This window comes from Spermophilus citellus (assembly GCF_964194105.1).
Source record: "Spermophilus citellus genome assembly, chromosome: 3".
Taxonomy (NCBI): domain Eukaryota; kingdom Metazoa; phylum Chordata; class Mammalia; order Rodentia; family Sciuridae; genus Spermophilus; species Spermophilus citellus.
In genome coordinates, this window is record NC_138184.1 from 146,679,834 (window position 1) to 146,824,012 (window position 144,179).

A 144,179-nucleotide genomic window follows, 5' to 3' on the forward strand; every position below is an offset into this window, starting at 1 on the left:
GTGTTTCATAAAAAGCTATGTAAATCTTAAATGGAGGTAATGCCCTTCCCATTATATAAAGGGATGGAGGGCCCCAGGACCTTGCTACAGAACAGTAGCTTTGCTTCATTTCTTCTTGTACCACCAAAGGTAACAATGTGAATAAAACTGTCGCCTAATATAACTCACATAAACTGAATTTAATTGCTAACCGCAGCACATTGAAAAGTGTGAGACTAATAAAGTCAAACTGCCCACAACTATTCAATCCATTTGCTATCTATTTATTTATTTATTTTTATATTATTTTGGGAGAGCAAATCTACATTTTCCTCCGCCCTTATTTAACCAGTAGCTAGTTGAAAGTTGTTATTACTTTTAGCCATGGAAATGGGATTCTTTAGAGGCCCAACTGCCCAACTGCCACTTCAAAGAGAAATCTGTTTAATTTTTAAGAGATTCTGGTTTTTTTTGTTTTTTTAAAGATAGAGAATTTCTTTATTTTTTAGTTTTCAGTGGACGCAACATCTTTATTTTTTTATTTTTATGTGGTGCTAAGGACCGAACCCAGCACCCTGCGCATGCCAGGCAAGCATGCTACTGCTTGATCCACATCCCCAGCCCCAGAGATTGTTTTTAAATGGCTACTTAAAAACTCTGTTCTATATGGATCAAAAAAGGGCAAATGCTACCAGAAAGAAAATGGTATAGACAATGAAATTCTGTTTTCAGGAATAATAATATTTAACAACAGGGGTGGGTTGGAAAAAATAGCTCCCCCTTAATATCCTAGATCAGATGTCCCTCTGTTATCACTAGGCTAGCTGCATTATGCTCAGAAGTAATCAGTTGCTTGCAACGATTGCTTTTTAAGCACCATAGAACTAACTGCAATAATTTGGTTATTTTCAACCACTCTCCAAATAACAATATTCCTCTAACACAAAGGCTCAGAGTTTATGATTTTTTTAATTTTAATATTTATTCTTTAGTTTTCGGTGGACACAACATCTTTGTTTGTATGTGGTGCTGAGGATCGAACCCGGGCCGCACGCATGCCAGGTGAGCACGCTACTGCTTGAGCCACATCCCCAGCCCATGATTTTTTAACTGTCACACATATTCCCATGCACTCACATCTTGTGCTGAAAATATATCAGAACCAAAGACAAGAGAGCATGGGAAGAAATTAAGAAGAATGCTTTCCAACCTTTGGAAATTCCTAGAATAATGGATATATAATGTATATGCAATAACCCTACAGTAAAGTGGATACAGAACCGAGAGCCCCACATAAAAACTTTAATGATTCTACATTTTAAATAGTAAGAGGGCAAAGTGTTTGTTATGTGTAATATCTGTTTAATTGTAATTCTATATATTATGTTAAAATCTAAGTTTGAACAAAGTCCGATTTTTTTTCCTTTAATCCCCCCAGGCATGTGCCCAAAGATGGGACTCCTGCTATTAAGGGACCAGAAGGGCCTTGGAGAGTGAGTGATGGGGTCATACTGAATCCTCAATGCACCAAGAGGATCACTTCACCCTGTAGGCATTGCAAGTTGTTGGTTATTTGGTAAGTAGCGTCTGCCCCCATGTGGTAGAAATGATAGGCTGCTCTTACATCCCAGGACACCCTTTGCCCTTTAGGTAAATAGTTTTTGTAGCACTTTCCACCACTACCCTAACTTTGAGTAGGCTTTTACTGCTTCTCTCCCCACCCCCATCCCCCTCCCCCTTCTTCTCCCTCCTTTCATCTTTTTCTTTCTCTTTACTTTCCTTCCAGAACCTTCCACAGTACTGCTTGGTGGCACAAGGGCTGAAGCTGATGCAGACCCTCTATCTGGGGAAACAATTTAGACCCTAACTTAAAAAGAGTTCAGACGACACAATTTCAATATATAGAAAATAATCACATTAAGATACTACCATGATATAAAGCCTAATAAATACTGAACTAGCAATTCAGAGACCTAAATTTCACTGGCCTTGGCTGGGCCCCTGGAATATATGGATATGACATGTTGGTATGATGAGTAAGAACTCTGGACATAAGCACAACTCCATAGAGAAGCAGGAAGAAAAAATGAGTTCCCCTCCCTCCTCAAAGAAAGACAGGAAGGACACCTGTCTATAATTACCCTCAGCTCTTTGAGATGGACTTATGGCCCCATAAGCCCTCAAACATGTACATTCTAGGTAATCAAAAAATGATGCTTATTATGCAGATGTCTTCTCAAGATAAAACTCCTTCTTATGGCCTGATTCCCTCCAGCCCATTTCTCCCAAGGCCATCCTGAAAACCACTTCATCCCTGAAATTCTTACCATAGCTTTTCCACACAGAAATCAAAGGTATAAATCTTCAAAGATATCAAATTCCAAATATTTTACAAATTTAGGATCTCTCTCTCTCTCTCTCTCTCTCTCTCACACACACACACACACACACACACACACACACACCATAGTCTCAACTTACTCAAGTTCTGTGCTCTCCTGCATTTCTGTCCTGGGCATCCCCAGGATGCCCATCTTTTTTTTGCCTCTGTATTTTTGCATTTTCTGTTTCCCAGCCCAGAATAGTCTAACTCAAAATCCATAGTCCGTGGAGCTTATCGGTCTATAAGTCTTGTATTTTGCAAAACTAAAATTATATTAGAGTACAAAACAAGACATCTCACCCAGGGAGATATAGGTTGAGGGCACTTTCATACACATATAAAAGGCTCATATTGAGATACAATGCATATATTTTAATACAACTATAATTTACAGAGGCTGTTAATCTTCCAAAGCAGGAGGTGGGTAAGGGTAGGGAGGGTAAATGTTCATAAACTACCAAGAAAGCATCCAAGTAGCTTATTGCCATTGCCAGAATTCTGAGATGGAATTATGGCCCCATAACTCAAAATTTGCCATCTCTGTCCATTCTCTAATGGACAAATTTAGAGACTTCCAATACAGCTCTCTACTCTAAAGCTCCCACACCCTTCCAATTACTCCATGCCCCTTAACTACCACATGATCGGCCACGTTACAATTTATTCAAGCCATGTCTTTGTTGGGGATATGCAGAAGGAAGCTTCCTGTTCACAATCCTAAGACCTTGTACCATGACATGATGAGTAAACCTCTCTTCCCTAGCAACAGGTAGAAGTATCATAAATTAGATGCTGATTGCCTCCAGATCTGGCAACACTGCTTGCTTTCAGGAGCAATAATACAAATGCACAACGTATGCACAGTAAAAGAAACAACTAAATACCATAATTTAAAGATTGCACCAAATGTCCAATTTTTATATTTGGAATGAAAATCTAGAACCATATTGCTCTAAGGATAATCCATGAGTGCCCTGCATCAGAATTGCCCAGCATGATTTGAAAATGCAGAGTACTAAGCTGCATCTCAGACCTATACAATCAGAATCCTGGAGGTAGAGCCTTGGAATATGGATGTGCAAAAAGTTATTGAAGTTATTGTTACCCATGCTATATTTGAGAACCTCTTTCCAAAGTATTCACTCTATTTTTCTTTATTATGCTAAATATAGTATTACAGATAAGGTCCAACCTAAACAAAATCATAGGAGAGCTAAAGGTATCAAAACTGTGTTTCATGAACCCACCTGTGCTCTCGTACCTACTGCAGCAAATCTTCAACCCATGGTCTTATGAATGTATCATTGTCCCCATTCTGCCCCCTGGCCACTATGGGAGGTCCAACCTGGATTTACCTTACCCATGTGAGCACTGTGTGAGCATCTAGACCTTCTCCTTCATCCTTCTATCCAACAAAACTTAACCAATCTATACCTGATTTTCTCATAATTTACTTTTTATTAGGTGTCAACCAGTTTAATCAGATAATGAATCCACACTAAAGTATTAATGTAGATAATTCTTACACTTTGACTGAATTAAGGGACATGTTCTGGGACAGATGAGGAGAGACTTGGGCTTCTCAATCACATCATTTAGGTCAAGCCTCAAATTCTACACAATTTTGTTTCTAAAATTGTTTCTAATAATCCCAGAGTTGTCAACAAAAAAGTAAAGGTTAAAGGCACTTTAGGAACTGAAAAGTTATTGTTCTTCTCAATACCTGCCCTGGGTCACAGAAACCATGGCAACTTTTTCCCCCCCTGGTTTTACCCTCCTGGCAACAAGCAAAATTATTTTGATTATGGTCCTTCCAGCTATGTGTATGTGGAAGACAACCTTTGAAACCAACCACAGCTCATTCTCTGTGTCCTCCTCCATCCTCATGACACTTTGGCTTAAACTGGCCATGCCACATGGATATGGCCTATTGAGGATCATCCAGGGATTCCTACCCCAGTGTTTTATAGAAAGGCAACAGCTGGGGGTGGGGAGATATCTCTCCCACTTGGCAGTGTTGGAATTAGACCTGAACCTTCTGACTCTTGACACAGGACATCACACTGCCTGGAGGTCACTGTTTCCAAGGATACTTTAAGATAGCTCTGGTGCTGTTGTGGCCCTTGTGGATATGCCCACCTTGCCTGCCCCTATCCCTCAATATCATCCATTCTCTTCACCTCCATACTTATTACCAAATTACCCTGTTAATAGTTCTTCCCAAAAGCCTCTTTTTTTCCTGCTGTTAAAAAACATCTGTTTGCCGGGCACAATGTACATGCCTGTAATCCCAGAAGCTTGGGAGACTGAGGCAGGAGAATTGAAAGTTCAGAGCCAGCCTCAGCAACTTAACAAGGCACTAAATGACTCAGCAAGATCCTGTCTTTAAAATATAAAAAAGAACAGGGGGTATGGCTCAGTGGTTGAGCCCCCTAGGTTCAATGCCAAGAACCAAAAAAAAAAAAAAAACCACATACATACCCGGTAGTTCACACATACGCGGGCAAAACCCACACCCCATGCTTTGTTTCCCCATATTCATGTAGAGTAGTGCTTTCTCTAGCATTTGATGCCATGTTGCTGTTTGGTCGCCCACTTATTACTAAAAGCCTTGCTGAGGGCTGGGTGATCAGACTGATATAGTCTGTTCTGCACTAACCTAGGTTCTGATGTGGATGATGGGAGGAGATGGAAGGATGGGAACATATCTTAAGTCAGGACCAATTTCTCCAGATAAGCTCTAAAATCCCACCCTCAATTGGGGTTCTTATCTAAAATCCATATTAAAAAAGAAAGAAAGAAAGAAAACCCCTGAGCTCAAATCTCTTCCCATAAGGATATATCAGAACACTGAAATCGGGTCCTATGGATGGTCTTTGCTTGAATTCCTGACATACTGGGTTTTTTTAACCTTAGAATTTCCTGAAATTCTCAAAATACTCATTGAAATATGAGGCATATGTTCTTTAGCATGAGCCAGTGAGAGAAATCTAAGGGCTGGACACTGCTGTCGGATAATATGATGCACAATAACCTCAGTAGCCATGTGTAGCTAGCCTGGTGAATTTGAAAAACAAATCTGAGAACATTTGGTGGCTTGATTAATTTGCTTTGCCTATTGGCCATCTGTTGTCTCCAGGCGCCTGGGATAGGAGACCTGCTCACTTGTGCTGACTTAGGCCAGCTGGAAACTCTCCTCTTATAAGTGAAGGGTGGGGTCTGCGAAAGAACAAAGGTTCCTGGCCCCTGCTCCTCCGATCCCACCATGTGGCTGGGAAATCGGGTTTTATACAAGCAGCTCCTCCCATATGCTTCAAAACTGCTTCTACGTCCTCTACCTCTGTCTCAAACTTGTGTATAATCACAGGTTCACCTGTTTTCTATCTTCTCATGCAGAACTTGGAGAAAAAAGAGGTTGCCTGGTGACAATTAGGCAACTGTTTCTTTGAAGCCAAATTATAGAACATCACATTTGAATTTTGTCCTTTTTTTAATGTCATTTTGTTCTTTTCATAGCAAAGCTTTTCATCAAATGCCTTTATACAAACTTGGTGTGCTGAGTTCTGCTTTGCTTTCTGAACTAGGTAATGAAAGTATCACTCATCTTTGCCCTTTTCATGCTCTCCCAACCCACATACTTAATTTGCCTCTTTCAATCCTCAACAGAAACAAAATGAGAGCTTTGTATGTGAGGAACAGTGAACTAGATGGTAAGGATTCAGAAGGGAAAGCATAGTCCTGGGTCCTCAAGCAGCTTACATGCATAAGTAAATAAAACTATGCTAAAATATGAGATTTACATAGATATGTGTGGCAAAGATTTGCATAAGTCCATGGAACTGATGCCACTCTTTTTCCATGGCAACAGTTTTACTTGAGCATATCACCAGCTTCTACCCCAAACATGTTCCTAGCATCTTTACCACCATGTGTTCCTTCCTTAGCAACTAAGTGTGGTCATGTGACTCAATTCTCTCCATCAGGAATACAAGTTAAAGGTGATGTGTATTGCTTCCAAGTCCAGGCCTTAAAACATGTGCTCTACCACTTTCTTACCTCTTCTCATGAGCTAGAACATGACACATCTGCAGAGTAGCCTCAACCATGGAGAAGGACAGAGTCCTATGAAATAGAGAGAAACAAGACAGACAGAAGAAGTCCTGAATGACTGCAAGAACAAATGGGCCACCAACCCATTCTGGACTGTTTGAGAATGAGAATAAAGTTCTTTATTCCTTACCCCTATGATTGCCAGACCTATTTGTTACAGCAGCTCAGCTTTTATTCTAATTAGCACAGCACTGTGTTCTACATTTGTAAGACTGGAGCACTGTCTGAAATGAAGGTAAATGATATTTATCTGAGATCACACACAAATAATCCCCATGGACCCTTGACTCATATTCACCAAACACTAATATTTTTCTATATTTCTTTGGGAGGGGGAGGATGTACTAGGGAATGAACTCGGGGGCATTCGGCCATTGAGCCACATCCCCAGCCCTATTTTATAATTTATTTAGAGACAGGGTCCCATTGAGTTGCTTAGAACCTTGCTTTTGCTAAGGCTGGCTTTGAACTCTCGATCCTTCTGCCTCAGCCTCCTGAGCCACTGGGATTAAAGGCATGGGCCACCATACTCAGTCCCATATTTCTTAATTATCTGTCTATATATAAATATGTGTGTGTGCATTTCCCCTTGGACTATTTTTGAGAAAGTTACAGACATAAATACTTGAGTGTATATTTCTATCTAAAATGACACTCTTACAAAACCCTGGTAGTTATTAAATTCTACGAAAAATAACATTGATAACCAGCTATTATGTAATTTACAGGCCTTATTTAACTTTTCAACAGTTATCCTAATACTATCTTTTATAGCAAAAGAAAGAAAAGTTTGCATTACTCAAGAATTCAAGATCATCTGTCTCCTTTTCTTCAGGTTTGTCTTATTTCCTCAAGATTCAATTTATTTATTTTTGCTGAAATCTCACAGAAGTAATGTGTTCTTATCACATTATATTTGATAGCAAACAATTCCATTTGTGCCATTACTAGTGATATTAACTTTGATTACTTGGTTAAGGTGCAAGATTTCCTTTTGCACTTTTTTCCCCCTGTGTAATAAAAGTGTTTTGTAAATAGAAAATGAAAAGAGAAAAGAGTTACTACTTCTAAGCAATTTTTAAATCCTTCAGGACAAATTCCATTAGCTTCAAGGTTTGAGAATTATCCCCTGCGTCTGAAGCTCTGTCCTTGGTATCATTGTATTTTTTTTTCCCTTGAATGGTATCACATGTTTGAAGGTGAGTATTTTTATTAGCCGGCCTCCTGTCTGTAGAATTATGGGAATCCTAAAACTTTTTTTTTTACCTCATTCTACTTCTGTCCTTTTCAGTCCAGTCTGGAAGTGCTTGTGATCACACACAATTACCAAAACCCTTTTGATTCTCTTATGTGTGTCATAGAGATTAATGACAAAAAGGTCATTCTCAGATGTTTCCAAGATTACCCCTTCTCTATTCCTGGCTTCTGTTTAGAAATGACTTATGGACAATTTAAGCCATCTAATCTCATCAAAGAACTCTAATTAAATAATAATTAAAATATCTGGCCTTTTGATCCTTCTAAAGTACTGACAAAAAAATTATCCAGCCACACCCTTGGCATTGTCTCCAGGGCACTCTTTCTTGATAACTGATCTCCTAATTTTAGTGTCTTTTGCAGTGAAAATTGGCTGAGAATTTCCCAAATCACTGGGTCCTGATTTATTTTTCTTAATACTTTTTCCTTCCATCCATTTCCTTTCATATATTCTTAGAAGCAGCAAAAAGAAAAAAATCTAGCATTTTCACCTTTTTTGCTTTCATCACTAAGCAAGCAAGAATCGCCTTCTTCCAGTTGCCAGTTACATGTTCCTCGTTTCCTCTCTGCTCTTCTCAGAGGTGCTTTTAGCATCCATTTTTTTTTTTTTTAACCAACAGTCTGTTTGACATTCAGGTATTTTCTAAAATAATAGTTTTTATTTACCATGCTTCTCAATTCCTTCTGAGCCATCATAGGCAGAATATTCATATAAAATTTATTTAGTCTTCCCAAGGCTCTCTAGGCTTAATCTATCATGTTTCACAAAATTCTTCTAGCCTCTACTTACCTCCCATTCCAAAGCCACATTCACATTTTGGTGCATTTGTTACATCACAACCCCACTTTTGTGTAGTACTGTGATAGGAAACTAATAGACATTACAGTACTATTACTGCTGTAATAAATTGTCGCAAACTTAGCATCTTAAAGCAACACAAACTTTTATCGTATAAGGGCCTACATCTAAAATGGGTCAAAAGGGTCTTCAGGAGTGTCCTGTTTTGGGAAGCTGTCATGTCTTCTTCCAGCTCCTAGAGGCCTCCTATATTCCTTGGCTTATGATCTCTTCCTCAATCCTCAGATTATTTTCTCTCCTCTCTGAATTCGGCTTCTATCCTTACACCTGTGCTCTCATTTCTGACTTTCCTACCTTCCTCTTATAAGGACCCTACAATTACATTGGGCATAACCAGCTAATCCAGGAACACCTCCCACATCAATATCCTTAATTTAACCACATCTTCAAAGCAATTTTTACTATGTAAAATAACATTCACAGGTTCTGAGGACTAGGATGTGGACATTTTGAGGTGGCCATTATTCCTTTTACCACCCAGCATGTGTTCTAAAGTCAGTCTGTGTCGTGTGGGGGCTCTGACTCAGAAAACAGATCTGGGGTTTGGCAGGTGAAAGAAGATACAAAATGCAGCTAGATAGCAGACATGCTTTATTCAGTGGTGGCCACAGCAACTAGCCAGCCCCCAGCCAGTTCCATTTTGGTCCTCCTTTAGCCTATTTCCATAGGCCTTTTTTATATGCAAGCCAAACAAAGAAAGCACACTGCCAACAGGTTACATAGAGAGGTCTGTGCTCATAAGTTAATGTTTACGACCTTGAGTCTATAAGCTGAATCAGTGTTTCTGACCTTGACTAACCATAACAGCCAGTTCCCAGCCCTGACAACACCTTAAATATATAACAAAGGTTCCCTTACCGAGACTTCTGGCAGGCTAACTACAGCCATTTTGAGGCCTGCCCCAACAGTCTCATCCATAATGATGAGTCTCATCCCAAAAGTGGTTAAAAGGGCTGGGGTTGTGGCTCAGCACTAGAGTGCTTGCCTAGCACATGTGAGGTGCTGGGTTCAATCCTTAGCATCACATAATAATAAATAAAATAAAGGTATTGTGTCCAACTGCAACTAAAAAAAATTTTTAAGGGTTAAAATAATTCATTAATCCTTGGTGTCATTATCAATTATTATAGAGGACAATCAGTGGGTCAAAAAGCAGCTCCCATCCTTATTGGTAAGACATTGGATATCCATTCTCTTCCACATACAAACATAACCTGAAAGGGTCCCAGTTACTCCAGTTTAAGACTTGTTAAACTTGATTTGGATCACAATTATGAGTTTACTTTAAAAATAAATCCATGTCACTGAGTATTACAGCCTCAGTCTCTATTCACTGTTCACCTAGTGCTGCTCAGGCATCAGGAGAAGCATATGGTTTTGCACCATTCAGATTGAAATAATGTTGTGCTGGGCTGTGTGTTGGTCAACACTGATGGCATCAGAAACTGCAGAATCATTCAGGACCAATTGGGCTGATCTGGATTTTCTGTTAAGGAAAAGAAATACATATTATGTTCATGAATTGTCACAGTAGAATCCTAATCAAAAAAAAAAAAAAAAGTATGTCCAGATCACCTTCCAGGAATGGCAAGAAAAATAAAAACTTTCTTGACAACCATGTTGAGTGATCAGACTGCCTTACTAAAATGTGTAAACCAGGAAAAGGTAAGAGACAGAGCTTCAGAAACCCTTCTGACCTGATTTTTGAGACTCCCATCCCAGCACTCAGCAATACTGCAGATGGTAAGGAACATTGAATGTCCTTTAAATTCTTTGACTATGAGCCCATTGTTGGATGGTCTTTGCAAATGATGCAGAACGTCTAACACATGACACAATTTCATTTTAAGGGCCACAGTAGTGGGACTGGAGTTGGCTGATTGGATGGAATTGTAATACCATAACCCAAAAGAAATATCAAAGCCATGAAGCAACAATGGGAGTCTCAAAAGGGACTCAAAGCTGTGACAGTCAATTTGCCAGGAACAGACAGGGGTAATGTCCCATGCAATGTGACCTACTTCACCACAGAACAAACAGACCAAATCTTGGCAGAACTGTGACTCCTGTGCAGTATATGGTATGCAGTCTGCATTAGAAACACAGTTCTTTACTGTGCCCAGTCTGTGATGCTGAATATGTTACCCCTTTGATGAGGTACCAAAACCAAGTGACAGTGACAGCAATCTGAGCCACTGAAGGCTCCATGAGAAGCTCAGTGCTAGTTGGTCTGATTAGAGAACAGGCCATTATGGCTGGCACAGACACAAATGACCCAGACGGTCTGATTGGCAGATACAATTTATTTGCATGGTTTATGGCCCCAGAGAGGGGTGCCTTTAATCTGCCAGTCTTAGACGTCTAAATGGAAAATCAAGGGGCTAGGCCATTAGTAACAGGCCAAAAGTCAGAAGTCTTGAGAATATTGTCATAGACAAGGGTTTTGGCCTTCACCCTTTATGCTGCCTGTCCATGGTCATGCAAATTTTTCATTGCAGTTGGATGGTTGCTGCCACCTGGTGGACACAATCAGCTGTCGCCTTAGCCTATCCATCCCCAAACTAGGCCGTGTTAGAGATGAACCCAAGATCCCCTAAGTCAGCAGCTGTTTCAGGTAGTGGAGTGAAGGATATTTTCTCCCCCAAAGAGATCACTGTCACTTTTTCGTGTAGAACTTAGTGGCATCTGAGATGCCACTACAGTTGCTCTTTTCCATTTGACAAGAGAGGCTGTTTAAACCTTCCCACCTTATTTTGTCAATCCAAGTTAATCTGTCCCAAAATAAGAGTATCCAGCCTGAGAGTCAGAGGCTCCCATTGCCAAGACTCAGTTTCAATATGAGCTTAGTAGCATGCTAATAGCTGCCTTTAAGGAACTTGGCTACATCAGAAAAGTAGAGCCATCATAATGAAACTTGTCTTCTCCTAGACTCTGGGTGGTCATTATCACCTAAACATATGCTAAGATTTCCATTCTTCACTCTGAGTATTTTTTTTTCTGTTTGACCTACTGGACAGAAAAAAATCGCTCTGACATGTATGGGCATTCATAGCACAAGTCTGTAGAACACTGTAACCCATAACACACTCGGCAGTGCAATCCAAAACAGCACATTGGATTGGGCCAGAAGCCTCACCAGGTAAGCCACATTAGCTTCCCACCCCCATTCCCAGCAGTGTCCAAATCCCTTGAATTCAAGCACCAAGGAATCTAATCTGAGTGTATATCAGGGTTTGTGGCAACAGTCTGTGCTCTACTGGCTGAGAGGACAGAGGTTAAATGCTAGCAAGACAGACCACACTACAGTGGGCTGGTAGGGGGGCCAAAGGAAATGTAGCCCTGAGCCTTTTTCAGACTGAGCACCAGTACTACTTCCTCCTTTATATGCTCCTGATGTCCAGTAGAGACCAGGGACTAGGGACACTTTTTTCCCTGCCTCTGTATACACCATAGCTATAGTTCCACCATGCTCTTCTGAGGGCCCTTGGAGACAGCTGTGCATAGCACTCCATTCTCTCAAAGACCTAGTCCAGCTATGCAAGGGCCAAGTGCATGAATGCAGAGCCTCTGCACTGGTAGGCCAGGCTTTTTGCTTACTTTTCCTTGTTTTCAGTTTATCTACACCAATGTTTTTGGTTGATGAAAACTCTATATTATAAAGTAGCAAAGTCTTCATCACTAATACAAATTGCTTGACTTTGTGCACTCATGGCTCAGCAGATGTAGACACATGTCTTGCAGCGGGAGCTATGGAGCTTGCTTGCCCACCGTCCTGATAACATTCCCTCCTCTGCCCACCAAGCAAAGAAAAAGACGCAATCAAGCACCATATTGCTGCTTTGTTTAGTTTGACTTTTTGCAGCTTAGCCTCTGGGCATTAATTTAAGTCAATTATTAACAGATAGGAAAGTGAGAAACCCTCCCCCCTCCCACTACCTTCTATACTCATAACCCTCCCCCACCCCCAGCCACTACTTGGGCAAGAATATTAGCTACCAGATTCCAGGGAGTTTTCTCACCTCTTGGAATCTGATTTATGGAACTCTTTCCCTTCTTCTTCCAGAAAGCCATGTCTCCATGATCATGACATCCTTGCTACCCAAACTGTCACAGCTGCAATTTGAGGTTTATCCTACCTTTATAATCTATTGGGTTAGTCCATTACTGTTTAATGGATGGTTGCTGAAGACAGAGTTGATCACTCACAGCATAACAAGTATATAGCATATGCAGTATTTTAGTCGGCTTTTTTGCTGCTGTGACTCAAAGACCTGACAAGAAAAATTTTAGAGGAGGAAAAGTTTGAGGGCTCAGAGTTTCAGAGGTCTCATTCCCTAGACAGCAAGCTCCATTCCTCAGGGCTCAAGATAAGGCAAAACATCATGGCAGAAGAGTGTGGCAGAGGGAAGCAGCTCACATGATGAACAGGAAGCAAAGAGATCTCCACTCACCAGATACAAAATATATACCCCAAAGGCACAAGCCCCAATATCCACCTCCTCCAGCCATACCCTACCCACCTTCAGTTACCACTCGGTTAATTCCCATTAGGGGATTAATTCACTGATTGGGTTAAGGCTCTCATAAGCCCATCATTTCACCACTGAATGTTCCTGCATTGTCTCTCACAGTGTCTTTTGGTGAACACCTAATATCTAACCCATAACATGAAGCATGTTGCTTGGTAGAAGAAAAACACAACTTCAAGAATCCACCACTTTTATAGTGAGCAGTAAACAAGACTGCTCTTTGACCCAGAGGGAGTCATGATCTCAAAGTGCTCACTGAAAATAAAGCCCTGAGAAATATCCTGGGCAAAGAGAGGTCAGGACACATTCTTGACATACCCAGCACCACACATAAAAGCATAAGAGATCTATGAAGGAGTTTCTCCTAATAATAACCAGCCCTCTGGGAGGGGGGAAATAATTTTAAAAGGTCTACATGGTAGCATTTTCCAAATTCCTGGTTTAAAAAATCTCACCATGGCTGACTTCAAGTTATTACTGTAATATCACTCAGAGTTGGGGAAAAACTAAACATGCGCTAAACTTGACCAGCCATTAATAACTCTTGCTTGAATCAATATTATTATGATTGTTGCCATTGACTTTTGAATGCATATCTGAATCCTTTGTTTATATTATTACAAATGCTAAGCCAGTTTTCAAAATGTACCTCTGCATATCTTTCCAAGCACATATTATCATCTTTTTGTAGTTTGCTTCCTTGTAAATACAAGAACATTCCTTCTCTGAGGATCCTAAAGCAATTCTGAAGTTTGGAGGGGAAATCTGGGTTATAGTCACAGATAAAAGAGAACTCAGAAAAGTAAAATGTTAAGAACCAGGATGTGACAAATAAACCACTAGCTCGTAGTCAATCTCCCTCTTTTCTTTCTTTCTGCATCTTTAGTAAATGATTAAACCAGTGTTTGTAAATTTCTGAGTCTATGGTTATTTTCCACATTATCTGGGTTTTGATTTTCTTAACAGTATTTATCAATCTCTTAAATTTCCTGCATTTTGTTTATAGTTTTTGTGGTTTTTTAACTCATCCATTAACTTTTTTCATTGTCTTTTAAATGAAAAATAAAAAAGAATCCTATCTTGTTTACCACTTTATCCCTAACACCCAGATTAGTGCCTAGCATGTGAAAGATACCCAGTAAAAATAGTATAAATAAATGAACTTTGATTCCTGATTTAGTACAATTCCACCTCATTATGTTGCCTTAGCATTCAGATGCTTTTTAGACGGTGAGCATGGCAGATGGCAATCAAGGTGGCAAATAGAAGCTTTAAAGTTGCCTTCTTAGAATTAAAACTCAATTGAGTTTCAAGACAGCTTATATCCCAGTGCTGCTACTCATACTATGTGAAATCAAACAAATCACTAAACTATTCCATGCCTCAGTCTCTCCCAATTAAAATTCTTAAGGATCTCTGAAAGAAGGGCTTCAGTTTTCATTGTCTTCTTTGGGAACATGTAGCACTAGGTATACACCAAGCACAGTTTCTGTCACATTCTGATGACATCCTTCTTTCTCGAGGGTCACAGGGGAGTAGAGATTAATATCTGTAGTTTTGTGTTCCTGTCACCCATTAGAGGTATTCCGAAATTCTGAAGATTCTTGGAAGGCAATTTCTCATCTCCTCTTTCATGAGGATTTAAACTATTACTCTGATAAGTTTCCTAAACTCCATTTTCCCTACAAAATGGGGATAATAACACCCACATTACAGAGATTTGATTACAATTAAGTTATACAAACTTACATGAGTGGTTCTCAAAGTGGAATCACCGGACCAGAAATCCTGGTATCCCTGCCAGCTGGTAAGCAGTGCAAATTCTATTGCAGCAGAGATTCTGAAGTTGCCACCCCAACCCTGCCCAATCCCAAATGTGATGGGGACCAAAGTTTGAGAACCACTGACAGATAAAATCATCTGATGCTTGGTTGGCCTTCAAAAGTTTTTCATTTTTTTTCACTCACATGCATTAGTCACCCAAACCAATCCTCCCAGCTAAGCTGCAGAATTACCTATCCTCATCCCATTTGGCAGATGTGAACAATAGGTGGGAGGCAGAGGCAGATTCTCTGTGAATGCTGGCTCTGACAGTTGTTGCTCTTCTCCACCATTGTCACAACATGTCTCAATGTTACCTCCATATTTATATTTTTATTATCTTTTCAATTGTCAGAGTTGGATCAATAGACCATTTTATGTGTAATATGTGAAACTAGCTGGTTGCCTACAAGGCTGAATTCTAAGAAGGCCAGTAATGCTGGGGGTTAGCAGCTTCAGAGTCATTCAGTCCTGGGCTAACATTAAGCAGATAGCATTGGATGAATTAGTCTTTGTGAAGCCTGACTTTTCAAGTGAAAAATGAAGTTAACAAGAATAAAATCTTCTTCTGATATTGTCTCCTATAGGCCAGGTGCCCTGTTAGGTATTCTATATTTGGTACACAGGGCAGGTCTTGGACTTTTTATAACCCTTTTATGGGAACTAGCCAGGATCCCACAAGAACTCCATTAGTTCCTCCCAAGGGTAGAAAATCCAGTGACCTAGCACTAAGCTCCACCTATTAAAGTTTCCACCATCTTCCCAAATCACCAAATTGGGGACCAACTGTCCAATACATAAACTCTTGAGGTAAACGATCAAATCATATTCAAACCACAGCAGTATACAATGAGTAATTAAAGCCAAAACAATGATCTTTTTTTCTTTAAGCATATTTAAATACTTCTAATGTTTTCAAAATTATTTTGTGACATCCAGAACACATCATGTCTTTTTCATTATAATTAAATAATAGCATAGACATTGGGAGGAAAACGGGATTTAGTTAATAACTAGATTTCAACACAATATGTCAGAGTGCCTCAGATCCATTAAGTACACAATATCAGTTGGAAAATAGGGTTAATTTTGCTGCAGCTTTAAAGAAAGTGGAAATAATTTCTAAATGGTAGTGTGTCTATACCTTGATGGTAGGAGATTCTTAGTTCATACTTAATTGAAAAGGCAAGTCACTGTTGAATTTTGAAAATCCTGTAAGAGTTTTTAAAGTAATTTAATGTAGCATTTTATGGTTGCTTTTGTAGTTTCAAATTCGCGATGGATATCTGGGGATGTATGTGCCTTCAGATCCCTTAGATTTAATCAGACTTCTCACTTGCTTGCTTGCATAATGGTTTATGGTACCTTTGATGATTTGCAGCCAACCTAGCACTTTTAATAATTTACTGTAAAAGCATTTAATTTTTAATGGACAAGAATGGGTTAGAGGTAAGTTCTGCGTTATAAGTGCTCTCCTGAAGAGTGGGAAAAAGAAACAGTATATTTAAATTCCAAACATTATTGAAAAGCCTGCGCCTTTTATTACCCAAATCAAATGCATAATTGAAAAACATACCTAACCCAAAATTATGGTTCATGCTTTATTTAATCATAAGATAGCATCGTGAATGCCAAGCTATCATGAGAACATTTTTTTTTAATTCTCATTTTTTCCTTATCTTTCATGCTGTTTTCAATCTTCTGTCTGACTAGAAAAAGAACATACCTTTTCTTTCTTTTTTTTAACTAAGAAAAGCCCAATGAAAGAATGGTTTGTAATGTCTGGTCCATAAAAGAATTATTTTATATTCATTTTCCTTCAAAGGTTTTCTAAGATCTCCATATAATGTGCATACCTAGGAATGATTTCACAAGCAGTCTTAAAAATATCAGTTTCCATGTGGAAAGAAAAATGGGAAGATGCCAGGATAAATATTTTTTTTAAGACTTGATGGAGGACAAAACATATCTTGCCTTCAGAGGCACATAAAACAAAAAATGTTGCAATCACTAAATAATCCCTTTCTCAGATATACCATGTGTAAAAATAAGAATGGCTTCACAGATGATTCCCCAGAAAGTAGTTCTAACAATCTGCGGCTCTGGAAACTCTTCTACTTGTCTAACATTCCACAGCTGACTGTCCCCAAGCTTACCCTGAAATGGGCTACAGGGAAAACTCTGATGGTCAAGACTTCAAGTCTGTGAGCTCTGTTTCTGGAACACCTTTGGAATTCAGACGTCAGAGCAGTTGTTTGAGAATGTGAAACTCATTCTCTTTGTTTTGGCTTTCGAATAGTGTTAAGTCTAAACCCTGTTCCAGAGGATTGGCTCCCAGGAACTCTTAGGCACTTAGCCAAGGAGTTTGTGCCCTGTCAAAATTACCCCATCTAAAGATGAAAGTTTGAGGCTCCAAGTGCACTTCCAGGCTTGGTTTCCTGGAATGAACCTGTAGGTGCAAGATTCAGCTGGTTAACAAGGACTCTACCGACTGTCATGGTCTTCTGGCTTTCTGGTAGGAGTTATCTGTAACAATTCTTTTCTCTGTTAACCAGATTTTCATCTCTACCCCAGCTAATGAACAGAAACTTCCAAGTCTAGTCAATTTTCCCTCAGATTTGAGGAAGCAGGAATTGCTCAAGAGCACCTGGGTTGGGTGACCTACCTTTACCAATTGCAGTCACATATATTTTTCTTTCCTGCAGGTCTCTTCTTTATCTCATAATACCAGTACAAACTTTGGGAAGCAGACATCCCACCAATATTTGCATGAAGAAATTATAAGCTAGATAAGTTGCCCAAGGTTATACAGAGGATGGAAACTAGAAATGTAAACTCCCTGATTTTTAAATCAAGGGCTTTTCCCATTATATCATCTGGTCTCACTCTCTTCATCTGTCCCTTTCTTCCTCTCCTCTTCCCCTCCCCAGCTACTTTCCATTTAGGGGGTTTGTTTTTGTTCATTTGATTGTTTTAGACCTTCCCACGGTGCCAGGGGTAACCATGAGCCGTACTAAAAAGAATTAGATGGGGGGAGCAGGTGTTCCTGTCCCCAAGTGAATAAATCTTTCTGGCTTAACCCTTTTTGTCAATCCTCCTCTTCCAATCAGGGGTCCTACCTCAAAAAAAGAGTTGGCTTTGCCCTGCCTGACTTGCCAACCTAGTCTTCAAAACAGAAACATAATTAAATTTCTTGAGCATACTAATTTCTCTTAATGTTCTATACCAGGCTGTGAGTTTGTGAACCATCTTCAACAGAACAGGAAAATGCAAAAAAGATGTTATAAATGTAGCTTTCTAGCCAAGCCTCCTTAGTCTTGCTTAGGAATGCTTACATTACCTCAAGGTTATGGCAACCAAACACAAAGTGATACACCAGTGTTAACATTGGTATTACAGACAGGGAGGGAGACAGCTATCTTTATACAGTACATCTTTAAAAATATTTTTTAAATGAAGGAAAAGAGGGAGGGAAGGAGGAAAGAAAATGGTGAGAAAAATATGCTCAAAGTTTGATAAATATTAAACTAAAACCTGGAATCTACCAGGAAAAAGCTTTAAAAATTAAAAAGGCTAAAAGCATAACAGAGTCAGACCTTTTAATTCTGGAAGTTTGTAATGCTATGTTCTAATGAAACATAAAAAGGTCCATAAATTTCAGGTTCTTCTATAACAGTTAAGAAACAAGATAAATTCTGAATTATGGACTGATAGTATAGATAAGAAAAATGTTTCTGTTATAAAACATTCCAGTTCCCATTCATATGTACCATTCATGTCTATACAAGGGGAAAATAGTCTGAATAACAATCTTGAATTTTTTCACAGAATAACCGATTAAACATTTCACATCAGAGTTGATCTCAATTCAATCAACTGTATGGAAATTAGTCAGATAACATAAAAAGTACTTAACTCAAAAGGGTTCATTCATTTATCACACATAAATACACCAGAAAGATAATTTTTCTGCCAAAGCCCCCAAACTCTACTTATTGACTTACTCGTTCATTCCACAGGTATTTGTTGATTTTTTTCAACAAGATGGGCACTGGCAATTTAAAAAAAAAAAAAAAAAAAAAAGCACACCCTTTAAAAGAAAGGAGATTGAACATGAGAAGTGGAAAAGAAAAATAATCCAGCTCATGATCTGAACATTAACAAAGATTTGCCAAAAGGAAAAAAAAATCCTATGGGGGTAGGAGATAAGAGGAGTATTCATTCTAGGGCAAGTGGAACAATTTTCAAAGAGAAAGTAATATCTGAGCCAGGACTTCAAATGTGAATAGGGGTTCACTATACAGTTTCTAATGAAAATCAAACCCCAAAACTAAAAAAGGAAGAGGCAAGTTTAGGAATACCTTCCTTAGAACAGCATTTCCCAATTACTTATAGACCTTACTTGGTAGAGTGGAAAGGATTTTATGATGAAGAGAAAGTTTAAGAAATGTGAATTCTAAATTAAATGGTTTCCTTTACAGCAGGACTTCTCAGCACCTTTACATCTCACAAAATTTATGTCCATCAAATACATGAAATGATACACCCAAGGTTACATTGGATATTCCACAGACATATACCTGCAGTGGAGAGGAGCTAATGGGAGTAGAAATCTAGAGAAGAGAAACATATTTTGCAGTAATTCCTGGGTTTAAGGCTCTTTTCTTTTTCTTTGTTTTATTGGTGTATTATAATTATACACAATAGTGGGAAAGCTCCCTTTTCTTGATAGAAGTTGATGGTCTACTTTTCCAAGTATACACCTCATGTCTGTATTTTGGTGTGTATTCATAGAATTACTCTCATGCATGTTTTAGACTAAGATAAAAAAAAAATGGTCATGTACTCCACTAATAAATGCTGGAGTCTCTCTCTCAAAGTAGAATTTGGTTTAAACATACCATATATACAAACAGAGATTTGATAAATTGTGGTATAAAGGTATATTAAGAATTGTAATGCAAAAAATTATGAATGTAATGCACTCCACTATTGTCATGTATGTAAGAAATAAGAATAGCTTGCTACTTTTTTATTAACATGTAATATTGTTAATATCAGCACTGATATCATTCTCATTCCAAAATGGTTGTGGTTGTCTTATAGGATTCTAGAGTATATGCCACCCTTCTTTCTGGCTTTCAGTGTTACAGGAAGATTGGAAAACCTAGAGGAAAATGACTGAACAATGAACCTGAATGTAATTGGTAGTTATAGGCTAGATAACTATACTAAACAGAAATTACTTTCATTCTTTGTATAATGATCAGCAAATAGATTAACAATTCATTCTTCCCTTTATACCCACTTCATGTATGTGGAATATTATGTGTTGAATTATGCTTTTTTATTTGTTAAAGTTCAATATGAGTATATTTTAAGAATTACTAAATATTAATAAAAGTTAAGGGAAATGCAGATGGCCTGGATTACACAGTAAAAGATGAATGACTCAGCCACTGTTCCTATGAGCAGAACTCCAGAAATTACAGATAAAGGAAGGCTTCATACCTGCTATAGGACCCTATTTAAAACATGTACTAGCTGGATAATAGTCTGGAAAAGAATGATTCAATTAATGAAGGGAGATTTAGATCTATGACTTACATTCTCATGATGAATCCTCTATTAATATTAAAATTCTATCCATCATATTGAAAATTTCCCTGAAGAGTTTTTAACATGACCCTGGTAGCTACCTTAATGTGTAAATCACTGCCATCCCGAGAGACCAGTGTGGAATCTCTGCCTATAACCTTTTGTCCATTATGCTTTTTCATTTTAGAAAACAGAAAGCCATCCTCTCCTTAGATTGGAAGTGTGCACGTCGCACTCGCCAACACTCTCCGTCAGCTGTTCAGCATTATTTCCCCTTTTCCCTTTTGTTTGCTCATAGTAAAATTAGCAGCACTAAGAAGTCTACTCTCGTAGGCTTAGGAAACTTGGCTCAAGCTGTTAGTACAAGCAATAAATGCTGGCCAGCTTCTATTTTGTAGCCTGTAAAATGTTGGATACCGTAGCTCAGATTCTTTGGTCTGTGGCCACAGTCTGCAAATGTCACATTTCATCAAAATCACTTGAGCAACTGTTGTTCACAGGCAAGTCCAGAGAGAGGAGAGAGAGTGATGCAATGGGATCACATAGGACAGGAGGGTACTAATTTACCATGCAGTAAGAATAATGCTGCCCCTGGTTCTCTAGTGTGACAATCTGGAGCTCTCCAAATTTAACACTTTTGAGATTTGGGGGGATGGAGAAAGAATAACAAGCTAAGAATCATTTAATAGTCTTCTCTCTAGCACAAAACCTCCAAATGATTCTCCCCTCCCTTCCAGCCTGCGTTGCACTTCCTCTTCCTCCCACCCACCCATGCGCTGATTCATTAACTCTGCAAAATCGCAGTAGCACCAACTGTAGACGTTGACTAGGAGCTTCCTGGGCTGAGGACTCAGCCATCCATGCTGAGCATTTATTCACATTTTCTCCAGATGGGCAGTTGAGAAACTTGTCTGGGCCACTGAATAGAGAGCACATGGCCACAGAGTGCTGCACTTCACCTCCTAGCTCTGTTCTGTTCCAGAATGTGGCTGACCCACATCACCTTCCCCCATTCCAGCTCTTCACAACTGACACCTCAGAAGGCTTCCCAGAGTAAGCATATGTGTCCTCTGCTGGAGCACCCTCCTGAGGGAGAGGGTAAGCACAACTCGGAGCACCCCAGACTTCCTTTGTTAGTCTGTTGTCCAAGAAGGGTGTGGGACAAAATGGCCCCCACCTCTTAGATGGAGAGCAACTACTGCTAGCAATGCAAGGGGGAAATTACCTGATAGATTTTTTTCATTCAAAAACTTTATAAATTTTTAAATCTCACTTTTTCAAAATGAGCCATAAATGGGTCAAATGATACCGAATAGTAAAATGGATGTGATATGAATTCTTTATCATTATGGAAATGGTAGCTTCCTTATTGGTCACATGAGTCACGTAATGTGTAATTCCCCGTCTTGGGTCATTAATAATGGATACACAGTTATCAAATTGTTCTAATGAACACTTCTAAAATACTTTCTGTCACTGGAAGCAAATATTTTATTGTAGACAGATATACTTGCAGGGCTGAACTAGAATGCCCCATTATTACTACTTCTAAATTTAGTGTCAATACTGTCAAAAAAGGACAGAGCTATGAAGCTAATTATCAAAGGAATATACTTACATTTGGAATTAAACACAAGAGTCTTATTTTTACTAACTCCAAATAAATATTCTTTAGTGATCTCCACAAAGTTTGTCATAAACAAAGAAAGGAAATTTTGTATTGTGTTTCCAAGGAACACAACCCAAGTATTGGTGGAGAATTTCAAAATCTGCCAACTTTGTAGAAAACTTTCTTGCTCAAAAATCAGTGAAGCTCTCTACTCTATTTCATAGAAATCATTTGACCTTAGTAAACTCAGTGAGAAGAAATGGAGCAAGCAAAATGCAAGTATTGCCATTGCAAAATAAAGGGTGTGAAAATAAAGGGAAAGAGGCCCAACTTGAAAAGAGTTTATGATCATTTAGGGACTGAACCATCTGGTCTTGAAATCCTCAGGACAGTGCTTCCTATCTGGTGTGAGCATAATGCTGGAAACGGGAGCACCTTCAAATGCCAGAGAGGAACACCTGAGCCAAGCTTTTCACCTGCCAGGGGAGAAGGGGAACTCACAGGCTTTCACCATTGGCACTGCTTTTGATGGATATATGGAGAAATAGCTGGGAATTTTGCCCTCAGCTGCCCCACGGGAAGAAAGAATTTGTTTTGTTTGGGGTTTTATTTTTTTTAACCATCAAAACCCCACATCGGCTACAAAAATATCACACAAGAACACCTGCTTGCAAAAACAAAGACCCAGAAGGCACAGCTTGAAAGTATGGTTTACGGCTATCACCCTGCTAGGATGGAGACCTCCTCAGCATCTTTACAGAGAAATACCTGCACCATCACAAAATGGCTAAATCACCCTCTGATTGCAGGTCAGAATGGGGGTTTTCATCAGGCAGGGAAAGTTTCTCTCTGTACAGGAAATAATTGAAGTCAGGAAGAGAAGAGTCCAGATTATCCCTTGCACTCTATTGGACACCTTTTGTTATTGTCTTCCTAGTAGTGCCACTCATCCCACCTCCTCTCTCAGCTTTACAGCAAAATCTTCTCTGTTAGTGCGACAGCCCCCAGCCACCAGTTGGTTCAGGGTGGGGCACCTTATATACACTGGGGCAATTAGAGTACTTCCCTCATACTTTGAATCTGGAATTGAGAAAGATAAGGCAGTTTTTGAACTCAGAAGGTGCTGACAAATGGATAGAGAGGTTTAAAAATCTAGACAGTGGTAGGAGAGGATGGTAAAACAGACGCAGAGTAAAGAAAGGAGAATCTAAGAGAAAGTCTTGTCAGTGATTTTTGAGTCCTTGGCTACAGATTTTCTATTGGCCCCAATCCCATTCATAATGTATCACAGGACCCTTACAATAAATACCCGATTTTACTTGAACATATTAGAAACTTCAGTATCGTGTAACCAAGGAGTCCTGAGTAACATACCAAGTAAAGGAGAGGTTCATTTTGCAGCTGTGTCAATAGGAAAGTTTCAACTTCCAAAGCATTTACATGAATGGAAAATTGCTTAATAGGCAGGGAGGTCCAGCATGAACCCACTGTGATTTCTCCCCTATTTTATCTCTCCCCAAGTCCTGTGTAGCCTGTATATTAGGGCTCCCCAGTATTCTGTGGCTCCTTCTTCCTTGATATTTTTATCCAGTTAAGGTTAGATTAGGATATATAAAGTTATTTTGAGGTAGTAATTATAAATAAGCAAATCGGCCTCAAGAGCTATTCTATAGCCTTGACCTAGAGATTAGAGAAGGAAGCATAGGGAGGCATAGGGATTGATCACTAAATAGCCACATCAATTGTCCATCATAGATCATTGTCTGTTCCTATCAATGAATCGGAGCTGGAGCAGCTCTAGAAGGGCTGATCAGCCAAAGTCCACCATTCTAAGATACTCTGGGTCATTTGTGTCTGCGTTTATAATAGACTATTGTCCCTTGAGCTTGAATGCCTGATTGTGCCTCTAAATATGCTCTAAAACCTTTTCCAACTTTATCTATTTTCTTTTTATTATAGACTCTCAAAGGGGAAATATCTGATCTCTTAAATTCGCCAATTTAAAACCTGGTAAGATTTAAAACCCAATATAGAATTAAATCCATTAGGTATTTAATGAGGATAACATTAACATTTATTTAGCTCATTTAACCTCAATTAGTATAGAAACTTTCAGTCTATAATTTGCCTTTTAGAATCAAAAGATTGCCAGAAAATCTTCTTTAATTAAATTTATGCCCAAAGTCGCTGTAGGTTTCAAAGTATATTTTTAAGTGCACCTTCAAAGACAATAGTGACAATCTGGCTGAGGGGTTTTGTGTTTTCTTGCTTGGAATTGGTTGAGTTTTATTTGTCATGGAATTGGTTGAATGTAACCAACAGAATTGCTATGCTGTGATTCCTGGCTACATCATGGACATACCTCTTTGGGGCTCCAACCAAACCAGTGTTGAGGGAAAGGTTAAACCCCTCCTCAATGCTGAAGTCCAGTCCTTATGACCCAAGTGATAGAGGCACCTGCTGAGTCTCAGATACAAAGAGGAGCTAACAGTCAAAGCAGAGAGGCAGATGGTATTTCCAAAGTCAAAGAATTGGAAACGGGAAGAAGGTCACATGGCTGTTGTGTTGAGGCAAGAGTGGTCAGAGGTGGGCCAGGTCCTACTTGGAACCTAGGCAAGTACATTGCTGCTGGGCACCATTGCAGAAGCTGTTACCTGCAACATACAGGAGCACAGGCAGGAATAACATGACTTCCTATTAAAAATAAAAAATTAACAACCACCTATTCATGTGTATATCCCAATTAGCCCCCCTTCTGTAGTTACAAAAGAGCATCTGGGAAGTAGGCCTTAGTCATCATGTGCATTCTGGTTACATATCTGTCCTCATACCTATGTTTGAAAAGGGAAACCAGGTGTCCTTGCAAACATCCTCCACAAACTACATCAGTAGGTTCCAGCAACAAATTTTCCCCCTAAGGAAAGTGTAGCTAAGCCAGTGGAAATGAGTACCTAAGGATTAGGTTGGGGCCTACCTAAGCTCTTCAAAGTCTTACATTTTCTTTTATATTAGAGTAAATTATTATTTGAAAAGCACATTCTACATCTTAGAATTCTTAACACAATAAAACAAAAACCCCCAAAATAAGCCATTACCTCATTCTGAGTAACTAGATGGCTGCTGACTTTTTTAAAAATATCAAAACCAAAATGGGCCCAAAACAGAAAAAACTCCCAGTAAAGGTCTTGGTTTCCATTTCCTACATTTGTATAAAAGCTATGGGTCGTTTTAACTAAACATCTGGTCTTTGTCCCTCATGTACAAAATTCTGAGTTTTCTGGACTCTTTGGCAAGAGGTACCATAACCCCCTGCCAGGCCAGTAAAAATCACACATTCTTCCTGAGAGGGAAAAAATGTCAATAAAATGAAACATTAAAAAACGTAAAAGCTCAAATTGGAAAGCTGTTGCTAGAGAAGCTGCCTCCTCCTTAGTCTTGGACAATTGCTTTTTAAAAGTTTTTAAACATCAGGGCTGGGGATGTGGCTCAAGTGGTAACGTGCTCACCTGGCATGCGCCGGGCGCTGGGTTCAATCCTCAGCACCACATAAAAATAAAGATGTTGTGTCTGCCTAAAACTGAAATAAATATTTAAAAAATTCTCTTTAAAAAAAAAAAGTTTTTAAACATCAGTACTTATCATTTGGAAGATCTAATGCTGATACAGATGGTTAATATATTGCTCTAAAATATGTCCATTCAATATACAGGCCTTACAGTGAGTCAACCTTCTAGAATAAATCATGTGAATTAATTTTTATAAATATTTAATGTTTATTCTTGTACAAATTTGTTCTTTAAGTAACCGTTTTAGTCAGCTTTTTTGCTGCTGTGACTAAAAGACCTGACAAGAACAATTTTAGAGGAGGAAAAGTTTATTTGTGGGCTCACAGTTTTAGAGGTCTCAATCCATAAAGTGGCTCCATTCCCCAGGCCTCGAGGTAAGGCAGAACATCATGGCAGAACATCATGGCAGAAGAGTGAGGGAGAGGGAAGGGGCTCACAAGATGATCAAGAAGGGGGGAGAGAGAAAGAGAGAGAGACAGACTTCACTTTTCCAGGTACAAAACATATACCCCAGGGGCCTGGGGTTGTGGCTCAGTGGTAGAGTGCTTGCCTAGCATGTGCAAGGCCCCGGGTTTGGTCCTCAGCCCCACATAAAAATAAATAAATAGAATAATGGTATTGTGCCCAACTACAGCTAAAAAATAAATATTTATGTATATACTCCAAAGTCATGCCCCAAAGCCCACCTCCTTCAGCCACACCCTACCTGCCTTCAGTTACCACTCAGATAATCTCCATCAGGGGATTAATTCACTGATTGGGTTAAGGCTGTCATGACCCAATCATTTTACCTCTGAATTTTCTTGCCTTGTCTCACGTGTGAGCTTTAGAGGGACACCTAATATCTAAACCATACCAGTTACTTTGACTAGAGTTGAATTTCTACTGAATTTCTACAGACAAAGAGGGATACTCTTTGTCTCACATTCACATCAGTACCTTCCCAGGACCTGTCATTGTAATCTGTCATGGTAAAAAGCACAGAAGTGAATATGATCCTGCCATCAAAATATGACAAGCTCATTATAACAAGCCACTCATAAATCTTGGAAGCAAAGGCACTACTCTACATTCTTTAAATAATAATTTTATGCTATTTGCATGCATTGTTTTTATTTGGAAGAAAGGCAGGTATTTCTTTCTGCCACACTTAATGCTGAAATGAATTATATAGTAATACCACCTCCCACCTCTTACTAATTTCAGGCCTTTTTTAACAATTGATTGTAAAATACTGTGCAAACATGAAATGAAAAATAAAACTCTAATGACCATAAATTCTTCCACGTAACACAACAACTGGATTATGCTTAGATGGAAAGGAAGAAATAAGCATTGTTAAAAGGCTGGAAGTAAATTGCTAGGCTGAGGGTGAGAAGAGCTCTATAACCAGGTTTCTCTGGGCTACGACACTAACCACCTGTTTCGTGGACCCCACCATGGCCTCTGGAAACATGGATCCACGTGGGGAGTGAGCTGCCCCTTAAACAGAAACTTGCAGCCCATGGCAAAAAACAATCTCTTATTTTAAGTATTTCACTAGAAGTGCAAATAGACTAAAGCCTTACAATATCTTAAATTCAAACTCAAGTCACATTGGTTTCTGATTGGTATGATTTGAGCCCCATGCTTACACAAGGCACAGAAAAAAAATAAGCAATCTGGAACACTTTTTTGTCCCAATGTTTGCCTGAGATACTGAGGCATCATCCAGGGTCCTTCTTGGAGTTGTGCAGACCCTTTTTTGCACCCTTCCTGGTGTCTGGGCACAATCGATGCCCATAACACAGCAAGACCCAGCAGAATACACTCAATGTACTAAGCTGCATGATTAACTGAGAATATACCTAGACTCACATTCCACTGCTCATAGCTGACTGCTCATATATGGTTCTCAGTCTGGGAAAGTCTTAAAGGTGAAGGCCCAACAGGATAATGTTAAGACATTCTAATTTTAGAACAAGTCCCAAGCTTAAGCTCTAATGTATAACTCACTTTATACATTTTTTTGTCACAGTAGAGACAAAAAAACTCTAGAATGGCTCAAACTGGAAGAAATAACTAACAACCAAATTCAGCTTAATTTCTATTAACAATATAAATGAAAAAATGTACTCGTTCATTCAAAAATAAAATTTCCTAAACATTCTTACAATAGGAAATGGAAATACCACTGTGATCTGCACAAACAAGTTCCTGCCCTCAGAGTTTATGGAGCAGTGGAGGGAACAGGACAAGGCAGAGTGACAAGAAACATGATCAGTGAAGAAAACAGAGCTAGCAGAGCTGCAAGCCCAGGAGAGATTTTGTACAGCATGTGATGCCTCAGCTGAGACTCCAACACTGGATATGTGTAAGGAGAGAGGCAAGTGGACAGATGTTCCATGTGCAAAAATATCATGGGCAGGGGGCTGGTGGCAAGAAAAATCATGTGCGTCTGGAAGAGCAGAAGGAAGTTTGTAATAGAAAATTGGTAGAGTTGGTCCCAGAGAAATAAGCAGAGGTCAGGTCAAAAGAGCTGTGGGGAAGGAATTGGAGAAGACCAAGAAAAGGATCTAGAGAAGAGAAAATGATGGATTAGTTAATTGCACTAGGGATGAAGAAAAGTGAGCATATTTAAAAGGTACTTGGAAGTTAAGAGATTAGACTTGATTGGGCACACTAGCATAATCACTAGTGTTCAGACTTCTTGGGTTCAAGTCCTTACTCTGCCACTTTTAAGAAAAGTGACTTAATTTCCTTTTCTGAACCTCAGTTTCCCTCCTGTAGAGTAGGAACAAAAATAATACCTGCTCATGGGATTATTACGAAAGAAAATAAGTTAATTCACAAATCACTTGGGACAACAGTCCTTGCACCTGATAAATATTACACTAAAAAAATAGCCATTATTTCTGAATAACTCAAAACTAGAAACAACACAATTGTTTAATGAGATGTGGGAGAAGGGAGAGGAAATAGTCAAGGATCTCACAAAGGACATTGGTTTGGATAAATGAATGGAGGACAGTAACCATGGCTGTCATCTATTTCTTGCCTCTCAGCTCCAAATCTACCCTTCAATGCATGCTTTGAGATCATGGACATGACCCAGTGAGCAGCTGGAGCAGTTTTATACTTTATTTATTAGTAAAAGGCACTGGAGGGACACTGCAACCGAGGACTTCTCATGGTTAAAATGTGTTTTATTTGCTTCTTTGTGCTCCTATACCTGGCTGCCAGCAGTGCACATGGGGGACATGAAAGGTGCTCACCCCCATCAAATTTCAAAGAAAGATTCCTAGAATTCTCAGATATCCCAGAATCTTACTGCCCAGTCTTTCACCTATAAGTTGTTTCCTGCTGTGGACAAACTCTGGCCTGGGGCAACCCACCATATTTTTGCCATCCATACCTTTTCCAATATTGATTGAATTCTGGCCAGTTTTTTCTTTCCTTGTATACTTATCCCACCCCCATTCCTAGTGTATTCTTTACCCCTTTAGAATTAATCTCCTTTTATAATTTGAAATTACATGAATCATTCCTTGATCAAATTACTGTGTTTTTTCTGCATCCTGATTAGACCCTGACTTATGCAGTACTAGTCATTGAAGTAAGAAACAGAGGAGAAAGAAAAGGTATTGAAAAGATAAATTGCATTTTGGATATAATGAACTTGACATGCTTGTGGGACATCCAAAAAGCACTGTCTGATAAGAAACTGAGTACTGGGGGGACTAAAGCTCAGAAATGTTTAAACTTAGATGCAAGCCTTAAGTTTTCTAAAACCTTAGCAAATAAAACGTATTTAAATACCAAAGTAAGGAAGATGGATTTTTAAAAATGTTTCACATGCTCATACAGCAATTCAAGAAGCCTCAAACCAACTGTGTGTGTGTGTGTGTGTGTGTGTGTGTGTGTGTGTACGTGCACAATTCACCCATGATTTATGGTGCTTTCATATTGTGTATGTTGGTAAAGTTGTTCTATGTCTGCTAACATTTTCAAAGCAAAATGAAGATATGATTAAAAACAGCCAAGCCCTGTATTAATGAGATCATTTTAAATGTAGTTCAATCTTGGAAGCCTAACCTGATAAGGCAGGAAAGCAATTGGTTAATATGGGCTACTTTGGATGTTGATTAGAATCAGAAAAATTCTAACAGATGTGCAAATACCCTAAGTAGCAAAAACCTGGTGGAGTGCTTAAGTTCCACGTTATTTAAAAAGTTCAACTAGATACAAACAATTTTGAAAGTGACCTAGGCTGACGCCTTCTGTTTTTTTTCCTGGGTGTGAACATGGTCAACAAAACTTGCCCCTTGCACCATCCATTTCTCAAAAGTTTGGATCTACTGACCACAAAAAAAAAAAAGAAGGAAGTTCCATCAGCAGTTTGCAAAAGAACAATTTGGAAGAGAAGTACATTAAATCCTCAGGGAAATTAAACCCAAATAATCCAATAACAGCATTACAAAATTAACACTAGACTATGAATTGAATTAATTGCCTCCTACTGTGGGGATTTTGGGCAACCACAGATCAAAACAAATGAAGCCCATGAAGTCAAATGTCCTAAGAGGACATAGGCGAGTGTGAGGCTCGGGCATCACAAGAGTTTACCCGCCATGTTTTCCAACTTTCTGGCTTATTCTGGAGATCTTCAATATAGAAAAGGGGCTTCATTTCTGCCACCTCACGCCTCAAATTGTGTACACAGGGGTGGTGAGAGAGGTTAGAGGTGGTACACTTGAAACTACAGAAAGATTATATGTTTTGGTTCACCTCCAGAAGGGACCTCTAGAAGTACCTGAGTGTTGGAAATCCATGAAAGGCCATTTCCCTAGTGAGAGTTGAAGGGATCAAGGGGACCTAGTAATAGCTTCTATGAAACCAAAACAGTCTAGCGATAAGGCAGGGCTTTAAAAATACCAGTCAGCTGCTCCAAGAGAGACTCACGGTGGTATTTCAGTAAATACACATTTATTTCTGTAAATTCTCGTTTAATGCCATGATCTCATCATGGCTGTGGTAAAAGGAGATTACCTAAATAATATAGGCCCTGGGAGCAACAAAATTAGCATGTGTGTGCCTTACCCAGCCTGTGCTAGAATTCTTTAGGACTTTGAACAGGAAGGTAGGATGAGGATCTTGATAGAAATAAAATCCTGGTGATTTATGCAGTTTTACCAAATAAGCCCCACAGGGCCAATCCAAAGGGCATCTTCTTCTGAGATGACCAGTTTGTCAAAATGCCTATTGAATATTTGTTCATCCTTCACAATACAGCTGACATTTACTATTGAAGCTTTTTAATAACCAAACAGCATTTTACAAAAAGAATTAAGGCATTTTATTGGAGTATTGTGTGACTTTTAATTCTTTTCACATTCTCAATTCTGTTTGACATCTGAAAATACTATGCCTAACTCTTTTGTGTGAATTTTTTAAAAATGTACCTAACATGTATTGAATTCTTCTTGTTTCTATTCCTCAAAAAATGACGTAAACACCAGAAACAAAATACTTTTTATTTAAGCTTACAGAAATGAAGCATCCTGTTTATTTGGAATCTTGATTACTATTGCCCTGATCTTACCTAATTAGTAAAGCTTTCATAATGAGGAAAATTATTTTCAAAGTTAATGAATTTGCAAGCACAAACATTGCTGTCTCCCCAGAATGAATTACACATTCCTTACATGCATATTTTAGTTACACAAGCTAATTAATATTAGTGCTTAAAACATGTGGGATTGGCTTCACTCTTACAGGAAACTTTCCTTTGTTTTTAGACAGTATAAAAACACCACAATTTCCCTTCTTGTAGACACTGGACTGAACATATTAACTTAATTTTAGATTTGGACAAAATGGAAATCATTTCCTCAAAACGATTCATTTTATTGACTTTAGCCACTTCAAGCTTGTTAACATCAAACATCTTTTGTGAAGATGAATTACTGATGCCCAATCTTCACAGCAAAGAAAATTACAACAAACATCTTGAGGTATGTTTTTAAGTCTATAATATGACCAGCAGGATATATATATATAATATTTGTCTTGAGCCTTATAGCTTTGTAAATAACAAGTTAGTTTGGGCTGATGTCTTTTTGGTCAAACTTCAGCCTTCCTAAGATAAGTATACTGATATAACTTGTATTATTCAGCAAAACAGCAAACAGCTTGGTGTCTCTCTCTCTCTCTCTCTCTCTCTCTCTCTCTCTCTCTCTCTCTCTCTCAGTACTGGGGACTGAACCCAGGACCTTGTACACGCCAGGCAGGTGCTCTGCCACTGGACTATACCCACAACCCCCACAGCCTGGCTCTGTAATGACAAGTACTTAGACTCTGATACTTTGCAGGCTTAAAGTACATTAGTACATTTTCAATTGACTCAGAGTTTACATTTGTAATAAATAGTTGTAGAAATAAAGATCTGGATACTTTTCAGCTGGCCATTGTCTTAAACTGCAAATGAACATACAACATTTATAATCTCTTATAAGCTGGTAAAGTTTGTAGTAAATCTGAGTAAAATGTTTACCTCTAGATGGAAGAAATTCAAGTTATTTTCTTTTGTTTTTATATATTTTCCAAATTTGCTGAAATTACTCAGGTTACAATTAGAAAACAATCATTTAAAAATTTTCAAATGGACAAACTTTCATGGTAAAATTAAATCTAATTGAACAGTCACTGTATTTTAAGTGGTTCCTATAAATTTGTATATTTGTAGTGCTATGAATCACTAACCAATTGGTTTATTACTAAAAATGTAATTAATATTCTAATTAAAATATTGTTGGTTTCTCAAGACATGTTTGTAGGGTGAAATACTGAGTGCAAAGCGGGGAAAAAAGTCAATGGGGTCTCCTACATCATAGCCCAAAACTTAGGTAGTGTCTCAGTTTCCATGCACCATGCTTCCATGTACCACATGGCCTTTAAAAGGGAGCAAAACACCAGACAGGGAAAGGTATAAGAGGTTTCTCTAAAGTCAAAACACAAATATTTCATAAACAACATGAATCAAAACACTGAAAGAAAATAATGGCTGTAAAATAAACTTTTGCTGCATTTCAATACTTCCTTATGTTCCTGCCACTCAAAATATTGTTTTATTCACTATATATATTTTAATAATATTTTATGGTTGTCTCACAATAGTCTAGGGAAACAGGAATTAGATAATCTGTATTAAGCTTTTTGAAGTTATTTTTAAAATTCTGCACATAAAAACACAAATTTTGTTTATAGATTTAACAATTCATCGGATTAAAGTCTGGATTTAAATTAATTTTGAATTTAAATCTATGATTTATCACAATAATAAATTATTTTAATCATTTCTAATTATAGCCTAGGGGAGCCCCAAAAGAGGAAAAGGAAAAAAGTCCCAATTTTCAAGAGTTAAAAGATTGGGGACCAAAAAACATCATGAAGATGAGCACACCCTCGGTCAACAAAATGCCACACTCGGCAGCCAACCTGCCTCTGAGATTCGGGAGGACCATGAAAGAAGAAAGGAGCCCTGGAGGGACAGCCAACCTGCCTCTGAGATTTGGAAGAAATATGAAAACCAGCATATCCAGACACATTCCCAACCTTCCCCAAAGGTTTGGAAGAATGACAACAGCCCAAAGTGTCACCAAGACACTGAGCGATTTGTTCCAACAATCCATGCATTCACTCTGTGCCAGTGAGTTCCTGTACTCCAACACCTGCCAGGGCCAAGAAAACCAGAATCCTGATCAAAAACAACCAAGGTAAATACCCGAGAACCAGCCAAAGTGCATGGACAGTTATATAGAACTGGCTGGTTCAGAAAGGACCCGTGAGTTTTCAAAATAAGTTTACAAGAAAGTAAATTTCTGAGAGGGGGAAAAAGGTGAAGACACAGGAAAATAAATGCCTATAAACAATTATAGAAGACCTGGTATAATAAGCATGGCTACAGGTATAAAGTAAGGAGATGGCTTCCCTAATCAATCTCGCTACACTATAAGTCACACACTAAGTCCATGCAAGATTGGGGACAGAAGCCTATGACATTTTGTCTGACACTTGCCCTTTCTAACAAAATGTCCCACACAGGAGAGTTGGGCCCAGATTTAAAGGACACCATCTCAAATAACCCAAATAACTTAGATTTAAAGTTATTTTAATCAAAGTTTCTTTTTTTCTGGATTTCATTTTATAAATAAATCCTGTTACTAATAAGTATTTATTGTCCACTATGTATAAATCAGATAATAGGTTACTACAAATGATTTTTAAAGTTAATTTTTTCTAGTAGAAATATGTTTAAAAAATCATTATTTTTATAAAAAGTAGATTGCAGTGCTTTTATTAAGACCTGAAGGAAGGAAGGTGGCAAGCTATGTCATCAGAGAGACCTTCTCAGAACACTTCTGATGTATTATTTCCATGGTACTTATCCCTATCTGACTTATCATGTGTTTAGGGTCCATAACCTTTAACAGAATTTCAGTTCCATAAATCCCATAATTTTTGTCTACTGCCATATCCCCAGTGCTTACCTCTGTCTGCCACACAGGAAGGCCCTACTATTCAATAGCATAAATGAAATGACAAAGAGGCACTTAGAGGATCCTACAGAGGATGTTTGGGGTGGGGGCAGGGGTGGAGGGGGGTATCCAGGGACATTTCTTGAGTTGTGTTTGAAAAAGGAGGTCTACCGTGAACATTCAGAGACTGGCAGGCAAAAGGATGAGTGTGAGCAAAGGTTCTAGCTAAATCAATGTGAGCTGAGAAGAGCTGAGGTTCAGTGTGGTAAGAGCAAGGAGTATGTGATGAGGAGCAGAGTGCAGAGTGTCATGCAGAGCAAAGACAAGGACTTGGGCCATTATTCATCAGGAAATGGGGAACCACCGCCATGTCGGCTGAGGTCCTGGGATATTATACAGGGGTGGGAGGGACCACTAACCAGATGTGTGCAAATAGGGTGGTAGGAAAGGAGAAAATGGAGACAATGGTAAGTTCTTGAACCCGAGTGCTCATCACAAACTCAGCCTGCATCTGTGTCTCACTCGTTTCAAGCACAACACAATTCAACTGAAGCATAATTAGGCAATTAGGATTATGGGTCTATTTTTATAAGCTTTTATGTTCTAGTACTCTGATGGTTAAGAACACTTTATACTGCTTACATTTTAGGAGATTGGTATTCAAGAACATAGACGATGTGGAAGTGAAACAAGAAAAATAAGAAATCTAGAGCCTGTCCCTAAAGATGGTATGAAGCTACGGCCTGTAATATCTGCAAACAGCTCTATGGTGAAGACAATAAGAGCAGTGGAACCACTTTGATGGTTTATGTATTGTTGATGGCAGTTTTTCCTTGTCCAGTACAAGTTATCTTGGAAGTTATTTAAAAAAAAAAAAAAAACTTTAAAGGATATTCGTAATGTAAAGTTAAAATAATTTTGTCTGAATAAAAACAGCATTGTAAATACTTAAGAATTCTGCTTTTCCCTCCCTTTCTTTCCCCATTACCAAACTGAAGCCACATCACTACCCTATATGAAAATCATGGGCACAGTTATACTTCATATTTGTCAGGCTACTCTTTTCTTAATGATGATAATTAAATAATTTGACATAATTTGACATAATAACATGGTTTACAAGTAAATGAACAAGGATAACAAACTAATTATAAACATGTTTTTAAACACCCACTTTTCCCCATATCACTGTTAGATTTTCACTGTAAGTGAATCTATATGATAAACTGAATTTAAAATCTGAAATCTTTCTGTGTAATATTACAAAATGAAGGAACTCTTAGATTTTAGGAAGATGCAAGGAAAAAGGCAACTATCAGTTACCTCATTAGTGTTTCCTCTATATCCAGAAGTTTACCTCTGCTATTTATCTTTTCATTTAACATTTTTTTTCACAGAAAAATAAATCTGGCCATCCTTCAACTAAGTTTATCCATCCAATTTACCACACACAAATGCATTGTGATCAACTTTAACCCTAAGAATATGAAGTCCTCAATCAGACATAGCTGGTTTATTGGACAGTTCAACTCCATTGGGGGCACACAGGAAATGGTTTTGTTTTTCTCCCACTGTGTCCCCAGCTGAGCCGTGTGAATCTCCCACTCCTGCTGGGTAGAGATCCCTTAATGATACCCTGGACAGATTCCATAACTTCCTCGGCCACTTCTTGATATTAAAAAACTCTGTCAAGTCCATTTGAAGACGCCAACTTCATATCCAAGGCAGTCTCCCCCGCCATCATTGGCTGGGCTGGGACCCCAAAGGACCTCGATTTGTGGGAAAGGGACAAGCTCTGCTCTTTCTCTCAGTCTCCCTTCTCTCCTCAGAGGTAGGGTGGTGGGAGAAGAAATGGTGGGCTTCTGAAAAACAATCTCCCCTCCTTTCTTCTTCAGGGTGTTCAGGTGATCAAGGAGGGAGGGATGCAGAGTTGAGAGTAGCTGTCTCATCCTTTATATAGAAAGTTGCTATTTCTACAAGTGAATTCTTCAGGAAAACTTATAGGGGACTTCGCACTGCCCAGGTCACTAAACTAATGGGCCTAGGTGCTATTTGATTGCTTTCCACTACCCTTATTTCATCTGCACTCCTCATAGCCTTTTATTACCAGAATGAGGCTCAAAGCTGCTGTTTTGCCAGTAGCCACTTAATGCAAAGAAAAAGCAGACAACCCAGCTATGCCAAGGGCAGAACTGCCTTACAGCTGCCCTACTACTACTCTACTGCTGCCCCATTGTCTTCAACCCTCTTTGCCCTGTTTAAGAGGGGAAGACTAGTAAGTCTACTGCCTAAGTAAACAGAAATAGTAGAAATAGTATGTTCAAGTGAGAGACATGACCCCACTCTCTGTGAGTGCAGAGAGCTGTTATAGCAGCAGACACTCCATTTTTTTGCTACTATAACAAGATACATGAAGTTGGATACTGTATAAAAAAAGAGGTTTATATAACTCAGAACTTTGGAGATTCAAGAGCATGGTCCTGCCATCTGTTCAGATCTAGTGAGGGCCTCATAACAGATGGCATTGCAGTTGTGGGAGTATATATAAGAATGTCAAGCAGTGTATGCAGAAGAATTCAGGAGAGGTGCCAGGCTCCCTTTTAACAACTCATTCTTACAGGAACTTATCTAGTCCCATGAGACTTCATTAATCCTTTCCAAAGGCCTTGTGTCCTAATTATCTCCTACTAGGACCCACTCTTAAAATCCCACCATCTCAACACTGTCACATTGGAACCAAGCTTCTGGCACATGAACCTTTGGGGATGCACCTAAACAATATCCAAACCATAGCACTTGGCATCCAGGAAAAGAGGCATATAGCAGCCCACCCCTGCTCCAGGTCAAACTCTCAAAACTAGACATCTAGGAGCAGCACAGGCCAAGGCAGGTCCGCTGTGGTTCTGCCATCTGTTTGCAAACCACAAAGGAGTGTCTGGCTCCTGCTAACCATGGTTTTCTTTATACCCTCAGATAATCAGAGCTCTATACCTCCAGATCTAGTCCCTAGTCACCCATTCTGAGCAATAGAGAAAAATACCAGGCAATATCCTATCATGCAAATAAACAAAAGGCCAAGTGGTCTCTATAAGACAGGGAAATTTCTTGTCATAGAACATGAGTTCTTTTCTTAAACCCCTGAATTTACTGTTAAATAAGGGGAAGTTGATGTCTAGTTGTTCATCTGTTTGTCTTACTCTTTCTGGCCCCAGACCAGTCCCTTTACCAGTTTCCATAAGAAACCCATTCCCATAAATGTATGGGGAGTTCATGATTCTGAAAACCCTCAGCCAAATCATAGAGAATCACACACAGCATTTCACTAGAAAAAGTTTCCACTAGAAACTTGTCCTAAGTCTCTTGGTAACGGGACCACTAGCAGTGACCACTCCTCTTCTTACCTTTGTTGCTCACCTCATGGTAGCCTCATGGGCCTGTGACCCATGCAGTCACACAGGGTCCTATGCTTAAAGCTATGGTTTGGAAATGGCTTGAGTGTGTCCCCCAAAGAGTCATGTGTTGGAGGCTTGATCCTCAGTGTGGCAGTGTAGAGATGTGAGACCTTTAAGAAGTAGAGCCTATAAACTATGGAACCAACCTAGACACCTAAAACAGATGAATGGATAAAGACAATGATGTGGTACATATACATAATGGAATGCTACTCAGTCTTAAAGAAGAATGAAATTATGGCATTTGCAGGTAAATGGATGGAACTAGAGGATATCATGCTAAGTGAAATAAGCCAATCCAAAAAAAAAAAAAAAAAGCCAAATACTTTCTCTGATAAGCAGATGCTGATCCAGAGTAGAGCAGGGGTAGAGGGAAGAACGAAGGAATTTTGGTTTGTGTAGAGTGGAGTGAGGGGAGGGATGGGATTGTGGGGATGGGAAGGATAGTAGAAAGAGATAGACACTATTATGTTATACCCATGTATGATTATACTACTGGAGTGACTCTGAACCATGTACAGCCAGAGGAATGAGTTCTGCTCCACTTGTGTACAATGTCAAAATGCTTTCTATTGTAAAATAAATAAATAAATAAAAGAAGTGGAGCCTAGTGGGAGTGTCTGGAGCCAAGGTCACTAGAGGTGCCATCCTCCAAAGGGATTAAGGCGGCTCTCCTGGGTCCCCTAAGTTAGTTTTCATGAGAGCAGATTGTTATAAAGGCCTCAGCCAGATCTCCTGTTCTCTTTGGCTTCCTATGATGTGATCTCTCACTCCTACACAAGCTCCCACCACTGTTATGTCATCCACCATGAGGTCCTCATCAGAACCAAGCTGTGCCCATGCCATGCTCTTAACCCTCAGAACTGTGACCTAAATAAGCCTCTTTTCTTCATAAAGTATCCATCCCCAGATATTTGTTATAGTGACAGAAAATGGAAAATCAGTGCTGAGGAATGAGATCATTACTATAACTATAGATGAAAATGGGGAAGCAGTTTGGAATCAGGTGATAGGCAGACAGAGGTTGGGAGAGTTTGGAGGAGCAGGGTAGAAAAAGGTTAGAATTCTGCCAGTGGAGAGTTATGGATGATTCTGGTGAGGGCTCATAAGATGAGGAAACTCGGAAACAAGTCTCAGATGACAATGAGGAATCTGTTGGAAATTAGACTAAAGGCCACCTTTCTTACACTGTGATAAAGAACTTGGATACATTTCACGCAGGCCCAAAGGCTGTTTAAGTAAAGCCAAAATTTTAAGTGATGAACTAGTTTATTTGGTAGAAAGTTCAAAACAACAAAACATTCATCTGTGGCATGAGTGCCATCAGTCACCTTTGGTCAAATTTATCATGAGACTCGGGAACAAAAAGAAGCAGAGGGAAAAGATTTAGAAAACCTATGGCCTGACCAGGATAGAATGAAGAAAAAGCGCATGCTAAAGACATTAGCTCAGATAAAGGGAGTCTGGTACTTTTTAATCACAACAATTGTACAAAGGCCTCAAGGGCATCTCAGAAATCTTTGAAGCCACCCCTCCCATCACAGGCCCAGTATGCTCCTCTGTACTGGGTCCCAGTCTCTATTTAACATTTTTGGCCTTCATTTCTTTCAACCACATGGATCACATTTACGCATCACAGGAAAGGATAAGGAACACAGTAATCCCTGACACCTGGGCAGAGTGAGGGGAATTCATAGCAAAGTAACAACTCTCTACAAAGAAATCTCTTCACAAACCCAATTCCTTTCCTTTCATCGGCTCCATATGGGTGAGGCAATTGATGATCAACAGAACTAGTTTCCCACCAATTGAGGAATTATAGACTTCAAAAAGTCTACAATTGGTGATTTTTTTTTTTTAAAACTTAATGTCTATTAGATTTTGGTGTTTTGGGTTAAACTTCAAAAAAAATTACATTATTTACAACAAAGATGGATTTGAGAGGAATGCTCATAGCTGCTAAAATGATGGGTTTTTTCTGAAGAATTACATTTTTCTGGGGAGAAATTTCATAGGTCTCAGATTATCAAAGAAGTCTGTGATCCCATAAAGTTTAAGTATTATGGCAAAGGAAGATTATTTCTAGAATGATTTTAAGTTAATATTTAATTCAATTTTAGATGAATATTGCCATCTGCCTGGCCATTTAAGTGCTGAGAAGATAATGCCAGAACAATCACAATCCCTCTAGTGATTCAGCCTGAACTTCCTTGAAATATTAGCTTCTTCACAGTACATAAAGTGGAAGTGGTAATGGTGCTCTTCTCCCAGACATGCTTTCCCAGGCACAGATCCCCAAATATTCCGCTCTATACTCCTTCTCTTCTCTGCTAAATGCTTCCTTCCCCCAAGGAAATCCCACTTGGATTGGTCCTACCCTAAAACTCAGTGAGTCCATGAAAGGGAGCAGAGGGAAGGGGTGTCAGGGGAGAGCTAGGGATCAAACAGGCCTGAAACAGCAACAATTTTCATAAAAGGCGACTTTCATGTGATTTCAGTTCTACATTTCATATATCAGACTGTGACAATGACCTTGAGAAATACAAAAATGAAAAAAAAATTACTGATTCTGAGAAATTTCTCATTGAGAAAAATGAAAGGTCAATGTTCACCTAACTGTGACCAACAAAATGAAATAGGCGAGAAAGGTGGGAGCGCTGGCCTCCACTTCACCCGCTCGAGTGTTTGCTCTTCCTCCTTCCTAAAGGTCGTCCTGCAGACATCACCTACAATCTTCCTGTGGAAGTTGTCAGGTTATTTAAGAGACATACAAAACCATATGTTCTTTCCTGAAAACGCATGTGTTTCTGTTCTGTGCTTCTGTTCTTGTTAATTCCTTTAGCTCCAAGGCTCCTTTTCTACCATTCAAAATCCTTTGAGACACAGGTCAAATTTGGATGCAGTTGCATGTAACAAAAAACAGTCACTAGTATGGCATTATGTAAAAACGTGGATGTGTAACCGATGTGATTCCGCAATCTGTATACAGGGTAAAAATGGGAGTTCATAACCCACTTGAATCAAATGTATGAAATATGATATGTCAAGAGCTTTGTAATGTTTTGAACAACCAATAAAAAAAACCTAAATACTATTGTTTCAACCAAGAGGGACTTTTTCTTTTCTTCCTCACATAAAAACTTCTGGCAAGAAGCAGTTCTGAGATGGTGTAAGAATTACACATAGTCATCAGGGAGCCATTCTCCTGCCATCTTTCTGGGCTACTATCCTGAGCCCCCACCAGGCTATCATGTCCTTTTCAGATAGCAAAAACAAAGGGAAACCTTAAAGGGTTTGTTTGTTTGTTTTTTGTTGTTTTTGTTTTTGTTTTTGTTTTTAAGTGCTATCCAGCTATTTTCTCTTTAATAAACTGGCTACCCCAATCTGTAAATGACACTGGGAAATTCAGTTCCTGCCTTGGGCAGATTGCTTCAACTACTCTTTAATAAATAAATAAATAAATATATAAATAAAGGCATGGCTATTGGGTACACAACTAGACAGGACTGCTCAACTTCTAAAAGCTCACTTTCTTGTTATATAAAAGATATAATGTACTTTAAGTTTTTGCCTTTACTAGACAATAGAGGCATTGGCATTTGAGGCTGGATAAGTTTTTGTTGGTGGGGAACTACCTGACATGTCAGATGATGATTAGCAGCATCTATAGCCTCTACATGCTAGATGCCAAAAGGATCTCTCTGTAATTGTGACAACCAAAAATGTCTCCAGACGTTGTCAAAGTGGTCCCTTATTAGGAACCACTGCACTGACTATCCTAATCATCTTCATATCCCCTCTCCAGCTTAAAAATAATAGCAACTACTTATTGTTATGATAATTGTCTATTTTAACATTTAATGCTATTTTAAGCTCTTATTTTTAAAAGTGGGAATTGAGCCTATCAAGAGTTTTCTAAATCAGAGCAAACAACAGTTTCTACTGAGGTTTGCCTGTCTTCAAAGTTCATGTTCTTCTTCCTCTACTCACTGCCCTGACCACCAGCACAAACTGCCTTCTGGCCCTCTAATACATTAAGCATTCAGGAAACATCAGCTGGATCAAGCTTAGATCAGAAAAATGAACACACTGGGGTCCAGGAAAAAATCCTCAATGTTTTTAAACACAACAGACTTTAGAAGGAAGGAGAAAAGAAAGATAAAAATTTCTGGAGAGCTATAACATAGTCATTCCTTAAGGTATCTACCTTCAGAGCAGGTAAGGAGGTGACTACCTTATCAGTAATGAGTGATCATAAAGGATAAAGGAGTCAGAATAAATGCTGCACTACTTAGACTGTCAAGAAGCATCTAGTGATTTTTCTCCCTATAGCAAAGTGTTATTATTTGATGGTGAAATTCAACTTTCCAATTTCTGCTTCAGTGGCAGCTCTGAACCAGTCCAGAGAGCCACAGGAAGTACAGTCAATGGCAAGGGACGGGGGAAAGGTGGACAGGAGGTACACGCATGCCTGGACAGGTCTTGCATTCCCTGGGCAATCTGTAGTCTGTTACAGATCTCATTTGGAAATTGGGACAAAGCACTAAAGAAGAAAGTATGCCTGGGCCCACCAGCATGAAGTGTGGTAGGTAGCCTCTCCCTCACCTAAATGGACATGTGTAGCTAAATGCTTAATGGAAAATACAATATGGTACACCTAGGAGTCAGGATTACATTAGGAAAATCCTACCTGGTGGGAAATGTGTCCCTTTTTATTATATCCAATATTTATTGAATGTACTATTTATTTTGTGACCTGAGTTCCTAAAATTTATTGGATGTAGCATATCTTATTCACTGTTGTTAGAAATATTTAAAAATCAGGGAAATTTCACTTGATCTGTTCAAAATATTTTTATTGTGATAAAATATATATAAAACAAAATTTACCATTTTAATCACCATTAAGTTTAAAATTCAGAGGCATTAAGTATATTTCACTTGACTTTTTACATATCCTGGCACCTATTAATTATACTCACATTAATACCTACATAACTACCCCCAAAATTTTAGCTTTCAAAAAAATTCCTTTGAGAATAATAAGGTTAATGATGTTTAAAGATGCCATTACTCTCACAGACTCTTCTATCATATAGAAGTGTCATGTTTTTCTCACCTAAACATTAAATATTATCTATACTCTCTTTAAGTATGTCTCAAAGAGGGTATTGATACTAACCTTTTTTTTTTTCCTGCACTCTTTTATCATCTCACCAGCTCAGATATACTGGATTCATCTGGAGCCAGAACTAGTACTTCTTTGGAAATACCTGGGAGGACAAATGTTTCTGTCAGCAGTTAGCTATGGTGAGACATTTATCTCAAAATAGTAATAAAAATGAAGAGTTTGAGTTTAATTTTCCTAGGAAATAAAAAATAGCCAACAATTATTCATATGCTATTTTATATCACTTTTTTTGAACTGCAGAGCTCCTCACATTCTTCCTAATGACTTATTTTTACTTTGTCTCATCTGTTTCCCTCATCTTTTTATATTACAGCTAATAAAATCTAGAAATTTTGCAATTAATGTCTTAGAATATCTAATAATAATTAGTCAAAAAGATGCCCAAAGGGGCTGGGGATGTGGCTCAAGCGGTAGCGCGCTCGCCTGGCATGCGTGCGGCCCGGGTTCCATCCTCAGCACCACATACCAACAAAGATGTTGTGTCCGCCGAGAACTAAAAAAAAATAAATATTTTAAAAAAAGATGCCCAAAGATAATAAAAACAGCTGCTCATAGAATATCATGGCATTTTTTCCTCTCATGATATAGAATGAATGTAATACATAAAATCCTATGTGTAGCTTAGAAAATGGAAAGAATTATTACCCAGATTCTCGTCCTAAACATAGGAACTAAGTATGAAAACAGCCAAACAGGAAAAGCATTATTAGAGCAGGAGTCAAATTAAATTATAACCAGATTAATGTCAAATTAAGACTCTTTGAAAGAGAAATATTATTTGAATCCTGAAGAAAATTTGTCATAAAATCTATTAACTTCTTGCCAGATTTCTAGGCATTGGTGTATTGTAGTTACTAAAACATAAAATTTTTAAAAATGCCTCAAAAGTGATTAGCTAGAGCAATGCACCAACATAATTGTCACACTGCTTTTTAAATACCATATAGATTGTCCCTTGTAATTTAAAGCACTAAAATATAACCAATGCTGCAAGATCACTTTTAACCACAAGAGGGCAGAAAATGTTACATGTCTATACATGACTAATTTTAAATTCTTAGGCCAAAACAATAACCTGTACCAAACACCATTACAGCAAAGTCTTTAAGAGGCTCTTGTTTTATTCTGTACAACACACTGTATACACAGGGCTCAGTTAACAATTTTAAACATTTTTAACATTTTTAAACTAATATACAATTACCTCAATTCAACAGTTTATAAAAGGCAAAAAATAAACATCATTTTTTATATCTTGAGTCTAGCTATGAACTAAGGACCATTTGTACAATATGGTACACCTGACTCCTAGGTGTACCATATTGTATTTTCCATTAAGCATTTAGCTACACATATCCAAAGAAAGAGTACTTAAAACCCAGTACCCTTTGAGAATAAGCAAGATTCTTTTTATGTTAAAATATCTGCAATGAGAGACAAAAGTGGTATTTATTCTAAAATTGAAATATTCACTGACTTCACAAAGTTATCCAATGCTAAAATATTTACATTGGCATCTTTAATTTCTGTATGTTCTTTTATTAGCACAAGCCAACTGTAGATCTAATTGAGGTAAACATGTTTTAGTTTTGTCTTAATTTATCTTTGTGACCTAATTAACTTGTTTCCCTTCCAATGAATCCATTTGCATTTCAGTAAGTGACGAATTACTTTCTTTGATTAGAAACCAAAACCTCTTCACTTTTTCACTCTCATTAATTAAAACACATCATGGTAAATTAAGCCATTTGGGTTTTCAGTCTCAGTGGGTGACATTTTAACTACTGCCCCTTCAACCTCCTCTCTCTGTCAATCTTGGTCATGTCCTACATCACAGAATAGCTAGAGGGCAATGGTGGCAGGCTGATAGAGGAATGGATCCAGCAGGGAGCCAAGGTTATATATCACTGAAGTAGGTGACTACTTGGATGCATGAGGCTCTCACTTGCCAATCAAACCTGATATGACTTACCTTGCATGACTTTGCCCATGACACTAAATCATTTCTGAAGTCTTGTTTCTCTCCTCAGCAAACCTCTTCTCCCCAGTTCTCAGGTCTGTGTGCAATGTTCACTCTGACACTAATAAATACAGTGCACTGGTACAAAAAACCTGGGGATAGGACAGGGTAAGGTTGTTTATTCTTGAGGACTAATGAAAGCAATGCACTTCTAAAAAAGCAGGGCTTTTAAGATAACATCAGCCATAGAACGGTGTTCAAGGATGAGTAATCATCCTGGTTTTCCAGGCACAGTTCCAATTTGTATTAGTCTGTTGGGGCTGCCATGACAAAATACTATAAACTGGGTGAATTAAATAATAGAAATTTATTTTCACACAGTTCTGGAAAGAGGAAGTCTGAGATCAGGATGCCAGGATGGTCAAGTTCTGGTGAGGACTCTCTTCCTGCCTTGTGGACAGCTGTCTTCCCACCCTATGTTCCATGTCCATTCCTCAGTATATGTACATAGAGAGACAGATGTCTCCCTCTCCTCCCTCCCCTCCCTTCCTCCCCCCATCCCTTGTGACCTCTTCCCCTTCTTCAATAGATTTAGGGCCCTATCTATTTAACCGAATTACTTCCCAAAGACCCTGTCTCCAGATAATAGTCACATTGCACATTAGAAATTAGGGCTTCAACATATGAAGTTAGCAGGGAGGAATAACACATTTCAGTTCATAACACAATTTATACCTATTATCCCAGACATGACCCTTTTTCACTCTCAAAAGTGTCTGATTGGGTGAAAAAACACCATCCTATGTCCCAACCTCATTTATTTCCAATTTCTTTTCCCCTTAACAACTATTTTCAACTTGTCTAGGATTTCTTCTATTAGGCTCCAAATGTCTAAAAAACATTATTATACTACTTACATCAGCTATAAATTGAGTGTGAATACTAATTTAGAAACTACATGAAAAAAATAATTAAGAAAATAGAAAGGGTACCTACAAGGTAAACAAGGTAAGATGTCTAAAGATTTATTTCTCTGAAAAAGAATTTTCCTACCTCTCAACACTCATGGAATTTCATGCTCATCCGAATTCACAACAAAGTGTACAAGTAGGTGTTGAGCTTTTTGCGTTCTTTATATACCCTAGAGATTAGTGCTCTGATGTGTGAGGGGTAAAAATTTGTTTCCAAGATTTAGACTCTCTATTTATCTCACAGATTGTTTCTTTCGCTGAGAAGAAACTTTTTAGTTTGATTCCATCCCATTTATTGATTCTTGATTTTAATTCTTACACCAAAGGAGTCTTATTAAGGAAGTTGGGGCCTAATGCCATATGATGGAGATTAGGGTCTACTTTTTCTTCTATTAGACACAGGGTCTCTGGTTTTATTCCTAGGTCCTTGATCCATTTTTGAGTTGTTTTTTGCATGGTGAGAGATAGGGGTTTAATTTCATTTTGTTGCATATGGATTTCCAGTTTTCCCAGCACCATTTGTTGAAGAGGCTATCTTTTCTCCATGCATGTTTTTGGTCCCTTTGTCTAACATGAAATAATTATAATCTTCTGAGTCTCTGTGTCCTCATCTACCAGTCTGTTTTAGTGCCAACACCATGAAGTTTTTGTTACTATTGCTCTGTAGTATAGTTTAAGGTCTAGTACAGTGATGCCACCTGCTTCACTCTTCCTTCTAAGGATTGAGTTAGCTATTCTATGTCTATTATTTTTCCAGATGAATATCATGACTGCTTTTTCTATTTCTATGAGGAATGTCATTGGGATTTTGATCAGAATTTCTTTCCAATCAATAAATGGACCAAGGACCTGAACAGACACTTCTCAGAGGATATACAATCAATCAACAAATACATGAAAAAATATTCATCATTGCTAGCAATTAGAGAACTGCAAATCAAAACTTAAGATTTCATCTCACTCCAGTCAGAATGGCAGCTATTATGAAGACAAACAACAATAAGTGTTGGTGAGGATGTGGGGGAAAAGGTACACTTATACACTGCTGGTGGAACTGCAAATTGGTGCAGCCAATATGGAAAGCAGTATGGATATTTCTTGGAAAATCGGGAATGGAACCACCATTTGACCTAGCTATCCCTCTCCTAGGTCTATACTCAAAGGATATAAAAACAGCATACTACAGGGACACAGCCACATCAATGTTGCAGGTAAATGGAGGGAGTTGGAGGAGATTGTGCTCTATATGTGTAATAAGAATTGTAATGCATTCCACTGTCATATATAAATACAGAAAATTAATTTTAAAAAGTATACAAGTAGAAAGAATTTCATAGTTGAGACACAGTACCTAGATATCCCTTCAAAGTAGGAGATCTCCCTTCAAAGTAGGATTTGCTATCCAAGTGGTCAACTCCAGCAGAGATTGCCTCTACCCCTGGCCCACCTTAAGCCTTCCTAGATGCCTTCCTGCATTTAATACCTGATCAAGGCAGGGGTATAAAGGTCATTTCCACCCAACTGGAATGGCTCTAACAGGCCATATGTGCTGCAGAGCTCCCCAGAGGTAAGCTGAGGTTTTTTGTTTATTTGTTTGTTTAATTTTAAATTTTTTCTTTAGTTTTAGGTGGACACAATATCTTTATTTTACATTTATGTGGTGCTGATGATTTTTTTTAATATTTATTTTTTCATTTCTCGGTGAACATAACATCTTTGTATGTGGTGCTGGGGATCGAACCCGGGCCGCACGCATGCCAGGCGAGCGCTACCGCTTGAGCCACATCGCCAGCCCTGGTGCTGATGATTGAACCCAGTGCCTCATACATGGTAGGAGAGCACTCTACCACTGAGCCACAAATCCCAGCCCGAGCTGAGGTATTGTTAGGACCCCATCACAGATGGACTTCTCAGTCCTAGTTCTACTTCCTTTCCTTCCTCCACAGGTGCTGATCTTCAATAAATATCTTTATCTCAAACTCTATCTTAAAATCTGCTTCCAGAAATCTGCACCAAGCAGAAAACACAGTTTAAATTTCAAAGGCTACAAAAATGAATATGATGAAGCATCTCCCTCCCTCCACTCAATTCCAGTTACCAGTTCCCCTGGCCAAAGTCAACCAATGTGTACAGGTTCTTGTGCATATTTCTAGAAAATTTCTATGGGTATGTAAGAAATTGTGTGTATGTATTATTTATAAGAAAATATATAATTTTCTTTCGCTTGTTATCCAAATGGTAGCATACTCTACAACTATTCTATATCTTGATTTTTTTTGCCCTCAAAAAAATTGTGGAGGTTCCAATCATTACATTAAAAAAATCTTCAAATCCAAAATCTATGGGATGCAGCAAAAGCTCTTTTATGAGGAAAGTTTATAGTAATAAATGCCTATGTTAAAAAGTAGAAAGACCCCAAATAAATAATCTAATATTATGCTGCAATGAACAAAAAAAGGAACTAACTTAAACCAAAATTAGCAGAATAAAGGAAATAATAAAAATCAGAAAAGAAATAAACCAAATCCAGAAAGACAAAGAAACTGAGTTGTTTTTTGAAAAAAAATAAACAAAATTGACAACTCTTGGCTAGACTAACATTAAAGAGAAAGAGAAGACCAAAATAAATAAAATCAAAAAAAATGAAAAATTTAAAACAGATGACTCAGGAAAAAAAGGATCAAAAGGGACTATTATGAACAATTATACACCAACAAATTGAATAACCTAGAGGAAATGCATGAATTCCTAGAAAAATACAACCTACCAAGATTGAGTTAGAAAGAAACAGACTGAACACACCAATAACAAATATAGAAATTGAAAAAATACTTTTAAAAATCTCTCAAAGTAGGACCAGATGGCTTCATAGCTGAATTCTACAAAGCCTTCAAAGAAGAACTAATATGAATACTTGTTTCAACTCTTCCAAAAAATAGAGTTTGAGGGAATACTTCCAAACACATTTTATGAGACCAGGATCACCTTGATATTTAAGCCAAAGATACCACAAGAAAAGAAAACTATAGGCCAATTTCTCTGAGGATTTTTGGATCAATATTTATCAATGAAACATTAGCAAAACAAATCCCGCAGCACATGCAAAGATTACATATTACAACTAAGTGAGATACATCCGTGACATGAAAGGCTGATTTGTCATATCCAAATCAATGTGATGTATCACAGTAATAAAATGAAAGGTAAAGCCACATGATCATCTCAAATTCAAGTCAGAAAAAGCGTCCAATGTCTCATTTTCTTTTTTTAATAAAAACTCTCAACAATCTATAGAAGAAAAGTTCCTTGATAAAATAAGGCCATTTGTGAAAAACCTACAGTGAAGTCAATGGGACAAAACTGGAAGCTTTTCCACTAAGATCTTGTACAAACCAAGAACACCCACTTTTATTCAACGAAGTACTAGGAAGAACAGCAAAAAAATAAAACGTAACTAAATGGGAAAGGAAGACTCTCTCCTTGTAGCTGACATAATTCTATATGTAAAATTCTTCAAAGATTTCATACACACACACACACACACACACACACACACACACACAAATACAAGCTATGAAAACTAATAAATGGATTCAGTGAAGTTGCAAGCTATAAGATCAACATAAAAACATCAGTAGTATTTTTACACACAAATAATGGCCTAATTGGTAAAGAAATCAAGAAAGCAATCTCATTTATCATAGCACCAAAAATAATTAACTCTCTAGGACCAAATTTAACCAAAGCAGCAAAAGATCTATACACAGAAAAGCCAATGAAAAAGTGGGCAAAAGATCTGAATAGACATAACATTGAAGACATAAAAATGGCCAGCAATAGATGAAAAGATGCTTCACATCATTAATTATTAGAGAAATGCAAATCAAAACCACTATGTGATGCCACCTCACTCCCACTAGGATGACTTTTATTAAAAAGTCAAAGATGAAATTGAAGGGGTTGCTCAGTGGTAAAGCATTTGCAAGGCCCTGGGTTGATCCTCAGCACTGAAAAAAGTTAAATTAAAAAATCAAAGATGGCAAATGTTGGCAAAAGTGTGAAGAAAACTGTAGTGGAAATGTAAATTGGTATAGCTATTTTTGAAAAACAGTATGAAAGTTTCTAAAGAAATTAAAAATATAACTACCCTATGACCCAGCAGCCCTCCTCTGAGCATATACCCAAAGGAAATAAAATCACTACATCTCAATATCTGCACTCCCATGTTCATTACTTTACCATTCACAATAGCAAAGATTATACAATATTTTTCATAGAAATAGAAAAATCAATCATAAAATTCACAAGGAATCATAAAAGAGCCCTAATAGCCAAAACAATTCTTAGAAAGATAAACAAAGTTAGAAGTACCACCCTTCCTGATTTAGTATTATATTGCAAAGCTGTAGAATCATTGCCATTCTACACACAATGGAATATTATTCAGTACTAACAAATAATGTGATATGGCCGTTTGCCAAAACATGGATGAAGCCCGAGGATGTTACACTGAATGAAACAAGCTAACCACGAAAAAAATATTTCATGATATCACTTATATGAGGTGTCTGACCTCATATCTGTGCAAATTCAGGAATATTCAGAGGTGCAATGATTTGATTATGAAAGCTGTAACCTAATCAGTCCATCTTAGTTTGAGTGTACTAACTGGGTAGTGACTATAGGCAGGTAAGCTGTGGCTGAAGGAGGTGGGTCAGTGGAAGCATGCCCTGCAAGGGCTCATTTTCCCTGCATCTCTTTCCTCTGGCCCTCTGCCTCCTGGCTGCCAGGAGTTGAATAGCACTTTTCACCATGCCCTTTACCATGATGTTCGCCTTACCTTAGACCCAGAGTTGGTTGACCATGGAATGAACCTCTGAAACCATGAGCCAAAGTAAACTTTTCCTTCTCTAAGTTGTTCTTGTCAGGAGTTTGTGTTAGTCAGATGTTTGTCACTGTAAACAACGAGATCATGAAGGTGGTTCTCTAGTGAGAGCTTGAGTGTGTTTTTAAGATGAGGAAGGGTCCTGAACTAGCACCTTTGCTCTGTCTTGCCATGCAATGCGCTCAGTCATGTTTTGATGCAGCAAGAAAGCCCTACTAGATGCTGAGTAGATGCATCATGCTCTTGAACTTCCCAGCCTCCAGAATGGTGAGTTAAATAAACTCCTATTTTAAAATTATCCAGTCTGTAGTATTCAGTTACAGTAATAGAAAATGGACCAAGGCAGTTACTCAAGGGGAAAATTTGAATATTAGAACATCATTTAACTCATTTGTAGTTTAATTTTAAAGACAGAAGAATTGTATGTATGTGCATGTATGTGTATTTTAATTGTCCTACTAGTAAGGAGATATATACACTAGAATCAATAAGGTTTAAAGTATTACACTTTAAAAATGTGTATTTTTTTAATCATGGAGAGGTTTTTCAATACATCTTATAGGCAAGTAACAGATCCAAAATGTTTTCATTTTTAAAATATTCTTATCTGCAAGGAATACTGAGATCCTCAAATTTTTATTTAATTCATTTTCAAATACCACTTTGTTAAAGGTCTCTGTAACAGACTTAAAAGAAAGGTTATAAACTAATTCAAGCTTTACATTATTATATTCTTTCTGCATATTCTTTAAATGAAGAGGAAAGGTCTAGGCATAAGTTGGAATTTTTGTCAACCCAGACACAGTATTAGAATCATATACTTTTTTCATTCCCAGATTTCATCTTCCCTGGATTACTAGGAAATGATAAAGTGAAAGAATCAAAATGTCAGAAGCAGAAGGAAGGTAAACTGAGGTGATCTACTGACCCCACTGGCCATGATTTACCTAAGAAGTCAGTCACTTTGAGTATCCATGAGTCGAAGACCACTTTGTGTTGTTGGGAATCACCTCCACATAATCTCCTGGCTGAGGCAAATGAGTTAAATCTCAAATGCTAGAAATACAGTATATCGGTCAAACAAAATAGATTCAATCTTGACCATCCCTGAGAAACTTTCAGATGAAGAAGCATTTCCAAAGAGAACAATTGTGTAAAAAGGATCTGACAATCTTTCTTACTTATCAATGAATCTTTCAAATAAAACTTATAAGAAATAATTACATTTTCCTACCCCTTAGGCTCATTTGAACTAAAATAAAATTTCAAACATACAACCTGGTAAATAGCACTATATATCCTGCTCATTCAACCTGGGGTTACCAAAACCTTCCTGGTGTCATCGTCAAGACAGCTCTGATTCACCTATTATACTGTTATTTTCTCCCAGGAAGACTCAGGCCAAGATGAAATGGGACTAAGGTGCAGCACAGAGAGAAGGAGGAATATGGAAAGCGCTGGAAGGCTGGAAAGCTGGGAGTGTGAAATGGGCTAGGCTGAGAGGGAATTTAATTGAAGATCCTGAGCCCAAGAGCAACAAAATGGCAAAAGGCTAGGATGGCCTTTTATAAGAAATTGAAAAAAAAATGGGTAAACGGATCAAAAGCCAACTTCACTTTATCCATCACTCTATCTCCAGCATGTCCTACTCTTCCAGGCTTACAGCAGCAACTAACTACAGGCAGGTGGGGAGAGGGCCAGGTGTACACAATTATCTGTCTGCCTATACCAATGCACCTTCCTTCCCCCATGTCGGCTAACATTTCCTAAGAAGGCAGAGAACAAACAGAATACCTGTGGGTTGATGAAGTATAAATAGGCAGAGAATAGCAAGGCACCTGTTACACCTCCCTTCTTAGGGGGTCATTCTTGGAGCACTTTCTGAGTTCCTGCAGGCTGTTTTAGCTTTTCATTATGTAAAGGTAACCCTCCCACATCCTGTTATTTCAGAGATGGTGGGGGGTCTGTACTCAACTATCATCACAAACTCAAGACCCTGTTGGTGTAGAAACGTCGTTCGCATTAGTTTCTTTGGGGACTGGAGGAGGACCTGGGATAATCGAGGTGGGTGGAGCTAAGCCATAGGGGACAGCGTAAAGGACTGCAGCTGTAGGCCGACCTGCCCGTTTGCCACGTCATCATCCACCAGGGAAAGAAGAGCAGAGAATCGGGACGCTATCCCCAGGGGCTGCGCTTGCAGAACCCAGGAACCCAGGAGCTCACCAGAACGCCCCCTGCTACCCTCCCCAGGACCTGCTTTCTTCCTTCGCCCAGACCTCGGGAGCAAACGCCCCAGGCAGAGGCATTATAATAGCCACCCTTGGACTGCACAGCCCTCGAAACAGAAAACGATTCTCCGGAGCGGCCACCAGAGGGCACCTGCGGGCGACGCCCTGAGCTGAACCCTGCGAAAAGAAAAATCGTGAGAGGCGGGGCCAGGGGCTGGAGCGGCGGAAAAGCCCATCGCTGCCCTCGTCAGTGCGTCTCGCCCTCTCTTCTCACTTCTGGTCCCACTTTCAAGACTTGCTTCCAGACTGGCTTTCTCTGAGACCGCTAAGAGCCGCCCTCTGCTCCCCGCCCGGCACGCTGAACCCCCCCCCCCGCCCCTCAAGGATGCATTACCTAGTGCCGCGGTCACCGTCACCGTCACAGGCACCCTCAACCCCACCCCCAGCCCGTCCCCGGCCCCTCTCTCTCCCTCACCCGCACCTGTTCGCAAGCTCCCGGGGATCCCAGGTGCGGGCAACCGAGAAATTCCACGCCCCGCGGAGACCCGCCAGCTCTGGGGAGGGGAAAGGGGGACGCGCAATCCAGTAACGCTCCCAGGCAAATATCCCAGGTGTGTTTGAACCCCTCAGCAGGCTCGGCCACTGCTCCCAGGACCCGCGGTCCTGGCCAGTGCACCCCTTTGGTTCCCCCCAAGTTCAAGGGAGGGATTCGCAGGTACCCGACCAGTCTGGGAACCCGGAATCCCATTTGGAGTCCCATTCATGCTGTACAACTGGGTTCCCGCCTTTTTGCAATGGGATTTTTGTCCAGAATCCGCGAATCTTCTAGGAGGACAGTTCTTGGTTTTGTTAGAATGAGAAGTTTCCCTGATTTTTAGAAAGACCACGGGGCTAAAATGCAGCTGAGTGTTCTTGAATAGTTATGATTAAATTTGAAGCAACATCTGAATTTCAGTCGGTTGTCTGCGAAGTAGCAGATTTGTATGGACCTACAGGCCAGCAGTGTAGTATGCAGACTCAGAAACATCTTCCACTTTGTGGATTTGTTTTAGTTGAAAATCTTTTCCACAAAACTTAAATTGCTATTTCTTACTGATTTGACATCAGAGGATCCACAGACTTTCCTGGATTGCAGCCACGGGTTAAAGGGCTTGGTGGTACAAAACATTTTTCCGGCCCAGTTTCCCAGACCAAATTTGCCCTCTTTGTCTCTTCTAGATTGTGCCTTTTTAGCCAAGAAGTATGGAGGTGATTCATGGCAGGCCCTACTGTTGCAGGGAGTTAGAAAGAGCTGACATTCTCTCTAATGAACTACACACTCCGCTACTATCAACCACTCGCCCAACTGCCTCAGAAGACAGGTAAAACAAAAATTAGAAGCAACAACTTTAAAAATGGTTTAAATATATTAGTGTATTTTTTATGAGAAAATAAAAAGTAAAAATTTGTTCTGGGGCTCTTGTCTTTATCCCATCATGGAAGGGAAAACGACCATTTGGTGTCCTTATTTGTTAGGAATTTGGTGAAAGTAAGTTGAAGTGTAATTTGATTCAGACATCAAATTCTTCACTACATTCTAGAACTCTAGAGTGGTCACTCCCATCATTTAAAAGTTAATTTTAGTCAAGATTTTTTGTTTTATGAAAAGTATTTGTGGTAGTTCACTTTCATCCTCTAACACCATCTGCTCAAAAATACTCCCAGGATTTGTTGCTCATAGTTACTGTCTGAATATTTGCTTTACAAAATTTCCTATAACATAACATATTACTCATTATGATTAAAATCTAACATATGGAGTGATTACTGTGTGTCAGCACTGTACTAAATGCTTTATGTGCAGTAATTCTTTTAATCCTCATGATAACTTTATGAGATGCAAACTATTATCCCCATTTTACATATGAACAGATACAGACAAGTAATTTACCAAGAACTTAGTGTCTGCTTTTCCTATATCTGATTTATTTGAATTATTTTGAGGGAGGGGAAAAAAAATCTCAAAACACTAGGTGAATAGCCTGTGTCGTCGTGTTCCCGTTTTGTGATTCAAACTCTTAGAAACATCTTAAACTTTGTGGATTTGTTTCAGCTGAAATTTTTAATTGGCCATATTTCTTATTTAAGAATTATTTTTAGAAACTCAGACAGAAAATCACCTATCCTCAGTTTGAAAATTTCCAAAACAGGACATCACTACCATGAAAGTAGTTCATTACATTTTTGTTGTTGTTTGTTGTTTTATTTTTTAGTTGTAGTTGGACACAATACCTTTATTTTATTTATTTATTTTTATGTGATGCTGAGGATCAAACCCAGGGACTTGAACATGCTAAGTGAGCACTCTACCACAACCCCAGCCTGCATTACATTTTTTAATGTTCTTGATTATTAGATAATTCTTTCTAATGAGAACATTTTTTTTCCTTGTAATTTCTACCTGATGATTCTGGTTCTTCCCTCTGAAGCCATGAAAATAATAAAACTCAGCATCCCCATGCTAGCAACCCTTGAAGAGTTTGAAGACTCTTTTGGCCCCTCTACAGGTTCTTGTTGCCAGATGCAACAGCATTCTCCCAGATTTTGCTCTGCTTGCATTGAGGCTTTCACCATCTTGATCAGACTTCATGGATCTATTCCAGTTTACGGATATACTATTTACATTAAAAAAAAGAAAGGTTTTTCTTTTAATTACAAAGCTAATGTGTTCTTTACACATAATTTGGAAACCGAAAAAAATCCAGAGAAAACAAATTCTCCATTTATCCAACAGAAAAAATATGAATTAAAGAACAAGGAAGAAAACTTGTATACATCTTTTATCCAGAAACAGTAATCACTGAAATTTATAACTCAATGTTTCTTCTTAATTTTTTTTAAATGTAAAGATCATATCCAACAAATTTTTTTTGTAAACTGATACTATTAATGAAAAGGAATATTTTTATTTGGAGAGGAAAGGGCTCAGTTCACTTCTATTCTGCATCAGTCCTTGCTGCTCCTATTCTACTGCTGTAATATGACTCATAAGAGTAGCTTTCAGCTCAAAATTCCAGCTTTTTTCCACTCCAAGGATTATCAGATTAGGGAGAGCTTCCCTTGAGTCAGAGGAAACCTGTAGCAGATTATGTTTGACCTGGGGATAGGCAGTTGTCCCTGACAAAAATAGCAATGTATATTTGGCCAAAAAGAGATGGGTAAGAATTTAGGCTGACTAATTCACTGTGCCTTCAAAAAGCATTCATTAGGCAGGTACAGTGGTACATGCCTATAATTCCAGTGACTTGGGATGCTGAGACAGTAGTATCACAATTTGAAGGCCAGCCTCAGCGACTTAGTGAGGCCCTGAGCAACCTGGTGAGGCCCGGTCTCAAATTTTTAAAAAATAGAAAGGGGTTGGGGATATGGCTCAGTGATTAAGTACCCTTGGGTTCAATCCCCAGTACCAAAAACAAAAGCAAAAGCACTCATCAGTAGCTTTTCACTGAAATATTGATTCCTTTACCTAAGTGCTCTGTGGTTGGGCGATGTTTGACTCCAAAATCCCTTAATTAGTGTAAGATTCAAAGGGAACACATTTGAGAAAATACTGCCTTTCATTAACTGTAAAATTAAATACACATCTGGTCAGCTAGTTATAAACTGCCATAAAAGATTATTTGAAACAATACTTAGATATCAAGGATATGCTTGGCTCCTAATAACTAAAACTTACTTTTCCTTTTCATGTGAATTCTTTCCTTTCACAGTCCCCTGATTGAGAAAGCCAGGATGATCATGTGTTCTCAGAACCTATCTTAACTCCCTCTTAAAAAGCAGATAGTTTACATAAGATTCACTTTTCCCTAAATGATGTTATTCTGAACTTCTCTGGAAAGTATCGTCAGGATAACAGTAGCACCTCCTCCCTATCATTGCTGAGGCTTGCTTCTTCAGAACAAATTTTGAGTCTATGACTCCCAATGCAAACCATAGGGCTTTTGTAAGTGAAACAAAACAAAACAAATCAAAAAGCTCCTGGTTTTTAGGGACTGTCCATCCTAATGATAAGGGCGAACCTGAATCACAGTATACATCAGCTCTCAGCAGCTCAATTTCCTAAACACAGGTCAACTTTTTAACCCTTTTAAAATATGAAGTATTTTGAAATAACTTGGCAATTTTAATAGTGATGTAAAATGGTTCTCAAATAAGCCACCTCATTTCCGTTTTTGTACTAGACAACACCATCTAGCTGCATTGTTACCTAGGACTGGTTTGCAGACAAGGGTATATCAAAATCACCTGAGGGTAGGGGCTGGTGTTGTGGCTCAATGGTAGAATGCTCGCCTAGCACATGCGAGACGCTGAGTTCAATCCTCAGCACCACATAAAAATAAATAAATAAAATAAAGGTATTGTGTCCAACTACAACTAAAAAAATTTTTTTTTAAAAAAGTCATCTGAGGATCTTTCTGAAAATACTCATCACCAGGCTCCATCTGTATGTAGTCTGACTCACTAGGTCTTACAGCAAGGAAGTCTATATATTTTTTAAAGTTTTTAGTTCATTTTGTGAATAACTGGGCTAGCAGAAAACACTGGAAACAGAAATAAAACCAAGATTCTATTTGGATTATGTTTCTGGCTTACCCACGATCAAGAGCAAGTTAATAATCTTTATACCCAGTACTTCAATTACTTTACTTGTATAATTTATAACAATTATTGTAGTCACTATTTCATACACCCTCACTTGATCTCTTTTAAGAATATTAAGTACATAAACAGGTAGTGTATTATTTTGTATTTCTTTTATTGAAAATTTAACAGCGGCAGTGACAGCTACTCAAAATCATCACAGATTCCTATTTCCTTTTTCCATTCACCTGACTTCTTACCTCTTGCAAGTTATCAAATTCTTAGGCAAACAAACATTACTTAAAGAAGTATCTTGATATTTGCTTCGTATTTCATTATTGGTTCCCATTTTTCTTCTGAATTTACTTCATTGCTTTCTGATTCTTTAATATTTTTTTTATTAGTAGCGTTCTAACTGAAAAGGAATGTGCTATGTTTTTTGTTTTTCCTTTAATCCTGCCTCCCAATAATTTGTAACTAAATTTAGCCCTTTTGATATGGGATATGGTACTTAAAATTCTATACAATAACTTCAAATGAGACACTGGTTTATCCACAGAAAATGCATCTTTCCTCAAAATAAGTATGATACTTAATTTCTGTTGGCTATAGATTGCAGCATCAGTAATTTGATCATTATCCTTTTTGTTATGGAGATGTGTTTTGTTTAAACTTTTAAATTATTTTCATCTGAAAACCTCATATTTTAACTTGGTTCCTCCTATATAGTACTTTAAGCATTATAGGGTGGGATGCCATAAGACCCTAAAATAAAAGAGAAACATGACTAATTTTGCATTGTCCTTTATTTTTAAATGGCTATTTGCAATTTACCACCTTTAGGTGGATGCCAGCTCACATGATTGATTAACATTTTCTACTTGCTTATCCTCTGGGACAGAGTAATATATGGGGGTCAAATGTTGAGAAATGGACTCATTTATGATTTAAATGTAACTTTTACAGAGCTAAATATTAAAGCTTAGTTTGTCATTAATCACATGTATTTAAATATTTTTCACTTGTCATGTCCTCCAAACCATGACTGTTGATCATAGTCAGATCTCAAAGGCCCTATCAGCTCTCTGACAGCTGAATACCAGCATCCCTCTATAGCACCCAAAATCGATAGTTCACCAAGACTTTCCTTGACTAACTAGTAGCAGGGGTTGGTAAACTTTTTCTTTAAATAATCAGATATTTTAGAATTTACTATCTCTGGTACAACTACTCCATTCTATCATAAGAATGCAAAAGCAGCTAAACACTGTAGACAGTGCATAAAAGAATGGCTGTGGCTGCATTCGGATAAAATAATTATTTACAAAAAAAAAGGTAGTGGGTTGGATTTAACCTATAGGCCATAGTTGGCCAACCTTTGGTCTAATGACTTCATAAGACAGTACAATCCTGAGTGTTACTTCTTCATTCCATTCAGTACTTTTTATAGAGGGATTACATTAAGCCAAGCACTGTACTGACACAAAGAAAAACATGGCACAGTTTCTGACTCTGAGCTCCCCTTGCATGTCTCTGACTGGCTCTCCATTGCTCTTATAGTATAGTCCAATATTGCCCTTTTTTCCTCTCATGCTTCACCTCTCACCATAGCTCTTCTCTACTGTGTCCTAATATCCTGAACTTTACATTAGCTCTATTAACATAGTCCAAAATTCAACCCTAGTTCCACAGCCCTTCAGATCTGAGTGATTCCCCTGAAAGCCTTGGGGAACTCCTCAAACTTTATTCAAATTCCTAGGATGAGAATGGGGTGGCACTTTAGAATCTTGTCCCATCTGAATTTGGGTTCCTGGTCCCACTTACTCTGATCCTATTCAGCAACCTATTGACCCAGGGGCAAAACTTAATTCAGTTTTCTCAAAAATCATTCCTCAGTTTTGTTGGGTGCAGAGCAGGCTGAACTGTGTTGTCTGCAGGGCAGGCTGAACAGATGTTGGCTGCAAGATAGCCCACACACTCAAACCCCCCTCTATCTGGTCCTTTATCACCTGTTTGTGTCAAGTCCTGCTCAAGGCTGAGCACTCAACCCCCCTTGGGCCAACAAGGCAGCTTGCAGACCCAGAGGCCCCATTAGATTTGGGCTATAAAAACTCCCTCCTGCCAGGCCCCTCTCTCTCTTGCGCTCGCTCTCTCTCTCTCTCTCTCTCTTGCTCTCTTTATCTTTCTTGTGCGAGCTCTCTCTCTCTCTTGCTCTTGCTCTCTCCCTGTTCATCTCCTCTCCTCTCCCTCTCCTCTCCCTCTCCTCTCCCCTCTCTCTCTCTCTCTCCTCCCTCTCTCTCTCTCTCTCTCTCTCTCTCTCTCTCTCTCTCCTTCCTTCTTTTCTCTTTGTTGCACTGCTGCAATAAAGATCTTTTGGTCACTCCTAGTGCTGTGGTCACTTTCCTTTCAAGTTTTCTCCGAAGATCTCATCCAAACAGCATTTGTGAGCCTGGTAAACTTCACTGAACTGTTGAGGAACAAGTAGATCTTTTATAATATTTGTACTATTACTTTACAGTACTCTCCATTTGGAAAAAAAATTAAGATGATCTCTAGACAAGACAATGAGGAATTCTTTTCCACAAATGGTGCTGGAACATTGGATTTCGACATGCAAAATAAATTGATTCCTTATCTCATACCATATATAAAGATTAACTTGTCATCAATCAAAACTCTAAGAAGAAAACAGGGATAAATCATCTTGGATTTCACAATATATTCTTAGCTGTTACACCCAAATCAAGCAAAAGGAAACAAATTGAACTGCATGATCATTAAAAACTTTTGTGTTTCCATGATACTATTAAGTAAGCAAAAAGAAATGTATATCACAGAACAGGAGAAAATATTTGCATGTCATATCTAACAGAGACCTGTATCTATGATATATAAAGAACTCTTACAACTCAAAAATAAAGCAAATAACTTGCTTTAGAAATACAAAGGATCCAATAAACTTTTCTCCAAAGAAGATATACAAATGGCCAATAGTAACATGAAAAAATTTCAAATATCATTAGTCATTTGGAAAATGCAAATTAAAACCAAAATAACACTTCATACCTATTATTAAATGGGCTATAATAAAAATTATCTTTTTAAACACAATAACAACTGTTGGCAAGAATGTGGGGAAATTGACTCTCATACAATACTGGTGGAAATTTAAAAATGGAGAAACTGCAATAGAAAACAGTTTGACAGTTCCTTAACAAATTAAACTCAGAATTTCAATATAACGCAGACATTTAGCTTCTTCATATGCTCCATGAAAGTTAAAAACAAGTCTTCAAACAAAAACTTGGACATGCGTATTCACAATGGCATTGTTCCCAAGAGTCAATTATCCGACAACTGATGAACAGCTAAACAAAATGTGGTATATCCATATATTGGAATATTATGTGGCTATTAAAAAGAACAAAGTACAGACACATGCTACAACATGGATGAACCTTGAAACCATTATATTAAGCACATCAGAGGCCAGGTGCAGTGGCACACACCTGTAATCCCAGCAATTTGGGAGGCTGAGGCAGGAGGATTGCAAATTCAAAGCCAGCCTCAGCAACTTAGTGAGGCCCTCAGAAGAAGAAAAAGGGCTGTAGATGTGGCTCAGTGGTTAAGTACCCCTGAGTTCAATTCAAAGTACCAAAAAAAGAAAAAAAAAGCCCATCAGAAAAGACTACATATTATATAATTCAATATATATAATTCAATTTATATGAAATGTCCAAAATATGCAAACCTATAGAGCAAGAAACTAGATTAGTAGTTGCTTAGGGCTGGAAGGATAAAAGAGGTATAGTGGATGAAGACTTAAGAGTACAGATTTTTTTTTTTAGATGATGAGAATATTCTAAAATTGTACATATCTATCTGTAAACACACCAAAAATCATAGAATTAATCAACTTTGGATATATAATTCAATAACATGTGAGTTATTAATATTATTTTAGATAAATATACTACCACTGGTGGCAGGGAGATAATCTGTAGGAATTCAGGAATTTAACCTCAGTTCTTGGGTAGTCCCATGATGCCTAAATACCCAGAAAGTATCATAATATACCCAGTACTGAGAATTCTCTGTTCTATCTAAAAATACTTATGAAGAAATGGAAATTTTAATTGTTGCTGAACAATTTCAAGTCTTTTTTGTTCTAACAGGTATCAGGAATTAAGGGAGTCACTCCACCAATGTAAGCTTCCATGGGGTGCTGAAAGGGAATACGGTGGGATTATACCGATTTCGCTGCCTGATGAACACAGGCCAAAATATGAACCTCCTTGTGTCATGGGCAAAGGACATCAGCATTATGGATTTGGTGGAGAAACCTGGCCAAGGTAACTAAACTTGCTGCTATTCACATAAAGATTGTTATTATCCATTTTCTCTATTTCTATTGAATCTTTTGTAAACTTAAATATGCCTCCAAACTAATTTCTTTTACTATGAATAAAGACACAGATAGTAAAATTAATTATATGATTTCTAATCGTGAAATCATAAAAAGCCTGTTTATTAAATATTTTAATGTCCTTAGAGATGATAAAGTATTCTAAAAAATTCTGATTAACTTAATTCCCTTCCTTATCACATCTTACCTAAAATTAAGTGAAAATATGAGAGAAACATGGATATTAAACATGTTTTTGTCTGAACAAAGAATTAGCCTAATTTGTGCAAATGTTCTTGGTTTTTGGAACTTTGATTTGTAATTTTTTCACCAATCTTTGTAGTCATTAAAATTCTCTATCAAATGTTTTCAAAAGTATTTATGTATTTCAATAATAACATAAATTTTAAAGTCACTTTCAGCAACTCTGTTCACAGAAGTTAGAACTGAAGACAAAGCAAAAAAATTTGAGCAGGAAATTAAATTTCAAATTGAATATTTATTAAAGATTACTTAATTTTAATTATGAAATTCAGAGAATAATCCATCAAACCATGGCACAAAGACTACTTTCTTCTTTTTTATCTAACAATACTGATTACCTGGTTTACTAACAGTCTAGCTAGTTTTTTTGTTCTATAACAAGCAAAAGAAGTAAAACAGATAAGACAAGCCATAGCTAGAGAAACATTAAAAATAGGGACATATGTGGCTGATAATCTTATCAAGACCTCAGTAAATCAGTAAAAAGCTGACAGACAAAAAGGCCCAACAGAGAGAGAGAGAGAGAGAGAGAGAGAGAGAGAGAGAGAGAGAGAGAATGAATTGAGATTGATCCTCACCAGGGACAAAAACCCAGACATGCCCTCAGTGATGCACCTCCTCCAGCCACACTTTACTTGCCTGTAATTACTACCCAGTTAATCTCTCTCAGGTGATTAACGTGTTGATTAGATTAAGACTCTCATAACCCAATCATTTCACCTCTAAATTTTCTTGCATTGTCTCACACATGACCTTTTGGGGCACCTAATATTTGCACCATAAAACTCATCATTTATTCTCTATTCAGTAATTTAAGTATAGAAAGTATTGTTTTACAGACCTGGGGGTTATAACTCTTTATGGAGTTTAATCTAAGCTATTGTCCTCCAAAATTTGAATATTAAACAATATGCAGTAGTATAAAGAATTAGAAATATTTGCATAGAATTTCAGTGTGTAAAAAGAAGGCCAAAGATTATTTTCTTAACGAGAATCCAGTTTGAAGTGAAAGGTTTGTGTTGGTCTTGCTGAATACAGCCCCAAGACACTAAGAAAAGAAATACTTGTTTCACTTAGACTATCACCCCTGACTCACAAATGTAGGTTAATGTCTTTCATTCTTTTCATGCCTCTTTATGTCAAATATTATCATTTTAGCATATTCCTCTCTTAAAAATATATTTAGGACAAATTTCTGTCTTCATATATAGGGCTAACTGCTTGGCAAACAACTACAGAATAGGATTTACCTTGTTTCCTAACAAGGAATAACTGCTATTACCATATTTTTTCTTTCTCCCTTAAAAAAAGCCTTTTATACAAAAATAACAATGTTTTACAGCTCTCTTTATGGGTGAAGCCTCAATTTTTAAACCTTTTTTAAAAAAAAAAAAAAAAGGTTTTCTCTAGCAACCACACCCTACCACCTCCTTTGGTAGGAGGTTTTGTGAGAAACAGGATCACTCCTTTGCCTTACCAACTCTCTGTCCTGTGCCTTTGGAAATGAAAAGTACCTACTCCTTTTCAAAAGGTCCAGGAGGTGAGACATCCTAAAGTACGTCATCTGGGGTTAAGAAATTTTTTAAAAAAGCATTACTTACTAAAGAAAATGTTACCTGTGTTTCTATACACATGTTCCAATACAATGTCCATATAATGCCACATGGGGCATTGCTGCCCCTTCTGAGTCTTCCTGACATAAAAGTATCAAAGTAAAACTCCTTTAAAGGAACTTTAGTAATATTTACTTACCTATAATATGCAAGTTTCAGAAATTCCAAGTGAGATCAGTCATCACCCAATTCAGCATCAATTCACTGAAGGAACAAAATCACAAAGTAATGAAAATGTATAACTTAGTGTTCACTTCCATAAACATTGATTTAAGTTTGGTAAAGTAGTAAAATTGTTCATTTTAGAAAAGGAAATTCTTCCTTTAAGCTACTGGTTAAAAGCTCTTAAAATAGAGCTGCAGTGCTCTGTGAACTAAAGGATACTCTGAATTTCCTGACAACTTTGATTTTTCTAGTTTAATAATAATACTGAAACTGAAAGGTATTATGAATGATTTTATAAAGCAAAATTTCTCCTTAATAAAATTTGTACTTGTTTACTCTTTTATCAGCAGCTAGTCACCAATGAAAGTCAAACAACCTATGCCATTCAATTTAATAAGTGGCATATATTGCAAAGTGTTTAGCACCTTTGGCTCTTGACCTGGAAATACTAGTTGCATCCTAAATTCATTGTGACAACCAAAATAAACCACCCCATATATTCCCATACTCTCCTGGAAATGTTGGGGCCCAAAGGGAAACAGTATGATTGTTTGAGAATCATTATACCTAACCCAACTCCTATATTCCAAATGCATATTGAGACAAGGTAAGCCTAAAAACCCCTGCAATTCTCTAGTTTGAAGAGATTAAAAGAGTAGGTTATCCTGTTAGTAAGGGAAAAAATCTTGAGAGAGACAAAGAGGCTGATGGTGACTGGGAAAATCATTATTCTACATTATTATTCTATTGCAAATCAATAATTTCTGCAATATCTGAATGGATTCAGTGCTTACCAGCATTCCTTTCTTTCTTTCATCTTGAAAGGATAGTCATAGGTACTGGCACTGAGGTACATGAAAGGTGTAGTACCTTCTCTACATTTTGCAGTTTCTCTACATTTTGCAGTTTCCCACATTTGGAACATCCCCTTGCCCAAGTAAGATCCAGAAATCCACTTCCCAGCCTCCCTAGCATCCAGGGTGCAAATGTGTACACAAAAATTCTACTGATCACCCACATCTGCAGTGGATACTGATTTTCAGGTGAGTAACTATGTTGGATAGATGAGATTCACAGTACTGACTCACTATAAAAATACAGAGTGAGCATTCAAAAGATATGGGGCAACCACAATGACAGGTGAGTGCTACAATACATCTGAAAATATTACAGGTAAGGCCAGCCTCTTCCCTCCCTCCTAGAGGGAACCACAGTTACCAATTTGGTGTGTCTCCTTCCATACCTTCTGTTACCTGTTTACATAGTTATGCATGTGCCCACTGAAATTTTATGGTGTTATTTGGTTTATATGTGAAATCATTTGATATGTAGTGTTAAGCAAGTTGATGTTTTTTTTCTTTACAATCTAGAGATAGTCCTTTGTCAATAAACACAGATCTACTTTATTATTTTTAATTTTCTCATAATGTTCCACAATGTTTCACCGGTTATTTGACCACTCACATAGTTCTTTGATCCTTGCACAAATGTTTCCATAGGGCATATCTTCAGTGAAAGTTCTGGGTCATAATATAAAATATTCAAAATATGAATTTTTTAATTTAGTAGATGTTCTAGATATCAATCCCTTCTATGTTATTTTTATTTCTTCCAATTTTTGTTTTATTTAAGCTCTTTGTAGTGTCCATTGTCTTATCAATGTGCTTTTGGCTTTTGAAAGAAACATCTTATTTAAAAGGCCCTCTTTACCAGCTTAAGAAAAAAAACAACATATTCCTATACACTTTCTTTCTTTTTTAAAATTTTTAGTTGTAGTTGGACACAATGCCTTTATTTTATTTGTTTACTTTTATGTCGTGCTGAGGATCGAACCCAGTGCCTCACACATGCTAGATAAGCATTCTGCCACTGAGTTACAGCCCCAGCCCTTTCTTTTTTAATATTTGTATAGATTTATCCTCAATTCTTTAGATTTTTAATCTATCAGAAATTATCTTTTTGAATAATGTAGAGATGTATTATTTGCCAAATGGGTAGTGAATTTTTCTTGTACTGTTTATTGAAAAATATATACTTTTCAAATAATTTAAAATGCCATCTTTTCATATATTGTTTCTATATATTCATGATTGTATTAATCTACTTATCTTTTATAGTCTCCCCATTATACTGTGTTAATTTAAAAAGAGATTCAATTTAATATTTTCTTTCTTTTCAGAAAACTTCCTATTGAACAATACTATTATTTGACACAGAACCAAAAAAGTGACGTCTATGGAAATGATTCCTTGTAAGTCAGAGGTCCCCCTTCCCCTTACATGGGATCAAATAGTAATTTAAGTGGAAATTAGTTATATGAGAAACAAAAAAGCCCCCACATGGGAACTTTTAGAGAATTCTTCCTTTTTATTAAAATAGTGATCATTAACATTAGAAATTTTTAAAAAGCAGCAGCAGATAAACCAAAAGAAAGGATTTGTAGCATTTAAACCAGTAAACAAAGAGTAAGAAATAATGATAGTAATGTTCAAAGAGATTCCTACACATCATCTTGATTCATGTTCTTACCTTGACCTACTTATTCAATATAATAAAAATCTGTTATATTTCTATTTCATTAAAAAAATTTACAGAAAATGCCATAATGGCCCTCAACAAATTTTGAACTGAAACTTCATAATAAAAGAGAATTGTTATGGTTATCTATAAGTAACTCTTTTAAAAATTACTAAGTATCTTTTTTGGATAAGAAATACTAATTTAGCCTGCGCTTAAAGGTATTATGTTCTAGTATATTAAATTATTTTTACTCTTTGAAAAAAATGGTTTTTCATGTATATTACTAAGTCATGCATTTTTATTTTTTGTAAAATAAGAATAAAATATTGACACTACTGAAATGACAATGAAAATATTTTTTTATCTTAAGATTTGTTGGTGGTTTTCAAATTAAGGTGATACAGTATAAAATTTAGCCACTAGAGGGAGCCAAAAAGATAAAATTAGCATTTGCTTATCTCTTTGGGTTTATTTAACTTTGCAAAGGAGATAATGGAGTACAGCAATAGGATTGAATAACTGGTTGGATCAAGCAAGTGGTGTCTCTGAGCATTTCATTTTATTTTAATTTTATCTTTAAATTTTGAATTTTTAAAAAAGATTTTTTTTTAATTCTTATTTTTTTTCATTTTGAATCAAATCAATTTTAGTCATATACTTATCAACATCACAGCAAAATTTGTCACATGAGAGCAATTTTAGATGCCAAGTTAATATTTAATATATAGTAGTAAATTGTAACTCTATATATCTTGGATTCATCGTTCATCCCCATCTCCAACCCAACAATATAACTGGAAGAGAGGAAATCACTTTTCTTTTTAGTTCCACACCCACATACTTAAGAGTCCAAATAAAGACATAAACATTTATGATTCATGAGAATTGTGTATTTATAACACATGCTAGAGTAACAAAAGTTCTATGACTTATATATCACTTTGTAGTGAATATGTAGAAACATCTAAAAAGTATTCAAGTGTATTCAGTTTTATCAACTTTTACTATCAAATTTATGGCATTCTGTTCATTTTTCATGTCTGAAATATTTCAGAGTCTTATTTACATAGGATAAAACTAATAGCTGAAATCACATAAGTGGGTAACTATCCCTCTCTAGTAAACTTTTCCCCAAGGCTATAGTATTATTTCTTGGAAAGCAGTGTTTCAAATAATTAAATACACAACCTCGTAATGAACTAATTTGGAAAGGCAAACCTCCAGGAACTTTGTCAGTTTTGTTCTATCCTTTCATAGCAACATTTACTATCATGAGAGATCAGCAACTCTGGGCAAAGGGACAAAGTATACCCATTATCTACTTATCTTCCCAACAAGGCCACATTTGTGTCACTTCAGGTCATGTAATTGCACCACATATGTGATGTCAGGCTTCTTCGGGGCTCTTTGGCTACCACCTGATTATGAGAGTGAAGGTCAGTAGGAACCAGAGCTCTCTTATCATTAGAAGCTATCCATCAACCCCTGTATCTTCCTGTAAATAAGAAATGCAAAAGGGGTAGGGGTAAGCAAGACTGAAGACTTACTTCATATATTGCCATATGAAGTAAGAATATGTGGAATGGAAAAATTTATCAGTAGATAACTGAGATATGAAAATATATCACTCTGTCCTGTCAATATGCATGGTTCCAGAAAGTTAATAAAAATATTATCGTGGTGACAATGTAGTTTGAAAAAGGGGTAAGACTAAGGATTTAGTCTTCAGCAATTTTCAAATAATAATAATACAAGCCTTTAAAGGCCCTTAATTTAAATTATGAATTATCTTCTGTTTTTATTCTAGGTTGCCCAAACCATCTAATTCAACAATAAGGTAAGTATAAAACTTATATTTTCCTTCCTTGTTATAATCAGAAAAAAATTATTGGCATTTCATACCACTTAGACAGGTGAGAGAAGTGAGACTTTTGATGACAGCTATTTTTTAAAAAATGGAAGGAGAGGCTGGTTCAAGTCCAAGGTAACATTATTTTGATTTCTTCCCAATTATATTCCCTACTCCCCCCTGCCCTTGCTGTTTGGTGGTACTGAGGATCGAAGCCATATGCTAGGCAAGGACTCTACACTGAGCTCCTTCTCCAACCCACAGCCAATCTCATTTTTTTTAAATAAACTTTTTATTTTAGTATAGTTTTAGAATATAGAATTATAAGGATGTTAGTATAGGGAGTTCTTCCCATATATCCTACCCCCGGTTTCCCCTACTATTGCCATATTAATGTGGCACATTTGTCACAATAATGAACCAGTATCAATGCATTACTTTAACTGAAGTGTGTACTTTATTCGGATTTCCTCAGTTTTTACCTACTGTCCTTTTTCTGTTTCAGGATCCTATTTTAGGATTCCACATTACATTTCATCTTCATGTCTCCTTAGGTGTCTTTTTGTAATAACACTTTCCTAGATTTTCCTTGACCTTGACTATTTTGAGAATTATAGGTCAGATATTTTGTAGAATGCTCCAAAATGGACTTTTAACTCATGTTTTTCTATGATTAGACTGGAGCAATGTGTTTTGGGGAGGAGGACCATGGAGGTAAAGCACCATTTTCATCACTTTCTAAGAAGGGTGCATACTGTATACCTGATATATCTCTGCTGATGTTGACCTTGATCACCTGGCTGAGGGAGTGTTTTTTTAGGCTTCCTTACTGTACAGTTAGTCTTTTTTCCCCTCCTTTCCACACTGTTCCCTTAAAAAGAAAGTCACTGTGCACAGAAGACATCTGGAATCAGGCTCTACCTTCCAAGAACAAAGTACCTTCTTAAATTTTTGGTGTTCTTCTGCATGGTTATTCTTTTCCATTTATTTACTGAACCACTTATTTTCAGTATGGACTTGGGGATATTTTATTTTTTGGTACTTAGGCAGTAATCCAGTACCCCCTTATTTTATTATTCAAATTGGCCATAAGAAGCTCTTCTAATTCTCTTCTGTATTCTTTTGGCATTTCCCTCATCCTTGTGGAGGTTTGGAGGATGTTTTTTCTTTCTTTTTAGCATTTCCTTACTTTCTGGCACTATAAGATACTTCTAGATCATCTTGTATATTTTCTGCTCCATTCCTGGATGAGCCAAAACTCCAAGGAACCCTTGTTCTTTTTATTGGCAACTGGTACAAGAAACCATTTGCAGCCTTCCTTTTTTTTTCCACATTTTTTATTCATTCATCATATTTGTACATAATGATGAGATTTGTTGTTACATATTCATACATGCATACAATATAATTTAACCAACATCAGTCCCCAACACTTTACCCATCCTTCCTCACCTCTACCCTGCCCCATCCCTTTCCTCTACTGATCTCCCTTTGATTTTCATGAGATTCCCCCCACCTTTCTTTTCGTTTTTTTCTCTCTAGCTTCCACATATGAGAGAAAACATACAACCCTTGACTTCTGGGCTTGATTTATTTTGCTTAACATAATCATCTCTAGTTCTATTTATTTTCCTGCAAATGACATAATATCATAAAACTCCATTATGTGCAGGTACCACATTTTCTTTATCCATTCATCAACTGATGGACACCTAGGTTCCATAGTTTGAGTATTGTGAATTATGCTGGAATAAATATAAGCATGCATTATCACACAGTAGGATAACTTTAATTCTTTAGGGTAAATAGTGAGGACTGGTATAGCTGGGTCATATGGTGGTTCCATGCCCAGTCTTTTGAGGAACCTCCATATTGATTTCCATAGTGGTTGTACTAATTTACAATTCCACCAACAGTGTAAAAGTGTTTCTTTTCCTCCCCCGCATTTATTATTATTTGTATTCTTCATGACTACCATACTGACTAGTGTGAGATGAAATCTCAGAAGTTTTGATTTGTATTTCCCTAATTTCTAATGATGCTGAACATTTTTTCATATGTTTATTGGCCATTTGTCTTTCTTCTTTTGAGATGTGTCTGTTCAATTAATTTGCCCATTTATTAATTGGGTTATTTCATTTTTTGTGTAAAGTTTTTTGAGTACTTTATCTAGTACTATATATAGTCTATATAGACTTAAGTGTATATATAGTACTACATATATGTGGTCTATATATAAAGTACTCAAAAAAAACTTTACACAATACTAATCCTCTGTCAGAAGAGTAGCTAGCAAAGATTTTTCTCCCATTCTGTATATCCTTTGTTCATATTCCTAATTGTCTCCTTTGCTTTACCAGGAGCTTTTTAAATCAGTGCCATTCAGTTTATTAACTCTTGGCATTATTTCCTGAGCTTTAGGGGTCCTGTTGAGGAAGTTGTTGCCTGTACCTATTTGCTAAGTTTTCTTCTAAGAGTTACATATTTCCTGGTCTAATTCCTAGGTCTTTGATCCATTTTGAGTTGAGTTTTGTACAGAGTGAGAGATAAGGTTCTAGTTTTATTCTTCTGCATAGGGATAACCAGTTGTCTCAGCACCATTTGTTAAAAAGGCTGTCTTTTCTCCAGTATGTTTTGGGCACCTTTGTCAAGCAAGAATCAAATAACTACAGATGTGCTTCAGTTTGTCTCTGTGTCTTCTATTCTGTACTTTTGGTCTATATGTCTATTTTTATGATACCATACGTTTTCATTACAATAGCTCTTGGTATAATTTGAGGTCTGGTATTGTGATGCCTCCTGCTTCATTTTTCTTGCTAAGAACTGCTTTGGCTATTCTAGGTCTGTTATTTTTCCAAATGAATTTCATAACTGCTTTTCTAGTTCTGTGAAGAATGTCATTGGTATTTTGATGGGAATTCCATTGAATCTGTACATTGCCTTTGACAGTAGTATGGCTATCTTAATAATATTAATTCTGCGTATCTATGAATATGGGAGTTCTCTCCATTTTCTGAGGTCTTCTTTAGTTTCTTTCTTCAATGTTCTGTAGTTTTCATTGTAGAGGTCTTTCACCTCCTTAGTTAGATTTGTTCCTAGATACTTTATTTTTTAAGCTATTGTGAATGGAATTATTTTCCTGATTTCTTTCTCAGCAAATTCATTATTCATTGTTAATATATAGGAAAGCTACTGATTTTTGTATGTTGATTTTTGTAATCTGCTCCTTTGCCAAATTTGTTTAATTATCTTTAGGAGGCTTTTGATGGAGTTTTATTGGTCTTCTAGGTATAGGATCCAGAAATGGTTATAATGTGACTTCTTCCTTTCCCATTTTTATCCCTTTTATTTCCTTTCCTTGCCTAATTGTTCTGGCTAGGATTTCTAGAACTATATTAAATAGGAGTGGTGAGAGCAGACAATCTTGTCTTATTCCAGATTTTAAATGAAATGCTTTCAGTTTTTCCCCATTTACTAAGATGTTGGCTTTGGGTTTTTCATAAATAGTTTTATACAATGTTGAGGTAGGTTTCTTCTATGCTTTTATCATGAATGAGTGCTGAGTTTTGTCGAAGGCCTTCTCTGCAACTATTGAGATGACCAAGTGATTTCCGTCTTAATTCTATTTATGTGTGAATTACATTTATTGATTTGCATATGTTAAGCCATCCTTTCATCACTGTAATAAAACCAACTTGGCAGTGTGATGTACAGTTGTCTTAGTAGGTTGTTGAACATGATTGCTAAAGTATTTTTGCTTCTATGTTCATCAGGGATATTGGTCTGTAGTTTACTTTCCTTGATGTGTCCTTATCTGGTTTTGGTATGAGTATGATACAATATCCCTTACCAATCTTAACTGAAAATATTAAGCTGATATTGTAAAATTGTGTTTGAGCAAAGAACTACTGAAAAAGCTATTAAAATCAAGGTCTAGCTGAGCACAGTGACACATGCCTGTAATCCCAGCAGCTTGGGAAGCTGAGGCATGAAGATCGTGAGTTCAAAACCAGCTTCAGCAACTTAGCATGGCCCTTAGCAACTCATAAGACCTTGCCTCTAAATAAAACTAAATATAAAAAAGAACTGGGAATTTAGCTCAGTGGTGAAGCATCCCTGGGTTAAATCCCCAGTACTAAGCAAAAAAAAAAAAGAAAAAAAGAAATTGAGATTTAGGTTTTGAGGGGCTTTGTTTTGTTTTTGTTTTTTAAACAACTATGTGAAGAAACCTTGTTTTGGACTTTTCTAGTTTTGTTCATAAGAAGTATGAAAAGAAAAGTCCTTTTAGCTGGGCTATAATTATTATTGGATTCAAGATTATATTTGTAGCTTGATAAGCTTCAAAGTGGGAGGCTAGAAGTCCAAGATCAAGGTGTTGGCAGGATTGGTTCCTTCTTGGAGCTCTGAAAAAGAACCTGCTCCCTGTTTGGCACCTGGCTTCTGGTGGTTTGCTGGAGTCCTTGGTGTTCCTTGGCTTACAGATGTGTCACCCTAATCTCTCCCTTCATCTTCACATAGCATTCTTGTGTGCTCATCTGAGTCCAAGTTTCCCTTTTCATAAGGACACTAGGCTCACTGGATTAAGAACCCATTCTTCAGTATGATCCCCCCCTTAACTCATTATGTGAACAACAACCCTATTTCCAAATTAGAACCTACTATAATGCCTTTGGGGTTAGCACTTCAACATATGGATTTCGAGGAGAGATGCAATTCAACCCATAACATTGGTCTTTCTACAAAATTTTTCTACAAAATAACATTTTTCTATTCTGTAACCTTCCTGATCTCAATTTTCTTCTGGTTTAGACAGTGGTTTTTGTTGTTTTTTTTATTTTTTATTTTCCCTTAACCTCTGTCAGTACTCCAAATAATAGGAAAATTTTCACTGTGGCCTTTTTCTTTTTTTCCTTCAGTGATCTATTTTTGGCTTTTTCATTTCAAAACAGTTTGTGTACATAAATGGGCAGTATATTTTGTTAATCCATTACTTAAAGAAACAGATGCCTGGGTTGAAAGTTCAATCCAAGATGAGTGTATTACTGAACTAAATATCCAAAATTATTTCATAAAATAAAGAACATGGATCTTTTAAAACAGGAAACAGAAATTAAAAGCAACTAGAAATTCTTCCTACATCATCTGAAAACTAAAAATATCCACATTTTGCTTATATTATTACCCAGTTATGGAGATTATTCATGATAAAGAATTAAGTATGGTTTATTTTTAAAAATGAAACTTAGTTTTGTCTAGCAAAATTAAGAAAATTTCATAGGTCTTGGAAGATAGTCTACAGACTGCCAACTCCATGATTATAGGAACTTTATCTGGGTTACTGTCATCCTCAAGGATTAGAACACTATAAGCCATAACAAAGAGTCCCAATAAATATTTGATGATTAATTTTTTCACTGTACTTCTTTTTCTTCTGTTTTTTTATTTGCTCAATAAATCTTAGCGAAATCTGCTTACCATATCCAATTGATCACCCTTACCATACACACATCTCTCGTGGAGCCATGTTCCCGACCTTTACGTCACCTAAGGAGCTCTACAATGGTATTAAAGCCTGCACTCACCAGCCATTTGCTCCCATGGTGCCAACCAAGACCTATGATTCAACGATTTTGAAGACAAGAGGTAAAATGTGACTTAAAATTAAAACTATTGATTCTTATTATTATTGGAATTTATTCAATAATAAAATTAAAGCAAGAAGCCTGAAGGACTCAAAACACAGACATGTGACCCCTCAGTAGATTAGAAAAGTTTCACCCGACTGTGGATGCATCACACAATCATCAGGGACCCACTGCAGACCATTAAACCAGACTCTACAGGTACTTCTGATTCTTTTACTTCACAAATGCCTCCCATTGTAGAATCAGAAACCAGAAATATAGAATTGGTTGTCTTCATTCTATGTATGTTTTGTTTTCATTTCCTTCCTGCTCTTGTGGTTTAGCTTTAAAAAATTCCATCCTAGCCAAGCACAGTGGCGCACACTTGTAATCAAGCAGCTCCAGAGGCTGAGGCAGGAGGATTGAGAGTTCAAAACCAGCCTCAGTAAAAGCGAGACACTAAGCAACTCGGTGAGACCCTGTCTCTAAATGCAGTACAATATAGGGCTGAGGATTTAGCTCAGTGGTTGAGTGCCCCTGAGTTCAATCCCCAGTAGCAAAGAAAAAAAAAAAAATCCTGTCCTAGCTTAGATGATGAGCATAAGGGGCAAGGCAGAAGCAGTGATTAAATTGAAAGCTTAACATTTGAACTAAGACTCAGACACTAATTTATTCACATTCTCTTGACACCCTGGAGCATCTTTGTGGATGTATTTTATTAGAGAGGGCAGTAATCCTCTGGGACCCATCCTAGAGTCTCACCCACCCTAGACTCCTCAGTCTTTGCTGAGGAGATATACACATGAATGAAAGCAGATGACACCTCTGAATGTCTGAAAGATGCTAAAGAGAGGATAATAACAGAAAAGGCATGTAGTAGGAAAAATAAATACTTGTTGAGTTAATAATTTATGCTGTGGAGTAGATAAAACTCAAGAATTGTCCTATAACATTAATTGTCTTCTGTACATGAATATATTTGTACCAAAGTGCAAGGATCATCAATAACAACCTCAGCACCTTGTTAGCAGACAGGTATGTTTTGGGTTTTGAAAAAGTGTGTAGCAGAGGACTTAAGAGCAGACTTTTCTTTTCTCTCCATACTAAGGGTTGAACCCAGAACCTTACACATGCTAGGCAAGTACTCTACCACTGAACTACACTCCCAGTCCAGAGGCAAGGACTCTGGAGTCAGAGTATAGGCATAAAATTCTGCCCTTACTATTTACTGTGGACTATAGTGGTGTTTCTTAACTTCCGTCTTCACTTCTCAATCTCTAAAATGGGAGTATTAGTGCCAACTTCATAGACAACAAAGATAAGTGTTAACAGTTTGTTTGCTTTCATATAGTGACTCCAGTGTGTGTTCACCATGATGAAATTTTACATTACCTCTCAGACCAGTCAGTATTGATAAGAGGCAGTACAAACTGATTCTTCTAGAACATTTGTCTGTTTGGTGCTGAGGCTATGCTTAGTTATATTGGGAGAGTGAGATGAGTGAGTGCTGTGCAAAGAAACCCAAGATATGTATCTAAACAACTGAAAGTTTATAATTGTGTTAGGGAAACTATCAAAATTAATTCATTATTTTCAGTCCTTAATTAGATAATTTCTGAAGTTATATTTAGTACATAGTTAGCAAGAAGTCACAGAAATATGTGTTGAACTCATAAAAACACCTTTCAGGGACTAAAGAAACAAGTTGCCTTCTTCATATTCTGCTCTTCTAAGCATCTACCTCTAGGATGGGTCCCAGAGGATTACTCTTAGGGACTTTAAGATGAATCTGTTAATAAGTATAAAAAGATCTTTCCATGAACTAGTACTATATTGGATTTCTAATATTCCACTTATTTTAACCTTTTATTATAAATAAATAGTATGTAGGGTAAGAGTACATGCTCTAGAATCAGATTGCCTGAGTTTGAATTCCATCTACTAGTGCTATGAACTTGCATACATTGCTTATTCTCTCTGTGCCTCAGTTTCTTTATTCACTGACATGGGAATAATAGTATCTTTCTCATAATAATTTTATGAGAAATGCATGTGATGGTATATTAAAAACAGTACAGTGGCTGGTGCTTTGGAAGTGTTCAATAAATGCCAGCCTTTGTTCTTGTTATATATTAGAATGGAGCTAGGAATGGTGGTGCATGTCTATAACTCCAGCTATTCAGGAAGATGAGGCAAGAGGATCACAAGGTCATGGCCAGCCTGGGCAAATTAGACCCTGCTCAAAATAATATGGGCTGGGGATGTAGCTCAGTGATAGACTGCTTGCCTAGCATGTACAAAGCCCTGGGCTCAAAATCCCCAGTACCATAAGGAAAAAATAATAATAATGGATATTCAGAATATTCTTTAGCTTGAAATTTAAAATGAGAACAGAGGCAGCCATGCTGTGTTTGGTAATGCTTATTAAATACAAAACAAGACCTAAGAAGCTGTATTCTTTAAAATGTTCTCTTTTATTACCTTTTTGGTAAGCAAGTACAATCCCATTAAAAAATAATAATAATAACCTTTCTATATTTGGGTAAAGAAGAGCCAAAACAGATAGTAAAGAAATTTATCTGTGGAGCCTCCAGACACCAGAAAGAAGATCCAGGAAGATTTATTATGTACCTAAGGATTTTGCTTGTTAAGTATAAGTGCCCTCTATCACTGCTGAGAACGCTAAGATTAGAGACTCATTCTCACTCTGGTCCACATGCTGCCCATATAAAGGCTCAAGAATTAAAGGGTAGGCTGCATCTTGAAAGTTATAAGAAGGGGCTAAGAGTGTAGCCCTTAGTATATGCAAGGCCTTGAGTTCAATCCCCAGCACCAATATTTTTAAAAGTTATACTGTATAGCTATAATATACACCAGAATTCATCTCTAATCTATATTGTTTCTATTTATTTCCTCCATAAACCCATTAGTTAAAAGGCTGTTCTTAATTATTCAGGATAACAGTGCTTTTCTTGAAAATTTCAGGTAATCCTTACAGATACGAACTGCTTGATTTTCCCACGGATTCAAAGAAGAAATCATTGGTGTGGCCAGGTCAGGATGTGTATTATGATGTGAGTTATCTTTCAAAATGTGTGTTTTAAGAGAAAGTACAATATATTTTTACCCAATAGTTTCTAAAACTCAAAAAGACAGATTGTTTTATTTTCTATTTAGGTGAAACTTTTGAGATTTTTGACTATGGTTCACATTTTTCAATTTTATTAGCTGATTTCACATACTTTGGTTAGTTAATGGAACATTTCCACAGTTATAAAACAAAAAAGTTCCCCTCAGAAATATGGTAGGGAAGAACTGTTTCACAGCCTTAATCCTGTTTTTAAATTCTTATAATTCATAATGTATCAAGTTATTCCAAATATGCATAGAGTAAATGAGAGACTTTCAGAAAGATTTATGAGCTGTCATTGTCCCCATCATTATTAGTGCATTTATATTAAGTCTAAAACAAAATAAAACTAAAACAAGAGCTACCATTTATTGAGAAATTGCTATACATTAAGTAATTTAGATGTACTTTAATTCTTATAAAAATCTCATAAAATTAATATTATCAAGTCCATTTTATAGATAAGGAAACTGAGGCTCAGAGTTTGAGACAAGGTCATGATCACAGAAGTCAGGTTTGTAATCTATGCTGTTAACTTCTGTTCCTTAACTGGCTTCACCCACATCCATTAGATAATTCCTCTGAGAAAGTAACCCATAGCAAGAATGCCTGTTCAAAGACTTGTAACTCATATTTGTGAGCTAATAGTCTTCTCTCTCCTCCTATTTCATCCTATGCCCCAAGGGAAGAGAAAAGACACAAATAACCTGATAAACAGGTCCTAACATGTGTCACCTAGCTGCAAAAGAGAAAACTCTAGAAACTGTACTTTAGTATTTTTTCCATCCAAGCCAATAAAAAAATATGTATAATGTATTAGTAGAGTGTGAATTTTAAAGAGGCTCAGCTCATGGCTCTACCTTATCAGCTCTGTGACCTGGGTAATATATTTAATCCTTTAGTACCTCAATTTCCCAACAAATAAAATAGGAATGATAATAAAACTGTTGTCCTGAGAATGAAATTCATATAAAAGTACCTAGCACCATATTAATACTAGCTCATAATAAATTTTAACAGCTATCAGCATTATTATTCCAATGATTATAAAACTTGGTTGACCTAGCAACATTAAGAAACAGATAACTTTGGAAAGAAGAATGTTCTAAATAATAAATAAGATGGCTTATAATAAATAAGATGGCTTAACCTTTTAAAATTTAAGTACTAGGGCTTATTTTTATTTATTTAATGCTTTTATTAGTGCATTATGATTATATGTAATAGTAATAGTTACACTATGATTATATGTAACCCTACTATTACATATAATCATAATGCACTATCCTCATTTCTGGGGTATTTGTCTTTCCAGAGAGTCCCCATAATCCAAACTCATTCTCAGCTGGACATAATGAATTTGGTGAGCATGCATGCACCTCCTTTGGAAACGTCTCATCTTATCAAATCATGAGATGTCCACAAGTGTACCTCTCCATTCCCTCCACCACTCTAGGCTCTACATCTCACCTGCTCAGCCCCAGCAACATCCATGGTATCCAGAATGAGAAAAAAACATGGCACCCTCACTGTGTCCCCATCAACCATGCTCCCCATCTTCTATCTTGCACCTCCATATTTCCACCATTCCATCTCAGGCAGTACTCTTCCCTAACTGCATGGTTTTCTGTTATTTTAATGGTGATATGTGGAGTTTTGGAGATGACACAAAGACATTGGAACCTTGTACACAGTTTTGCATCTAATACTTAATAAACATTTAATGAATAAGTTAAAAGCTACATATATTTCACAGGCTATGCTAGAAATGTAACCACAGTTTGTATAGTTATATTCCTTTAATTCATATTCAAATTCATATCCTCTAATTCCATATTCAAAACAATTAACTCCTTTTTATAGACTGGAAAGCCTAGAAACTCAAATGTCAGGAATTGGAATTCTTTCCTTGTATTTACCTCCATATCAGAAACAAACTCTGCCCTCAGATTGGTGTACTTAACCAATGAATACCTATTGTGTGAATGACTGCTACCAGCTCCTCTCTCATTACCCTCTCTGAATAAAATCACCTTCACATTTTAAATATTGACCAGCTCCTCACCCTCATGTGTTTCCTGGCTCTTAAACTATGACCAAAATACTACAGGCTGAAGTTCACATTTCCCATTTTCTTTTCTGAGCCCTAGACTGCATTTCAATAGATCACTGCTATTATTTCAACCAGTATAAGACATAAGATTAATCTAGCCCCTTAGAACAATTTTGGAAAAATTTCCTTCTTATTTGCAAGTAAGCTAGCACTGCAAATAACGAAAAAGATAAAGAGAACAAAGAAGGCATTCTTTAACCCTGAAAAAACAAAGTCACATTTTGGTTAAAGGTTTAATAGAGGTAGGCATTTCATAATTCTTGAGGCAACTTTCAGGTACCTTTTCCCATGAGTACTCTACTATGTAAAATGGGGATCACTTCAACCTTACAGAGTTGTAGCAGCAGCAACACGTTTAGGATCTAGAAAGTTAGAGAGCTCCACACCTCAGGGGGCCTGACTCTGGCCCTTCTCTAGTTGTGCATTTCCCTAGGAAACAGGGAGTCTATATGGGGCCAAGAGGATATGTCCACGGGAGCCCATGCTCCTCTGACCCACTCCAGAACATGTTCTTGAACCTCAAAATTCCCTGACCAAATGGCTTTGAACCCAGTCCCAGGTCCTCCTGAGGATTCTTCCTCCCAAGGAGGAAGGACTAATCCTCCCAAGGGTTAACAGTGTTCCTGAGCTAGTATATTCATCAAGACCAAAGGGGTAACCAGAGATGGCTGTTGACTGGAAGTAGGAATGATTGGAGGATGGAGCCAGTAGAAAAGAACAGTGAGGGGTGCTGAGGCCAGAGGCAGCAGTTGGCTCTTCCTGAGTCGCCATTTAGTGATATAAATTAGAACCTGGTTTTCCAGGTTGTTATAAAGGTATTCTGTCTGAGCAAAAGAATGAAACATATTTTATTATCAGCTTACTTGCTGACTTAAACTATTTAGACAAATGTAATATGGACTTCCAATTGTACTTCAGCTCAAGGTTCTGCAAATGTTAAAGGAGGGCTTGGCTGTAGGATACAGCCACCTATACCTCTGCTCCTACTGTTTCAATTCTAAATTGTCATTCAAAGTTCAGTTTTTGTGGTATGACAGAAGGGCTCCAGTTTTTGTGGTATGACAGAAGGGCTCCTCCTTCCCATCCCACTCCCTACCCTGCTTCTTGATTCAGCTGGAATCAATCTCTCCCTTCTCTGAACTTCAAAATCATTTTGTTTTAATTTCTTTTATAGCAAAGAGCTACTTACACTCATTTGTGTTCATACCTTATATCCTCTACTAGCCAATATACTCATGGATGGCTGGATTTATTTCTGACCTGTCCTTATTTCCTGCCACTATTGTGTACACATAGGTGCTCAATAAATATTAACAAAGTATCATCAATCTAAGAAAAGATGAATTTCTAAGTAACCAGAAAGACTTCAATGAAACTCATTCAATCATGTTTACATGCATACCTCTTTTAAAAAATACAAAAACTCATGTGTCTGAAGAATGAAAATTGTATTTGCATTTGAGTGACTTAACCTTCTCAAAAAGTCATAAAAGTTATCTTATGGTTTCATGTCAGGCAGGGAAGGAAAAATAGAAGCCACACAATTTTGGCTAATCTCAGCCAAAAGAGTACCTTAGAACCTTTTGTATCTCTAACAGATTTCATTGGCTGTAGAATATCCAGGAGCATTTCTCTAATATAAGTTCTCAGAAGCTTTTAGAAAAGACCTTATCATTTTGTTACTTTAAAAAAAAAACTCTCAATTATGGTGAATATAAGGAAAAAGCCACCATACCTAGCTTGAGAATTAGTAATTAATGAATTTTTTAAAAGCATCTAGCTTCATCCTAGAATTTCCTTTGTCCCTTTCCTGCAGAAATAGTGAGTCCATCCTTACTCTACTAGATGACAATAACAGCAATAATCTTTATGTTCATATTCTAGATTCCTAAATGTGCAGAGAAAAATAAGCCAACATTCTACCCAAAACCACCTAAAACTTTCGCTCCCAACACTTCTTTAAATACATGGGATGTTCTTAAGTCCATAAAAGAAGCCAACATACGAAGAAATCTTGAAAGGTCCCATTGGATCTCTTCATACAATCATGATTTTACAGGTATGAGTCACATTAATACAAGTAAAAAATGAGAACAAAATTGGGATATTCAACAAATGCTATTACACATTTTCATCTTCTTATATTTCCTGTTTCTCAATATAAGCACCAATATTAATTAAGAGGGGTGGTAAGTTTCTCTTAACGGGTAGCTGGGAGAGGTAGGACTGGTTTCCATTTGATTGGTTCTAATTATATTATTAAGGAGATGGGATGTATCTATGTAGGGTAATTTAATTATCATTCTTCGTTTACTCTACCAAAATAATAAGATACTGTTTCCACTAAGGTCTGGGACCCATGAACCCCCTTGAACTGGATGATTACCACGAAAAGGAGGTAGCAGAATTAACTGGACAGAAAGGATTTGACCCACAGCCTGTAAGTAATTGCAATCAACTCTGTTATTTAAAGGGAGAATATCCAGTGTTGATATCCTTCCTGCTTTGCCCACTTTTTATATCTGTCATGAGTACTGGTGCCCAACCTAGCAAAGAGAAAATTTAATTTTAGAAGTTAATTCTGAACTGTTTGGAACTGATTTGAACACCCTTTTGTACTCTTTGGAAAAACAGTTTCTTTTCTTCTTACCAGTGCTATTTTTTAACAGATTTTCTACTATGCTACTATTGGCTTAAAAAAGAATAGAGCCTAGCTAGTAATTCAATGAGATTCTTAATAAATTGGATCTTTGCACATTTGTATATCTTGTACATTATCATTGCTTTTAAAGAGATTAAAAACTTCTTCATGATATTCACAATAATTGAGAGTTGGCTGAATTACAATCAAAAACCAATAAATTCTCTGCCTATATCAATAGAGACTTCTTAGTTGATTATGTGAAATGGCCTGGAAGAAATGATCAAGCCCTTTCATAACAGAAGGTATAATCTGTTGACTTTATTACATAAATAAAGTGAAATTACTTATTAGTATGCATATATGTGGTTTTATTTTAGAACTTAATTTTTCCCCTCTGGCTACAAATTTTAAAAACAAAATGTTATCAAACATGTCAACTATGGAAGACACATAAAAGATGACTATTAGATTATTTCAGTATGAACTCTAGACTAAGATGCACATATTCAAGTTACATTAGCTTCAGCATTTACCACAGTGATGTAAAATCATAACACCAGAAATAGGTCTGTACACTGTTTTATCATTCACCAAATGGTTTTTAATTGTCTTGATTTTTATCTTGTGATGTGCATTCTCTGTGGCTAGAAAATATACATATACTCTGACACTATCAGGTGTGTTCAACAACTGTCCATATTTCCACATGACCCTGTAGGGTTTAGCCCCTCAACAAGCAACTTTATCATTTTTACAGAGAAACACTTGTACACAAAGGATGTTTGTGAAGTATATTGAGCACAAAATGTGCAGATAAATCATAACAAGATAAAATATACATAAAATCATTTGAAGTTTAAAACAGTTTCAGTGAAAATTGCTGTCTTATGACTGAATGTAAACAACAGACTCTGGGAAAGCTTGTTTTAGACACAGATATGAACTTTTTTTGACAGAATAAAATATTGGTAATAAAAACTGCTTGTGCATAAGGGATACTGTCAGTTTCATATAAGCCCTATCCTGCTTTTAATGACAAATTTAACAAAGCATGTAGAGCTGGAATTTTTCCTTTCTTCATCGTATATTTACTCAAGCTGGGCACAGTGGCACAAGCCTGTAATCCCAACAGCTCAGGAGGCTGAGGCAGGAATACTGTGAGTTCAAAGCCAGCCTCAGCAAAAGGTGAGGCGCTAAGCAACTCAGTGAGACCCTATCTCCAAAGAAAAATACAAAATAGGGCTGGGAATGTGGCTCAGTGGTCAAGTGCTCCTGTGTTCAATCCCCCTGTCCCCCTAAAATACCACAGTATATTTACTCAAAGTTGGTCAGCTAAAAGTTAAAAAAAAAAAAAAAAGTTAGTGACCCAGTATGACAATTCCTCCAACTATAAGCATATTTGTTTCAAAAGCCCATTCTTTAAGTCCAAGATACAGTTATTATTTTCTCAACATTCTCATTCTATTCTCTCTCCTATCAATTCCATCATCATACATAAAGTCTTTATTTTTTAAAATATTTTTTGTTGTACATGGACAGACTATCTTTATTTTTATGTGGTATTGAGGATCGAACCCAGTGCCTCACTCATGTGAGGCAAGTGCTCTACCACTGAGCTACAACCCCAGCCCTACAGTCTTTATTTTTTTCATTATATTACTATAAAATTTTTTCAACCATACAGAAAAGTTTAATAATTTTAGTTAATATCCATATACTTACTATGTAAATTCTATCATTAATACTTTAGTATACTTGTTCTATCACAATTTAATTTACCCACCTTTCCATACCTCTAGCCATCCAGCAATATACTTTATTATTTTTAACATGCTTTTACAGACATTAGTATACTTTACAGATATTAGTATACTTTACCCCTAAACATTTGACAGGCATATCATTAACCAGATTTCAGTATTTGTTTGCAGTTTTTTTCTTTGAAAGTGAAATATATGTTAGTTGAAATTTCACCAATCTAGATTACACATTTACTGAGTTATGACAAATGCATATACCTTTGTAATCCAAGCTCCTATCATAATATAGAAAACTATCATCATTCCAGAAAATTCCTTCATGTCCTTCCCAGTCAACTCTTCCTTCTTCCTGCCACCCGACACATCTCTATTAATGTCACTTAGAATATACTCCCTACTTTTGAAGTTACTACTATGACTGAGTTCATAATATTTATAACACATCTCAAAAAGAATCATAGACTTTTTAACACATTTCAAAAATAAGCACAGATAGACTGGGGTGTACAGTGACAAAGCATGGATAAGGGAGCTGGGGATGTGGCTCAAGCGGTAGCGCGCTCGCCTGGCATGCGTGCGGCCCGGGTTCGATCCTCAGCACCACATACAAAGATGTTGTGTCCGCCAAATACTAAAAAATAAATATTAAAATTCTCTCTCTCTCTCTCTCCCTCTCTCACTTTCTTAAAAAAAAAAAAAAAAAAGCATGGATAAGATGCTGGGTTCAAACCCCCAGCATCAATAAATAAATAAGCAAGCACAATCATAACACCTCAGACCAGTGCTTCTCAAAGCACAACAGAGATGCTTGTTAAAAATGCAGGTTCATGGGCTGGGTGTTTAGCTCAATAGTAGAGCATGTGCTTAACATGTCTAAGGCCCTAAGTTCAATCCCCAGCACTTCCTCCGCAAAAAAATTCAGATTCCTAAGTCCCACTGTAGACCTTCTGAATTATAATTTTAAAAGGTCCAGGTTAGGAATTTCATTTTCTGCCATCTTTGAAGGTAATTCTTGCATGGGCTCTTCCTCGTCCAGCGAGGAGGTCCACGGAACAGGGTAGAGGAGAGTATAGCTGCAGAGTAGCTATTCAAGACCTCCAGAGACCAAGCAGGAAGCAGGTCTGATTTTATTGCGCAGTTACCACGTATATGTACTCGGGCAGAAGCTAAGCAGATTACAGGCTGCCACCAATGCAATTTATGCTAACTGCCCTTGCAGCGACCAGTTGAGGAATGAGCCATAGAGCAAGCACAGGGAGTGCAATACATGGTCTTGTACCCAGGGCTGTGCTATGGGGTAAGCAGCCTGCCGCTCACATGCCTAGCACAAGGGGAGTGGCCTGTCACTCAGATGCCCTTAAAGTATGCCATGTATGCAATACTCCAGGCACTTGTCCCCACAGTTTTATTTAGAGACAGGGTCTCACTTAGTTACTTAGTGCCTCACTGTTGCTGAAGCTGGCTTTGAACTCGCTATCCTCCTGCCTTAGCCTCCGAAGCCACTAGGATTACCGGTGTGTGCAACTACGGCTTCAATGCCATTTTTTCTTGAGAAAAAGGAAAAAGAAGTTTTATTCCTTTGCAGATATCTTTAAATATATCTTAAAATTTTTTGCAATGTGCACTCCTACACCTATCTCACTTTTACACAATAGAAATTGGAATGAGTGTTTACCTGCCACTTATTAATATTTATCAAGCAATTAATTTTCTTCTTTCTCTTCCATCACTACAGCAAGAAAAATTCCACTCTATTTTAAAACCCTCCAGACCCTTGGAAGGGCGAATCGCCCGACTTACTCAGAATCGACGTCCTCTGGAGGCTGTTATCCAGCAAAGTCCACGTTCCTGTCCAGATTGTACCCCTAATGTTTTGTGTACTTTTCATACCTTTATACCCAGTTCTGTAGAAATGATGGCACTAAGTGATAATATACCAGCTGGAGTGACCCATAAAAACCAGGATATTGAAGAGAAGATCAAGGAAGAACAAAGCTTACTCTCTAACTACTCACTCAAACCTTCTTACTCAACAAAGGATCTGACTAGCATTTATGACATAAAACCATTTCCAAAAATCACAGATACTAAAAAGACAGAAGATTTGTACTGGAGACAGCTGTCATCAAAACCCCGACCTATATCTTACTGTAAATCAAGCGAATACATTCCCTATGAACACTCTAAATCTACCCTACACAATCCATATAATATATGTAGAAACCGGGTTAGCTTTGCTAAACCTAGTCTTTTACAAACCAAACCAGACATGGAAATAATCAATTTAGAACATAAATATTTAGGTAAGCCAGAAGAACAGCTGGGCTTGAACATGGAAAAAAATGAAGAAATAAGATCTATTCTGGGTTGGATTCCTAAAGCTGGAGTGACCAAGCCTCAGACCAACCTTCTGGATCTTAAGAACTCTTTCTCAAAAACTGGTGCACAAAAACGTTTCTATAAATCAATTCTAGACGACCATAAAGACCTTAGGGATAAGGTGAATTCAGGGATGAAACACCAATTCTATGGCCATAATTCCTATGATTTCTATAATTGAGGTATTCCTTCTTCCCTTCAAAACCCAGCCTCTTGCAAGAAGAAAAAATATTACAGAAATTCCTTCATTTTGCTGGCATATGTTTCTAGAGTAAGCCATAATGACCTCATTAAAGAGGTTTATGTTTTCAGGAATTTAAGTTAGGACCTAGTCAGAGGAACCAAAAAAAGGTGATGTTTGATGTCTTGAAAAGTTTTGAGTAATTTGGCAATAAAACATTACTACCAGAAAAATGTATACTCCAGCCTCATCTTCAAATTATACTCTAAAGAAGTTTTCCAAAATTTCATGAAAAGCAATGTGTACAACAAAGTTTACATCATCGTTTTACAGAAAGTACAAATTTGAAAAAACTCAAATTCTCAAGAATTGAGAAATGATTATACAATCTGTTGTACCTTAATAAAATAAATGTGAATCCTGTCCTTTTATGTAAATGTTTGCACAAAATACTTTTTCCAGTTCCACCAGAGGAACTGGTATCTATGGCAGTTGTAGCTTTATAAAATGTATTTCCTAAGTCTTAAAAGTTGAAATTACTCCTTGATCAATGGACTGCAGAATGGATGTTATGTAAGCCAGCATAAAAACATTACCCTTATTGTACATCTCCATCAGAGCTCTTAGGTAAGCAGGTACATTGTTAATAAGGAGTAATTTTTTGAAAGAAAAAAAACTTTTGAACAATTAAGTCTCAATAATGGGCTTAAAATATTCACTAAACCATCTTGTAAACACATGCTGTCATCCAGGCTTTGCTGTTCCTCTCAGAGAGCACAGTTGATTTAGTATAATTCTAAAGGACTCTAGGATTTTTGGAATAGCAAATGAGTATATGCTTCAACTTAAAATCACCAGCTGTATTTTCTCCCCTACCAAAAGAGTTGTCCTGTCTTGAAGCTTTGAAGCGAGGCATTGATTTCTCCCAACCTAGATAGCCTCACCTTCCAATGTAAGAATGTTTCATCTACTCTAGAAAGCAGTTGTTTATTGTAGACAGCTTAATCAAGTAATTTACTAGAAGTTCTAAATGACTTGCTTCTACATCAGCACTTGCTACTTCACTTTGCAATTTTATTTTATGAAGATGGCTTATTTCCTTAAACCTCATGAACCAACTTCTGTCAATTTCAAATTTTCTTCTGCACCTTTCTCATCTCTCTTATCCTTAACAAAATCGTAAAGAGAGTTAGGGCTTTCATTTGGATTAGGCTTTGGCTTAAGGGAATGTTATGGCTGGTTTGATCTTCTATCCAGACCACTACAACTTTCTCCACATCCGCAATAAGATAAAAAAAACATTTGGCTAAATCAAAGTAGAAGTAGATAGAATTCAGGAAATTAATCAGAAACTGGGGGCTGAATTTGAGGGACGAAGAAGTCAAAACGTGACGTCCCAGTGACAGAAATGCATGTCAGGAAAGGGAGCTAGGTTTGAAGTGTAACTCGAAGCAGTGATAATAAAACCTGCATTTCTAATATTACCAGAAGGGATGCAATCCTTTAGACTTCACAGAACACTCTAAATCACCTAAAATCGTGTTTCTTTCTAAATGCTTGCCTGCACACCCGTCTGCACAGAGACGCGAAGGGAAGGAGGAGACTTTAGAAGAAAAAGAAGCGGCAGGCATGGGGCCAGAGCGATCACCCGCAACTGCAGCACCTTCCCCAGTCTTGGGAGTGAAGGCAAAAAAAGAAAATGGTCACAAGCTCTTGTCAAATAACTCCTGGTTCCTTGTTCATGGTATCCATCGAGGTGCTGCTGGCACCAGCGGTGGAAATACGACCCAGCCTGGGTAAAGGTCGCCAGCTGACCGGATGGTAGACCTTTAAGTGTGTCAAAGTTAGGGCGACTCCCTCTGGACGCAGATCGAACGATCCCCTCAAAGATATTACAACCTTGCTCTGGAGAATTGATACCTTAGCCGTTTAACTTCCTCAAGCCAAAAGTCTCCGCTCCACCCTCCACGCCAGCACACGCAGGCGCGCAGAGGCTGGGAGTGACGTCAGCCCCTCCCAGCACCGCCTCGAAGTCCAACATGAGAGGCCTGGAGAAAAAGGGCATCCACGCGACACATCCTACCCTGCTAGCTGGTAAGCGCGCGCACGTTGCTGCCTGACCCTGGACGCCATAGCCAATGAGGCTCCGTAACGTCACCGCGTATGAGCCGGCTCGGCCTCACGTCAGGCCGCGGGGAGATGGAGCGAGTGCGGTTGCACTGACACCGGTACATAGGCGCAGACCGGCGTGTCCTTGGGTTAGAGAGTGGGACGTCCGGCTTCTGATCGGGATCCTTCTTTGCTTCTTTGCGCTAGCCACGAAAGAACGGTGAGCACGAGGCGTAGAAACTGCAGCAGGTGGGAGAAAAAGCTGTGAGAGGCGCGCACAAGCGTGGGAGCACGCGGGCGGACGCGAAGCCGATGCCAGGGTCTCGGAGTGGAGCTAGCGCGGGGTCGGCTGGGCTGGGACTGGGCAACCGACACCGGATGTCTTGAGATGGAGCAGAGCCGTAACTAGGTAGAAGTCTGGACCCGGTGGAGAATTGGAGGCGGTTTGGATGCCGATTGGACAAAGATGCGGTCCCCGGGTTGCCATCGCCCAGGGCCTGTTGAAGTGATCGGCAACAATTCCTCCCGGAGGGCAGGAGCGTTGGCAGCGCTTCAGGTTCTCCTTCAGAGAGCCAAAGCTGTCGCTCTTATGCCAAGGAGTCAAATTTTTCCCCCCTGGGCCATGTGTCATTCCTCCTGTTAAGCGTTCGGACATCTCAAAAGGATGTTGCACCAGTCTCCTTGAAACTGATCTGAGTGAGTGACCTCGTGGTCACCCTCGGGATCTCAGAGGTGGAGGTGGGAATATCCCTGTCCCAGCCTTTCCTTGTCCTCTCAAACCACAGCAGTGCAAGTGAAGTGAGTTAAGCTAGACGTGTTAAGGCAGAAAGAGCTGAGACCGCCCCCCCCCCCCAATACCTTTTAAAAATTAACGGGTTTTGCCTTATCTTCAAAGAGAAGTGCCTGTAAGTTGTAGCACAAATAAGTAATTGGGTCTTTGTAAAGTTGGGATTTTAGTGGTTTCAGTTTAATGCAGTTCAGCTTCAGATTTGTGACTTTTTGACCTTGACCTCATCTTTTGAAACTGAATTTTGAGCTAGGTTCCCACTTCTCTTAATTGGGTTTAACCTTCTGTCTCATACATACAAATATATATTTTAAGGAGATTCTCCTATATAGTAATTGTTTTGCTACTGAAGAGTTTTGCAAATGTACTAAATAAAGTAAAATGGGTCCTGGTACTTAGTGTCATAGATTAGCAGTTGAGTGGAGTGATCATTGGTTTCCACCGTGTTATTCCTTAGGGAAAACAATTTTCTGTATTACTGTTGGGTCTTTCATTTTTTTAGAATTAAAAATGGGTGATGTTGAGAAAGGCAAGAAGATTTTTGTTCAGAAGTGTGCCCAATGCCACACGGTGGAAAAGGGAGGCAAGCACAAGACTGGGCCAAATCTCCATGGTCTGTTTGGGCGGAAGACAGGTCAGGCTGCTGGATTCTCTTATACAGATGCCAACAAGAACAAAGGTAAGAGAAGGACTGTTGTTAAATAACAGCACAAATTGCATGAATGTACTCTTATTTGGAGTATCAATTATTTAACCAATGCATCCCTTTTTGTTTAGGCATCACCTGGGGAGAGGATACACTGATGGAGTATTTGGAGAATCCCAAAAAGTACATCCCTGGAACAAAAATGATCTTCGCTGGCATTAAGAAGAAGGGAGAAAGGGCAGACCTAATAGCTTACCTCAAAAAAGCCACTAATGAGTAATAGCTACTGCCTTATTTATTACCAAACAGAAATGTCTCTTGGCTTTTTTATGTGCACCATAATTTAATTGATGTGATACACCAGAAATCAGATCATGAATGACTGACAAAATTATTTTTGTTGGACAATCCTGATTTAAGTAAAACTTACTTGTAGTTAAATTAATATTTTGGTTATATTCCCACTTCAGTAAATTATATCACTGTTTCCCCTTTTTAAAGTTGTGGTTGGACTTAATTAGTAATGTTCAGTATTTCACAAAAATGGTGAGTGACATCTGAAAACTGGTTTTATATTTAGTTTTATAGAACATTATGTGAATATGTTTAAAATAAGGGGGAAATCCCTTCACTCTCAGAACCGAGCATGATTCACATTTGTTTCAATTTGTGTTCATTAGCCTATTAAATGTTGAAGATAAGGAAGCAGTGTCTACTTTATATTTTTGTTGACCATGCCAATTTAATTAGAATTCCCTATATCTAAAATGCTGTTCTTTCCTTATGGGAAGGCATTTTTAGTGTGGTTTATGTATGATATTAAATAAAGAATATTTAACACTTCTCAAATTTAAAGTTGATCTATAAGTTAAGATGCTTTTTAAGTCAGCATAATACAATAACAAGTTAGACCTTACTTTTTAATTCTTTATTTTCTAAGACTAAGTTATCATTCAGGATTGTTTTTAAACAACTATTCAGAAACAATACTATGGAACATCTAGGTGGTTGGTAGTGGTGCTTTTTGCCAACTTATTAGATGAAAAGATTAAGGTAAAAGAGATATACCCATCAATACAAATTTGTAAAATATGTTACCATAAGATTTAAGATAATTAAAAACAATCACAGATCATGGTTTTTTGATTGTGCTTGATTTAATGACTAATGCCAAAACTATAATGGTTAAAAAGTACATAACCCTGAATGTCAGTGCAGCAGTGGTTGCTAGTTAAGTACTTTCTTAACTTGGTCCTCTAGGACAACCTGAACTAAAAACAACATATTGCTAATTCATTCCTAGAGTTTCCTTGAGTGGAAAGTAAATTGCCAAACATGAATAGAGGAGTGCTTCTGGTCATGGTTTTGACAGTGAATGATAGTGAATAATTAACACATTATATTATTTTGTACACAATCTGCCATACATACTTAAGAGTAGTCCTTGGAAATTTTATTGAAGATGGTGAACTTAAAGCCATAAAAAAACACAAGGGAAATAAATCTATGCAGGTAGAAATTAGAATCGTGATTTTGTGGAACACTGAGGAACCTGAGAAAGAGGGTCTCATCTGTGATTTCAAAGGCATTAGGAATGATTAAATAGGCCTCTAAAGCTTGACAAAGTACTTTGAAAGTTTGAATCTTTATTCATAGAAGAAATGCAAGTAAGTCAGTTTGAAAACATGGAGAAACAATTTGGGAAGTCTTGAGACACAGTATAGCATTTAGCTTACAAAGGACAGTTAATAGACCTTTCATCTTGGTCAGTTTTACAAATTCAGAAATTATTTAATCCAGAAGTGAAGCTAGTGATTTAGCCACTATCAAATTGAAAAATGCTGGTTAATTCATATAAAGATGTACCTTTCTTGAGAGCTTAAAGTATTCTTATTTCTGTTTTCAGCTAAGGCCTACATTGACACATTGTACTTGCCATGTTCTAGGCCAGTTAAAGTCAACTAAAACACCCTAAAGATTTAGAGTGTAAATGATAAAGTAATTAAAGCTAAAAGAAATATATATTTCTCAGGAAAAAAAAAGAAACTGGGGCAAAAACCTAGAACTCTTAATTGCATATCTAGTCCATTGTAGGTGGCTAGGTTAGTGGTATCAAAAGTGAAAGCCAGATATATTTAAGGAGTATTCCAAGTGCTACCCACACTCTGGGTTTTGTCTAGAACAGCACTACCCAATAGACCTTCCTGTAAAGATGGTTGTCTTCTAGACTTGTGTGTCCACTAATAACAGCATGTGGTTATCAACCCCTTGAAATATGGGGGGGGGGGGGGGTTGTGACTGTAGAAGTGAATTTTTAATTTTATCCAAATAATTAATTTTCCACAGCCACAAATATCTAGTGACCACTGTAATGAAAGTGCTTCTCCCTTAATCTAGGATTCTTGCAAATACATTATAATGTACCTCTGAACACTGATTCCAGTACCTTATTCTTTAAACTTACTATGCTCACCTCTATGAACTTACCATGGTTTACCTATTCTATTCATTGGCTGGCAATTCATTTTAGATAGGTGGCTCTCTGGTGGTGGCTGAGATAAGCTTTTGTGTCATCATTTTCCTGCACTTCCAATTTTGTTTTTATAGACATTGTATGTATTCACTTTAACCACTGAAGACTGTTAAGAATATGAAGAAATCCATGTTGGCTGTCTAGGAAGATGCCTTTACAGGCATCTGGCCTTCCACAGTTGACTAGTCTTGGCTATTTTCTATTGGTCAAACCTCAGACAAAAGTAAACTAAAACCAATTCTTTTTAGGCTATTTGGCTGCCCTTTGTCATACCAGAGTATCTTGAAAGACAGAATGTTGAACATGGAATGAGAGCTAAGGTCTTAAATTTTTTTAAGTTGTACATGGACACAATACCTTTATTTTATTTGTTTATGTGGTGCTGAGGATCCAACCCAGTGCAGGCAAGGCAAGCACGCTACTACTGAACCCCCAACCCCATCCCATACAACTGCCCTTTTATGTATCCATTCTTTCCCAGTTTTCTTGTGGTTATTTTAGACATTCAGTGTTTCTCCCCTACACCTTTCTAATGACAATTGGCCTTGCCTCTCATTTCAGATATGAATTCTCAGCTTCCTGACTGCAAGGAAGTTTTGGGTCATCCCCCACCCTCCACTTTGAGCAATAATGATCTACATTCAGTGATGGTTCAGAAAGTTCAATTACATGACAACAGTAGATGGTCACTCTAATACCCATTCTTCCCCTGCCTTGATCTACTATGGGAAGTTGGAAGAGTTCTCCACTTGCTTTCTTCTCAGTGCAGGAGCTTTGCATGGTGGTCCACACTTCAATACAAATTATGCTGTCTGCGTAAGTTCTGGAAGCTATCGTTTTTCTATTCACCTTAAGTGTAATGAAATTATAATTTGAAGACAGTAGGTGAAATTTATAGATTTTTCCAAGTTACCTGTACGGAGTTGGCTATATTTTATTGTCAGTAAGATGAAAACTATTTACACTTTGTACTGGTGGATGTTGGAGGAAGATGGCCCAAGGGTCTGAGTCCTCTGCTGGCACTGCTTAACAGAATCTGAGGCATGGTTTTTTTTTGTTTGTTTGGTTGGTTTTTTTTTTTTTTTTTTTTTAAAGAGAGAGTGAGAAAGGAGAGAGAGAGAGAATTTTTAATATTTATTTTTTAGTTCTCGGTGGACACAACATCTTTGTTGGTATGTGGTGCTGCGCGCTACCGCTTGAGCCACATCCCCAGCCCCCTGAGGCATGTTAAACTTTCTGCACCTTAGTTTACTTATCTGTAGATTAACACTAACGTCAGTCCTTAAAGTTGTTGTGACAAATAGGAGAATATATTTGGCATATACAATAAACAATCAAATGTTAGCTATTTTTTAACTAAATGGGCTAGACAATTTGATAAATTGTTTGACAGTTGGACAAATTGCATGGAGGGACAAAGACAGTAACTTAGATGATTCTTCCACGTAGAGTGAACAGAAAGTTCAGTGGGAGAGAAGTACCTACAATTAGAGATTTATATCCATGACACAGGCACTAATTCTAGTAATTCACCTGTCAAGTGATGTTTCATTCCCTATTAGGGACCTGGACTAAGAATCAGTGAACTCCAACCTCCACCAAATCCATTTCCTTCAAGAGCTCTTTCAAGGGGGATCTGAGACTTGTAGCCAAAAGTTAAAATGGGTGTCTAATTTTCATATATTCTCATCTCCTAAGTGTGTCTAGTTTTTCTAGTAACCTGACAGTTTTTAATATCCTATTTACTGGAAAAAATGCAAGCTTTACCCCACTTCTAAACTTTAAAGGTAAATATAAACAAAAAAGGAGACAAATCAAGACAGGTGTCTGTACATCAGAGGCATCTCACAATGGAAAGAACTTAGGAGCTTCGTTGCAGCCTCCACACTCCTCTCACAGGAAGGTTTAGTCCAGGTCATGGGAGGGTGTAACCTAAAGTGCCCTTACCTGTGAACAACTAGTTCTTTATCCTGGCCTGTCAGACAGTGCATTGCTAACTTGTTTTGAGCAACATTCAATCGTATATAGTTAGCAACTGTTGACCCTAGAACCTCAACCCCTCAGTAATTCTAGATGGACCACACATTTTCTGTATCAGTCACTTGGCTCCAGAAAAGTAAGCTTCCCAGTTGTTTTCAGAGTTTTGCTTGTCTGTTTAGCATTCCTTTGGGGTCTCATGATTTATGGAATGATAAATGTCACTTAATGCTGAAAAGAAATAATTCTTGGATGGGCATATGTAAGATGAAAGGAAAAAACATACTATGTTAGTCAAACAGACACTGCTGAGCTCACGGGTCAAAGAGGTGAAGGGAAGGGATCTGGGAGAGGAATTTTAGCTTGTGAGTTTCTTGAAGCAGCCTGGTTTAAAATAATAAAAGTCAGTGCTTAGTGGGAAGTGATTGGAAGGGCCTGCCCATTTAACCTCCTCCCAACCCATTATCTTGCAAAATAATGTAAGGAAGGTTTTTTTTAAAAAAATATTTATTTTAGTTTTCGGTGGACACAACATCTTTATTTCTTTAATTTTTATGTGGTGCTGAGGATCGAACCCAATGCCCCGCGCATGCCAGGCGAGCGCATTACCACTTGAGCCACATCCCCAGCCCCAGGAAGGTTTTTTAATACTGTAACTCAAGGTCAAGTAAAGACAGATAGTGTACCTGCCAGGGTCTTTTAGTAGATACCCTGTCTAAAAATTCTGGTGGTTTTCTTTCTAGTCTCCATCCTTTAAAAGTTGATTAGGCAGGATAGCACCAAGGCCTGCCTATCTTTTTTTTTTTTTTTTTTTTTTTTTTTTTTTTTTTTTAGAGAGAGTGAGAGAGGAGAGAGAGAGAGAGAGAATTTTTAATATTTATTTTTTAGTTCTTGGCGGACACAACATCTTTGTTGGTATGTGGTGCTGAGGATCGAACCCGGGCCGCACGCATGCCAGAAGGCCTGCCTATCTTAAATACTAGAGACCACAAGGCAGGGCGTGGTGATTTTTCTAATGGATCCTGTATGTTGAAGCAATTGCCCCTCCTGCCCAAGCTAGTTCTGCAGCAGAATGTCCTGAAAGCAAAGATCTCATGGCCTTCTACATGGCAAATACCATAACTTTGAGTTCACAGGAAATAGGGGTGTAGCCTTCAGGACAGTCACAACCTTCCCATCATTTCCTCCTCCCCTATTTCATTGATCATTCATTCTCAGTCTCCATCATAAGCTTCTTTTTTGGGTTCATTCCTGCAGACTGCCATTTGCCTACTCAATACCCATTCTCCCCTTCAATTTTAGTAACAGAACCTTGATCTTTTTCAGAGAGATAATGGACCTGTAACAGACTACACTGTCCATTTTTCCTAGGTGTGGTCAGCATATGAAATAGAGTCAGTCATGTGGGACTTCTGCAATACGTTTTTTAAAGAATCTGACTTAAGGGCTGGGGATATAGTTTATTTAGTTGGTAGAGTGCTTCCTCGCATGCACAAGGCCCTGGGTTCAATCCCCACCACCACAATCATCATCATCATCATCATCATCATCATCATCATCTGACTTAGCCAGAAAGACTTCCCTTTTTGCCCTTTGTTTTGCCTCTATTTCATGCCTAGACCCTGGGCAGATAGCTGAGCTCCTCTCGCAGCCATCTTGGATGGAAGGCATTACTGAAGAAGGTAGCCATGCCCCTGAGCATGGAAGGGCAGAAAGATCTGGGATGTGAGTTCTGTGGTGAAGCTGCCATACTAGCCCAGTTTAGTAAACATTCTTTTCATTTAAATCAGTGTATAAAAGATGCAGCTGATTTGTGTTAATCCTAATACACCTACCCCTTATGGAATAGTACTCCCTAAAGTTACATCTGTTATATGTTTTTATTTTTCATTTGCTATAGGTACACCCGTAAATTGAGCACACTTTGGTCAGTAACTGCATATCTATATCTATATATCATATCTCTCTTGAGAAGAACCATACATTCAACTGACTTTTTAAATAACTTTATTTGATCCCCCATAGATACTGTGATAGGTTGAAAAGGGTCCTCCAAATATGTCCATTCCCTAATCCCTGGATTCTTCAAAGGGTACTTTGTCTGACAAAAGGGACTTTATGAATGTGGTCAAGTTAAGGATCTTGAAAAGGGAAGTTTACTTAGTTTATTTTGGAGGGTGTTGTGACAGGGATTTAGAATAAGGAGAAATGATCAGTTTTAAGAGAAATACCCTCAAGCTATTGAAATGCAGAATCAAGCCATTGAGATGCAGAAAACACATTAGCAAACTTGGTCCAAGCCCTTGTAAAATGAGGGAAATAGGCAAGTGCAGGAAAACTGTTGCAAATTGTGTGGCTCCATCCTGGATCCACTTTTATTCTGAACCCCTGATCCTATTAATATTGGACCCTCAGCCCAAGCCCTGCTTCTCACTTTGGAGTCCACATTCTCCCTTGAATTTGTATTTACTTTCTTAAATAAACCTCTTGTTATGCCAGATTCCTGGGACCCCAGTAGACCTCAGGGGCCGAATCCATCCGATGCAAGCACACAAGAGTCTTTATTGCAAAGCCTTCAAGGGCCTGAGAGCCTCCTTAGGCTGAACCAATTAAACAGTCCGTTAAAATTGATTGAGGGGCTGGGGATGTGGCTCAAGCAGTAGCGCGCTCACCTGGCATGCGTGCGGCCCGGGTTTGATCCTCAGCACCACATACCAGCAAAGATGTTGTGACCGCCGAGAACTAAAGAATGAATATTAAAAATTCTCTCTCTCTCTCACTCTCTCTCCTCTCTCACTCTCTCTTTAAAAAAAAAAAAAATTGATTGAAATCAGATCCATAGCAGCATCAAGAAAAATGGTAAATTTCAGTGCTTTTGATAATAAGTCTGTGTAGCATTGCTTTTATAAGGAAAAACTTTTAAATACTTTTTGGATTTTTTTTTTTTTTTTTTTTTTGGTAATATGAAGCCTCAGAACTTAGCTGGTTATCTTCTCAGATTGTTATGCCAGATTCGTGGGACCCCAATAGACCTCCAGGAGCCGGATCCGATGCAATCACACAAGAGTCTTTATTGCAAGCTCGAGCCTGGACTCACAACCCTTCCCAATTCAACGGTCCCAGGGAGTGAGTGAGTCCTGGTCCTTTGTTCAGTGAGATTTTATAGGTTTTGGGGGATACTCTATGTGTCACAACATCACACAGCAAATCATTCCATACCGAAGGAAAGTCAAACAACAACTCTAACATTGATTAGCACATTCAATGGCAGGAACAAGTTGGGTAGGGGTGATTGGTTAGTACAAAAGGGGGATTCGTTTGAACTGATTTTTTAAGCCATGAGGGGTGTACGAGTGCTAAACTACATGGTTTCCCAACATGTTATCAACCACCATATACTACTTGAGGGTCATCTGGCATTCCAGGTATTTTCCCTGTCTCATGCCGATTGGAGGTTGCTAGGGGGGTTGCTATGGGTCCTCACCTAACCTAACTGAGTCAGGAACACCTAGTGCCTCAGACCTCTCCTGTTATTTACAGACAAACAACTAAGCAGGGTGGGTATGTGCTTAGGAGTGCTCTGTGGGTTTTTCCAAGGACATGGGTCACGCCCCCTCCCTTAGGACAAGCCTTGAGGTAGAGGCTGCTGATATTTATTTATTTTTTAAAATGGAGTCACTTTAGTTTCTCACTCTGTCTTTGGCTGGCTGGTGCTGAAATTCTTACCATCTTGTATGTCAAGAACCCCTCTGTTCCTGGGTTGAGTTCCCTTCTTATTTTTGTGGGGGAGGGTACTGGGGATTGAATCCAGGATCTTGTTCATGCAAAGCAAGCACTCTACCAACTGAGCTATACCCCCAGCCTGAGTTCCCTCCTATTCTGGGACTCCTTGAACACTTCTCCAGAAACCTCTTTTCTCCCATAACAGGTGTGGTCTAATTACAATACGGTCCTTAAAAATTAGGGAAACAGGAATCAGGTCAGAGAAGGCAATGTGACAAAGAAAAAAGATTGAAGTGGTGTGACCACAAACCAAGGAATGTTGCTGGCCTCTGTGGAAGATGGAAGAGGGAAGGAACTGATTGCTTGTTTGAATTTCCAGAAAGAACTAGTTCTGGGGCTGGGGATGTGGCTCAAGCGGTAGCGTGCTCGCCTGGCGTGCCTGTGGCCCAGGTTCGATCCTCAGCACCACATACAAACAAAGATGTTGGGTCCGCTGAAAAATAAATATTGAAATTCATTCTCTCTCTCTCAAAAAAAAAAAAAAAAAAAAAAGACTGGGAGAATGGATTGTCTTTAAAAAAAAAAAAAACTAGCTCTGTTGACTCCTTGATTTTAGGTCACGGAGACCTATTACAGACTTTTTGTTGCCAAAAGTTGGGTCCTTGTCACCAATGCCAATCCAATAACGAGGACTCAGTTTTGAGAAAAAGGAAAAAGAAAATTGATTACTTTGCTAGCAAAGGAGAAAATTAAAAACCAGCCTCTATCTCAGAGAAAAGCCTGTCCAAGGAAGGGACATGACCTTTGTCCTTGGAAAGACCCACAGAGCACTCTTAGGCACATACCCACCCTGCTGAGTTGTATATCTACAAATAACAGGAGAGATCTGCTGTGCCAGGTGTCCCTGACTCAGTCAGGCTAGGTGGAGACCCATAGTAACTCCCTAGCAGCCACCAATCAGCATGAGACAGGGAAATACCTGGGATGCCAGATGACCCTCCCAGTTTATGGTGGTTGATAACATGTTGGGAAACCATGAAGTTCAGCACTACTCCCCTCATAGCTTAAACCAATCAGTTCAAACAAATCCCCCTCTTGTAGTAACCAATCACCCCTACCCAATTTGTTCCCGCCAGTGAATGTGCTAATCATGTTTTAGAGTTGTTATTTGATTTTCCCATGGTGTGTGATGATTTGCTGTGATGTATGTGAAGTCCCTGCCTTCCCCAAAGAGTGTATAAAACTGCTGCAAACCCTGGGCTCGGGGCCTCTCAGCGTCACCAGTTGCTGTGTGCGCGGAGGACCGAGCTAGCTCGCAATAAAAGCCTCTTTGCTGCTTACATCGATCACAGTCTCTGGTGGTCTTTTGGGGGTCCCAAATTCGAGGAGCATAACAAAACACAGGGAACTCCTGTCCCAAAGGCTATGATTCTGCCCATCAGCAGGAGCAGGGGGCTTTTAAAGAGTTGACTCAAAGGTTACATCCCCTGTGTTCTCTGGCTGGAGTTATAATTCATTTGTTAATGTGGGAGACTGTCATTTCTGAGATCTTCTAGAACCACCCTCAAAATCTGAATAACTTCATTCCTATGGTGGGTGTGTACTCAGGGACAAACTGCCCTGCCTAGGATTCGGATGAAAGGGAATCCAGTTTCCCCTGAGATTAGGGAGGGGGAGGATTAAGGAGGAGCAGGGAGAGAGGAAGAGAAATACTCCATTTAAAAAATAAGTTGTGGCTGGGGTTGTAGCTCAGCTCTCGCCCAACACGTGTGAGGCACTGTGTTCAATTCTCATCACCTCATATAAATAAATAAAAGTCTATCTACAACTAAAAAAATGTCTAAAATGAAGAAATTGCAGTGACAGAGCAGCAAAGGGTTATATTCAAATCATAAAGTGGACCACTGTTACATTACTTTCAAGCCAATTTAAAAGAGAGAAAGGGACAGAGAGAAATGAAGGAAAATGGGCCTGTCTGTCTTTTCTTTTTTTTTTTTTTTAATTATTTATTTTTTTAGTTTTTGGCGGACACAACATCTTTGTTTGTATGTGGTGCTGAGGATCGAACCCAGGCCGCACGCATGCCAGGCGAGCATGCTACCGCTTGAGCCACATCCCCAGCCCCCTGTCTGTCTTTTCTGATGGTTCTCCACAATAGTGCTCTGCTGCAAGATAGTTCATCTTTGAACTCAGGCCTCCCAAAGTCGTCCACCCTCCCTCTTTAACCTGGACCTATAGGTTCCCTTTCAAAGAAGCTGCCCCATTAAGAAACTGCCTTAAGGACAGAGAGAGAGCACTCTTACAAAGTTTCCATTACAAAAATGATAAACAGGTGAGGGGATGGACATATTGTCTTGATTTCATCTTTCTACAATGTATACATGTATCAAAGCCACACTCCCCCATGAATGTATCAAATATTAGGCCTAGGAACTTAGAACTAAGAACTCACTAAGAAGGTTTGGGGCCATAAGCAACTCAAAAAAGAAAAGTAAAGTTGTTGATGCAGCCACTGCTGATTGGTTAATGGGGTCTCGGGGAACTACAAGATTTTTCAAGGGTGAGGAGCAAAATTATGGATGAAGAAGTGTAATTGTGGCCACAAAAATACCAAACTGGTCTCTCCTTGAGTGACTTCCTGGACTCAGTGCAGGTAGGTCTGTGTGTTCTCTTATTTCCATCTCTAGTTAACTTTTATGTCATTCCTATAATTAGAATTGCCTCCCAGTCCCCAGTGATTTAAAAAAAAAAATCTTCAGTCAGGGTTCCTAAGAAGGAAAAGAGGCCTTCATTAAGAGTCTTCAGAAAAAAAGGAAGTTTTGAAGGTGGTTTTTTTTTTTCTTAAAATAAGATAAAATCAATAAGGAAGAGTCTGAAATTTTGCCTTCCTTGCACAATAACAGGTTTCCCTACCACAGTTTCATGGATTCTGGCAAAAGACACAAGACTCCTGGACAGAGAAAAAGGAACATTTTTTAATTGCTACATTAGCAGAAACCAGACTACCAACATTTTTGTGTCATATTCCCAATTCCCAGCTCCCAGAGGGCAACACAAAGTGGTCCAGATAATATCTACATATGCAGAGGGTTATATTGAAAAACCAGCCTCTACCTCAGAGCAAAGCCTGTCTAAGGAAGGGGGCAGCGTGACCCTTGTCCTTGGAAAGACCCACAGAGCACTCCTAAGCACATACCCACCCTGCTGAGTTGTATATCCACAAATAATAGGAGAGATTTGCTGCACCAGGTGTCCCTGACTCAGGCTAGGTGAGGACCCATAGCAACCCCTTAGCAACCACCAATCAGCATTAGACAGGGAAAATACCTGGGATGCCAGATGACCCTCCCAGTTTATGGTGGTTGATAACATGTTGGGAAACCATGAAGTTCAGCACTACTCCCCTCATAGCTTAAACCAATCAGTTCAAACAAATCCCCCTCTTGTAGTAACCAATCACCCCTACCCAACTTGTTCCCGCCAGTGAATGTGCTAATCATGTTTTAGAGTTGTTTTATGATTTTCCCTCGATGTGTGATGATTTGCTAAGAGATGCTATGATGTATGTGAAGTCCCTGCCTTCCCCAAAGAGTGTATAAAACTGCTGCAAACCCTGGGCTCGGGGCCTCTCAGCGTCACCAATTGCTGTGTGCACGTGGAGGACCGAGCTAACTCGCAATAAAAACCTCTTTGCTGCTTACATCGATCACAGTCTCTGGTGGTCTTTTGGGGGTCCCGAATTCGAGCATAACAATATTACACGAGGAACCCAGAGCATAGGGAACCCAAATCTTTCAGAATGGGCTGAATCCTGCTTGCCTTTTGTCACAATGGAAGACATTATCTTTATTTTACTTGGATAAGAAACAAATCTTCCCTTTGTTCCAGAGGATCACAAGAAAAGGGAATCCAGAGATAATCTTAAATACACACACACACACACACATTTTCATTCTATTTATATGAATATCTCTATCTTCCAAGGCTATTCATTTTACAAAAATCCTTCCAAAAAACCATCCCAAACCAAAACTGTGTTCACAAAGTGAGTGGACACGTGAGAGATTCACGAAGAACTGTCTCCCAACTTGCTCATCGAATATCAGGGGAAATCCAAAATGCAGCTGGTCCTCACAGAGTCAAGAGCGGGCATGGCAGGAGTTTGGGGATCACAACTCTAGAGCAAAACCATTATCAGGACTCAGCCACAATCCATGCTTTTTTTCTGCCCTGCTACAAACTGGAATTCCTTCTTCATTTCAGTGCAACATAAAATTGGCCTCCTTCATCTTTTAATCCCAGATCTTCCGTCATATATTGCTGACAAGTTTATATTTAAGGGCTGGGGATGTGGCTCAAGCGGTAGCGCGCTCGCCTGGCATGCGTGCGGCCCGGGTTCGATCCTCAGCACCACATACCAACAAAGATGTTGTGTCCGCCAAGAACTAAAAAATAAATATTAAAAATTCTCTCTCTCTCTCACTCTCTCTTTAAAAAAAAAAAGTTTATATTTAAGCATTGGTCTGATTCTTCAGTGGTCTAGACAACAGTGATTGGAGGACATATGGTCTTAAAAACCTCCATGTGGAACACTGTTAGTGTCCCCATGGAGTTTCAAATAATGACCTCTCTTCCTCACACAAGTTCTGAATGAAATGAAATATACAACAAAGAACAAGGCAGATGGGAAATTAAATGTCATCTAGTTCACTGATGAAGATAAAGCTGGAAAACTTAGGCAAGGGCCAGGTAGACCTACTAACTGAACTCCAGAGGTATACAGATATAAATACGACTTGCAGGCAGAGTAGGAAAGTCTGTTTCCTTGAGCTCTCAAAATGAAGCTCCTAAAAGGCAAAAGAGAAGATTTCGTCCATATGTGACCATTTTAATTCTTCCTACATTTACATAGGAAGTGGTGAGGGAGTAGAAAGAGGTCATGAGTTCTATTAACTGAGTTTCTTCTACATGAATGCAAACGTTGGTCAATGTTTTCCTCCCACTAATAGGAAACAGTAACTGTGGGTATTGAAAGCATCTTCAGTCCTTATCCATTTCCTATCCTCACTGCCCTGTCCATATCCCTGTGGAGTCTCTGAGCCCCTGGAGGACACCATCTGTGTCCCATTTATCTTGGTATCCCTAATATTCTACTTGGCAGTAGTGATCTAATAAATAACCCACAAATTAATATTCATGATCTTCCCAACTACAATATAAGTTCTGTGATGGCAGAGTCACCTCCTTTAATTTTTATTTCCTGTGCTGCTGTTGATTAATTTTATTTGATTACATGCACCAGAGATCTTAGACTCCCTTAAGAAATGGGCGTTTATTGAAAAAGAAAAAGAAACCTATTGTAATGTAGGAATTTAGTATCACAAGAGCCTGTAAGAATAACTCCATTCACAGTTTAAGGCAGCTTTGGCACCAAATGAAAAGGTTTGCCCCTTCTGCAGCAGTTGTTGGATCTTTAATCTAACATGCTGCTATTAACCTCTTATAGTCTTTGCTTCTCTTTTATGTCTTTTGTACACCTGTTATTGACTAACTAACCTTGTCCCCATTCAACTCTCTGAGGGAGAAAATCTGATTGACCAATCAGGTCTTTCTGATTGCTAGGGCTTTCTAAGCTACGCCACTTCACAGGTTGCCAGGTCCCCATTTACTCTACCAACCTACAGCCACTTCACCTAGCTGGGACTCTGGGGAGCTACTCTCTCTAGGAAGCAGTTATTGGACCTGCCATGTCCTGTGAGTGGCATGTCTAATAAGGGCCTTACACAGAGTTCAAATTAAATGTTTATTTATGTTATCTGGGAAAGCCAGAAGAATATTATGACTATGTATAATTTATTGAATCCCATTTAGTAAATCCTGGGTGTTTGGATGATAACATTGAGCTAGGGCATAAAAGGCCTATTCTTTGATTAGTAGTTGTCATTGCCATTTTGAGTTTATGAATCTGCCCTTCTCTTTGCATTTAGTTCCCTGCCTTTGACTAAAAAACCAACTTGCTTTTGAGACTGAACATCTTCCTCAAAAGTCTAGAGCCGTGACACTTTGTTTTCCAAAGATCATTTGCCAAAACAATACGTTTTTTTCCTCCTCAGAATCATTCAATTAGGACAGGACCTTTATACAAATAAGCAGTTTTACATTATCCTGATTTGGGCTTTACCTCATGTCTTTCTAAAAAAAAAAAAAAAAAAAAGAATTAATATGAATTCAAAGTAAATATTTTGTATACTATTAATATTTTACGTACATTATTTAGTCCTCCTAACAGCCCCATGAAGTAGGTATAAAACTATTTTACAGACTAGAAAATCAAATTCTGAAGGAAGATTACATAACCTGTCCAAGTTGGCACAATATCAAACATATAGAATGGAGGTAAGCCCATGGCAGTCAACATCCATATGCTTTGTAGTCATCTATGTTGAGTCATTTTCCAGGCTTTATCAGAATACAGGCTATCATTTGGGGGACCACAAAAGTAAAGCCATCTCCCAGCTCTCTTGTCTTGATTACCACCCCTGCATTCTCCAGTGCCTGCATTATCTGAAGCAACTGAGTGTGTGTTCTCTTTGGTTCCATCCATCCGTCAACATCACAACATATTTTCATAACATATGAAAGTAATTCTTGGAGGCCTAAAATGTTAATTTACATTTAAATGATGTAAAAGCCCATTATAGGACTAAAGGTGATCTGGAAGCTCCAGAGGGAATACATGGGGGAAAGAAAATTGTTGGAGAAAGTAAGACGAAAAAGAAAATAAGGGAAAATAAGTAGTTTGTGTTCTTCTCAGTTTTGCCTAGAGTTGTAATTCTGAGTGTGACAGCAGCCTTTTAAAACTGGTAGTTAAATTCTGATACTTCCTATAAGAGATGTATTTTAAAACATCCTTTGGCAAATCATGGAGAGTCAGCTGTGTTGGACCTCATATCTAACACTAGAGGGCGCTAAACTCCACAGTGATGCGCAGCCAGGCCACTGAGGCCTGATCTTGCATTGGATGTATGCACATTGTTCCAAGTGATATTTCTTAAAGTTATACCACATACTAAACAAGCTTATAACTTCTTTCCTTAGCTAAATTACTTATAGTTCAGTTGATACCCATATCAGTTAATTATGATTTTATGTGCCTGTGATATTTGTCAGTCACCATATGAAAGATATTAATATTTCTAAAGAAATCAAAAGGTCAGTCTTGGAATATAGAAACAAAAAGCTTCAGAGGCCTCATTAGGGGCCACCCAAGTTTCCCGTGTGAAGAAGGAGCCTTAGTGAAAACCTCAAGTGTCACCGTCCTGGAAGACCCACACCGTTTTAGCTAGAGCGTGTTAACTCTTCTAACCCCCATGTTCTGGTCCCATGCCCACAAAGCAACCTCGGACAAGGATTTATCTTCTTATTGGGATCTGCCTGTGGATGGGGTATCAAAAGTAAACTTTTAAAGTTTCTATGACAAAACAAAACAATAGTGAAAATATTATAAACCAATAATGGTGGCTGTTACATTTTTGTTGTTGTTAAATATTTTTTTTAGTTGTAGATGGACAATGATACCTTTATTTTATTTATTTATTTATCAAATCCAGGACCTCATATGTGTTAGGCAAGTGCTCTACCACTGAGCCACAACCCCAGCCCCGTAGCTGTTACATTTTTTAATTTAGATGGGTTGCAAGATTTAAAAAAAAAAAAAAATATTTAGCACTCAGATTTTACATCTGACTATAGATAGAACCATTAAAAGAAATAGTAAAAGATTAGGGACAGTGGGAATTAAGGTTTTGCAATGAATTTGAGGTATAGGCTGTTTGTGCAGGTGGCAACTATCTTGTAATTGGAAATGAGATCTTATATAGGTGAGATGAGGAAGGAAGATACCAGTTATGACTCACTGACACCTCATTGTCTTATAATATTTTATCAAACAAAAAAATCTTATTCAAACTTCCTAACTATCCTACAAGATGGATTAAACAACTAACCCAGGATTGTAACTCAAACAATATGACTATAAGTTTCATGTTCTTTGACTATAGCACATTTATCTATACAGGTGCAGTACAGAAAATCTATATATTATTCTTCTCACTCATAATTCTCATAATTATTTTACTTTTAATATATTTTTATTTTCAGTATTTTAATGGCTACTTGATAGAACTGTGAACAAATCCATGATAATTTATTGAAACTTTTCTCTCAGATATTTTGGTGATTTTAAGGTTTCCTATGCTATGAAAAAAAATTATCATGAACTTCTTACTCTTTATCATAGATCTTTTTTCTTTAAAATTTCAGGTTATCATCTGCAAAAGATTGAGAAAGATGTTTTGGGGATCCAGGTGTTAGGTGAGATTGCAATAAATCACCCAGTCAATCTTAAAGCAGGAGACGGAAACTTTATTCACCAGTTGGCAGTCAGGATCCACCAGCTGGTGGGCCAAAGGGTAGGCTGCAAGTCTATACCCTTCAACCTCCTCCTGGGGTTTGAGTACACCTTTTTATAGTCCAAAGCCATATTAATTATAAGTGGCTTTTGCTATGATTCAAAACCATAAACAAACATCCAGATCTAAAATCATAAGCGGAAGGGGGAGTAGGTCAAAATGTCCCTAGTTGAGTACAAGTTAAAGAATGGTTACTGACATCTAGATAATCAATCTCTGACAGGGTACATTGTCCAAGAAAAATGGGAACCAAAGAGAGAACAATTTTACATTGTATAAAAATTGCCATTTTGTGTTGCCAAACATGCTATGCTAAGCAACTGCTGATGGGTACAGAGATGGGGCTTTCCCATGGGAGAAGCAGTTTTTACGTAACGTGATGTGGAATCTCAGGGTAAGTTGGAGTCTGTTTGGTCATTGCCCGTATAGCCTGGCCCATAGCAGAGGGATCTGGAGAAAGGAGAAAAAGAGAGACTGACTAAAGTTGGAAGTAGAGGAAAGATGGAATAAGATATCAAATGGGGGGGGGGGAACATCATCAAGAACACAAATCAAGACATTTCTCTGGAGGAGAAAAGATGTCTCCTCTTCTAGAAAAGTGAAAAGGTAAAATGGGAGAGACATAGAGAAATTCTGAAAGAGAGGAGAGGGCGAACAGCTCAAGTTTTGAGTTGGGGAGGAGGGGAACTGAGGGAACAAAGATCAGATGGTTTCTGTCACTGCAGAAAAGCAATTGATTAGGATAGTGGGCAATGACAAAGGGTACAGTGCTTTGGGAACCAAACAGCCAACAGAAATGAGTAAAAGGCCTTGAAAACATCAGTGAAGCATACTTGAAGCTGGAGTGTGAACAGGTAGATGGCCTGCCAGTGAAGCTTTGTGACCTCCTACAGCAGCTCTCAGTATCCTGGACAGGATGACAAGGTTTGGGAGTGAGCTTGGCAGGCTTGGAGGGAGGCAGAGGTCCCATGCCCATTCTTTTTTTTTTTTATTATTGTTGGTTGTTCAAAACATTACATAGTTCTTGACATATCATATTTCACACTTTGATTCAAGTGGGTTATGAACTCCCATTTTTACCCCATATACAGATTGCAGAGTCACATCAGTTACACTTCCATTGATTTACATATTGCCATACTAGTGTCTGTTGTATTCTGCTGCCTTTCCTATCCTCTACTATCCCCCCTCCCCTCCCCTCCCCTCCCCTCTTCTCTCTCTACCTCCTCTACTGTAATTCATTTCTTCCCCTTGTATTATTTTTCCCTTTCCCCTCACTTCCTCTTGTATGTAATTTTGTATAACCCTGAGGGTCTCCTTCCATTTCCATGCAATTTCCCTTCTCTCTCCCATTCCCTCCCACCTCTCATCCCTGTTTAATGTTAATCTTCTTCTCATGCTCTTCGTCCCTACTCTGTTCTTAGTTACTCTCCTTATATCAAAGAAGACATTTGGCATTTGTTTTTTAGGGATTGGCTGGCTTCACTTAGCATAATCTGCTCTAATGCCATCCATTTCCCTCCAAATTCTATGATTTTGTCATTTTTTAATGCAGAGTAATACTCTATTGGGTATAAATGCCACATTTTTTAATCCATTCATCTATTGAAGGGCATCTAGGTTGGTTCCACAGTCTTGCTATTGTGAATTGTGCTGCTATGAACATCGATGTAGCAGTATCCCTGTAGCATGCTGTTTTTAGGTCTTTAGGGAATAGACCAAGAAGGGGAATAGCTGGGTCAAATGCCCACGCCCATTCTTGACCTCGCCGATGCTCCAGCCATTCTGATAGCTTCTCACTGGTTAAGTGCCAATGTCTTGGCCATCACCACCTCGATTCTTGTCCTTGTCATTGCCCTAGGGAATATTCACTGCCAGCTCCCTTTGTGCCAGGCAGTGTGTTTAATGCTTCCCATGTACTTCTCCTTTAACCTTCACAGCAACACTAAGGGACTAGAAGTCTATCCCCCATTGACAGGGGAGGAAGTGGAGGTCTCAAGAAACCATGGGGTCTGCCCAAGGTTACATGGCAAGGTCATATCTCTGCACTCTGGATGATGTCATTCCTTTGATCTAGAAGCCTCTAACCCAGGGAAGCACCCTGACTTCTGGCTCCCACCCTCACCTTGGGCAACTCATGTCAATCTGAGTGTCGTATTCCACATCTTTTGGGTTTCTTCATTATAACCTGAGAGAGCTGAACAGGATGACCCTGAATTTCCTTTCCAAAATTGGCATTGCATGAGAAAATGCATGTGAAAGTGAGAAACTAGACTCCTGCAGGGATAAAAATTCTGAGCGCTGGACTAGGAAGGAGGCCAACAATTATTATGAGGCATCCCGGGCTTACACAGGGAGTCCACCGCAAAGCTCCTGAGTTCCTTGATAATGGTGTTTCCTCTACTCCCAGCGCAGGCTGAGGGAGAAAGTCATCTGACCCAAGCGCTGCATTACCTTCTGTGCCCAGTGGGTGGCGATAGCCACACTTGCTTTTTGCTGGCCACCTACATCCTACAACCACACACAGTTTTATTAAATAGTCATCTAAACACTTAAATCTTTCTGTACCAGTTGCAAAACAGCCCCAGCCTGAGTCCCCTTGTATCTCTCACCGCCCCAGATGCCCTGACTCTTCTCCTTGAACCCTCCATAGACCCATACAATGCAACTAAAGAGGTAATGACCCTTTCCGCTCAGAGACCTCCTGCAGCCTGCTCCTGTGAGTGGAACAACGTGAGCTTTATTTGTTTGGGGCTGGCAACCAGACCAAGGTCTTTTAATATTGCACTCACTTAAGACTAACAGAGAAATCATGGAACCTGTCACAATTCGTCCTGGAGCAGGGAAGGAACCAGTTGTTTTCTGACTGTACCTGTTTGGGGTTCAAATACCTGCTGCACTATTTACCTAAGAATACTTAGGTAAATCCACAAATCACAATAACAAAAATCAGAAAAGGAGAAAGCTAGTCAGAGTTGCAAGACCCAAGAGACATTTACACAAATCCGTGGCACTCCTACAGGATTAAAATTTGCAATGACCCCAAATTCCACTCATAACAGGAAAGAGCATTCATAATTCAAGACAGGAAATTTTTGTCAAGGAAATAATTTTTAATTCCTGGGAGAAGATAGAAAATTAAAAACAACAAACATCTGTACAAATGGAAAGTTTATATCCTGCTTAATAGACTTATTAATATGATCATGTGTCTGGGTCAGCAATTCGCCATATGTGTTCTTCAGAGAATCTACTCTACCAAGAGCTGAATATGGGCTCTCTCCTACTCTCACAGCATTGGCTGGATCTAATCACCCACACTCGCCAATGAGGAATGGAGCCTACAGTGGTCAAGTGATCGGCACCTGGGGTCCCAGAGCTCCTGTATGGTGGCATCTGAGTTAAAGTGCAGCTCTGCTTGTCACCAAAGCTGTTTTTCCCACCAAACAAGATTGCCTTCAAATTAATATGATGCCAGTAGAAATGATTTTGTAAATGTTAAAGGAGCTATAAGATAAAATGCTAATTATTAAGTTGGATGTGCTCTATTCTCTTGATCCTGGATGCCAAAAGTTCCAAGAGCTTCTACATGTCTGATATGTCTCGCTTTCTTAAGGTTTCTATCAGCACAGCCTTAGATCTTTATATTTTTAGAGCAGGCACATGAACTGATTTGCCTGCATTTGAGCAGTAAATACAGAATGTGACCAATTGGGTCTCACTGCAAAAGGAAAACCAAATTGCATCAATGGCTGCCCTGGAGTTAGAGCAGGAAGACATCTCTAATGAAGAACTTGCTGATGATCTAGTGAGGTCACGTACTGCCTCCACTCCAACAAGCCTATTCCACTCGTGGCTCAGACATCACTCTCCTAATACCTTGTGGCTTCTACCTGCCCTGGCAAAGCATAGGCATTAGGAGGAATTTCACTTTGGTAGATACATTAGGTGACAGAATTTAATGCCTTGGGGAAAAAGCTGGTGACAAGGCCAAATTACCTCATCCTTGGATTTCCTTCAGATCAAGTGTCAGCCCACATGATATAGACCAGTGACATGTTGTGGTTCTGATAATTTCTAGAGAATAAATACATTTTTGCCACTTATAAAATTCCTTTTAAAAATAAATTTATCTTTATAACGTTTTGTTTAAAAATTACCTTATGTAGGAGCCATATCAATTTAGGAACGAATATGACATCCTGTGTTTTCATTTTTGCAAAATGCATCAGGATTTGTGCCATTGTTCAGGAAGGAGATTTCCAAAGCTCTCAGTTTCACTAACGCTAGGGGTAATGGATTTTTTATGGTTCCACTGTTTTCTGTGGTGTGAAAACAGAAAAGTCTTCCAGGGAGAAAGCAGGCTTTTTTTTTTTTTTTTTCAGATTCTTTGTCCTTTTTATCCTTTTTCTTGTCTCACCAGTGTTTTTGCCTGGCATCTCACAACTCAGAAATTTACAACCCAGTAGAAAAAAGTAACAACTATCAGCAGAGAACAATTAATTCAGAACTGTGCACTGAGCAAGCCACGGGATTGCTAGCAATGCACAGAATACTCAATGGGTTGTCCCCTCTGGGTTTAGCCAGAATATTTTACTGGACAGAAGTTTGTTACTCACCAATGATTAGAAGACAAATTGTTGGTGCAAAGGGTAAAGGTTTATTTGGAAAGCCAGCAAATCAAAAGAGTGTAGGCTATCACTAACAAAGACTATCCTGTTTAGAGGTCACAGGCATAGACTTGTGCAGGAATTTCAGGGAAGGCATATCACACAGGCAGGGACCAAGGCAATTACAAATTTCAGGAGTTCTTTTTTCTGACACAGAGCTGCTGTTATCTCTATGTCACTGGATGCCCTGGGTTCTATAAGAAAAGTTATTGTTTAGAAAGTCTTATGATTCGTGTCTTTTAGTTCCTTTCCCCAGGAAGAGCTAATCCTGCAGTTGACCATCAGGATACAAAAGGCATCTTTTCCAGAGGACAGGGAAGACACTGAAGAGGCACCTTTTGCAGAACAGTTTTAACCTGTTAGGCGGCTTCAGTCAGAGTTTCCATCTACAGTCAAGCTAGTGGGAGATTAATAATCCGTTGCTCAGCTGTGTGACCTCTAATATCGTTGTTTTTTAAAATGAACTAAGAGCAAGTGAAGCTAGAGGGTTTACTTAGATTTCCCCCTGGTTATAAATAGAAAAAGTAAATGAAATCTGCCTCACGAGGACTGTCAAGTAGGATTAATGAATGTATCCTTAAAAGTATGCATTTAAAAGAATGAATATTTAAAGAGAAAAGCAGATGATTCTTTCCCTCATCATTCTAATATTTTCAGTCTTTGTTCTTTATTTTTCTCTTGGATCTGGAAAGCACCACACTGTTGTCCAGAGAAGCCGGGGAGACAGCATAGACTGGTGGCTGACTCCAGGTTATTCACATCAGCCCATGGCCAGGTGAGTCTGCAACAGTTGCACCTTGAGCTTTGATTACGTGGGTACCTCTGAATCAGGACTTCTAGGGTACATGAGAAACCAAGGGGAAGGGTAGTCCATTTTTCAGGGTCTCTTTCTCATTATAGGTAATGTTTCAAACAGGGGCAATCTCTGATGCTGTTAGATTTGAAGGCCCAAGTGCCATCGTCATTCCCAAGGGGAACCTTAAAAATAAGCCATTATGTGAAGAACATTTACAAGGCTCCTGGTTCAGAAGGGCACTAAGAGTGGAGAGGATTACGTATCTAGCAGGCACATTTTACACATTTCCAAGAGGTGGGGGCAAGGGGGGAACATTACTAAGTGTAGAAAGGTCACCATTGCAGTCAAGTCTTAACCTGCAAAGGCTGAATTAGATACACATAGACTTGCTATTGAAAATATTTGGGGTCCCTTGACAGTGAGAAAATAAAGCACTCTTTTGTTTGTGGATGTTAGTAATGATGGTGGGTAAAATCTGTCAAAGCCTGGGGGTGGGTGGATGAGTGCCACCCTTAAACCCTGGCCGCTGTGACCGGGCTTCAAGTGGCACACTTGGGGAGATGTTATCCCATCCTGTGGAAGATAAGGGCTGACTGTTCTATCTTTATCCCTCAGTATCAGGCTCCCTGTTTTTCCTCTCACTACAGTTTTCTACATGTAGTCTCTGGAATGGAATTGTCTGTGTTTGAATTAAGGATTCGCTATTACAGCTTTTCTGTATCTAATAATGGAACCATCTAGATTATTCGCATTTGCTCTGATGTTGTATTATTTGTTACTTATTCTCCTGATCTGGGGAAGGAAGCTTACTAGCTATCCTCCAGCAAACACACTTAAATACCACGTTCTACTTAACGCCTTTTGATCCAAGACTGGATCAAAACGCACAGAACTCTGTGACTTTGGTGAGTCTTTGAGTCTCAGTTTCCTTATAAGAACAATAGCAATAATTCTACTTCCTGTGGTTGTTGTGAGAACATGGTAGGACTGCAGTACACTTTTTTTTTTTGGCTAGGAAAAGAAATGTCTTCCAAAATTTGCTGGCAGTCTTCTGTCTCTAGAAGTGGAGGAGTTATCAATTCGCTTTTCAATGAATCTTCCTTTATTTTGGAAAAACCACGAGAATTGACAACTTTAGTTTTTTTTTTAAGTTTAATTTCAGTGTTAGTGCATATAGATGTTCCGTATACTAATGCATTTAGTCTTCCTAACACTTAGAATGTAAATTCTATTTATTTTATTTAACAAACATTTGTGTAGACCCGGGTAAGCATCTAAGAGCTTTGCAAATATTAACACATTCAATCTTAATAACAACTCATACTATAGTGATAAAGTAAAATTACTTGTTCAAGGTGACACTAGAGCAGGTCACACTCAGTCTAGCATGAGAACCTGTGTGCTGAACCTCTATGAACCTCTATGCCTGAGTCTGTCCTGTTTACCACATATCCTACTTGTAGGAACATGCTTGGACTGTAGCAGACACTCAAGTATTGATTAAGTCTGGCTGCCTGGCTCTATTCTCAAACACTCTGTATAATAACTAATTTAAGCCTTTCAACAGCCCTATATAACATATAGTTTCTGTTACTGGAGTGAGTATGCCAATTATCATCCAAACCAGGACACTACTATAATTATAGTGGGAAAATAAGCATAATCCCCCAGGACTATCCCAGGCAAACCAGGACATACAGGGATCTGTATTACTATCGTTGTGTTGTTAGGCAGTTGAAGCATATGGATGTTAATTAACTTTCCCGATATCATATATTTGTAAGAGATGGCAACAGGATCGGAAATTTGAAATCTACATTGACAACAATAAAGGCATCAGCTTGTGTACGTATTCAAATTTAGAATGGGCTTCTCAGCATAAAATTGATCTAATCTTTTATTAAATTTATCTTTTAATTGGTTTATTCAGACCATTCATATTTAATGTAATTACTGATATAGTCAGACTTTGTTCTATAATTTTATTATCTTATTACATGCTTGTTATCTCTTAGCAGTATGTGAAGTACAGGAAGTATACTATCTGCCATCTGCAAGATGGTCAATCAGGAATAATCAAGTCCAAGTTCAAGAGCCTGAAAACCACTGGGAGCCACTGTGGTGAATCCTACTTCAAGTCTTCAGGCTTAAGAACAAGAAGCAATGTTGGAGAACAGATTATAGATATTCCCCAGTCAAATAGGAAGGAAATTTGTCCTTCCTCTGTGTTTTTGTTCTATTCAGTCCTTCAGTGGCTTAAATAATGCTAATCTTGTTCAGAAACATATCTTTGCAGATACATCCAAAATAAAGTTTAAGCAGCTATCAGGGCATCCCTTTGACCAGTCAAATTGACACATTAAACTTAATCATTACAATTTCCACAGGATCTGGAATCTTTTTCCTTCATTGTGTGTGTCAGGGGAGGAGGGGGTACTGTGGGTTGAATCCAGGGTGCTTTACCACTGAGATACATTCCCAGTCTTTTTAATTTTTATATTTTGAGACAGGGTCTTTCTAATTGCTGAGGCTGTCTCAAACTTCAGATCTTCCTGTTTCAGCCTCCACAGTACCTGGAACTTCAGGTATGAGCCACCAGGACTGGCTGTTTATTTTTTCAAACTTTTTAACTTTCTGCTCTTTTTTTCTATGTTTATTAAATCAGTGAGATATATATATATATATATATATATATATATATATATATATATATCCCCTGCAATTAGTTATATATGACAGAATACATTTTGACCCATAAATGGAGTATTTCATTTTTCTGGTTGTACAAGATGTAGAATCACACAGGTTGAGTAATCATATATGCACCCCCTCCTCTCTCTTTACTCCCCTCTGTCTAATCCTAAGTACCTCTATTCTTCCCTGGCTCACACCCACCCCCACACCAACCCCTGGGAATTAGCATCTGCATATCAGAGAAAATATTTGGCCTTTGCTTCTTTGGGATTAGCTTATTTGTCTTAACATGATATTCTCCAGTTCCATCCATTTTTTATTTCTGCTTTTTTAGATTAGATAATTACTTTTGATCTATCTTCAAGTTCACTGATTGTTTCCTACATCCGGTGAATCCTATATGCCGCAGTCTGTCTGGGCACAAAATAACCGAGCCACCACAAAAGCCTTGTAGATTCAAACAGCAACTCTTTATTCCCGAACTCTCACCGGCACTCTACACGCACGCACGTTCTGCGGAAAAATACACTCCCTCCCCCGGGCTCTCCGTACCAATACTCTCAGAACCCCGTGAGAACTCAAGGAGCGGGCGCCTGAGGCAGCAGGATGCGCCCTATTACCAGCAGGATACACCCTAAACCTGGAGCCACCCTAATCCAGCAGGATCCACCCTAAACCTGGAGCCACCCTAATCCCTGAGCAGGGTCACCTTTCAACCGAAAATGCCATTCGTCATTCTTACTTGGCTATGGCTCTCAGCACTTATATCCAGTGAATTTTTTATTTCAACAATTATATTTTTCAGTTCTAAACTAACTGATTCCTTTATATAGCTTCTATTTTTCTGTTAAGAATTTCTATCTTTCTGTTTACTTCAAGAGTATTACCACATGTGGATGCTGATGGAGCATAGTCACAGTAGCTGCTTTAAAGCCACTTTTGGTAATCTTGGTGTTGGCTTCTATTGTCATTTCCCTTAAGAATTGGTCACATTTACTTGACTCTGTGTTTGTCAAATAATTTTGTATCCTAGATAGTGCAAATGTTGAATGGGTAAATTTGAGGTCCTGTTATAATTCTCAGGAGAGGATTGACTTTTTCTCTTTGTCTTTGCAGATGATCCAACTGGGTAGGTTTCAACTATAAATATATATAGGCTATGGTTTTAATATCAATCCATTTCTCAAAACCTATGTTGCTCAAGGAGAGACAGAGACTTGTGCAAGTTGTTGAACAGATTTGGAAAGTCCCTATCTCCATTTCTCTCCTCTTCAATTAATTCACACTTTCCATATCCCATAATCCCTTTAACTTTGATTTAGAAAGATGAGTTTTCTATAGGAATTTTAGCCATCAATGCTGCTGCTCTGCCTTACAATTACATGGCTGTCTCCTGCTCTCTGGTCAAAGCTGTGCAAGAAAAATGGGGAAAAAAATTGGAAAACATTGCCTTGAAGGTTGTTTCTTTAGTCTTGACTCTCTTGTGAAGACAACCTCTCTGCTACTGTTGTTTACATTTTAGACTATTTGTGTAATTGCTTTTTATGTTTTGGCTGAAGTCATATTGGGCTTATTTAGTGGGACACACTAGAAGCAGAGCCCTCCATAAAATTTTAAAATACATTTATACTTCAACCCCATTAAATCCATATTGGAGACTCTATTCCTAAAAGGTAAAATTCCTTGCACATAGGGTATATAATAGGATACACATAGATAAATAGATATTGCAGCATCGTTTGCAGGGACAAAGTAGAATCAGAAACAAGCTAAATGATCATTAGGAGGAATATTTCATTCTATGCACTATTCTGTAGCAATGGAAATAGTTGAGTTGAATCTATATCCATGTGGCAGATGATTACTAGTTATTCCTCAACATCGGTTCTCCTCTTTTTTACATAAAAATAGGATTTATTTTTTGCTGGGCTCATAGATGCCCAGTTAAAGACTGAATTTGCAAGCCTTCCTTGTAGCTAGGTGACATTGTGTGGCCAAGTTCCAGCTAATGGGATGTTAGTAGAAGGAACCTATATGTAATGGTTTAGATATGCGACATCCCCAAAATCTCAGATATGAGACAATGCAAGAAAGTTTAGAGATGAAATGGTTGGGTTATAAAAGGCTTAACCTAATCAGTGCATTAATCCCATGATAGGGATTAACTTGATGATTAGTGTAGACAAGTAGGGTGTGACTGGAGGAGGTGGGTCTCTGGGGAGCATGACTTTGGGGTTTATATTTTGTCTGTCATTGGTGAGCAGAGGTCTCTCTGCTTCCTGGTGACAAGTTCCTCCAATTGCTTTCAACTTTCATCTTGAAGTTCTGCCTCACTTCAAGCCCACAGGGATGGAGCCAGGCAGTCTATGGACTGAGATCTCTGAAACCATGAGCCCCCAAATAAACTTTTCTCCTAATTGTTCTTATTAGGTCCTTTGGTCACAGCAATGAAAAAGCTGACTAAAACAATATGAAAATTTTTCTCCTTAATGTGAAGGAACATGTCCCTTCTCTACATTTTTTTCATCCTTTGACAAACATCTCCCCAACCTACCTCTACCCCTAAGCCCCCAGTAACCACCAGGATATTCTCTGCTTCCATGAGTAATATGTTTTTGTATGTATGTATATATGTATGTGTACATATGTGTATATACACACATTATATGTATATTTTTAATATATATGTTTTATATATATAGTATATGTATATAAACATTTCTGGTTGTTTAAGTTATGAGCAAATATTGTTTTATAACTAAACATTTACATTTTATACTTAACTATAATTTTATACTTATTTATACTTAAGTATAATTAAACTTCATACTTAACTATATACTTACTTATAGTTAAGTACAAGTATAAAGTAAATATAATTATATAGCTGCTATTAGAAGTTAATTTTTATCATTGGAATATTTTTTATAATTTTTAAAATTTAACTTGCTTTATTTTATATTTTTAGTTGTAGATGAACACAATACCTCTATCTTTTATTTACTTTTATGTGGTGCTGAGGATCAAACCCAGTGCCTCACATGTGTGAGGCAAGTGCTCTACCACTGAGCCACAACCCCAATCCCAATTTTTTACAATTTTAAGTCTTGGTGTGACTGCAAGTGATATCTCAGTGGAGAATGTCTTGAATAATAAAGAGAAAATGAATAGACTCTCTAAAAATTTGGTAGCAAAAGAAAAACTGCAGTGTTTCTTGGAGCCACTGGTTCATGTCCCCAGGTCCTGAGCCATGAGTCAGCAGAAAGTGCTGGTTCACTTCTTCTCTGTCAGTGTTTTCTCAGTGCTAAAACCATGGTAAGGGCTGAATCTACCAGAGTAATATTGGAAATCCTCCCTGAGAGAGCAGTAAACCTGGATAATGAATGGCCACATGTGTGAGTGGCCACATCTGGAAAAAGAGAGGACAGGTTAGGGGCTATGAACAGAATAACCCGAGCTCAGAGTCAAAAGACCTAGCATCAAATCCCAACCATTACTTATTAGCTATATAACCTTTGGACAATTGCTTAGGCTCCCTGAACCTCTGCTTTCTCATTTTTTAAATGGGAAATAATTATACTCACCATAATAGTTGTGAAAATTAAGTGACATAAGACATATGTTGAATCATTTGTCAAAAGATGGCTCTCTGGGGCTGGGGTGTAGTTCACTAGCAGAACAAACATTGGCCCAGCATTGGTTGGGTTCAATCCCCAACCTGGAAAAAAAGTTGGTCTTTGTTTTCATAAAATTCTTAACACTGAAATTAGTAGTTATAATTATAAGATTCTTCCATTTCATGTTTGATGATAATCCAAATGATTTCATGTATATAGACATAATCATAATGATTTGTGGACATAATTTTCACTTAACATGAAGTTTCATGGACATTTAAAAACAATTAGTTCTCAGGCATCAGCTACACGCAGAGAAACTTAAGTAATCTTAGATAAATCAGTGAGCCTTAGTTTCTTCTTTTGTGTATTGGGACTAGCATTCCCTGCCCTATTTTTTCACATAGAATTGTTGCATTTCTAAACAGAATACATAGTTTTTGAAAGATATTTAAAAAATGAAAAGTGCTAAACAAAGATATGATGCTACTTTTAAAAATAATATTTTATCTTTATCACAAAGAAAAACAAAGTAGAAGGGTGAAATCACTTAAATGCCTAGCAAACACTCCATTAAATACTTAATTGAATCTTTGTTATTTTTTAGTGAATAGTATAAAATAATTTGATAACTACATGAGTAATTTTAAATTTTTCTATTGTTTTACAATACACACTTTCTATGACATTATATAAAACTATAAACATTTTTTTTTTTTGGTACTGGGGATTGAACTCGGGGTGTTTGACCATTCAGTCACATTCCCAGCTCTATTTTGTATTTTATTTACAGACAGGGTCTCACCAAGTTGTTTAGCACCCTGCTGTTGCTGAGGTTGGCTTTGGACTTGAGATCCTCCTGCCTCAGCCTCCTGAGCCATTGGGATTACAGGTATGCGCCACTGCTACCTGGCATAAACATTCTAAATGACTATATAATATTCCCTTGAGTAAGCAGATACTACTTTTATTTAAGATACATGAATTGGCCACGCATGGTGGCTCACGCCTGTAATCCAGGCAGTTTGAGAGGCTGAGGCAGGAGGATCGTGAGTTCAAAGCCTGTCTCAGCAAAAGCAAGGCCCTAAGCAATTCAGTGAGACCCTATCTCTAAATAAAAAGAAAATAGGGCTGGAGATGTGGCTCAGTGGTTCAGTGCCTCTGAGTCCAATCCCCGGTATCTGCCCCCCCACCCCAAAACAAAGATACATGAATTTTTCTTTCATCAGTATTAATGGTGATGCACAGAACATCTTAGTGAATCATCTCTTTTCCATATTTATAATTATTTTGGAATAGAATTCTCATTCTACAATGTTAAAACCAACATCATTCCAAATCACATTGGGAATGGTCAAATTGACTGTAAAGTTTGGAGTGGGTAGGAAAAATTTATAAGATTTCTATATTCAGATTGTTTTAATGGTATCTTTAAGTCCTGGCTTCTACTTCAAGAAAGGAAACTAGAAATCATAGAAGATTATTTATGGACGTGATTTACGCAAGAAAGATGGAAGTACACAAATCAGCAGATGGCAGCCCAGGGAATGCTTTGGCTCTGAATCAAACAATCTGCAAAGTAAATGTACATTTATATATCGCAACCATATATGGCATATTTTATTTTGATGTGTATCTATTTTAGTATTTCTCCTCCTTAAGTGAAACTTTTGATCATCTAACTAAATATAGGTCTTATTATATTAATAATCAACATAATAGTAATTAAATTAATATAAAAATATCAATAAAAACATCAGAAAGTATATGTTTAATATAAATAACATACAAATATAATTAATTGTATGTAATAATTAATACAATAACTAAGTAATTATATTAATATTAAGTACTATGTAAAATGTATATATTCTATTATGTTACATTACATTATGTTAGATTGTGGTATGAGCTGTCTTTCTCACGGGCATCACTGCTAGTATTATGTTTCCAGAGCACAAACTAGTATTATTACATAGAATACTACTTGTGATCCTTGTGATTTCCTATAAAAATTTCCTTGTAAAACTATTGTGCTGCTTGTATTGTAATATTTTTACTAAAGAAAAAAAATCTTGTCATCATTGCCTCTAAGAGTTACAACTGCACGTCTCTTTTAGATCACATTTTCTGCCCTGAGGAAAACAATAAAAAGTGTCAAAACACTTTGTCTTTCTTGCAACAGTCATCTGCTCATAGTGACAGTGAGCCAGTGGCCTAGAGTGGGGACAGACCTACACCCTCACCACCAGCCCCCTAGGCTCCATTTCTGATGCTCTGGGCTATTTGGATAATGAGGATTCTTACCTTAGGCAGAGGGCAGGAGAAGTGGTGAAGATAACATGGGGGACACTGGGCCCTGCATTTTTGTTGGGAAGAACAGATAGGAATAGCATCCTTTTGGCCGGTCTCTGTTTCAGAATATCCTGAAAATTCAGGATATTGTTTATTTCATAAACAATAATGACAATGACAACAAGAATGAGAGCGCTGTCCAGGAGAAAGCTCCCCCAGTCTTGACAGATCACAAAAGAGAGTTTTATGGTCACTTGGCAGTTTCAGGTTTCCACTTAGTTAATTTTATTTGCTGCAGCAGCATTTGCCTTTAAGGAAAGATTATGATTTAGAAAAGAAGGAAAAAAATCACATGCTATTATGTTTGGCACTTGACAAGTAAGTTTTTCTTTTATTAGCAGCTTTTGAATTGAGATACTTGTTTTGCTGGTAATTTCGTTTTATAAGAAGAGTGCTCTTTCTTAAATAACCAGAGGTTTATCTTTCTTGACCTGAAAATCTTTAATCCACTAGACATAAATGACACCGTATTACAACCTCTCATAAAATGTTTTGTTTTCAAAGAGCATCATATTTTACAGAAAAATATCATGAAAGATTTAGCAGAGGGAGTTCAAGTCTGCCTTAAAAATGGCACCTCCGAAAACTGCTCCCTCAAATTATGTTTTTCTTCCCTGGTTGAGTCTTTGGGTTCTGTACTGAGGGCATCCTTTAAATGCCTCCCATAGCTTCCTTTTTGTTTCCTGCTGCTCAGATCACACCAAGGTTTTCTCTCCTGACCACTCTTTCTCCTCCTGATCCCTAGCCTTGGGCACTCCTTAGAATTCCCTCTCCTGCCTCTTACTGGGTCCTTCCCAAACCCTCCCCTTTTGCCAACTTTACTCTCCCGACGAACTGATGCTTCACACGTAGCAAATGATTATAATGTTCTGAATGAAGAAATGCTTTCGTTTAAATATGGTTTGCTTCTCTGAAACTCATATTGAAATTTAATCCCCACTGTGTGATATTAAGAGGGTGGAAGCCATCCAACTATGCTATTTAAAGCCAGGGCCTTTGGAGGTGATTCGAATTTGATAAGGTCACTAGGGTGGAGCTCCGGTTATTGAACTCTGGTGGCTTTATAAGAAGAGGGAGAGAGTCAGGAATATATACCCACTCCCCATCACCACAAGATGCCCTGTGCTGCTTCGGCACTCTGCCAGCAAGAGCCAGATCTGCAGATGTGGTCCCTCGACCTTGAACCAGAACCAAGAGCCAAAATAAACCAAAAAAATAACTTACCCATTCTGTGACAATGAATATCCTCTAAATCTATTAACTGATTATTTCCTCTCACCCAGTCCTAAGCTCTATCTCCTCTGCTATTTCACACTCAGCCTGTCTGAGCTACTTCTTCCTGTAGGTCCAGGGTCTCCCTGTCTATCCAGTTGTTTTTTTCTCCCAGATTCCCAGATTTCATGAATAAGAATATTCTCTGTTTTCCCTTCATTTATTTGTCTAGAGCTACCCAACTAATCAGTGCCTGACCTAGCATGAGGGACAGAATCTTCTGGCTCTGGGTCTGCTGGGGCTATTTGCTAACAGTCTCTCAATTATCCAAACTCAGAACTTCAAAACCAGTATGGATACATCTTCCATTCTTCCCATGTCATGTAACCACCTGGACACCAGGACAAGTTGATTTTGTTTTTAAAAAAATCCCTTCCTATCTCATCCCCCCTCCCCCCAACCCCCTGGCTACCACATAGTCCAGATTCTAATCCTGTGCCTTGGTGCCTGGTCTCCTGTGACAAGGGGTCATCTGGACCCCTTGACTCTGGGCCATCTGTGCTTACTCCATCTGCACACCGTTACCCTTCTTTAACCACCTCCTTCCTCTCCAACAAATATAATTCTAAGCCCAGGAGATTGTCTACAGATGAGACAGTCAGACCACTCACTTCAGCAATAAGAAAATGAAGGTTTGAGGAGATGAAATGAATTATTCAGGGAGTCCCATAGCTGGTCACTCATTCTCAATGTAGGACTGCTCAATGGCTCCCCAGTCATTCAACCTGAAGAAAGATTCAAAGAAATTGCTCACCTCCATACTAGACATAGATTCTCTTCTTTTTTTCTCCCTAATTTCTGAACTTTAATTTTAAGTCCTTAAATATTTTAAATATACTTAAAGTTTTATTTTTATTTGTTCTTTTTAGTTACATGTGACAGTAGAATATATTTTGGCATATTATACACACATGGAGTATAACATTCTAATTAGTATCCTTTTCTTGCAGTTGTGCATGATGTGGAGTTACCCTGATCGTATATTCAAATACAAGGCTAGGAAAATTATGTATAATTAATTCTACATCCTTCCTATTCCCCTCCCACTTCCTTCCCAATGTTTCTCTTTGTCTAATTCAATAGACTTCTATTCTTCCCCTCCCACAACTCCTTTGCTGTGGGTTAGCATCTACATATCAGAGAAAACATTTGGCCTTTGTTTTTGTTTTTGGTTTTTTGGTTTTTTTTTTTTTTTTTTTTTGGAATTGGCTTATTTCACTTAGCATGATCTTCTCCGGTTCCATCCATTTACCAGCAGATGCCATAATTTTATTCTTCTTTATAACTGAGTAATATTCCATTGTGTATTTTTATCCTTCTATCTCCACTGAAGTTTGACTTCCAATTAAGGATTCTTGCCTAAAGTTCCCTTTTTTAGGGAACACTGGAATTACTGTACTACGGTTTGGTGTTAGAAGAGTTTAACAGAAAAACTACATCAGCATCCAACACAACTCTTCCCAAAGTCCACTGGAAGAACTAGTGCATACCAGTAGGTGGAGGAGAAAATACATTTTGTCCCAACATGGGGTCAGTGTTCTTAGTTCAGTGGTAGAATGATTGCCTAGAAAATAACCATATTTTCTTTATCCATTGAGGGCACCAAGTTTGGTTCCACAGCTTGACTATTTTGAATTAAGCTACTGTAAACATTGATATGATTGTGTCACTGTAATATGCTCATTTGGGTGTAGACAAAGGAGTGGGATAATTGGATCAAATGGTGGTTCCATTCTAAGTTTTCTAAGAAATCTCCATATTGCTTTCCATAATGGTTGCACCAATTTGCAAAGATTCTCTTCTTGAGAGAATGTTGCAGTGTCAGAGTTTCACTTTCAGGATATTAGAAAAGGGAAAATAGGGTACTTCAGGAAGAACAGCCAAGGGATGAGAAATATTCAACCTGAAGGTGGAAGGTGAAGGAGGTACTCTCACAGAGACCCAGAACACACTACTTGCTGTTGCTCCTCTGCCTCCCCCCACTCCATATCATTAAACTTTGTGCCCCTACTTTCACCTTCTTGGTTCACTATTTTTTAAGATATTTTTTTTTATTTATAGATGGACACAATACCTTTATTTTATTTTTTTTATTTTTATGTGGTGCTGAGGAAGGAACCCAGTGTCTCACACATGCCAAGCAAGCACTCCACCACTGAGCTACAACTCCATCCCTTGGCTCACCGTTTTATTCCAGCCAATGCAACAGGAACCCAGCATGCCAAGACTCATATTTCTCACCTTCTGCTTTGAGCTTCTTTGATACCACTGTGAGAAGCATTCAGCCACACACCTGTGCAGACCAAATACACTAGGAAGTTAACATTGCAGGGAGCAAACACTTCCCCAAAGAGAACAGGAAGCACTGTATGGATACTGCCCCTTCTGCTTTTACAGCACACAATTCTGACACACATTCTGCATGGCTCTTGGCAGGTCTCCAGCAGGATCCTCTAGCCTCAGTCTCCAGTGGTGATCCTCTTATCAACATGCTTCAAAATTCCCAGTTACTCAGTCTTCCCAGTTCCTCTTCCTCCCTTTTGCAACCACTTCCAAAACTAAACCATCTTTTTTCAAGCTGTTAGGTTCCATGCTGGGGGCAAATTCAAACTAAGATACCTTTCAGCTCAGACCATGGGTCACCTGTGGCAATTTTCTATACCAGTCTTAATACTTGCAAGTCCCTCAGAGAGAAGGATGGGAGCCTAAGGAATGAGGTGGACTAAATGGAAGCAGTGGAAGGATTTCTCTGTGCGGTGGGCCCATAGTTATTGTTATTTTTTAAAAAAAATATATAGTGTAGATGGACACAATACCTTTATTTATTTTCATGTAGTACTGAGTATTGAACCCAGTGCCTCACATGTGCCAGGCAAGTGCTCTATCACTGAACTACAACCCCAATCCCATATTGGAACAAAATGGGTTTTCGCCTCCACCCTCTGTTGTGCATTTGTTCTTCCAGTGGACTTTGGGAAGAGTTGTGTTGGATGCTGGCGTAGTTTTTCCGTTAAACTCTTCCAACACTGAAACTTAGTGCAGTAAGTCGAGTGTTCCCTAAAAAAGATGGAATATTAGGCAAGAATCCTTACTTGGAAGTCAAACTTCAGTGGAGATATAAAGGGTTTGTGTCTCTGCCTGAGTTCATCTTCCCATGATCAGCTCAGAAGTTCCTGACTGTCAAAGGCAGGAGAGCTTCTGTTTTTTTGTGTAGGAAAGAATCAATCTTCCCAAAGAGAGGTCTGACCCTTGGTCCTGGATTCCAGAGGGTGAGCTCCAGGCCACTGGAAAGCCCTGCCTGACAAGTGGGTCTTTGCTTACTTGGGGACCTTGGGCCACACCAGATGGCCTAACGATGGAGTTTGTGATGGGGTTTTGGATCACATGGTATCTGTGCTACCTTTGTGGGGGAGGGGGTGTGAAAGGTTGGCACTTGGGGAATTGACTCTGTCTATGTAATTGAGTCCCAGTAAAAACTCTGGACATGAAGATTCAGGTGACATCTCTTGTGTCACTGCTAGGAAAGTCAGAGCCATCTATGACTCCACTGAGAACTGGAAGATCCACGTTTTACACTTTCTTGGGATTATCCCCACGTGTCTTCTCCTTTTGTTGATTTTAATCTGTAATAAACCATGACAATAGGTATAACCTCCTTCAGTGAGTTCTGTGAGTGAATTCTGTTTCATTGAATTATTGAATCTGGAGGTGGTCTTGGAGATCCTCAAACTTGCAATTGGCATTATAAAAAAAGAAAAAGAAAAAAGTCTTGTGGCTGTGGGTGTAGCTCAGTGGTAGAGCACTTGCCTAGCATGCGTGAGGCACTGGATTCGATCCTCAGCACTGCATAAAAATAAATAAGTAAAGTTTTTTTAAAAAAAGAACAGCCAGATGCAGTGGTGCATGCTTATAATCCCAGCAGCTCAGAAGGCTGAGGCAGGAGGATCATGAGTTCAGGGCCAGCCTCAACAATTCAGCAAGGCCCTAAGCAACTCAGTGGGAACCTATCCCTAAATAAATATTAAAAAAGGGCTGGGGATGTGGCTTAGTGGTTCAGTGCCCATGAGTTCAATCCCTGGTACCAAAAATAAAATAAAGAACAAATTCATTTAAAAAAAAAAAAGAAGGTCTTGTGGATGGTTCACAAACTTTACCATATGGGATAGGCCAGTTATGTCAGACAGCTGTTAAGTCAAAGACATTGATGAGTAAACTGTATTTTCTATCAGATCTAGTGAAACATTTCTGTTCCAGTTGGATCTCACCAGGCTTATGGAGAAGTAAGGGACCAATTATAATTATGATTGGACCATAGCCTTAGAGATAGATTAAGAAGGTCCCTGTCCTCAAGACAATCTGCAATAGAGCTGGGCATCTCTTAGGGAAAGGCAAGTTATGAAGTAGGTAAGTAAAATAGGGTCTCTGAAGTTTTGGTAATTTTTCTCCCTGTGGAAATTGTCCCTTATTAATTGAACTTGCTTTCCAAGCTCAATTAATCATAAGCTAACAGGTTTCCTTATGAAACTAATTTAGGTCAATGGCCCTGTCTTTTGCTTCTGCATCCATTATAGTACCCACTACGACATAAAACATAGAGCAAATGAATAGTAATTCCTGATTTTCAAATTGATTCTTTTCTATATAATTGTTTACCCTATTGAGTAAAAACGAAGACTTTTCAAGAACTTTAGCTAAAAATATATTTTGACATGTTCTTATAAATGCACTTTCTTTTGTTTCTAATTTTAGCTTTTATTTTTCCTGATTTGAAAAGAACATTCTGGGGAAAAAAACTCACAATTTTATCCCCTTTCATGCACATTTTTCAATATCATTGTATAGCTTTCATATTATCTGAAATCCCTGCTCAGTATTTTGTAGAATATAGTTAGTGAGCAAGAGCCATGATCCAAGTCTGCCCTCGGGGATAACTGGCACTGTGCTAAAGACGGCTTAGAGAGTTGAGCTGTTGACCAGGACCCTCTGGTGGAGCCAGGAGACATAGAAGAACCCAAGTCACCATGGCAGAGAGCACCACCATCATGCAATAACCACCCGAATCATCCAGGCCTCAGAAGCTTATTATTGTTATTTTTTTTTTTAATTTGAGGTGTTACATCTTGGTTCTGTTTATTATAGGAGTTGAAATTAAATAATGAAAGGATTGATATCATGAAGAAGGGTACTCTTGTAAGGAAGACCAAAAATATGTGGCATGGCTTAGCAGCTGAGCAGAAGGAGGGAAGCTAGACTCTAAAATTTGCACTCATCAACCATGCTGATTGCCAAGAGAGGGCTTCTCAGCTCACCTGCTGTGAGTGGCTTCCAGTGTTCTGGCAACTTCCTGCCCTCTGCTGTCCCAAGGAGTTAGGAGCCACAGTGGCCAGGTTCCCCAGCCTGATTGATCTCAGCCAAGAGCAGCCTGTGTTTCCCGCCTGTGGGCCATTTAAATACCACCGCAACGGAAAGAAAGCATTCTCTCTTTTTTTAATATTTATTTTTTAGTTGTAGTTGGACATCATTTATTTATTTGTATGTGGTGCTAAGGATCAAACACAGGGCCTCGCACGTGCTAGGCGAGCGCTCTACCACTGAGCCACAACCCCAGCTCCCAGAAAGCATTCTTTAAGACTGAAAAATAAAGCAACCTCTTTACATTTTTTTTATAAAACCACTCAGACTTTTTCTGTCTTAAATTATACAGATGATTAAAAATGGGCCAATTTCAAACTAGTCCCTCCCTCCTTCCCCCAGCTTCCTAGAGCAAAGGCTGTAGAAGCCAGTGTGTAGCACAAGTCACCTATAGTAAATAAATCACTTTGGTTTTTTTTACCCCTGCATACCTATAGTCCCAGGTAGCATGGGGATTACAAGGAATTTTCTACTGATTTTCCTTTTCAAAAGTGTGTTTAAATCAAGACTGTGTTTTCTGGCAATGACAGTAGGCAGAGGGGTAACTGTGTTCTGTAACCAAGTGAAGTATATCGTTAAAGTGCTTGGTTCATTTATGCCCCAACTTATTTCAGAAAACTTAAGTCAACTTAAAAGCTTGGTAAATATATTAAAGGCAATGTAAAACCAAAGGAGGAAGAAATTTTTTAAAAACCAAAACAATGTTAATTTTCAAAATAATTTTTCAAAAATGACCATTTTGAAAGGTGATTTTCAAATAGGATAGAATCATGACATACATACAGATGTGAAAATGAAAATGTATTAACAGTGTAATTAAGAAGGAAACTGCTAAGGGTCCTACAATCTATTTAAGGGAGAAGTTGAAAAGACAACATAATTATAGATCAGGAATATTGCAATGAAAGTGTAAATAGAAGCAAAGCAGCCCCCTCTTTGTGGAAGAAGGAAGTCAATTAGCCTGGACAAGATGGGACAGAATCTGTAGACAAATGTATTTGCTCTTAGTAACCTATGGTTTTCCGAGTTACAAAATGGCTTTCTAGTCATGGAATCAGATACCCAGAGGAGGATTCTACACAGTTTAGACCGTGCAGTTTCCAATGAAACACACATTTCCTCCTATACATTAAACCAAGCAATAAAGAAGCTAATATGAAAATACATACCAGATTGGATTAGAAGGGGAAGAATTCTACTTTCACAAAGAAGTTGAAAATCCAAGCTCTGGCAGTTTGCTTCTTGTTTTTATTTGTCTCAAAATCCAGCTGAGAAGTTGACTTGCAAGTCCAGTCCATAAATTTTATTTGTCTCCTAATCCTGGCAATATTCCCATATGCATGATGACCTTTTATGATATTTTGTTTAATACTTCAGGGCAGACACATTTTTTTTTCAGCTGTGTGAACTTTCCCCTTTATTATTTTGGTTATTTTCATCTGTTTGCATAGTTTATTCTTCTTTTATTTTTAAAATAAAGACTGAGAATATTGTGCCCTGACACTAATGGGATCCTATGAGTTATTTTATCTGTGGAAATTGTAGATTCTTAAGGACCTGTAGCTTCAAGTTATTGGCAGAAAAGAAGATGAAATTTAAAGGTATCTTTCATAGTGACTGTGGCACTCCTTTGTGGGTCTTGAGAGAAGCTGAAAATAAAGAGGCAACAAAAATTAATTGGAACTGAATATCTGCTGCTGCCCTTTTCCTATTGTTCAAAGCTATAAGGTGAGACTCTATTGGCCAGAGTTTATTCTGACCCTTGTCTGAGTTTACATAGCAAGAATTGCATGTAACAGCACAAGTTTCTCCTCATAAAATTCAGATTAAGGGAGAACCTAACCATCAAAATTATCAGAAGAACAATTAATTTCTGAAAGTGAATAATTTGTCCTTATAATTTAAATTAAATTGTGACTCTGTCCCCTGCACCCTACCCCCACCCCCCTCCTACCATTCTTTCCACCAGGGAAATGGCTTTTGGGGGTTTTTCTTTCTGGGGATCTCCATACTCAGATGACTCCGAGAGACTTTAGGGAAGTTCATTCATTGTAAGGGGCTCAGTACTGGACAATATCACCGCAGGACAGGGAAAAAAAATATATATGGAAAATTGGGTCAGTCTGAAACATAATTTTTTCAGCTAGTGCTATTCTCTGTCACTAGATGTCGCTATTGAAAGCTGAATTATCCTCCCTGCCCTGGTCCCATTCAGCCCTTTTCCTGCTTTAGATATTCTTAAAAGGACAGATCAAAGAACATACATAAATCTAAAATCCTCTTCCTAAATGTCATGATATTATAAGGTAATAATTTATAAGAGACATCCGGACATTCAGATACATATTTTTGCCTAGTGTTGCCGCAATTTAGAGAGGCTTCTTCTAACTCTTGTACCTTTACCAACAGTTAATCCAGGTGTTAGTGGAGCACATGGGGAAGAACAGGGAGCATTCATCCTGGACTCCGAGAGCTTTGGCTCACTGGAATGTTTGTTCTGGGATTTGCTCTGACTCCATCGCACCACCACCTCTTTCTGTTCTACTTCATCATTCCCAACAGCAAACAGGGCTGCAATCTCCCATTGACCAATTTCTGCCTGGTTTCTTTGTTTTCATTCACAGAAAAGTTTGAGTTGACTAAACTCTCTGTCTCCACTTCCTTTTCTCCCCAGTTAGACTTTTATGCCCATCTATCCCCAGGAAAACACACGTTGCCAGATCCAATATCTAGCTGATCACAGTCCTCATCCACCTTGAGTGGAGTTGCTATGGCTGATTGCACCTTCTTACCTGATGAAACCCTCTCATCTCCTGATTCACCACAACCTCCCTGGCCTCTCCTTTTTGTCTTAGCAGAATGTTACTCTTCATCATGGCATCTCACTGTGAGGTACTCCAGGGCTGAGCCTTGGATATCATCCCAAGTCATGCCCACTCCCAGATGACCTCATGTGCTTGTGTAACTTTCATACCATTTACACACACTGACTTCCAAATTAGTAGATCAACCTTAACTTCTTCCTCCACTCCAGCCTCCATATCCAGTTAGCTGTTTGGCATTTCCATTTGCTCCTCTAATAGGTCTCAAATTTTACATATCAGCAGCCTCATTTTAAGTACCCCCCCCAAACCCTGTTTCTTATCAAATCTCATCCATTTCAAACTGGTGCATCTATTCACCCAGTTGCTAAGGCCAGATACTGTCATTTCCAGACTCCTCTCGGAGTCCATCAACAAATCCAATGGCAACATCTATGGGTCCCAGCTTCAAAGTGCATCTTGAACAGAACATTTTTTTACCATCTCCACAATGACACCTTGAATTAGTCTGGTTTCATTGCTACAGTGACATATCTGAGGCCAGCTACTTATGAAGAGATTGATTTAGCTCAGCATTTCGGAGGCTGCAAGGCCAAACAGCATGGTGCAAGCCCTGAAGGGGACCCCCTTGGCTGCATCACCTCCTGGCAGATTACAATAGCAGTTCACATGTAGAAGTGAGAGATCCCCCTGACAAAATAGGAGGCCAGAGAAAGCTGGCTGGTGTGAGGCTTGGGTTGGGCTTTTATAACAACCCTCTCTGGAAAACCAACAAGGTCAAGGGCACACTGCTAATTGACCTACCTCTAGCCCCACCCTTTAAAGGTCCCATATCCTCTTCCAATACTTCCACCCTGGAGACCAAACTTCCAATGCATGAACCCTGTGGGATGCACATCCAAGCCACAGCAAGCCAGCACAGTCTCATCACTGGGACTGGGCACCCTGCTCTGACCCTTGTGTGCCCTTTACCCTCTGCTCTTCACATGGCAAACAGAGTGGACTTTTAACAAAGTAAAGCAGATTAATCATTCCCTGCTCAAAACACCCCAATGGTTTCCATTTCCATTGTCATACAAATGGCCTGCCCAGACCTACCTGATCTACCTAAGAGAGCCCCAGGTGATCTCTTTTACCTTCTATGACCCCCTAACCCATTCACCCCACTCCAGCCACAATGGCATCCTAACTGTCCACTGTGGGGCCTTTCACTAGTGATTCCTTCTGTTCAGAATCCTCTCTTCTTCAGGACCTGGCTCATGGGCAGCCTCACAGGGAGGTTTTCCTCAGTCATGGTATCTAAGCTGCATCCCTCTCCCCTCCCCTGCTTATTTACCTTTATGGCAGCCATTGCCACCTGACATTACCTTATTGTTTTTCTTTTGTTACAAATACATTTCCTGAGGACAAGACTTTAGTGAGTATTATATCCCCAGCACCTAGGCCAACAGCAGGGATATAGATAACTATGGGTAGATAGTGAGTGACTGTGTGGAAGGGTAGTGTTAAGATCATTGGCTATTGTGGGAGACAGCAAGGGGACTGGAATGTTAGGTGTCACCACATTCTCATCTGCTCTCAGTATTCTGGGGTACTAAACTGAGCATTGCCTGGTCATGGTATAGTGTTCCCAGGCCTCTACAGCCAGCCAATCACCTTTACATTTTTCCCATTAGCATCACCAACTGCTTCTGTTATGGATCTGATTCTGTTTGGATCTTCAATGTCCCTCAAAGGCCCATATGCTAAAGGCTTAGTTGCCAGCCTGTGGTGTTACTGGGAAGTGATAGAAGCTATAGGAAGTGGGGCCCGGTGGAGAGAAGTTAGGTCATTTGGGGAATGCTCTTGAAAGGGATATTGGGAGCCCAGTTCCGTTCTCTCTTTCACTTCCTGGTAACTATGAAGCTAATAGTTTCTCTGTCACATGCTCCCACCATGATATACTACCTTATCACAGGCTCCAAAACAAAAGGGCCAAACAACCATGGACTGAAACCTCTGGGACCATGAGCTCAAATAAATCTTTTAAGATGATTTTTTCTCAGGCATTTTGTCACAGCAATGGAATATACTGACTAACACAGTTTTCAACACCTCAGTCTTCTCACAGACTTGACATTCCAACAACAAACCAATACCCATTGTTAGGACACCATCTTAAAAAGTATTCACAAAAAAATCAATTAAATTTATCATACTTAAGTATTTAGTTCTTGTTGATAATCCATCAAAAACAATTCAAAGTTGCTTTCTTAGAAATTCACAACAGGACACAGCCCTGGGTTCAATCCCCAGTACCACAAAAAAAAAAAAAAAAAAAAAAAAAAAAAAAAAAAAAAGAAAGAAAGAAAGAAAAGTAAAGAAAAGAAATTCACAACAATGTTCTAATAATTTCCAAGTTCATTAGTAATTGCTCTGAACCATCACTCCAGTCATTTTCAAAGCTTCCTTCCAGGGGAAAATTGATCCTTGCAAGAGACTATTCATCATCCCTGCAGGACCATCATGGAGCCATAGTGAAAAATGGTGGGTCAGGTATCCTCTTTCCATCCACTGTCACATCACCTGTGGTAACCTGAGAAGGCATCACTCCATCAAAGGAGGTGCCATTCTTTGGAGGAGAGAGGACTTGCCCCTTTTTATATACCATCAGTTGGTTTTAGGCAGTATTAAATAAGCTAAAAAAACCAGAGAGACTAAAAGTGCACTCTGCCTTTATTTAATTAAGAAGAAAAAGTCAATCACAAACTTACAAATATATAACTGCAAGGTAAGGTAAGATTGACTCATAGCCAGAAGGCAAACAACAAAAATCAACTACTGAACCTGGCTTATTCTTTTGGAAAATGAGCAAATCAAAATGTAAGTGGTTTTTGACCTTTTAGATTATGTGCTAATTAATACAGACATTAATAGGATAAGAGGAAAAAATCTCTTGGGTACAGTTTCCTACCAGGAGGGGAGACGATATGAGCTTTATGGTGGTGGCTGGTGGTGTTGGGGGTCTTCCCAGGAGAAGCTTGAAGCTGCTAAAAGGTCAAGGAAAAAAAAATAGCACAAAATGACTTTGTGAAGGAGTTGGTGCAATTAAATGTTAATATTGCACTTTGTCCTTGCCTTTGGAACCTGTTATAAGCTGTTTCTATCCACTTGCTTTAAAATCTTTGCTCCTTTCAGTTTAGCACAGTAACTTTTTTTTTAATTGGTTGTTCACAACATTACAAAGCTCTTGACATATCATATTTCATACATTAGATTGAAGTGGGTTATGAACTGACAGAACAACAATTTAAGGGGAAAGGGAATGTTAACACATTTTATGGTGGTTTATTTATGGTGCAAGTTCTTAAAACCACCTAAGGCTATTTCCTTTAGAACCAGGATGAATGATGGGTACTTAATTATTTACAAAGTACTTTGCTATCATTTGTTTTTCTTCATGGTACTCTAATATCAATAGCTTCAGATGGGATAATGTGTGGGAGAGATTTTAAAGTACACAAAGTCAGATAATATTATCCTATTACATTATTTTTACATCTCTATTTTTTCCACTGTCACTTTTAGAGCTGTTAGTCTTCCCAGAGAACAATGGCTGGAAGGCAAACCAGAACTTGAGACTTGTCTTCATTTCAGAGAAAAAGCTAGAAATGAATGAATGGAGAACAGAAACATCTTCCTAAAACTGCCCTCTGACGATGATGTCTACAACATACGGAGACCAAAGAAACTCACAGAGTCACCACTGTGACTGAGCCGGGTGTGTGAGCTCACATGCATGCACACACCTTCACCGCCTAGTAGTCTGGGGAGAAAGGAGGAAGTGGGTCTGGAATCTCTGCTGATGTTTGCTGGGTTGCCACTCATTCACCTGTTGGAAACTTCATCGTTAATTTTCTTGACAGTCACTAGCCAGCTCATTCCCCACCGACAGTTCTTTCAGAAATCATCCCTCTGCTGTCACCTGTTCCACGGATCACAAAGCCACTGATTGATATGATGGATGACTGTCAACGTGGTTTTTCCCTCGGTGACACTCTTGCCCTACACCTGGTAGGCTGAGCCTTGAGGTCTGTGGCTTCCTGCTGCACACACAATGCAGCCCCTGCCAGAAGTTAAACTGCCAGAAGGCTCTGGGCTGCCCTGCACAATATTTCTGCTCCTTGTGACCCATTCTGTAAGAATTTTGCCTGACACTCTGGCAGGCACCCCCTTGTTTGCAGTGCTTTATGGAGCCAGAAAAGGAGATTTCTGCTACCCTGGAAATGAAACTGACCCCTGACCCAGATACATCTGTAGGGCTTCCAGTGACCAAGAACCATGCAGAAAGGGAGACTAGAGGGATTCATGCCTCATGCATCCCAGCAAAAGAGAAATCTTTTCCAGGAAAGGTACAAGGGAAGAAGAGGAGGGACAGTGACTTGAGGGAGGCACATTAGGTGCACTTCTGTCTTGTATCCTGGTTGAGAGTACAGATTGGGCCTCTATGTGCTCATTGGTGAGGACCTTCTGAATCCTTTGGGCTTGGGATGATGTCAAGAGAATGGAGCACAGGATATGCAGGGTGAAATCTGCCTATTGTGTGCAGAGAGGGATGATAAGCTTCCAAGGTCCTCTCCTTGACTGGCAAGCTGCTGCTAGTCCTCAGGGTACCTTTTAGCGAATTGGAAAAAAGTGCCCTTCCTTATGGTCCTCAACTGCCATCTGTTGAAACGTGGTTGTAATATATATGCACTTGCATGGCACTAGATGTGAATGGTGCCCTCCAGGACTGTGGAGTGTGGTTGGAGGTGGGACAGTCAGAGAAAGAACTTCGACAGTAGACGCAGAGAAGAAAATGGCCTGCTATTGCTGCCTTTGAAGAGGGAAGGAGGCCACTAGCCAAGGAATGTGTGCAACCTCCACAAATTGGGGAAGACAAGAAAACATGTGCCCTCCCACCCTCTTGAATATAGCCCAGTATGACCCAGAACTCTAAAATAATAAATTTGTTTGTTTTAAGGCACCATGTTTGGGTAATTTGTTAGAGCATCACTAAGGAATTAAGACAGTGGGTACCCCTGTCTCCACTTTACAGATAACAAACTGAAACTTTAAAGTTTTTTGTAAGCCAGGATTCAGATCTAATTCTCTGTGACTTCAAAGGCCATACTTTTCCCTGTACTCCATTTCTCTCTCTTTTAAATTTTTTATAACTAATGTCCTTATTGAAATAATCAAATATCTAATTGCCACAACAACTTTAGAAAGAATCACTAAAGGCATACTTCTGGGTTTCTCTCCTTATCACAAGTAATTTGTCAAAAGAAAAGAAAGCATCAGTTGAACATTGCCTGGAGAGTCATGAAAAGAGAACCAGAAAATCTACATTTCCCTGCAGGATTACTTTCATCTATGGGGCTAACAAAATTATTATATTGGGGCTTGTTTATTCATTTGGTTGAATTTATGAATTCTCTTGCATGCACATAATAAAACATAGGTCATGAAAAGATACACAATTTTGTTAATCACCAGGGGTATATAAATTAAAACCACAATAAAATAGCATTCTATACCCACTAGAAAGGTTAAATTAAAAAGACAGTATGCAGGTGTTGGTGAGGATGTGGAGAAGCTAGAACTTTCATAGATAGTTGGCAGAATGTAGAATTACTACTGCTTTGAAAAACTATGGAGCAGTTTCTTGTAAAATTAAATGCACACTTACCATCTGCCCAGATATTCCACTCAATATTTAATCAAAAGAAATAGAATATATTTCTACAAAAATATCTATACAAAAACATTCCTACCAGCTTTATTTATAACAACCAAGACTAGAAATAATCCAAATGTCTATCAAAGAGTAAATGTGATATATTCCCTTCAACAGCAACAAAAAGAAAAGAATTTACAAAACAGAAAAAGAGAAAAACTACTGAAAGATGCAACAACATGGACGAATCTCACAGTTATTATTTTGAGTGAAATAAAGCCAAACTCAATAGCTTCCATATTGCATGATTCCATTTCAATGAAGTTCTGCAATGGAAAACAAATCTTTAGTGATAGAAAGCAGGTCAGTCGTTGCCTCTGGTTAGGTGGAAGAAAGAAATCACTGGAAAGGAGTCATAGGGGTACTATCTGGGGTAACAGAAATGTTGTGTATCTTGATTAAGGTGGTGGTTATATAGGTATAGTATACATTTGTGAAAACTCATCAATTTTTTCACTTAAATCTCTGTACTTCTCAAGTTTTGAAGAACTAGGAGTTGAAACTAAAGGAAGAAAAGTCTTTTTAGGTCATTCAAATAATCAGTGTGCACTGAATTATAAATGTATATATATTATATATTAGACCTGTCTAATAGACTGGTCCTCTCCCATATAGCTGCTCCTCCCCTTTCCTCAATCTCAATAAGAGAAAAGTACTTTATATTTGTGCAATATTTTATAAGTTAAAATGTGATTTTGCCTATTTGACAAGATCTCATTTCATCTTTAAACAATGCTAGAAAAATAGACAGTAATGAAACAGATATGTTAGCTGATCATATGAGTGGAAAAAAATATGTATATATAGGGATCAAAGCCAGAGTCTCATGCATGCAAAACAAATGCTCTATCACTGAACTACATTCCCAGCCCTAAAGTAGGATTTTTATAAGTAGGCAAGTGGAATGGTAGAGAACCAGGCAGAGAACCAGAGGCTTTCTTCTGGTCTCAGTTCCTTTGCTGACTTAGAGATAAATATGACCTTGCAGGATTCACTTAATCTCCATGGGTCTCAGGGACCTGAAATGCAAAGGAAATGAGCTGTACTACATGACCTCAATGTTTCCTTCTTGCTCTAAAATTCCATTATCTATCATCTTAAGCAGTAAATCAAATAACTTTATGAGTTTCTAGTTGATACACCATTGCTTTTCCAACACACATTGATTCTAATCTATGATTCAATTGACACTGGTCATGGTGAGCAACATAATTCTCAGAAATTACATTTTCCTATAGCAAACTTGGATCCTCTTAATCAGATAGTTTCCAGGAATACATTATAACAAATCCAAGTGAGAGCTGCCTATATTCAGATTATAGGCATTTTCTGTATCAGAGCAGATATGCACATATTCATAGAGATACAGGGGGTTGCTGAGAACAAGTGCTATAAAAAGCTTTGGGCAGAAGGATAATGTGACACAGTACAAACACTGGACATATAGACTGTGACCTCAGGCAAGTCACCCACATGATCAGATAGTATATCAGTCTCCACATTGTTTGCTTTCCCAGGTTTGTTTAAAGTTGAAATGAGCTCTTGTCAAATAGACAAAAGCACATTTTAACTCATAAAATGTTGTACAGATATAAAGTATTTTGTTCTTACTGAGATTGAGGAAAGGGGAGGAGCAGCTGCTGGGAGGGGACCAGTGTACAAACAAGAGCTAAAATCTGGTTAGTACCAACATTGGAGAGAAAATAATCCTGTCTGTGGGTGACACTGGTGGATGAGATAACTGAGATAATGAATGAGATGGAGCTTGACTTTTTGGATGCGGAAGTAATAATGTTTTACAAGGATTTCCTGGGTTGCACTGAACTCATCTGGATTTCCACTGCTTTTTCTAATCTCTCAGCATGTCCTCTACATGCAAGGTGACTGGCTTTTGTTTTCTCCAACTATCCTGGGAACAACTCATAAGAGCTACGGTTTGAGGAGGAACTACAGCAAAGTTCAGAGTTTCAGGACTTGTTTAATTGCTTTGGGCCTGAAGCAAGGAGAAACATTATGGTGGCAGAGCATGGCAAAGGGAAGCTACTCAGCTCATGGCAGCCAAGAAGCAGAGATAGAGGCCAGGGCAAGATATAGTCACCAAGGACATGCAACCAAGAACCCACTCCCTTCAGTGAGGTCCCACCTTCTACAGTTTCCATCACCTCCTATTAATCAGCTATGTATCCATTAGTGGATTAATTCATTGATGAAGTCAGAGCTCTCATAATCCAATCACTTCTTAAAATCCCTGCCTGTGAACATTGCTGCATTGGAGGCCAGGCCTTCAAAACACGTGAACCTTTGGGGGACATTCCAGATACAAATCGCAACACTACACTTGGCATCTGGAGCAAAGAGAAATTCCACAAGTCCTCATCCAGACACCTAAACCATTCAAACCATGATTCAGATTACCCAAACTCAGGAAGCAAACCTGATCCTTTCTTTTCTTCTATATCTGAATAAAGAGGCCCATCACAGTCCCATCAGCCGTACCCTCAAAATATTTCTTTAACTATTCTGTCTTCACTGTGACTCTTACGCCAATCCCCATCATCTTCTGTCTGGACCACTGTGATGGCCTACTAACTAGTTCCCTGCTTCCACACGGTCTTCCCAATCCCTCTTGCTGCCTTTCTGTCTCTGTGACAGAGAGAGAGAGTGTGTGTGTGTAAATGATATAAATTATATATAATCAATTATATAAAATAATGTGTATATATATGCATTTGTAGATAGTCATCCTCTATCTGAAATCAAAAGTGCTTTTAATTACATATAGAACCATGTCCTACCTTCCTAACAGCTCAATTTCTTATGTTATGAAATACACAGATGCTTGAGTTTGTATACTTCCGTGTCTGAGCTTGATTCATGTAAGTCTGTCCCTAAAAGATGAATTCTCTCTTGGGACAATAACAAATTAGGTGTCTGAGCCTGTAAGTTGTGTTTCACAGTTGAGGGGAATTAACTGAGGAATGGAACCACACAAAATCTTATCTGGGTGAGCTCATGACCTTCATGACCATCATAAGTGTCTTCTGACTTCTTTTTGGAATTTTTCGAGGAACAAGCAGAGAAGAGCTCGTGATAGAACAACCTCCAAAAGGAAAGGGAAGGCCCTATAAATATTCAACAGCTCTTTCTTTGAGTGTTTATGTTTTATGGAATCTTTTAATTCTATTTCAAATGTTATCACCACGTGGTGGCCTCTTTTTTTCCTGTCCTCTCTTCCACATAACAGACAAGTTTACACTTCTGAAGAATAAGAAGAAGGATAAGCTAATAACTACTGAGTGCTTTGCTATATATCAGACCTTAAGGACTTCATAAATGTTACCTATCTTTTTTTTTGAGGCATTTTTTAAAATTTTTTGAAAAAGGACTTTAACAAATGTTTTTTAGCTTCCCAGATGAAAAACGAAAAACATGTTTGCTGTAACAGCACAGGAAGGAACCAAAGGCAAAAAAAAAAGGACTTCTTTCTTGCAGCATCCCTAAGCACCCTCTAGGGGACAGGATTTAAAATGCTGGGGGTTGGTGGTGACTCAGAAGGCCAAGGCAAGTGCCAGGCTAACTCCAGTAACCCTAACTGACTTAGAAAGACCCTGTCTCAAAGTAAAAATCAAAAAGGGGTGGGAATATGGTTAAGCGTCCTGAGTTCAATCCCCCATACCAAAAAAAAAAAAAAAAAAAAAAAAAAAAAATTCCTGGGCATCCCCTTACCCTTCCCTTTCCTATGAGACTGGGGCCACTGGTTGGTATTTGTGCCAGCTGTGCCTGCTGGACCCTAAGATGGCATCTCTTAGAAACACAAGAAGGGCCAAACACAAGAAGCATATTTTTGCAAGCACACACATTTAAGTACACACATATGCACACATACAATCAGTCTTCCAAGATCATTCCTAGTGTGTCCAGGGTTCCCCTAAGTGAACGTTCATTGCAAATGGTGGTAATGTTACCTATCTTAAAGCAATATTTTCAAAAACTAAGAGAAATAAAGAAAATATAAATGATCTAGAAGAGTTCAATATTCAAGATAAGCTAACACCTATGAGCCAAATCAGACTCACAGGAATCAGAGACCTTATTCAGTGTCTTACTCCATTTTGTGTTGCTGTAACAGCAACACAAGTTTCTATAATGAATAGAAATTTATTGACTCACAGTTCTGAAGGCTGGGAACTGAGACACCTGGAGAAGACCATCTTGCTGTGGAAGGGCAGAGATAGGACGAGAGAGAACAAAGAGGGCCAAACTTTCTCCTATAGCAAATCCAGTCTCATAGTAATTAACTCACTGGCACGATAACAACATTAATCCATTCATGAGGACTGATCACCTCCTTCTTATTAGGTGCCACCTCCCCACACTATTGCACTGGGGATTGGGTTTTTAACACATGAACTCTGGGAACTCATTCAAACCACGGCACCCAATAACAAACATTGCTGGCAATTTTAAGGATACACATAATTGTGCAGTACAGGTGAATCTCAGGTCACCCTGGTCCATCAAAGCTTCTTCTATTTTTTTTGGGGGGGGGTACTGGAGATTGAATTTAGGGACACTGCACCACTGGTCTAGATCCCCATCCCTATTTTGTATTTTATTTAGAGACAGGGTCTCACTAAGTTGTTCAGTGCCTCACCATTACTGAGGCTGGCTTTGAACTCACAGTCCTCCTGCCTCAGCCTCCCCAGCTTCTGGATTTACAGGTGTGCATTACTGCACCTGGCTTCTTCCTAGGTTCTTATTTGCCACATTAGGTTGCACTCCAGCAAGGACATGACATAAAAGGCCACTAATAAATGCATATCATCATCACTAAGGTATAGAGAACAACTTGGGTCTTAAAATGTCTTAGTTTTACCCCATATAGTTATATAGTTTGTTTGACATTTTCCAGGGAACTGTGCTCCATAAATCATAGATTCCAGGTGTGTTTATCATAACCATCCTAGACTGACCAGCAGGTATATCCTGTCCTGTTTTATAAAAATAAGGACTCTCTTAATAAATATCATTAGTAGCTTTCTAGAAGGTTTGTATTAATATGTGGACAAGGAGATTTGAGCCCAATTATCTTCCTCTGTCTTTTCCTCTCTCTTTTCAGAGGCTTCTCAGGGAAGGAAGAGAATGGCCGGCTGCTAACCTTTTCCTTTCCCCAAGGTATAGGTCTTTGATCCTAAAACTTCCATTGAAAGCAGCTCCGGGGTTTATTTTCCAAAACCTCATAATCATTTCACCTCAATTTAACTCTGCTTCTGCCCAGGGAAGTCAAGCAATACTGACAAATGTGCTTCCGAACCAGGCTGTTGGCTTTCAGACCTGCTTTCTTTCTTAAATTTTTATTAGTGAACTATAATTATATAAAAGTGGGACTCACTGTAATATATTTATACGTGCATATAACATAATTTGCTCAATGTTATCCCCAGTACCTCCTTTTCCTCTCCTTTCTTCCCTCTCCTTGTTTCTCTTTTTCTATGATATTGTTTCATGAGATCTTTTTGTTGTTATTTGTTTGTTTGTTTTTTGCTTTTTTTCTCTCTAGCTCCCACATATGACAGAAAACATATGGGCCTTGACTTTGTTAGTCTGGCTTATTTCACTTAACTCCATGTTTTCCATTTCCATGAATTTTCCTGCAAATGACATAATGCCACTCTTCTTTATAGCTGAGTAAAACTCCGTTGTGTATATATACCACAGTTTCTTCATCTGTTCATCCATTGTTAGACACCTACGCTGGTTCCATAACTTGGCTATTGTAAATTGTGCTGCTATAGACATGGGTATGCATGTGTCACTATAGTAGGCTGATTTCAGTTCCTTGGTATAAATACTGAGGAATTCTGTACTTTTTTGGGAGGGTTCCTTCCTAGTCAGACTCGTTTTTCTACTGCAGAGTTAATATAGCCCACACTCAAATTAGGTTTTCACTTTTAGGTTTACATTAGATTATCTTGCCATGTAGGTATTAATTTTTTAAATAAACTTTTCTTTTGAACTGTTCTTAATAATAATGCTTTTGTTTTGTTTTGTTTTTTACCACTGACTTACTTCTACTACTACCAACCAGTGGGATTAGGGTTACATAACAGTGTTAGCACCATGAGTCCAAATTCTATTCACATGATATTGAAAGCCCACCACATGCCCATCAGGTACTGAAAAAGGAAAAGACAGTCCCTGCTCTCAGGGAACTCACATTCCTCTGGGAAATAAAAATGTGCCTATCCCTAAATCCTCCAATATTATGAAGTCACCCTTCCATTAGTATCTGAATAAAAATGGCTCCTAAAAGGGGACATAAAAACAGCTCTCTCCCTAATGGTGTTCTGGAAGTAATTTAAAAAGAAACATTTTGTTCTTTTTAGTGCACCAATAAATAAGTAATAGAATGGATTATGTTTGGTGTTGCAGTATAAGAATGAATATAAAGAGGAAAGAGGATCTCAACAGGATTTTCTAGCTGGAGATGGGAGAAGGCTCATGGCAGAATGCTGGCTACGCTGGATGTGGTGGATGACTAGGCATTTATCAGAGGGGGAAGGAATTCCAAACAGTGAACTTGCACATGTGCAAGATAGAGGTGTAAAAGATCAAAGAATACTGCAGGGCCTCCAACATAAGCATGAAAGCATGTGATAGTAAAGGTTGTGTGTGAATCATAATGAGCAGGTAACTTTGGCAGAGGGAAAGTGTGTGTGAAGGACACAGAGTGTCACCCTAGAATAAAGGCACAGATAAGAAAGGACAGATTTCTCAGCATGTGGTGCTGATGGTATCTGGAGAATAAAGAGAGGAGTCAAGAATTTCTTCTTAGAAAACAGTGTAGCAGTTCCTCAAAGAATCAAAAATAGAACAACCATCTCATTCAGCAATCCCACTTCTGGGTAAGTATCCAAAATAATTGAAACTATAATTATAATGCATCAATAAAAATAAGAAGAAAAAAAACCCAAAATAATTGAAACTAGAGTCTCAAGAGGCTCACATATGTTCCCAGATTCACTGTAGCACTCTTCACCATAGCCTAGAAGAAGCAATCTAAATCTTAACTGACAAGTGCATGGATAAAGAAATGTGGTATATCCATTCAATCTTCAAAATGGAAAGAAAGTCTGGCATATACTACAACATGGATGAACCTGGAGCACATTAGGCTAAGTGTGTCTATTCACAGAAAAAAAAAATACAAATACAAATATTTGAGGTGTTTAAAGTAATCTAATCATAGAGACAGAAGTAGAACTGTGGTTACCAGGGGTTTCAGGGATGAAGAAATGGAGAGCTGTTGTTTAAAGGGTATGGAGCTTCAGATTTGGAAGATGAAAACCATCTAGAGGTCTGATTCACAATATTGTGAATGCCCTTAACACTACTGAACTGGACACTGAACTTTTGTTAAGGTGGTGAATTTTATGTTAAGTGTTTTTTACCACTTTTTTTTTAAATCATTTTGAGTGTCTGAGTGACTAGATAGTATACACTGGAGGGAATTGTGGGTTTAATTTTGAAAAGACTGAGTTTGAGGGGTTTGGAGGTGTCCAGGTAGAGATGAGAGATGCACCGATGCCGCAAATAACTCACTGGCAGGTCAGCATGAGCAAGAAAGAAGAAGCAGAAGAAGCCGAAGCAGCAGAAGAAAAAAAGCCCCTTTATTGTATACAGCAGTCTTTTTACAGTATTGTGAACAAAGAAGGCAGCCTTCCAACAGCAATAAATGAGGTCTTTAGGCTAGTTAAACATAGTATACAGAAGTCTTACTTTCTAGTCAGAAGTGACCCACTTCTTATGGCTTAATCTACTCTTGGCCCGGAGCATACTGAGCTCTGCTCTTTGTTAAGAACAGATAAAAATTTTCTCAGCGCCCTCCTAGCCCACTTGGCAGAACATCCCGTTTGGAAGCAAGTCCTACCAAGGACAGCAAACACCTTGTTTTCAAGCATGTCCGCTGTTACCTATCTAAACCTGACGGAACCTCCCGTTTGCAGGCAGGCCCCATAAAGGACAATAAGCATTACGTTTTCAAGCTCACAGTCACATCTGATTCTCTACACACTGATATACTGACTAAGAGCACAGGCTCTGAAGCCAGCCCACTATGGTCCAGCTGGCTCAGTCACTCACCACTAAAATTGTGCCTCAGTTTCCTCCTTTGTAAAACTGGGGAAATAAAAGCACCTACTTCAGAGGATTGTTATGAGGATTCACAAGATGGTCCATATAAATCACACTGTGTCATGCCTGGCTACCAGTAAGTACCTAAACACTTTGGCTGTTTTTATAGTTAATGTCTACATGTCTGATTATTATGCATCTGCAAACATGTCTACATTGTCTA

At 38.3% G+C, this 144,179-nt stretch overlaps 3 protein-coding genes and 1 long non-coding RNA gene across 4 annotated transcripts; 3 read left to right on the plus strand and 1 right to left on the minus strand.

The window, feature by feature from the left end:
- Positions 1-9,243: 9,243 nt before the first annotated feature.
- On the minus strand, positions 9,244-88,240 carry LOC308643642. Its single transcript, XR_014020764.1, has 3 exons — positions 88,102-88,240; positions 63,956-64,020; positions 9,244-10,074 (listed from the first exon to the last, which is right to left on the minus strand). It is a non-coding gene; the product is annotated as an uncharacterized lncRNA (long non-coding RNA).
- On the plus strand, positions 31,567-34,968 carry NPVF (neuropeptide VF precursor; the record flags this gene model as incomplete). The annotated part of the gene is made up of 3 exons (XM_081287352.1): positions 31,567-31,704; positions 33,059-33,465; positions 34,877-34,968. The coding sequence occupies 3 exons, from the start codon at positions 31,567-31,569 to the stop codon at positions 34,926-34,928; spliced, it is 597 nt and encodes a 198-aa protein (XP_081143478.1). The 3' UTR covers positions 34,929-34,968.
- SPMIP4 (sperm microtubule inner protein 4) lies at positions 54,157-88,108 on the plus strand (the record flags this gene model as incomplete). The annotated part of the gene is made up of 9 exons (XM_081283650.1): positions 54,157-54,275; positions 61,710-61,886; positions 66,161-66,232; positions 68,309-68,338; positions 73,812-73,993; positions 76,960-77,048; positions 81,102-81,276; positions 81,566-81,657; positions 85,357-88,108. 9 exons carry the CDS (start codon positions 54,157-54,159, stop codon positions 86,179-86,181), a joined length of 1,761 nt encoding a protein of 586 aa, XP_081139776.1. The 3' UTR covers positions 86,182-88,108.
- Positions 88,241-88,361: 121 nt separating the features above from the next.
- CYCS (cytochrome c, somatic) lies at positions 88,362-90,566 on the plus strand. Its single transcript, XM_081283652.1, has 3 exons — positions 88,362-88,510; positions 89,580-89,756; positions 89,855-90,566. The coding sequence occupies exons 2-3, from the start codon at positions 89,588-89,590 to the stop codon at positions 90,001-90,003; spliced, it is 318 nt and encodes a 105-aa protein (XP_081139778.1). The 5' UTR covers positions 88,362-88,510; positions 89,580-89,587; the 3' UTR covers positions 90,004-90,566.
- The last annotated feature ends 53,613 nt before the right edge of the window (positions 90,567-144,179 follow it).

Coding starts and splice junctions, on each gene's coding strand:
- CYCS (XM_081283652.1), top strand. CDS start 89,588: ATGGGTGATGTTGAGAAAGGCAAGAAGATTTTTGTTCAGAAGTGTGCC. Junction 89,757..89,854: donor AGATGCCAACAAGAACAAAG/GTAAGAGAAGGA, acceptor CTTTTTGTTTAG/GCATCACCTGGGGAGAGGAT.